At 40.6% G+C, this 127477-nt stretch overlaps 1 protein-coding gene, 1 long non-coding RNA gene and 1 other non-coding gene across 5 annotated transcripts; 1 reads left to right on the top strand and 2 right to left on the bottom strand.

Moving 5' to 3' along the window:
• Nucleotides 1–4256: 4256 nt before the first annotated feature.
• On the bottom strand, nt 4257–121273 carry LOC113444494 (alpha-2-macroglobulin-like protein 1). Of its 3 annotated transcripts, none has more exons than XM_087926062.1 (37): nt 121100–121273; nt 120099–120282; nt 118239–118277; nt 117633–117777; nt 116815–116835; nt 113997–114265; nt 101540–101711; nt 94182–94263; nt 93054–93177; nt 89030–89144; nt 87128–87237; nt 80486–80650; nt 78934–79161; nt 78316–78379; nt 76404–76549; nt 75414–75560; nt 67050–67229; nt 62243–62345; nt 61681–61810; nt 48992–49217; nt 48398–48524; nt 47858–47979; nt 46279–46330; nt 45768–45851; nt 45170–45346; nt 44798–44879; nt 44293–44449; nt 43219–43293; nt 42420–42582; nt 36888–37039; nt 26766–26981; nt 25693–25814; nt 22319–22409; nt 9324–9392; nt 8538–8640; nt 7132–7173; nt 4257–4789 (listed from the first exon to the last, which is right to left on the bottom strand). In XM_087926062.1, the coding sequence occupies exons 1-37, from the start codon at nt 121165–121167 to the stop codon at nt 4764–4766; spliced, it is 4578 nt and encodes a 1525-aa protein (XP_087782188.1). In that variant the 5' UTR covers nt 121168–121273; the 3' UTR covers nt 4257–4763. The 3 variants fall into 3 exon arrangements, with proteins under 3 accessions (XP_087782188.1, XP_026569065.1, XP_087782190.1); XM_026713280.2 differs by lacking the exon at nt 113997–114265 and adding an exon at nt 117308–117360 and having other exon boundaries at nt 7120–7173; XM_087926064.1 differs by lacking the exon at nt 113997–114265 and adding an exon at nt 117308–117360 and having other exon boundaries at nt 121100–121272.
• LOC148127196 (uncharacterized) lies at nt 59242–108062 on the top strand. The gene is made up of 3 exons (XR_015742056.1): nt 59242–59509; nt 87534–87572; nt 106266–108062. It is a non-coding gene; the product is annotated as an uncharacterized LOC148127196 (long non-coding RNA).
• Nucleotides 114305–114411, bottom strand: LOC113450917 (U6 spliceosomal RNA). The gene has a single exon (XR_003375992.2). It is a non-coding gene; the product is annotated as a U6 spliceosomal RNA (small nuclear RNA).
• Nucleotides 121274–127477: the final 6204 nt, after the last annotated feature.

A 127477-nucleotide genomic window follows, 5' to 3' on the forward strand; every position in this document is an offset into this window, starting at 1 on the left:
ATGCTCAAGTTTCAAGGGAGAAACGGCAGATGCAGCCGACATTGGGTACATTACAAACCACAAGCCCTCCCCCTCCACAACCAGAAAGGAGATTACCCACTGCAGAGAGTATTCCTCTAGGGTGGGGATTTTATCCTGGTCAAGGGTGGGTACAATGCCAGTGGATGCCAGCACCCATTGTACACATGGTCTGGGAACACCCTGGCCCCAAAGAGAATCAGCAATCCCTTCTTAGCAAAGGGATCTGCACAGGCAGCAGACTGCAACTACCCCCCTCTTCCCATCACAGGGAAGAAAGCAACAAACGGCCTCTTCACAGCAAGGGCCCAGTCAGCCCCTCCCCCTCCCCCCCAGCAATCCTGCAGAGGCCCTTCTTCCAGAGAACCCCAACCCAGCCAGGCCTCGGAATACCCCTTCAAAGTTCATACGTTCCTCATCAGGCTCCATTCATTCCAGCTCAACCCACATTTGCTATGGCGATACCACCCCCACCCCCACCCCCAGACCAGACCAGATGGCTTTTAAAGCAACTTTTGATGGATGACAAGAACATTTTGCTTATTTCCTCACTAGAATCTGGTCCCACATGGATTGGCTCCAGCCCAATATACAACAGATCGCAATCTGGTCACTGCTATAACAGATGGAATAAATGAGGGGGATGCTTCTGATTAGGTGGCTCAATTGCACTATGAGCAAGTTCCAGAACGTGCTTTCATTGAGCTCCTTAGGTTTAGATTCAAGAATCCCAAACCCCCTCAAACCTGCAAACAACTGCAGAGCTTTGGTGACAAAAGGTATTTAATGGCAGTATTAAGTGAAATAACTGAAATGGCTTATTTGAAGGATCCTGAAAGTGACATCCTGGACTGGGTAGCTCCAGAAGGTATGTATTGGATATGAGGAAAGTATGTCTATGAATATCTACCTAAGGGGTGGTATGGTTCTTGTATATTGGGAATAATTAAGCCAAGCTTTTTCTTCCTGCTCATTAGGCAAAAACAACTGTTGGGACTAACTGTGTATAATGATTTAGCTACTCATGTCAGAGCAAAAAGAGCTGTACAATCAAGTGATATAAAAATTGGAAACTGGAAGGGAGTAGCCAAATTTGCTACCTTGGGATTCCTAGCCCTGATGATGAACTATGGGTAGTATGAATGTTAATTACTAAATCAATTGATACAGGAAAGAAGGAAACAATGTTGGCGATGAAAATAGAAAAGCAGAGAAAGGTGAGGGAGAGGACTCAGAATATAAAAGCTTAATACCAAAAGAAGCCAAGGGGAGAAAACTAAATTATGAGCTACTTCAAATATAAGGTATAAAACAGTAAGGAGTATGAGAAAAAGAAAGGGAGGATTGTGAGAATGGGTTGAAAGTTACTCTTTTATAAAATAAATTGAATTGTATTATAAAATGCTAATGACTCTTATTGCAAGATTCAGCAGCAAGGCCACAAACTGAAAAGGAAGAACTATTGTGTCAGCTTGACCAGAATGTGCAAGGAAGTGTGGCCTTGCTCTGAACAAACTGCAGAAGACAAGATAAGATAAATCCTGTAATAACCAGACAAAAAGGAAGTCATGTTAGTCACGTAAGCAGGATGTGTTATTTGTTTGTTAAGGATGTGTTTGTTATGTATGCAGGATGTGTTTGTCGAGTACGCAGACAAAGGGAACTGGGAGGGATCTCAGGTATGGTCTATATTGAGTGGCACTGTATAAACGTATTGGTTGAAACCTCCTAAGGCACTCTTCATGATCACAATTCATTTTGGGAAGAGTCATGAAGGCCTGCCTTTGCAAACGCATTTCAATAAACTTTCTTTGTTTCTACATCAGAGTTGTCTGTTGAATTAGTGAGTATAAAGTTTGGAACGTTTTAAAATCTCACATCTCACACAAAGAGGAAACAAGAAGAAACCATAATGAGGTGAAAGGCAATTGGGATGAGATGAAGTAACAGATCCACAATATGGATGTGAGATTACTAAATGTCCAGCAAATGATAACAAAAAATGAACAAAGAATCCAGAAAATAGAGGACAAATCAGAAGAACCAGAACAAAAAAGGGAAGGATCAGAAATTGACACAAGGAAATAAAGACCTGGACGATACAGTCATAATGCTCAAAATGGGAAAGGCTTCTTAAAATTTTAGAATGTATATGAGGATAAAGAAGGTTTGATTATAGAACTGATAGCAGATGCCCTAGAGATAGGGAAACAAGAGATGGCGGGGGGGAGATATAGATGAAATATTTAGAATTAACTCAAGCTATGCAAGGAGACACAAGTTTCCTAGGGAAGTCATATAAGATTTGTGAAAAAAATCAATATGAGATGAAATACTGAGAAGGGTAAGAGACGATCCATTACAATACAGAGGGAAAGAAATCACGGTTCTGAAACAGATCCCTAGGAGAGTTACAGATATACGGAAACAATATCAATTCCTGACTATTAAAACTAATTAAAAGAGAAGTTAATTTCAGATGGCTGATCCCAGAGGGAATTTTTGTCAATTGGGATGGCAAAAGATGTAGACTAGATTCAACAGATAAGGCAATAGAATTTTATAACAATATTGTTACAACTGAGGGAAAAGAAACAAGAGGAAAACTGGAATATAAAGGACAGAGAAATATATGATGAGAAGGTGAAACAGAAAAGACAGAACGAGAAGGAGCAAGGGTAAAGAAATAGAGACAGATAAGAACAACTAGGTGAATGAAACCTATATATAAATATAGGAGATGGAGAGGGAAAGTGAAATGTGATCAATAAATATAAATGGATTGAATTCTCCCATAAAAAGCAAAAAACATTATGCGATTACAAAAGTTAAAAATAGATATTGCCTGCAAGGAACTCATAAAAAAAGAATACGCTAAACTATTGGAATGGCCTAAAATTGGGAAATTATATTTTTCATCAAACTTTAAAAGGGGGTTTGCTTCCCTCCTGGAAGTGTCTCCAGGTAAAGAGAGGCCAGTGGATGCTTCTTTTTCCCAAATGGCCCACCTTTATTCAGTCTCAGTTTTTTTTTTTTATCTGTAGGCACATGGTTGTAGTTAGTCCTGTTCATTTTTTTGGAGCAGGACCGCCTGCCCCTACCGCCACATCACTGGCATCTGGCTGTATGACAAATGGTTTCTTTAGGTCTGTTGTTTTAAGACTGGTTCTGCTGAAAATAACTGTTTAAGTTTTTCGAATGCCGCTTGACATTCCATTGTCCATTTTAAAGGTTGTTCTGGGTTTGGGTTTCTTTCACCTTTCGTTTTCAAAAGGTTGGTTATGGGGAAGGTGATTTTTGTGAAGGTGGGAATAAACTGGTGGTAAAAGTTGGCGAATCCTAAGAAACTTTGTAACTGCTTGAGTGTGTGAGGCAGGGCCCAGTCAATTACAGCTTGAACTTTTGGGGGATCCATTTCTGTCTTGGTGTGAAATTCAATACCCCAGGTAGTCTATTTTCTCCTGGTGGAATTCGCATTTAGAGAGTTTGGCATAAAGTTTGGCTGAGTGGAGCTTGTTTAAAACAGATTGTGACTTGGGCCCCTTTGGTCTGGAACTTAAGCCCATACTCCTGAATATACATGAGCATGTGCACCATGAAGAACCCCAATTGTTGCGGGTTTCCATCAAATTTCACTCCCAGGGGCTCAAGTACGCAGGGGCTGCTGGCTGCTGCCACGGCTGCGTCAGCTTGGTTGGCTGTTCCCAAATCTGGGGTGGCAGCTCTGGCAGCTGCTGCTGCTGCCATTTTGCCCCACCTCTGTTGCCAGTCCAACTCCCTTCAGATGTCGAGGTCCTCCAGGGTTTCCATCACCAATCGCGTGATGTCTCTCTTCAAATGATCTTCCTTCAGTGGTTCTTTGGCCAGTTCCTCTTAGTTGGAGAGGGCTTCCAGTTCTGGTTTCCACCCTCCTGCAGGTGAGGGTGACACCTCTGGTTCTCCTGTACCAGTTGTCTTTCTTCCTGATTCCAATCAACCAGTGGGGCTTTTGGGGATCTTCTAGGGTCGCTTTTACCTCTCCGATGGGGTACAGAGAGCAGGCATCTGGCTGGGTGGTTGTAGACATTTCAGGGAGAGCATTTAGCCTCTCCCTGCTTGCTGCTTTGTTCAGACATGTTTTGCAGGATCCCCACAGTTGGGCGAAAGTTTGCTTCTCCGGGTTGACCACTTTTGCAGAGTCTGCTTTATGTAAGGCTCTGCCTCTCCTCCTTACTCAAGAAAGTAAAAACTCTTGTAACTTGGCATTCAAAAGGAACCTTTTATTGAGCAAAAGTGAGAGCAGAACAAAAGCAAAGCAGACTCTGAATTCCCTTAGGCAATACAGTTAGAATTAAGGCATTAGAGAACCCTCCCTTCAACCCAATGTGGACTCAGCCAATCCACAGTATATGTTATATTACATGTTGCAATACAATATGTTATTGTAACGGCCATCCTGAGAACTAGATAAACAAGCATTCCCAGGGTCATCTTCTGCCAACTTTCAGAGTGAAACAACCCACATGGCCCTCCCCCTTTATACATTCCCCTAAGGATGAGAAAATCTTAAGTCACTTAGGTGCCAGGATAAAGATTATAAACTAACAGTTATCAAAAGTAAGAATAAAGAAATATACTTGGGGTCCCCCCCTTTTCCCAGTTGAATGGCAGTATCACTTTAGGGATCTGACATGTTTACTTCAAAAGCAACAATTACAAAGATGGAAGATCTACTCCAGCACTTCCAGTGTTCCCTTAACAGACCATTAGTTGTGATCTTCTTTTGTTGTTTCTGTGAGATATATAAAGAAAATAAGACACAATAACTGTGCAGAATGATATCCTCTCCCCAAAGATACTTATTCTCATATCTGCAATAGCTTTGGGCCAAATCAAGCAATCAGAAAGTATACATATACTCTCTTTTTAAATCACAACTGTTCCTTTGTACCAAACAGATACATAGAAGAACAATTAAAGATGAACTACTGGCATCCTTGTTCTTGAATCCCAGCTGCAGGGAATGGGACAACTTACCGTGGCCAACTCGCTGTGGCCAACTCACCACCACCAACTCACCACGGGCAACTTGCCATGGGACAACTTGCCATGGCCAAGTTGCTGCAGGACAATTTAACAATTCAATTTAATTATTTAAAATAAATATTTTTTTAAAAAAATGTTATTCACATTTCATTCTGTCCCTCCTTTTGCATCCTTTTTTAATTATTCTATTCCACCATTTTTTAAATTAGTGTAACTCTTGTCCTGCAGCAAGTTATCCTATGGTGTGTTGGTCATGGCCAATTGTCACTGACTCCCACTGCAAATATTTTCACAAATATAAATTGTTACCCCAAGATCTGTCAGAGCAGCAACACCTGAGAGACATTCATGCAGGTGTAAACTTTTCCAAAAGCATCCCTGTTCTATGGAGTCTCTCTTGCATTTATGATTAAAAACATAAGAAACAGATTGAAAGGACTTTTAATATACTGTAGCAGCACTACAAAGATGGCACTGAATCTTATCCACATTTCTCATTATATAGCAAGAAAACCAATAATTAGAATAGAATAGAATAGAATAGAATAGAATAGAATAGAACAGAAAAGAGCTGGAAGGGGCTTTGGAGGTCTTCTAGTCCACCCCACCGCTCAAGCAGGAGAACCTATGCTATTTCAGATAAATGGCTGTCTAGGTTCTTATTAAAAACCCCTAGTGATGGAGCGCCCATGATTTCTAAAGGTAAAATATTCCACTGGTTAATTGTCCTCACTATTAGGAAGTTTCTCCTTAATTCCATGTTGCTTCTCTCTTTGGTTAGTTTCCAACCAGTGTTTCTTGTCCTGCTCTCTGATGCTTTGCAGAATAATTTGACCCCCTCTTTTTTGTGGCAGTCTCTCAAATATTGGAATACTGTTATCATGTCACCTCTAATATTTCTTTTCTTTAGACTAGCAAACCTAAATCCTGCAGCCATTCTTCATATGTTTTAGTCAGTGATGGGATTCAATTTTTACTACTGGTTCTGTGGGCGTGGCTTGATGGGCATGGCAGGGGAAGGATACTGTAAAATCTCCAGTCAGAGGTAGTATTTGCCGGTTGTCCAAACTACTCAAAATTTCTGCTACCGGTTCTCCAGAACTGGTCAGAATCTGCTGAATACTACCTCTGGTTTTAGTCTCCGGGCCTTTGATCCTCTTAGTTGCTTTTCTCTGAATTGTTTCCTAAGTCTCAACATCTTTTTTGTAGCATGGTGACCAAAATTGGTTGCAGTATTAAAGGTATGGTCTTACTAGGGTTTTATAAAATGGTACTAGTACTTCACGTGATCTTGATTCTGTGCCTCTATTTATACAACCCAGGATTGTATTAGCTTTTTTTGCTGCTGCTCATGTTCAAGTGATCATCCACTAGGACTCCAAGGTCCCTCTTACAGTTACTGTTTTTGAGTCAGGTCTCACCTAATCTGTACTTACACCTTTGATTTACCCTGCATAAATGTTAAAATTCATTTTGTTGGATAGGGTCCATTGTTCAAGTTTGTCAAGATCTTTTTGGATCCTGAGCTTGTCTTCTGGAGTGTTGGCTATTCTTGCCTATCTAGTGTCATCTGCAAATCTGATAGTTCCCCTTCTATTCCCTCATCTAATTAGAAAGAAATCTAAGTATACTAGCTAATATGTCAGTGTATAAGAATTCATGAATTTGAATAGACATGGTAACAAGTCAGCTAATGGGGACTGTTGTTGACCCAGGTAGCTCGGAGCCTGGGCATGGCTTAGCTTGACTGATTTGTGTATAGCAGTTGCTTTGTCCTTGCAATATTGCCTCTGTGGTTATATAGCTTCTGTGTTTCTGCTGCTTCTGATTGCTTATGCTTCTTGTCCTTGTACTTGCTACCATGTTGCAAGAACTGCATGGGTATTGTATATCTGCATCATGTTTTATATTATTGTATATACACAAGTTTCTTCTAAAAATGAATCCTGCTAAATTATTTACTTGTGTGCTTGTTGGATTGCTGCAAAGTCTGACGTAATAATATATTTTAGTTATTGTTATAAGTTCAATTCTTCTTATGCTGTATAAAAAAGGGCCCAAGAACAACTGTATTACCTGCATCCTTACCTGCACTGCAAGGAGCATTGTATTCAGTAATCAATTTGTCTCCTATGTTCATGTGAAAGAAAAGAGAAAATAATAAGTGAATGAGTTCCCAAATCACCCTCCCCAAATCTCCCTGGGGTTTGAAATTCTTTAGTACTTGGTGGGTCACACATTCAAGTACATTCTCAAAAATTGCAGATACCAGCAACAATTAAGTCTGCCTTTAATTTGGATCCCTACACTGAGCAGTGGTTGGGCTTAAGTATCCAAGTGGCCCAGCCAAAGCTTTGATTCTAACCAGCATTTTATTCATTCCAGATTCCTCAAAGATATCACATAAAGGATCATCAGCAAATTCCTTTCTTTCCTACAGATATATTTTATCAGATTCTGAGGACCAAAACTCATTCAGAACAAACAGATATTCCTGAGGAGATTCCTATCCGTCTCAAGCTTTTGTCCTGTCTTTCAACTTCATTCATCACAGTCGCCTAATGAATTTCTGAGAAGCCTAAGATAAAATAGGAATTGCCCAATGTGACTGCTTGTTTAAACATTGCTCTCAATAGAACAGTGATTAATGTAGCGTTTCTTATTTTAAAGCTCTTTTCATTTTTCCCACAGCTTATCCTATAGCAACTCCCCTTTTGCTGTAGAAATATTGCACCAGATATACAGCCTATTAGCTTTTAATTGCTTTTGGTGATGTGTCTCTCTTCCCATCTTTAGGGAAAATTACAATTCTTATTACATATCCACTTTACCCAATATTTTCCCTACAAGTTAAAGAGATCTGATTCCTACTTCGTTTTCCGACAGTCTCTGAAGGGAAAATTACCAGTACAGTAGCAGAAATTACACAATGCTTGGAAGGGTCATGCTTAACAGACCCTTAAACTTCTCTTAATCATATTAGTATGCCTTGGCTTACATTTATATTATTAAATATTTAAATTATTTAAATAGTAAAATTTATATTATTTGTAATAGTCCTTATGAGTAGGCCATCACTTAGGTCACTTAAATCATTATCTCAGAAATGTTATTTTGTCAAAACATTTGTAGAGCCTGTTATTCACTTACAGAAGAGTCTCCATTTTTCCATTTCTAGTCCTTTCTAGCTGTATAAAAACTATGGTTTCCACTATGCTTCTTTCAGTAGTTCCTTTGCTGAAAGGATGCCAATTGGGTCTCATTACTGTTAAATCAAATTAATTCAGAAGGGGATGGATAATTTATTGTGATAAATGTTAATACATGGTTTACACACATTGATAAGTGTTCATCAGAATACAGTGTTCACATAGTCAGTAAGGAGAGGTACAAAAGGACTGGAATACAATTTGGGTCATAATCAGAATTGTGGCACTGTTCATCAACCTTTGTTGATAAATTAAACCCATTTCTTTTACCACTGAAACACTTACCTGGATAATAATAATCATAAACTTTCACTATGGCTGCCTTCAGATCCCACACGTTTGTTTCCTGCTCCACAACAAAGCTATACTTTTGAACATTATCATCCAACTGAAATAGAAAAGGAAGAAACAATGAAAAAATTATGTTGATCCACTAGGGAATAAAAACAATGTATTAGTAACATAATGTTTGCATTAGAAACATAGCAGACAAGGTCTGAGTCCACAAAGTTCTAATTCTAGTAAAATAGTAAGCAAAAATGAGGAAGGGGACTCCAGTTAAATTCAGCTGCTCCTTAGCCATTATTTCTACACATAGTATCCTAGATCCATGCTAGCTTTCCTTCATTCCCACATGGGCTATCACTTGAATGAATACTCCAGAATGCTTTCTCCATTTCTCTTTGATTTATAGCAAGTAAACAGTGATCTTCATAGGATTAGAATTCTTTATTGGCCAAATGTGATTAGACATAAATATGTCTCTGGTACGTAAGCTCTCTGTGTACATACAATAATAGTGACAGATCATTGTCATAGTCATTGTAAAAATACATTCATCATAAAACATTAGATACAAACTTAGTGATAGTCATGGATACTAAATAAGCAATCAACATAAATCATATTAGGATACTAAGTAAAAAATATAAATGGTAGGATACAAGCAACGAAGTTATAGTCATATGAAGATAGGTAATAGGGAAGATGAGAATAATGATGGCACTACCGTCTTTCTAGATAGTTTGATAGTGTTGTGGGAATTAGTTGTTTATCAACTTTAGTTCTCACCTGATCCAGGTAAATGCTGATCTTCTCAGGATCAAATTCCACCTTTTTAACCAATGGTTTCTCTAGCAGCTATCAGAATATAGTAAAGAAAAAATATTGCTGTTAATGAACACTGAGACAGCCTCAATTCAGGATATGTAATATTTTCAGGCCAAGAACCATTTTTGGTTTTTGAGTGGGCGACAGGTGAATAGGACCAAGGCAAAGAATTCGGTAGGTGAGGACAAAGCTAATAGTGATTTGATTCAATTAATATGATTATCACTTGAATTAATTTTTAACCGATTTGGGCGAACCGGTAGCAGTGATTTGGTGTGGGTCGCCGAACTGGTGGCGACCACTGGCTGGCCATGCCCCGGCCCAGTCACCCGGTCGCTCACTTGCCCCGGTCGCTCTCCTAGCTTTCCCTACCATGTGGTGGCCGCAGTGCAGCTCGGTCGGATGTCCTGCAGCTGCTGCACATGTGTACTGCGTGTGCAGCCGTTACACGTGCAGTGCGTATGTGCAGCAGCCCCAGGACATCCGCCCACCTGCCCGCCCTCCCAGAGAATGCTTTCTTCCTTCTCCCAGTGGATGCTCCTCTTCCAGCCAGCCTGGCCCTGCCAGCCAGTAGGTGACCACATGTCCAGCCGCCCCTTTTTCAGTGCAAGAAGCCTCCCCCAACTGGCCAGCTTCTCTCCTCTCCTTGGCCATACAGAACAAACAGGCAGAGAAGGAGGAGATCAGCCAGCCAGTTACGCTGAAAAAGGGGCGGCTGGAGGCAACTCTTTTTCGGTCTCCAGCCACCTCTTTCGGAGTGCTGCACCACTCCGCTCAGACATGCTTGGGCAAGTCCATCCAGTACAGAGGGTTCAATGGGGTGGACCTGTGTGGCCGGTGTCTAGAATTCAGCTGCGGCAGCGCATTGGAGAAGTGGAGCGGAGAAGCGCTACAAGAAGTCTATAGCCGGTGCATCTTTTTTTCAGTGTGGGAGGAAGGTAAGCTTTCAGGCAGTCAGGAAAGCCAAACCCAAGGTGCCTAGCCCAGAGCTGCTGGTGGGGGAGGCAGGCTGCAGCACACCCCTTGCTTGAGTTTCTCAGCCCCAAAAGCGGGAGGGGAGAAAGCCCCGCCCGCAGCCCCTTTATTGGACCCGGATGCCTTGCCTGCCAGCTTTTTTGGGCAACGTGGGACCAGAGACTGGCCAGGAAAAACCCTTGTAATAAGTGACACTGCTGCGCTTGGAAGCACGTGTGTGTGTGTATGTGTTTGTTTCAGGTGGGCGCTTGGAAGCGTGTGTGTGTTTGTTTCAGGTGGTCTCCTAACTTTAGAAGGAGAGCGGGAAGGAGGAAGGGAAGGGATAGAAAGAGAGAGAAAGAGAGAAAGAGGGAAACAGAAAGAGAGAGGGGAAAAGAGAGAGACAGAAGGAGAGGAAAAGAGAGAGAGAGAGAGAGAGAGAGAGAAGAGAGAAGAAAAAGAAAGAGAAAAGGGAAAGAAAGAAAAAGAGAAAAAGGAAGAAAAGGGATAGACAAAGACGGGAGGGAAGGGAGGGAAAGAAAGGGAGGGAGGGAGGAGAAAGTGAATGAGATATATGAATGAATAGATGGATAGATAGATACATGGAAGGAGGGAGGGAAGGAGAGAGAGAGAGAGAGAAGAAGAGGAAGGAAGGACACAAACCCAGGCTTCAGAAGACTCTTTGAAACAGCACAGCAATCTAGGGCTGGAAGGGATCTCGGACGTCAACTTCTAGTCCAAGGGTCTTCAAACTTGGCAAGTTTAAGACTTGTGGACTTCAACTCCCAGAATTCCTGAGCTAACATGACTGGAAGAGGAATTCTAGGAGTTGAAGTCCACAAGTCTTAAAGCTGTCAAGTTTGAAGACCCCTGTTCTAGTCCACCCCCCTGCTCCAGCAGGAGATCCTTACAGAATCATAGAACAGCAGAGTTAGAAGGAACCTTGAAGGCCATCTAGGCCAACCCCTGCTCCAGCAGGAGACCTTATATCATCTGGAATCTGGATTATTTTGGTGCCTCTAACAGAGAGGAAAATTGGCAGAGGAGTTTATTAGGACAAGGCTACCATGCAGAGGAAGGCAGAGATAGTCCTTCACTTATGACCACAATTGAACCCAAAATTTTGGTTGCTAAGCAAGAGTTTCACCACATTTTACTCAATCCATGATATCTCCTGGGTCTAATGGTCATGTGTAGGCTAGGGAAGTAAATCTGAAGGAGTGTGCAATGTTCTAATGTACAGAAGTTATAGTTAAATGTGTGGCAGAAAGTGGACTATGGGTGTGTTTTTCCAAACGTAGTGAGGTTGAATGTGTATAGTTTTGGAAGAGCTGTGAGTGTTTGTGTACATACACATACAGTATATATAATAGATAATGTATCTTGTTGTCTGCCTTTACACACACTATACTATTGTTGGAAGTTAAAACCCACCCCTCTCCTAGGAAAATGAAATATTTTAGGATATACTAAAAAGGCAGAATATCTCCCTAAAAAGAAAGTAGAAACACGGAGAGGCAGAAACAAAGCCTCCCACCTTTGTTAATGGGCCATTAAGGCCTCGGACAGAGTATTCTGCATAACAAAGCCCTCTACCCATATCATCACCTGACCTGGGAAGATTGCATCAGCCAGCACTCAGGTGAAGCCATCTGGTCCAGACAAAGCCTACAAAGTTAGCTAAGACCCCCGCCCCTGGGAGTGTGACAGCCAATGGGGTAAAATTCTTACACAGGAACAGGAAACACAAAGGTGGGGCCCAACAGGGGGTATAAAACCAAGGATTCTCAGCATCTCTTCCCTTTTCACACAGGAGCTCCAAGGCATGTGGTCCTGCCTACCATTAAACCTTTCCAAGCAACTTCCATGAGTCCAGTGTCTTTTTTCCCCACTTGGAATTGATCCCAGAAATATATTTCTTCCAACAATATGTAATATGTACAGGTGAAACTCGAAAAATTAGAATATTGTGCAAAAGTTCATTTATTTCAGTAATGCAACTGTGGAAAGGGAACTTCATGAGGACAGTGGTGACACCCAAGCAGAAAAAAGCCCAAAGGCAACACCAGGCCAGCCATAAAACAAACTTGCATAGGAAAAGAGATTTAATAAAAGGTATTGAAAGAAGCCCCCTAGGCAAAAAGCCAAGTAATTAAGAAAACTAGGGAAACAAAAAGAAATCCCTTACAAACAAAAGGTCATGCCAAATCAGCAAAACAAATAGACAAAAAGATACGAAATAAATCCCATAGCAGACAGGAGATTGCCACCAAACAAATATAAGAAAACATTAGGATGAAACTGATAATCCAATCAAACCACCCCGCAGAGTTTACCCTCTGGCGGAAATGAAGACAACCCCCCGATAGGATTTCACTCACACACAAAAGGAGAAAAGGTATAAAAATCAGGAGTTTATTACACAAAGCTGGCTAGCCCCAGGAACGCAGACTTCTTGCTATCTCTTGCCTTCCTGGAAATTAAAGAAACTTGCTTCCAAATAGCTGCCTGTCTGTGTCCTTACTCTGAAAGCACTCCCAGCAGGAAAAAAAGAACCCTTGGAAGAAAGGCATTTTCAGCCTTTCAACAATTGGCGACCACGAAGGTTTTCCAGCCAACCCTGCCACCGGACCGGGCCCGCAGATCCAAACCCAGCCGGCATGGACCTTCTTTGTCCAGGGAAAACATCCACGGACCCAGCCCGGAAGGCATAAGGGTAGTAAAGGGAGTCATTGAGCTTTTTTTTTCTGCTCAACAGCTACTTGAAAGCAGGTGAGTACCACTTCAAATTTATAATCTTACTAGGGAGGGGAGTGGAAGCGTGAGTGTACCAGGTGTGTGAGTGTGGGTTTTCTCTGCTGAAACAGTGGGACCTCACCTCCTCTGTGATTGCCAGCCGCACCCCAGCCAGCTGCTAGCTCCAACAAGCCGTTACTGGCTGGATTTGGGAACGCAAGGGGTGATCACAGAGTGTGAGTCCTTCTGAAGGACGTAAGAAAAACCGAGTGGGCTGAGAAAGGAACTGTTGTTGGGAAATAAATAGAAAGCAGAATAAATAGTCCCAGTGCATCCTGCAAGTAAAGCCCTGTGCATTTAGAAGGGGCCCGTACCGGCTGCTGGCAAACAAAATTGGAAATAGTTTGCCTTACAAAGCAGAGCAGGTCCTTCCGGATCCCCACCTTTAAGGGAGATCTGAAAACTGACGGCGGAGTGTAGGAAGGGGCCCGCACCGTGCTGCTAGGGGGCAGACAGTCCTCCAAGATCCCGTTTTTAGGGGGTCTTAAAACTGACTGGCGGAGTTTCCCTACGAGAAAGGGGCCCGTCTCCGTGTGTAGGAAACCGGAGTCCTTTCCAGACCTTTTTGTCTGAAAACTGACGGCGGGAGCCCGGCTAAACCAAAGTAATCCCCACATCAGGTAGGGAATATGGGAAGTTGTAGCTCGAGGGCAATGGAAGAGACCCCCTTGGATAAATTACTTGAATAGAAAGGAAGTGAAAAGAGTTTGTAAAAAGTGGGCTAGCAAAAAGTGGGCTTTATTGCGAGATGACATGGGTAGACAAATTTGGCCTGATAGTGGTACTTTAGATTATAAAACCCTGAAAGCACTTAGAACATGCATTAAGCCCAGCCAAATACCCTATTGGTACTGCTGGGCTGAAATTGTTAGGACCAAAGACCTGACTGAGAAAAATAAAAAAAGAAAGAAAGAAAAGCCTGAAACCCATTTCAGGGAAGGGAATACTGAGGCACGGATTATGGCAGGATTGCTAACTTTGTCTATGATCAAAGAGACAAATTGAAAGAGGAAGAGAAAGATAGAAAGAGATGAATAGAAAGACAGGAAGACTTAAAAATGTTTGCTGTAATGAAACATGATGCCAGACAAATGCCAGGTAAAACCCCCTATAATTCAAAGAAATGCTAGTATTGCGATAAAGCAGGATGGTTGCAAGGCAAATGTCAGCATTGTTATAGGTGCAGACAGGAAGGTCATTTCAGCAAGCAATGTAGGCAACACCCCCCCCCTGCAACCGGTATCACCCACCACCTAAAAACATGAGGCCAGGCAATAATCCAGCCCATTACACTGAGCAACAAAGTTTCAGTCATCAGGCACCACCCAGCGCTCCCTTTCCTCCAAAAAATAATAACAGTAGACATCAATGGGAGCAAAGGAGAGAACAAGACTTACCCCCTTCTTGACTAGAACATGACAATGAAAGCACTGAATTCATGGCTACCTTTAACAGGCTGGCTATCCCCCTAAAAAATGGCCCAGAAGGGGAACCCATTGTAACCATTCTTATAGGAGGAAAGAAATACAATTGCTTAGTTAATACTGGAGCCACCTCCTCATTCCTGAACTACCATATAAAGCTTCAGTGGCTCAAGGGGCTCAGGATAACATAATGGGAGGGGGAGGAATAATCCCTGTAAAATTTACTCACAACGTACCAGTAGAACTAGGACCTTTCACAGTAGACCATGCATTTACTATTTGCCCCCAGTCCCCACTGTCTCTACTAGAAAGGGATCTCCTATGTAAAATGGGAGCTACCATAACATGTGGAAAACAGGGGCTGCAATTGGAAATCCCAGGAAAAGATACACGCAAGACAATCATGCTGATAACCAGCAACACAGGACTCCATGAAGATTTAAAAAGCCTGCCACCCTCCTTATGGGGCTGGGATACATCAGAAGTGGGACTACTTAAAGGAGACACACCTTTCCTGGCCACAAGTGCTCCCAATTGCCCTCTTTTATTTCAGAACCAGACCAAGACAAGATATAGGTATTTCCTCCCCCCCTTTGAGATCCTTTTTGGTCACCCCCCCATACCCTACTAGGATCCTCATTCTCAGCCTAGATCCTCATTCCCTTTGCTTAGATAGGGGGGATAGGGTTTCTCTTCTTATCTTACAGCCCTGCAAAAGAGACTACAAACCCTCTGGATCCAGAGTGCACTGACACAGACCTTACCCCTGGAAGAAGCCCTGCATCCATATGAGCCAGGAGATTGGGTGTGGATCAAGTTCTTCACCAGAACCTCCCCTCTACAACCCAGGTGGAAAGGACCCTACCAAGTTTAACTGACTACACACACCGCCATAAATGTTTGCAGAATGAGACTTTTGGCTACATTGGACACATGCAAAGCCAGCAGTCATAGACCATAGCCAAACTCCACCACAATCAATCCCACCCATCAAACTCAAGAAAGATCGGGACACAGATCAATGGACGCTTGCAGCATTCTTCAACACTGTTGAACCACACCACTGTGAGGAACCAAGTGCAAAGGTTGCATTACACAAAACTGGACTCTCAGGTGCTGAGTTATAAACTATTTTTTTAAAATTTTTGTCTCACCTTCTCCATTTTTTCCCTTTTTTAAACCTTTTTTATCGTATTTTTTTTTAAACAAAAAGGACTTTACTCATAATTTTTTGATACTTGACCTTTTACATTTTTTTTATATTGCTATTAAAAAAAAAAAGAGGGGGGAGGAAGGGAAGAAAAGAAATCTAGCAATGGGGAACATGAAATGCAATGTATTCTATGTATTATTATCTGTAATAATTGTAACATTTGTAACACAAGAAACTGCGCTCCTGGAACCAAAGCTTATGCCAGAGAAAGGAAAACATATGGGAATGTTTAGCAAGAGAACTTTTGCTTAGCAGGAGGGAAATCATAATGTCACTGGGTGCAGCACACCTAGGGTCACAGAATGCACCAGTCTTAGCAACACAGAACTAAAATGCAATTAGACCATATCATTTTCATATAGTTACCTGAAGCTCCCACCAGGATGGTTTTTCCTTTGTGGCTTAAAAGCCTACTCATACCTTCCTGCAAATGCCACAAATGGCCCCTGCACCTTGGGAAGGTTAACCATGCTTATGCCACCCTTACAGAGACGACACAGGAGAGCCTTCCAAACCCTAGACTCAGACTGTGATTCCAAAGTCTCCCTTCCCACAAAAAACCAGAATACATCTCATTGGCAATATCCTTGGTAGGGGTACCTGGATTGGCAGTGCAAAATTCTAAAAATTTGAATAGACTAGCATGTACCCTGGCAAAAAGCTTGAATTTGACCTCCCATGCCCTGGATGCCCTTAACAGAGAACTGAGGGAGGTCAGAGAAGCCACCTTGGAGAATTGGGCAGCAATAGGCTTCCTTCTCTTGAAGCATAATTATGGCTGCGAAACATTCCAAGGGATGTGTTGCCTCAATCTGGACGAAACCTCAGAACTCGTAGGGAGGGACATCCACCACCTGAAAGAGCTATCTCAGAATATTGGTCAGGAGCAATCATTTCTGGACTTTTCATGGCTCTTCTCATGGATGCCAGATTTCCATTGGCTCAAAATCCTTATAACAACCACAGTCACCATTTGTGTCTTTGGAGCCCTCATGTGTTGCCCCTGTCGATGCATACCACCCTGCCTTAGCTGCCTAAAGGCCTGTATTCCCTCTCAGAAGAGAAAATTAAAGGGGAGACAGGCAGCTATGATAATGATCCAGATTGATCACAAATAACAAGTATACCCAGACATTCAATCAGAGACCACTTTAAAAAAAAAAATGAAGGATTGTGGAAAGGGAACTTCATGAGGACAGTGGTGACACCCAAGCAGAAAAAAGCCCAAAGGCAACACCAGGCCAGCCATAAAACAAACTTGCATAGGAAAAGAGATTTAATAAAAGGTATTGAAAGAAGCCCCCTAGGCAAAAAGCCAAGTAATTAAGAAAACTAGGGAAACAAAAAGAAATCCCTTACAAACAAAAGGTCATGCCAAATCAGCAAAACAAATAGACAAAAAGATACGAAATAAATCCCATAGCAGACAGGAGATTGTCACCAAACAAATATAAGAAAACATTAGGATGAAACTGATAATCCAATCAAACCACCCCGCAGAGTTTACCCTCTGGCGGAAATGAAGACAACCCCCCGATAGGATTTCACTCACACACAAAAGGAGAAAAGGTATAAAAATCAGGAGTTTATTACACAAAGCTGGCTAGCCCCAGGAACGCAGACTTCTTGCTATCTCTTGCCTTCCTGGAAATTAAAGAAACTTGCTTCCAAATAGCTGCCTGTCTGTGTCCTTACTCTGAAAGCACTCCCAGCAGGAAAAAAAGAACCCTTGGAAGAAAGGCATTTTCAGCCTTTCAACACAACTTAAAAGGTGAACCTAATATATGAAATAGACTCATTACATCCAAAGCAAGATAGTTCAAGCTGTGATGTGTCATAATTGAGATTATGGCTTCCAGCTCATGAAAACCCCAAATCCACAACCTCAGAAAATTAGATATTGTGAAAAGGTTCAATATTCTAGACTCAAAGTGTCCCACTCTAATCAGCTAATTAAGCCATAACACCTGCAAAGGGTTCCTGAGCCTTTAAATGGTCTCTCAGTCAGGTTCAGTAGGAATCATAATCATGGGAAAGACTGCTACCTGACAGTTGTGCAGAAACCCATCATTGACACCCTCTATAAGGAGGGAAAGCCTCAAAAGGTAATTGCAAATGAAGTTGGATGTTCCCAAAGTGCTGTATCAAAGTACGTTAATAGAAAGTTATGTGGAAGGGAAAAGTGTGAAAGAAAAAGGTGCACAAGCAGCAGGGATGACTGCCTGGAGAGGATTGTCAGGAAAAGGCCATTCAAAAGTGTTGGGGACTTTCACAAGGAGTGGACTGAGGCTGGAGTCAGTGCATCAAGAGCCACCACACACAGACGGATCCTGGACATGGGCTTCAAATGTCGTATTCCTCTTGTCAAGTAACGTCAGAAGCACCTGAAAAACAGACCTGGTCTGTTGCTCAGTGGTCCAAAGTCCTCTTTTCTGATGAGAGCAACTTTTGCATCTCATTTGGAAACCAAGGACGCAGTCTGGAGGAAGAAAGGAGAGGCACACACTGTAAGATGTTTGAAGTCTAGTGTGAAGTTTTCAGAGTTTGTGTTGATTTGGGGAGCCATGTCATCTGCTGGTGTTGGTCCACTGTGCTTCATTAAGTCCAGGGTCAACGCAGGCATCTACCAGGAGATTTTGGAGCACTTCATGCTTCCTTCCACAGACGAGTTTTAGGGGGATGCTGACTTCATTTTCCAGCATGACTTGGCACCTGCCCACACTGCCAAAAGTGCCAAAACCTGGTTCAACAACTGTGGGATTACTGTGCTTGATAGGCCAACAAACTCGCGTGACCTGAACCCCATAGAGAATCTATGGGGCATTGCCAAGAGAAAGATGAGAGACATGAGACCGAACAATGCAAAAGAGCTGAAGGCTGCTATTGAAGCATCCTGGTCTTCCATAACAACTTTCAGGCTACAGTACTTTTTCCTATTCAATTAGCAAGAAGGAACTTCTGAGAATCAAACGTATCAAAAAGAAGCCTTTATTGAGATGAGACAATTCAAAGCAGAGTCTGAGGTCCCTCAGGCATACAGGGATACATAAGGGAGTTTAGAACCCCACCCCTTATCTTGATGTATGTTTAGAGAAACAAAAACCAGTATGTTATTTCCCCTCCCACCCCTTCTGTCCTTTGTTTATAAGATGGGCTTGGGCCTGGGTCCAGGAAGAGAATAATCAGGGAAGCCATCGAGATAGAGAAACACCCCCATAACATAATAGACGGAACGATACCTCCTGCCTACCAGACATCTGGAAGCTAGCCCTCACCAATAAACGAGTCCCAGCCACAAAAACCAACACCAGACCCAAAACAACATGGGACACCACCACCAATCCCCCTCATCAGACCCAGGCCCAAGCCCATCCTATAAACGAAGGACAACCACCATCCAGAAAACAGACCATGGCTGCTGCGCCAGCTGTCACACACCCCAACCCCAAAACCAAACAATCTGACACACACCAAGAACACAGACCAAGACCCCAAACTTGAAGCCAGACTAAAACCCAGAATGCTACATCACAGCCACCCGCTGAGGACATCACATCAGAAAACTCAGGAAATTACACCACAAGAACTCAAGAAGTTGCAACACAGGAAATGACCCAGGATATCACAGCACAAGACCAAGGATACCACAGCAATAAATCTCACAAGGTCATCACACAACCCAAGTCGTTACTACACAGGAGGCTAATGGAAAAGAGATCAAAACACAAACGACCCAGGAGATTACAATGCAGCACCCAGGATACTACAACAAAAGAACTCGCAAGCGCATCACACAACCCATTACCCAAGCTGTTAAAACACGAGAGGCTAATGGAAAAAAGATCACTACAAAACAAACAATCCAGGAGATTACAGCACAAGATCCAGGATATCTCCACAACAAAACTCACAAGGCCATCACACAGCCCATTACACCAACATCAACTCCATCAACCAATCAAGAGGCAGCAGCGCAGCCAACCAGCCCAGCACACCAGCCCCCACCACCAGCTCCGATCACACACCATTCTAAAACCATTCTGGCACAGCAGTAGGCTAGCCCCAAATTTAAAACTGAAATGGCTGTGAAAGTCTGACTCACAGACGAACACAATACAGAAGCCTGATGATGGCAGATGAGATTCTGCCGAAACGTTGCTACAACTTTAAAAGCACAACTATAATGACGTGGGAAAATGCCCGAACAAAGCTGAATACCATGTATGTGTGTGTGTGTGTGTGTGTGTGTGTGTGTGTGTGTGGTCCCTGAGGTCCAAAAGGTTGGCGACCCCTGCATTAGGATTCATAGATCCCTCTCAGTTATTGCTGTTGAGCCAGGTATCACCTATTCTATATCTGTGCGGTTCTTTTCTTGCCAAAGTGTAAAACCTTTCTTTTTTCATCACCGAATACATTTTATTAGATAGGGCCCAGTATTCAAGTCTGTCAAAAGACCTTTAGCCTGTTTTCTAAAATGCTGGCTATTCCCACCAGTTTGGTGTCATCTGCAAATCTTATGAGCTCTCCTTCTATCTCATCACCTAAATTGTTTATAAAAATGTTGAAGTACTAGGCCTAACACAACCTTGGGGTACCCAATGCATGCATCCCTCCATGTAGATGCAATTCCATTGAGAACTACATGTAGTTTGTCAGCCAGTTATGAATCTATCTGTTCATGATGCTATCTATCCCACATTGTTCTATCTTATCAAGAAGTATGAGAGGTTATGGTCAGCTTTGTCAAATGCCTTACAGAGGTCCAAGTATGTTATATCCACAGCATTTTGCTGTACCACTAATTTAGTCACTTTGTCAAAGCATGCAATAATGTTTGTTTGGCATGATCTGTTTTTGACAAATCCTTGTTGGCTTTTAGTAATAGCTTTACTTGTTTCTAGATCAGAGGTGGGCAAACTACGGCCCGCGGGCCACATTCGGCCCATTGGTCTGTCCAATCCGGCCCGCCCCTGAAAAAAAATCGCTGGGCGTGGCGTATTGCCCTGTGCCGCGTGGCCCCCAAAGCTGCAAAACAGTGCAGAGCGCTCTCGGGGTAGGAAAGAAAAGAACTTTGCAAAGGCCTCAGCTGGGAGTTGGAAATCACCTTCGAGTGCGACCTCTCCAAAGGTGAGTCCCCGCTGATCCCCTTTTTTTTCCCGAGGCTTCCAGGCTTAAACTTTGCAAAGGCAAAGTTTGCAGGCTGGAGCGTCTTCCCGCCGAGGAGCAGGAAGGGTTCCGCCTGGCGGGCGGGCGGGCTGCTTGGAGCGGGCTGTTTGGAGCCACCTAAAGCTAGGCCGCTGCTGGTGGAGCCTTGCCCTGCCTTGGTACCCCGTTTCCCGGCTTGGCGGTCCTGCTCGGGCGGCACTTTAAAAGCCTGCTCCCAGCACCCGAGCAACTTCCCAGCAACTTTCGGCTTCCTTTTAACTCGCGGGCGCTTGCGCCTGGCCCTGAGCCACGCGGCGGAGGGGAAACCCGGAACCTCCTCCAAGCAGCCTGCCCGCCCGCCGGGCGGAACCCTTCCCACTCCTTGGCGGGAAGACGCTCCCGCCTGCAAACTTTGCCTGTGCAAAGTTTAATCCAGGAAGCCCCGGAAACCCGAGCAACTTCCCAGCAACTTTCTTTTTCCTCACGGGTGCTCGTGCCTGGCCCCAAGCCGCATGGCAGAGGGGAAGCCCGGCAGGCGGGCGGGCAGGCTGCTTGGAGGAGGTGACCCAGCGGCGGTCCGGGCTTCCCCTCCGCCGCGTGGCTCGGGGCCAGGCGCGTGCGCCTGCGAGTTAAAAGGAGGGGCTTCCAGGCTTAAACTTTGCAAAGGCAAAGTTTGCAGGCGGGAGTGTCTTCCCGCCAAGGAGCGGGAAGAGTTCCGCCCGGTGGGCGGGGCGGGCTGCTTGGAGGAGGCGACCCGGCAGCGCTCTGGGCTTCCCCTCCACCGCGCGGCTCGGGGCCAGGCACGAGCACCTGCGAGTTAAAAGGAAGCTGAAAGTTGCTGGGAAGTTGCTCGGGTTTCCGGGGATTCCAGGCTTAAACTTTGCAAAGGCAAAGTTTGCAGGCGGGAGCGTCTTCCCGCCGAGGAGCAGGAAGGGTTCCGCCTGGCGGGCGGAAAGGGTTCCAACCCGGCGGCGCTCCGGGTTTCCCCTCCGCCGCGTGGCTCGGGGCCAGGCGCGAGCACCCGCGAGTTAAAAGGAAGCCGAAAGTTGCTGGGAAGTTGCTTGGGTGCTGGGAGCAGGCTTTTAAGAGCTGTGCCCCAAGGAGCAACTGGTGGCCGGGACTGGCAGTGGCGGTGAGGGGTGATCAACAACACTATTCTCAATAAAATATGTTAATACTTTGATGCTTTTTTCTGTTTATGTTTGATATGTACTGTTGACAAATGCAGTTTTTTATATGTATCGTATCTTGTGCTGACCCGGCCCGTCTGTCAAATTTTAAAAGTCAATGCGGCCCCCAAGCCAAAAAGTTTGCCCACCCGTGTTCTAGATGTTCAGATGCATTGCTTGAGTATTTTAAGTCTGTCTTTAGATTCTACATAACAATCTAATGAGATGAAATTGTCAAAAGTTTAAATATCTCACCTTTGTTACAGATTTCTTTACAGGAATATACCCAGATATCATATTCACATCCAACAGAACCATATTGCTTGCCTCTCGTTGACCTGTGTAACTGTGGAGGAAAAGGAAGGGAGTTTAAAGAAGCAACGAATTGTCATAACATAGTAAAAGAGGAATCCCATTAGCTTCATTCTTTTTGAGAGATGAATGAGATTTCTCACTTGAGGTTTGAATGGCCTCTCAGACATAAATAGAATATATAATTTCTATCATTTTTGACTAGTCCTACTCTCAGACAAGGATTTGGTAAGATTACCTTGGCTTATTAACACATATTTAGCCTCACTTTGAGGACTACAGTTTATTTGTATTTGTACATATTGTACTGTGGATAATTACTTTGGAATTAATATCTTCATAAGCATGCCGGCCAGATTTGTTTGCTGCAAATTTTCTTGCAAGACACCTTTACGGCATTAAGATGTGAGTCTGATTTCATGCCAAGTTGCCATTTTTTCCATTTGATGTAGACGGCAAAATAACTTGTTGCAAAAAAAAATTGCTAAAGCCTATTGTGACTATCAGTTGAATTCCATTTTTAGCTTGTGATTGACTCACCTGACTCATATATCTCTTTCTTCCCACCCTCCCCTGGCCACAGCTGTGAATACATACGGTATAAAGGTATTTTGTATCTCTGCTGAGCATCTCTATTTCTCAACATTCCAGAACAATAAAATATATTTCTGTGTCTATAGAAATTTAGATATCCCCATTTTTTTAATATGGGAGAAGTTGCTACTTGCAACAAGATCTTTATAAGCAAATTCGTGGTCAACTAAGGTTAATATGCAAAAAAAAAACATGTTGTGAAAGATGTTATAAAAACACATACCTCAGAAGATTCAGTCAGCAATCCAAAACTGAAAAAAGTCAGGAACTTAATCTAGCAGTGTATGGATGATCAGGATTCCTAAGCCTGGTATACATGAATTATACTAAGAGAAGACAGGCTGGGGTATTTTCTAAATGGTTGGCAGCTTCTTCCTCTTTTTTGTCATAATCAGAACTACCATTATCAGCACAAAGGTGTATAGGAATATTTTCTTATAATGAACACCTGATTGGACATAGAATACCTATCTTTTAATATATATAGGCAGGGAGGATTTACAGAAGTAGTTTCCAAATAAGTTTGTAAGTAGAAAATGTGGAGAGCTCAGAGTTCTCTTCTATGTTCTCTTCCACTGTAGATTTTTAGGTCTCACCTTGACAAGAAGATGGTTTGCTAACTGTTTAGTGAGGACAGATCCTCCATTTGGCACCAACCTGCTGCTAAGTTGGAGATGGATCAAAGTAGTGTTTTCCATCAGGAAAGGCAATACAATCTCCTATAGAATATTCTGATTCACAAGGAGAAATAGACTGAGGGCTACAGTATGTTACAAAGAAATCACTTTTTTATTGGGACCTCTGGATGATTACTTAGAAAACATTCAGGATAGACTGATTTTTGCATATGGTAATTGCAGCAAGAATATTATGTGTTCAAAAATGGAAGAATGATCAAACTCCCATAGTGGAGGAATGGATTGTGAAAATGTGGGAGATGGATAAGATGATTTGTTTCATTTGAGAAAAAAAATCAACAAGGATTTTTTTTTAAAAAACTGGAAATGAACTTTAATGATATGAACTTTTATATGTTGAAAAAAGAATATGATTTATGGCTTTCAGGTTTAAAACAGATACAAATTAAGTAAGGGTTTTGCATAATATTTAAGAGGGGCAGAAGATAACAAGATTGTAAACAACTATTATACAGAAGATCCGAAGTCATTATATTCCATAACTTGAATTTGCTTTCTTTTTCTTGTTCTCTTTTTCTTTAGATTTATATTTTACTTTATATAAAACTTTTAATAAATAGACATTTAAAAAACAGAAAGAGCCTAGGGCCTATACAGGACTAAAAGGACCAATACAGGACTTCCTCTTTCCATCTAGCCCTGGGGCTCTATTTCCTCTAAAGCCATTTCTGCTTTGGCTATTAAAGACAACAGCAACCTTTTTTTTTTTTTTTGCTTTCAGGAAAAAAAGCACCCATATGGAGGATATTCCACCAGGTTGTTATTCCCATCAGTAACCTCCATCATATGATTTTTCTCCTCTGCAGCAAATACAGAGCTTTGCCATGGTAGAGAAAAAGTTGTTATTTTTCTCTCCAGCAAACACAGAAGCTCTATGATTCTCCTAAAGCAGACTTTTTAAAACAGACAGTTGTAACCTCACCCCAACTTTGGCCTCATCTTAGAGGGGCAGCAAGAATGCCACAGTGAGGACTACTACCTCTCAAAGCAATGTGCTCTTCCCACCTCATGAATGGAGGAAATCATATAGCTGGGGTATGGGGGAAAAACTGTTGGAGAAAGTAGGAAGAATTAAAGGGAGCACAAAGCTATAAAACAAATGCTAGTGAGCTCTTGAGTAACAGAATAACAGAGTTTGAAGGGACTTTGGAGATTTTCTAGTCCAATCCCCTGCTCCATCAGGAGACCCTGATTGTTATCATTGTCAAGAAATTTCTCCTTAGTTCTAGGTTGGATATCTCATTGATAAGTTTCAATTACTTCTTGTCCTGCTTTTAGGTGGAGAATAGGTTGATTGACCCCTTCTTCTTGCTATCTAATCCTTCTCTTTGTTAGATGAGACATACCCAGTTCCCGCAACCATTCTTCAAATTTTAGCTTCCAATACCCTAATCAACTTTGTTGCTCATTTCTTAATTCTTTATAGACTGTCAACATCTTTTTGTATTGTGGTGAACAAAACTGGATGCAGTATTCCAAGTGAGGTCTCATCAAAGCATCCTGATTCTGTCCCTCAGAATCAGGGATTCTGATTCTGATGCAGCCGAGAATTGCATTGAATTTTTTGGCAGTTGCAACACACTGCTGGCTCATATTTAAGTGGTTGTCTGCTAGGACTCAGATTCCTCTATTGAGCCTAGTACCACATATTCTATATCTGTGCATTTGGTTTTTCTTTCCTAAGTGTAAAACCTTACTTTTCTCACCACTGAACTGCATTTTGTTGGATAGGGCCCAGTGTACAAGACTTCTGAATCTTGAGACTATCTTCTAAAGTGTTCCCCTTTGCTGTCGTCTGAAAATTTGAAAAATTCCCCTTCTATCATCTAAATCTTTAATTCAGCTACAACTAATGTCTATCAATGCCACTGACAATCTTGCATCTAATAAGAGAACTCTAGTTCTCAGAGGCTTATACTGTGGAAAACAATGTCATAGTATCATCATGACCATTATTTCATACTGTCTAATAGAAACTTCTACTGTGATTCACCAGGAACTGGTGGTTTATGAAAAGCACAGTACCTCACTTCAAGTTGGATCTCAAAAGATTTCCTGGAACTCTGGGTGCATTTGTTTGGTGATGTTTCCACTCTCAAAGCAAAAGCATCAGACTCCGGAGGCATCCTGTTATATCGAAGATTAGTCTAAGGGAGAGAAGCATGCTATTATGTTCTAAGTTGCTGCATTAAAACAATAGCTATTCCAAAACCGGAAAGTGCAAAGTAATACTATGTTGTCCAAACTACTTAATCCTCTCCCATCATTTGATTACATATCTTGAAACACCTGCTCCAAGTTCCATAAAACTACTGCATACAATATAGGCAAGCACAGCCTATGTCATCTTCTAGAGCCAAGGTACTGAAATTTATCGAATGTATTGATTATGCCCAAATCAAAAATGGTATCTAAAACATGTTACAAGAAAGAGTGGCCCAGTTCATATCACTTGCAGAATCATCCCTATTCCCAAGTCCACCCCAATTATCAATTGCTCATTAAGAAATTCCAGGAACGTAGATCAGATTGGAAAATTAAAAATGCATTTATTGAAGAAGAAAGTAACAGCAAACTACCTCTGTGTTGTTGCTATGACCCCAATATATATGTGTCCAGGTAGTCATCAAGAGTTAAGATCAAGATTCAATGAAGTCTTTATCTTTCAAGCATCACAGCAAGTTTTGAGTTTGAATGTGAATGAATGAATGGAGTTAATCAGATAACAGAGCAATATATTGTGTTCATTCAACACCAATACTAGAACTCTTTTTCATCTTGGAGACTCCTGAACAATTACACTTCATTTATTTAAAGTTATGGTTGTTTTGTCATACCAAAAATATGATATCTTTATCACAAAAAGAATTAGTGTTACTTTTTTAAAAAATTGCTACAGCCAGTACATTTAATTAGTTAATAGCTGAGGATCTGTTGTTAGACAAGACCACCCATGCAATCATTTGTTTCTCAGGACTCCACAAAGTTTAAAAAAGCACACCTAATATCCTGTGTGCACGACTGTCTATAAAATGGTCATGAACTGAACATCTTATGCTGTTTCCAGGAGCAAAAGCTAAAGCTATCTCCAGGCTCACCTGCACATAAACACAGCCATGCCCTGAGAGCTCCATCTTGTACTGACCAGGGATCTCTGGAAGAGAGGCCTGTTGCAGCACCAGCTGATTTTGCTTGTTCAGATGGAATTCATGCTGGAAGCCTTTGCTGGATTTCATTACCAAGTTTAGATTTTCTATTTCAACATATGTCAAGGCTGCATATCTGGCTAAGCTCTGCAGGCCAGTCACAGTATCCTGATGTCAAGAAAATAGTTTTGATGGATTAGAAGACAATGTATCTTTGGAATTACATGGTAAATATCAGTGGGATTCAAAATTTTTTACTACCGGTCCTGTGGGCGTGGCTTATTTGGTGGCGTGGCTTGGGGGGTCACATGACTGGCTTGGTGGCCATGTGACTGGGGTGGTCATATGACTGTATGGGCGTGGCTTAGTGATCATGTGACTGGGTGGGTGTGGCCAACTCAATGTCACTCATGTCAAGGGGTGCATCGCCTGCCCCCCCCCCCAGCCATTCCTTGTCACACCCAGCCTCAACATATTTATAGTTCTGTAAAAATGTTGTTCACCTTTTGCTGACTTTATCATCTACGTACTATAGATGTACTTTCATGGACAACTGAAAAGAGAAAATGGCTCACATGCTTTGCCCAAGAGGGTGATAGGCAACAGGCTTTTAGAGAGCTGCCAGAAAGAAGGGGGGGGGGCAATGTATTTTCCAAAGCACCAGGAGGCAAACAATGTATTTTCCAAAGCAGGATGGAAACTGAACAGAGAGAAGCAACCTAAAAGAAAGGAGAAACTTCCTGACAGTGAGAACAATTAACCAGTGGAATTGCTTGCCACCAAATGTTCTGGGTGCTCCAACACTGAAAGTTTTTAACAAAAGACTGGACAGTCATTTCTCTGAAATGGTATAGGGTTCCATCCAAGGTCCCTTCTAAGTGCTATTCTGTTATTCTGACACTTTTCCCAGGACTTCAACTCAGAAGTTGCCACACTCAGTTTTCCTGGCAGAACAGGGGGCTGGACTAGAATACCTCCAAGGTCCCTTTCAACTCACATGTATTTATGCTCTGGACTATAGACACTGAATGCATGTATTGTAAACCCTGAAAAATACCTGGGCAAAAGAAAGGCAATAAAATCACTCTAGGTGTAGGGACAGTGTAAAATATTAATATATGATAAATAATGGAACAATTAAAAATAATAGCACTGAGTTTTCTCTCTCCCCCTCTTCCTTCTTTTTTCTTTCTCTCTCTTTCTCTCCCTTTCTTTCTTGCTATCTTTCTTTCTTTCTTTCTTTCTTTCTTTCTTTCTTTCCTATTTTTCTTTCCTTTCTTCCTATTTTTCTTTCTCTTTCTTTTTTCCTCTTTATTTCTTTCTCTCCCTTCCTCTTCCTTTCTTGCTCTTTCCTTCTTGCCCTTCCTCCCTTTCTTTCTTGACTCACACACACACACACACACGTTTTCTGGGAAGAACTTATTGGGCAAACTCCAGAACAGCGAGCGGCAGGATAATGAAGAAAGCAGCAGCGCTGGAACATCCATCCGCCCTCCCTTTCGAAGCACATGGGCTGAGGGGGGGCGGTGGGCAGGGGCAGGTAGAAAGCAAATGGAAAGGTTTTCCACTTGCATTCTCTGCTCCATTAGGGATGGGGCTGAGAAAGGTGGGTGGGGGTGCCCGAAAGGGAGGCCAGGAATCCTGGGGCTGCTTCCCATAGCTGCGCTGTGGCTGCCGCTGTCCCCTCTCCCTCTGGACTGGCCCAAATAAGACGACTCACCTTGGCCTCCTCCCACCTGGAAAGGCCCCACGCAGTGGGGAGGGAGACCTGGAAAGGCCCTGGGGGGTGGGCGAGGGCCTAGCACGATGCAGGCTTACCTGTGAGCAGGGCAGGTAGATCAGGCTGCTAAGTTGGGGTGCATGCACCATGTGGGATAGTCAGGTTAGGCAAGCCACGAAGGGCCCAGCGTGCCACATAGGAAGGGAAGAGTGACTAGGTGGAGCAAGCAGCGGGCGGGTGAGCTGCGTGAGTGAGTGAGCATCAGGTGGGTGGGGCAACTGAGCAACCAGGGACCAGGGAACTGGTTCAGGGGCGTTGCCAGCCAGAAGTCGCTACCAGTTCCACGACCCACGTCAAATTCTTGTTACCAGGTTGCCAGAAACATTGCGAACTGGCTGAATACCACCTCTGGTAAATATTCTATATGGAGAACTGGATGGAGAATGACTTGAGGTGAGACAGAAATGGCAGGCTAATAAGTTTATTTCTAACAATGGTTGCCAACGAGGCAGCTAACAACAAAGCCTGTCCAGCTAATGGCAATGTCCAGACTCCCATCTGACAGTTCTTTACATACTCAGCTGTCAGATGGCTAACCAATCAGGATGCAGTGTAGCACCCTCTAGAAAGGACCGGAGTGAAAGTGTCGGACACAGCACTACTTTACACCTAGCATGGCACATGTGTATTTGTCGAGGTAAGCTGGTCAGCACCTGATCCGCCTTGATCGTCTTCATTCAGACTTGGCGGTTGGAGCTTGAGGACAATTTTCCATAGTTCCTGAGTTTCTTGGATATTGTGCCACAGCTTCAGCCAACAACGATTCTGCCAGACGTTGGTCTAGAACTGCTGGTTAGTTTGCCTCTCGGTCGATGTTTCAGTGCTGGTGGGTGTGTTCACAGCAGTGGGTTGATTTGGCATCGAATTTTCAGGCTTCCCTGCCTGGGCCCATTCTAAAGGTTTAGCATTTCCCCGCCCCCTTAACTGATCAGTATGACACCTCCATAATTTCTGCTACTGATTTTTCTGGGGCATAATCTGGGTGTAGTCAGTTGAGGGTAGGAAGAGTCTCGTAACAGGAATGTAGGAATAGAGTCTCGTAACAGCCACAATTTGTCCTGATAACCACAGGGGATTTCCTGCATAATTTCTGGCATATACGTAGCAGTGGTGGGATTCAAATTTTTTTTACTACCAGTTCTGTGGGTGTGGCTTGGTGGGCATGGCAGTGGAAGGATACTGTAAAATCTCCAGTCAGAGGTGGTATTTGCCGGTTCTCTGAACTACTCAAAATTTCTGCTACTGGTTCTCCGAACTGGTCAGAACCTGCTGAATACCACCTCTGATACATAGGCCCCTGGGTTAAATAACTGTATTTTCCCAGTTGAACCTAGGGATTTTTCTGGGGCATAATCTGGGTGTAGTCAGTTGAGGGTAGTCCTCAACTGTTGGCCCATTAAAAGTTTGGCTGGGTTGCAATTAGTCAAGGGGCATGGTGTTGCAAGCTGTACTAATAGGTATTTTGTCACTTTCGTTTGCCAGTCCCAGGAGGCCATTTTTCCCAAAGCCTCCTTAACGGAGTGTACAATCTGTTCCACTTGCCCATTGCTCGAGGGGTGAAAAGGGGTGATTAATGCATGATGGATACCCTGTCCTGCCAGGAATACCCCGATTGGTCCTGAAATAAACTGCACCCCATTATCAAATACCACTAGCTATGGGAGTCCATGGGTCGTGAATAATTTTTGGAAAAACCTAATCACAGCCTCAGATGTGGTAGACGACATAAGAATGACTTCCAGCCACCACTATTAGGAAAGTTTTCCCCTTGAATGGACCAGCAAAATCTACATGTAATTTAGACCAATCTACATGTAATCTAGACAAAGGTACACAGGAGGTTTCCCATTGCTGAATAGGTGCCCTGGGTGATGCTGCCTTTGCCTCTTGGCAAGGCTTGCATTTGTTTACTCAATTAGCAATGTCCAGATCCAAATTGAGCCACCAAATGTAACTGCAGCCTAGGGCTTTCATCCTAACTATCTCTGGGTGACCATCGTGTAATGTACTTAAGACCGAATGCTGTAGTGGTGATGGGACAACTACTCTGTTGCCCCATAGCAGACAGTCTTGCTGGGCTGACAGCTCATGCTGTCTCACTTTAAAGGGGTGAAACTGTACTAACTGACCCCTGCATCCACCCCCTGGTCACCCAGTCCATATCTGAGCTATTATATGGTATTTTGCTGAGTGTTTAGCGATATCTGTGGCCATTATTGGGGCATGGAGGTCATCTATTAGGTTGCAGGAGCAGGGTGTTCGATGATAGCAGGGAGTGGGCAGTGACTCAGGGCATCTACGTGCAACAGGTGTTTTCTGGGCTGATGACACAGGGTGTAGGAATAGGCTGCAAGAAAAACAGTCCATCAAGACATTCATGGTGAAAGAAACTTGAGGTATTTGCCAGTCACCTGCAAGTAGTCCCAATACTGGTTTATGGTCAGTAATGAGTTGGAAATGACGTCCATAGATGTACTAGTGGAAATGCTTAATGCCAATTATGGTGGCCAAAGCTTCCTTATCGGCTGTAGTTCCGCTTTGTAGAGGATAAAGTTCTCAAAAAATAGAAAATTGGGGCTTCGGATCCATTCAGCAGTTGATGACTTAACACTGCCCCGACCCCATAAGGAGAGGCATCACAGGCTAACACCAACGGAAGAGTTTCACTATATTGAACAAGCACGCTGTCAGACGTCAGCATGCTTTTGACAGCTTTAAACATGCTTGCTTCCTTCTTACCATATGACCATGGTGTATTGTTGTCTAAAAGACAATGCAGAGGCTCTGCTACTGATGCCTTATGGGGGAGGAAAAATACTGTAAAAGTTTAAAAGCCCCAGAAAAGCTTGCAATTCTGTCTTATGGGCAGGGGTAGGTGCCTTCTGTATTGCTTGCACTTTAGTGGCAGTTGGATATAGCCCACCGGCGTTATTAAACAGCCTTGGAACTCCATCTGTGGTACACCAATTTTCACTTGTCTTTACTTAATTTAAGTCCTACTTCTTGGAATCTGTGCAGTACCATTCGCAAGCGACATAGGAGGTCAGGGGGGTTGCTGCTGAGACAAGGACATCATCAAAATAAGGGACGATGCCCTGGATGCCCTGGAGCAGCTGCTCCATCAGACTTTGAAAAATGCCAGATGCCACGCTGACTCCAAACTGGAGACGGCAACTCTTAAAAGTACCCTGTGTGTCGCTATTGTCTCGGCCTCAACAGTGGCATTGTCAACAGGGAGCTGCTGATATGCCTGGCCAGATCTAATTTGGTGCTGAACCACCGGAACAGGATATGCGCTCTGCTGCAGAGCTCGATTAAGGATTAACATTTCGGCAGTGCAGGCTTCATCTAGCATGGTTTGAAGTGTTAGATCAGTCTTTGCCAGGAAGTGGCACTGTAGTTGGAGGTCTCAGACTCTGCAGACCGCTCAATCCAGAAGGACATCATCTAGGTCTCTAAAATCACAATAGAATGCTACCGATCTCAGGGCTGCCTTAAATTGATTAATATTCTCGCCTTTCTCCTGGTTCCTGTGGTGGAAGGCATGATGGCGGGCAATTTGAAATGGCATTGGCACATAGTGGCTTTTTAGTTTAGCCAGTAGTGCTTCCCAGAGTACCAAGTGCACTTTCTGTGGTGTGAGGAGAGCCCGAGGTGGTCTCAAACATTTCAGACCCACAAAAACTTTAAAAAATAGGCCTTTTTCTGATTGCTAGAGAGTCTAACATAATCATTGGCCTCAAGGAAACACTCAAAATGTGCAATGTAAGAGTCACACGTTTCTGCGGCTGAGTTAAAAACCGCAAAAGTGGTTAGCACAGCCATTCCTGTCAGAATCATGACAATTGGCAAGCGCATCTGTGGAAATTTGCTTACAACCTCCTGTCATCAGAGCTCAACTCAAGTATTTAGTGAACGGCTCTTAGAGTGCCTTCAGCTCAAGGTATTTAGTAATGCCTCCCGAAACGCTCATTCAGTCGCCTCAATCAAATAATCCCACCTTTGTCACCAGTATTCTATATGGAGAACTGGGGGGAGAATGACTTGAGGCAAGACAGAAACAGTAGGCTAACAATGTATTTCTAACAATGGTTGCCAACCAGAGGTGGGATGCTACCGGTTCAGCCCAGTTCTATAGAATTGGTAGCTCTGAAGTGTAGCTGACACCAAACTGGTTCACTGCGACGACCTTCTGGTCGTCTGTTTGGCCCACCCGCCTGCCTGGGCTCTTGGCTGTCCTTTCTTTCCTGCTTTTTCAACTTGTTTTGCATAGCACAGCTGAGGTTGAAAAAGCAGGAAAGAAGAGCATTTTCAAATGATGTGCACCCATGCGCAGCGCTTGTCAGCAGGGGTGGAATTCTACCGGTTCACACCAGTTCAATAGAACTGGTTGTTATGGTTCCCAGTAGTTCGGAGAACCGGTAAATCGCCCCTCTCTGCCCGTTTCTCCGCTTCCTGCCCAGTCCAGTCCCTATCGCATATGCGCAACATTGTGAGCATGCATGACATGCCTGCAGCCTGCTATTGCCCACCCGCCAGGCCAGCCATTGCTGCCTGCCTTTTGCTGTGGCAGAGCGGAAAGCTTGCAAGTCCCCCTCCTTTCAGGAAACAGCTCCTGGGCAGCAGAGGAGCAGCCCGATTGAATCCTGTTTCTCTCTGCTGCCCAGGAGCTGTTTCCTGAAGGGAGGGGGACTTGCAAGCTTTTTGCTCTGCCAGGAGAGGCTCTTCCAGAGCAGGTGTGAGAAGCAGCCTGGAGCTGACACAAGCCTCTTCATTGTTCCTTCCAACTGATTTAGGCTAACCCTAACCCCAACTGAGTAGCCCAGATCTGCCTGCTCAAGCCTGCGAGTTGTGCTAGCCCCTCCCCCACTGTCCCTGGGCCTCCTCAAGCCTCCCTCAGTTATCTCTGGGGCTCTCCAGGTCTCCCCCAGCCACCTTCGGGGCTCCCTGTGCCTTGCCCAGCCATCTACAGAGCTCCCTGGGCCTCACCCAGCCTACCTACATGCCCCCTCATCCCTGGGCTTGGCTGGCTGACTTTCCCACCGGTGCGGCCCCATCCCGCTGGTGGCACTGGCTGGGGCCTACCTACCTGCCCCCCCATCCCCAGGCTTAGTTGGCCGGCTAAGCCACCACATGGTGCTCTCCCAGCTCTCCCTACCACGTGGAGGCTGTGGCAGAGCGAGCTGTGGCGGCAGTGCTCTGATCATAGGGCGGCAGACCCGGCTGCTTCCCGTAAGCAGGTCCATCACCACAGCGCCTCAGCTGCCTCTGCCCACTTCTCCTGGGGGCAAAACGCAAGGAAGCAGGCAGAGGCGCTGTGGTGATGGTGCTGTTTATGGGAGGTAGCCAGGGTTGCCACCGCCAGTGCACGTGGAAGTACTTTGGGAGGGCCAGGGAAATTTATTTATTTATTTTATTTATTTATTTGATTTGTCCATCGCTTACAAGATAATAGGTGTAAGTATAAACATTTTTATAAATACATGAAATGAATACATATAAGAAAAATAAAAAGAATCTATAGGACAGGGAAGGTAGGTACGTTGGTGCACTTATGCACTCCCCCTAAGCGCTTATGCACGCAGAGAAACTTTGGCTTGGGAAGCAAGCATGGGGAAGGGCTCCAGTGCCATGATCTCCCACTCGCTTCCCTTGCAGGCCAGGCCTGATTGGGAAGCAAACAGGAGATTGCGGCAATGACTGGAGCCTTTCCCATGCTTGCTTGCTTCTGCCACCTCTGCTACCAGCGGAGGTGTTTTGGGAGGGCTGGGGGGGTGCTCAAGATCCCACTGCAGCCATTGCCATCACATGCAGAGGTGCTTTGCCTTTGGGAGGACCAGGGTGGGGGGATGCTCAAGGCCCTGCTGCAGCTGCCGCCACACGAGGAGGTGCTTTGCCTTAGGGAGGACTGGGGTGCGGTGTGTGTGCTCAAGGCCCCACTGCAGCCGCCATCATCAATGCACACGAAGGTGCTTTGGGAGGGGTGGGGCGGGGGGTGCTCAAGGCCTAGCTGCACCCACATGCCAACCCCTCCTTTCTTCCTTTTCCTGCCACCCACTGCTGACTGGAGCTCACCAGATCATTCAGTTTGTCCCAGACCAGGTATGTGTGTGTGTGTGTGTGTGTGTGTGTGTGTGTGCGCGTGTGAGAGAGAGAGAGAGAGGGTGGGGTGGGGTGGGGTGGGGTGGGGTGAGAAAAGAAAGAGGGAGAGGGAAAAAGAGAGATAGAGAAAGAAAGAGCAAGAAAGAAAGAGAAAGGGAGAGAAAGAAAGAGAGAAAGAAAGAGGAACGGAGAGAGAGAAAGCAAGCAAGCAAGCAAGAAAGAGCAAGAAAGAAAAAGGGAGAGAAAGAAAGAAAGAGGAAGGGAGAGAAATAGAAAGGAAGAAAGAAAGAAAGAAAGAAAGAAAGAAAGAAAGAAAGAAAGAAAGAAAGAAAGAAAGAAAGAAAGAAAGAAAGAAAGAAAGAAAGAAAAAAAATAGGAAGGAAAGGGCGGGATAAAACTGGTATTATTTTTAATTGTTTCATTATTTATCGTATATTAATATTTTATACTGTACCTACATCTAGAGTGATTTTACTGCCTTTCTTTTGCCCAGGTATTTTTCAGGGTTTACAATACATGCATTCAATGTCTATAGTATAGAGCATAAATGTGTGTTTAACAGAGCTGAAAGGGACTTTGGAGGTCTTCTAGTCCAACCTCCCGCTCAAGCACGAAACTGAGGATGCCAAACTCTGAGTAGAGGTCCTGGGAAAGGTGTCAGAATATCAGAATAACACTTAGAAAGGACCTTGGGGGGAACCCTATATACCATTTCAGAGAAATGTCTGTCCAGTCTTTTCTTAAAAACCTCCAGTGTCGGAGCACCCAGAACTTCTGGTGGCAAGCAGTTCCACTGGTTCTTACTGTCAAGAAGTTTCTCCTTAGTCTTAGCTTGCTTCTCTCTTTGTTCAGTTTCTATCCATTGCTTCTTGTTTGCCTTCTGGTGCTTTGGAAAATACATTGCCCCCCCCCCACCCCCCCATCTTTCTGGCAGCTCTTTAAAACCCTGTTGCCTATCACACTCTTGGGCAAAGCATGTGAGCCATTTTCTCTTTTTAGTTGTCCATGAAAGTACATGTATAGTACGTAGATAATAAAGACAAAAAAGGGTGAACAACATTTTTACAGAACTATAGATAAGTTGAGGCTGGGTGTGACAAGGAATGGCAGGGAGGGGAGGAGCCAGGCGTGTCACCCCTTGACGTGAGTGACATTGAGTTGGTCACACCCACATAGTCACATGACCATCAAGCCATGCCCAGCCAGTCTTGTGACCAAGCCACACCCAGCCAGTCACATGACCACCAAGCCACACCCACAAATTAAGCCACGCCCACAGACCCAGTTGTTAAGAAATTTGAATCCCACCCCTGCTCTTCAGCTGTCCGGGGGCACAGCTGATGATTTTTTGCTAACGTTGCACACGTACATGCAGCGTGTGCAAAACATACTCCCACCGAACCAGTACTAACATCAGTGGAATCCCACCCGTTGCCAACAAGGCAGCTAACAACAATGCCTGTCCAGCTAAAGGCAACAACTGGACTCCCATCTGACAGCTCTTTATATACTCAGCTGTCAGATGGCTAACCAATCAGGACGCAGCATAGCGCCCTCTAGAAACGTGGACTGGAGTGAGAGTGCCGGACATAGCAGTAAACCTCTATGAAGATCAAGGATCTTGTCAATGAATGCAACTAATTCTGATTGGACAATAGGTAACTCTCTCAATATTGTGAATTCCAACTTCTTTTGTCTAGCCAGCAAAACCAAACTGTCAAAGACAATGTTGCAACTTATGGTTTGAAAAATAATCTCCTTACACACATTGTTTCTCCTCTTATGTTTTTAATAATTTTCAAAGCTTGGTTTATATCTACAAAGTCACAATTTTTGGGAACCTGTTGTGCCATACCACTCTTCTTAATCATTAAGCCAAGTAAGTTGCTGCTGTTCTTAATCAACAACAGAAACATACACTCTTATCCCATATTTCCTAATTCTACTACAGGGTTTCATGTGACAAATTTTGAATTGTTGACATTTTTGTGTGCCTCAAGTTCCATGAGCAGAAGAGGCAATTTTACTTCCAAATATGTCCATCTTCCTCAATTTTTAGATTCAGTGTATTCAGATTCTACATAATTCAGATTAAATTCTTTGCAAAGCTTTTGCTCCCCCAATTTGTTTCTCTACACATTGTTTTCCCAATTTGTTTCTCTACAAATGAGAACTATGAGAATCAGTGTTACCTGGGTGGAACTAAATCCTCCATAAGTATTCCGTTGTTTATTGAGGTTGACTACCAACTGAGAGGCATAGTTGATATCGTCTGTGGATACTTCCATCATAGAAAGGTGAGCCAACAGCACATAGGCCATTGTTTCAATATTTGGAACATCTTCTGCAAACATCAAAATAAAGACTGCAATTAAATAAAAAAGCCCACTACTGAAGACTTAAGTCCTACAATATTCTTCCAAACTATTTTTTGAAGCAGAAACCATTGGTTCCCCCTCCGTCACTGTTTTTTTTTTTGTTGTTTGATTATTGTTTGGAGGAGGGTAGTCATAAGATTATACAGCAGCATTCAAGAATGTAATTTTATTGTGTTTTAATAGTCTTTTTAGTAAATCTGACATGGATCTCCCTTGGTAGCTTATTCCTCATCGCATATCTTGTGAAAACACGATATATCTCATCTACTCCGTCCATCATCTTTTCCTCTGTTATCTCCAAAGCTCCAGCCAGAATTTCTATCATTACAGCCGCCAAATCTTGTCCTTTTTCTTCCTCTATATTTTGAAATCTGAGATAGAATTCTGACCTATCCATCTCCCACTTCAACATCCCAGTTATATCTTGTTGCACCGTTGTTAATTTGCTAACAATATTTCCAATTGTCTCGTCTCTTTGTTTGTCTTTCTCCTCAATTTTTTGGAGTCTCTCCTCCTGTTTCGCCATCATTTGTTGAAAATATTACAAGTCGCAAGAGATAAGGTGTTGAAATGCAAAGGTAAAGAGATTATGGTTTTAAAACAAGTGCCCAGAAGAGTGAGAGAGATGAGAAGAGAATATCGATTTTTGACCAAAAAGTTATTGGAAAAAGACGTGAATTATAGATGGTTGATCCCAGAAGGATTAATGTTTATATGGCAAGAACAGAGACACAGAATCGACTCAATTGAGAAAGCAGAAATATTCTACAATAAATTTTTTGGAAGAAGAGAAATAGAGACAGAAAAAGAGACCATTTCAACTGAGCCTCAAGAAGACCAGATGAGAACGGGGAAAGAAGAAGGTGCGGTAGGTGGACAAATGGAGACCAAAGAACAACGTGAAGTAAGATCTACAAGAACTGTTAGACCTAAATATAAAACATAACCATGGAGGAAAAAAAATTGATTTCTATGAATATAAATGGATTGAACTCAGCTATTAAAAGAAGAAAAATCTTTCATAAATTAGAGAAAGTTAAAATTTGATATAATTTGCCTACAAGAAGTACATATTAAAAAACAACATCAACGATTATTGGTAAGACCAAAACTGGGGAAAATTTTTACTTCCTTGACTAACTGTAAGAAAAGAGGAGTGGTCCTGTACATTAAAGAAACTATTGCAGCAAAATTGATTTATACTGATGAAGATGGAAGAGTATTAATGGTTGAAATAGTGGATAACAATATAAAAACACTACTTGTTGCAATTTATGCTCCGAACGATAAACAAGAAGAATTTTATAAAAAGTTACATATGAAATCAATTGGACTGGACCATGTCAATATAATTATGATGGGAGATTTTAATGGAATTGTAGATAATAAATTGGACTATACAGCGACAGCATTAAAACAAAATAGAAAGACTCTCCTAAATCCTTTTTAAAATGGTAGATGAATTAAATTTAAAAGATATATGGAGAGAAAGAAATGGTAAAACCCAGCAATATACTTTTTATTCAAATAGACATTTATCATGGTCCAGAATAGATATGATTTGGACTTCATCAGAACTAATATCTAACATTCAAGAAATAAATATAGAAACGGGTATATGGGCAGACTATAATCCTATGACAATTAAATGGAAAGGACAAAGAAGAAGATCTAAATGGACATTAAACAACGCTATCTTAAAGGAAAAAGACTTTACACAATGGATGGGCAAAGAATTGGCTTTCTTTTTCAGTGAAAATAAAAAAGAAGATACTTCAATGCAGAATGTTTGGGATACAATGAAGGCATATGCGAGAGGATTAATAATGAATTATACAAAAAAAAAAGAATATTAGGAAGAGGCAAACTATTAAAGCTTTAGAAGATGATTATAAAAAACTGGAAAAAGAATTGCAGAATATGCCACAGAAAAAAGATATTAAATTCAAAATGGATATAATTAAACATAAGATGGGTCAGGCAGAGAAAGAAGAATTGGCACAAAAAATTAGAAGTGCTAAACAGAACTATTTTGAAGATGCAAATAAACCAGGTAGATGGCTAGCATACAAATTGAGAAAGGAGAAAGAATCTAGGAAAATAGTACAGTTAATAGATGATCAAGGCCAAATGTGTTATGGTAATAAGGAGAAAAAGACAATTATCCAAGACTTTTATGGACAATTATATAAGCAGGAGGATTTTGATGAGGAAAGAATTAAGCTTTATCTACAAAATGCTAACCTACCTAAGATATCTGAAGAGACTGAAAAAATGTTAGAAAGTACCATAACAATGATGGAACTAACGGAAGCATTTAATAGGCAGAATAATGGAAAAGCACCAGGCCCAGATGGGCTCCCGGCAGAATTTTATAAAACATTACAAGAATCGTTGAGCACTCCACTGTTAGAAGTTATGAATGAAGCCATGTTAAATAAGAAAATACCCAAAACATGGTCAGAAGCTTATATCACACTTATTCCAAAAGAAGGGGCTATAAGAACTATAGACCTATTTCTTTACTGAATGCAGATTACAAAATCTTTGCTTCCATCCTGGCAGAAAGGCTCAAAAGATACCTAAATAACTTTATTCATCCTGACCAGAATGGATTCCTGCCAAGGAGACAAATTAGGGATAATATGAGGGTAATTCTGGACACTTTGGAATATTACGAGGCACATCCTGAAAAACAAATGGCTTTGATATTTTTAGATGCCCAAAAGGCATTTGATAATGTGAATTGGAGAGTCATGTTTTTGTTATTGGAACAGATGGGCTTTGCTAGAAAATTTATTCAAGCAATAGAAGCCATATATGACAAACAAACGGCAAGAGTGATGATAGAGGGAGATTTTACAGATTCTATTAATATAAGAAAAGGCACAAGACATGGTTGCCCATTATCACCTTTGTTATTTGTATTGACTTTGGAAGTGCTGAATAGAAACATTAGAGAGGATCCAAATATAAAAGGAATGAAAATTAAGAAGGAGGAATTTAAATTGCAAGCCTTTGCGGATGATTTGGTTTTTATTTTGGAAGATCCTCTAGGAACAGCTTTAAAGCTACTGGAAAAGATAGAGATTTATGGTGAGATGGCCAGCTTGAAAATAAACAAAGATAAAACAAAGATCTTGACAAAGAATATGTTATTAAAACAAAGAGATGAACTGGCAGATTTATTGAAAATTCAAGTTACAAATAAGGTTAAATATTTGGGGATATATTTGATGTCAAGATGTACTACATTGAAAGAGAATAACTATATTAAACTTAAACAACAGATAGCATCTGATTTGAAGAAATGGGACAATCTACAATTGTCATTGATAGGGAGAATTTCAACAATCAAGATGAATATTTTACCCAGAATTTTATATTTGTTCCAAACCATACCAATCAGGCTTGGTAAAGATTACTTTGAAGAATTAAATAAAATTGTGTTGAAGTTTATATGGCAAGGTAAGAAAGCCAGAATAAAATTAAAACTTCTACAAGATGCTAGAATTAGAGGAGGTTTTGGCCTTCCGAATTGGGAGTTGTACTACCAAGCTGCAAATTTAATGTGGGTTAAAGATTGGATAACATTAAGAAAGACTAGATTGTTAACACTAGAAGGGCATGATTTATTACTGGGATGGCATGCTTTTCTGTGGTATAAGGGAACTAAATCGCAGGGCTATTTTAGAAGGCATTATATAAGGGAGTCTTTATGGTTGAATTGGGAGAAAATTAAGAGAAAATGTTATTTGAAAATCCCAGTCTGGTTATCAACTACTGAAGCCTTTTCTTATCCTATAATATATGAGAAGGAACAGTTAGATATGGGGAAATATTGGATGAAAAGAGTGAACTTAAAACAATGCAAAAACTAGAAGAACAAGGCATAAAGATGAATTGGTTTTCATATGCGCAAATACATTCAAGGTATCTTATAGATTCTAAAGCGGAGGGATTTTATGATAAATTGACTGATTTAGACAGGATCTTGACAGGTACTGATGAAAAAGTGATTAAAAAATTATACAGTTATTTGTTAGAAATTTTATTAGAGGAGGAACAAGTTAAAGAAACGATGATTGTTTGGGGGAAGAATTTTGGATATGGGATTGATTTGGAGAAATGGGAAAAATTGTGGTCTCAAAATTATAAAATGACAATGTCAACAGCTTATAAAGAAAACTTATATAAGATGTTTTACAGGTGGCATTTTCCCCCGACAAGAATTGCAAGAATGTTTAAGAACAAATCTGAAAAGTGCTGGAAATGTCATCAGATACCTGGCTCATACTACCATATGTGGTGGACTTGTGAGGACGCTAGAAAATATTGGACTAAAATTCGCATATGGTTGGAAAAAATGACAAAGACACATATAGACTTGAAACCAGAGATTTTTTTATTGGGAATCTTACCTGATATATATAATAAAAATTTGAAGTATTTGATTGTAAATATATTAACAGCAACTAGGATTGTATTTGCTAAAAACTGGAAGAGTGAGAAAACTCCATCAGAGGAAGAAATTATTAAGAAAATATTGGATTGTGCTGAAATGAGTAAATTGACATTTGAAATCAGAGAACAAGAAGATAAACAATTTTATGAAGTTTGGGATCTTTTTTATCAATGGTTAGATAATAAAACATAATAATAGAATATTCAGATTTAGCATAAAAAATTTTTTTTCTTGATATTATCTTTATAAAACATTATCAAGATAGATTTGGTATGATCTTATGATTTATTGCAAAATAAACTAAGTAAACTATAGTTATCTCATTAAAATATGAATTAACAAAATTATAGATAAATGATTTTTTTTTAGTGATGATATTAGGTTATACAATTATTGATTGATAATATGAGCTATTATGTAATATAATTATATTAGTGACTAGGAAATGGATGCACAAAAAAAAGTGGTAAACCAATCAATGCACTGTATGTAAATTCATGAAGGATGATATTTTTATGTTTTTTGTGGTATGTTTATGTTGTCTTGTTGTTAAAATAAAAAAAAATTATAAAAAAAAAGAATGTAATTTTATTCAGACATATTATTTGCATGTACACATACATTTGTTGTTCACTTCCAGAGACAGTGAACAAAATCAGGCAGAGGAAAGTACTGGAATCAAACCTCCAACAGACATGTATTATCAAATAATAATTCATGTTTATCGTATATTTCTATTAGCAACATGGAAATTACTGACAGATCTCAGAAGAAAGCAGTTTATCTACTTATGGATAAACCAGGTTCACAGAATGCATCAAGATTCACAGAAAAGAATTTTCACGAGCAAAGCATGGGAAAGACTACATAGCTCCACCTACCTGTTTTGAAAACTTCCTCTTCTAATTCTTTGATGAGCTGTTGCCGGATCTCTGTGTCCCCAGCCAATGTGAAGACGTAAGCCAGCAAAGCTTTGGAGTAGGTATTGTTTATAGAGTTCAGGTTTCTCTTCAGGCAGAGTAAGGCATCATCTACCAGGCTCCTCTACAATTCCAAAATAACCAGTAAGGTTTCAAGCAGGATAATATCTATATGGATATTCTATTCTCTGTGATCGACACAGAGCTAAATGATTGGGCAGAAAACCTCTCAGTCAGCATTTGGATTCTTCTTATCCCATCCCTGAGGTTGGCTGGTCTTCTGTACCACATACCCCCCCAAAGTTCATAAATGGATTACTTCCAACCCCTATTTCTTACATTCACTGTCTTTGGAATCACAAACGGATTCTCTACCTGAAAAATCTAGAGTAGTTGCTTCTGGAAGCATCTATTCTATACCCGTGCATTTATTCTTGCCCAAGTGTAAAACCAAACTTTTCTCATTACTGAATTGCATTTTGTTGGATAGGCCAGATCTGTTAATGTTCTTCTGGACCTTGAGGCTATCTACTTGGCTATTCCCCTCAGGTTGATGTTATCTGCAAATCTGATGAGTTCCCATTCCATCCCCTCATCTGAATCATTTATGAAGATGCTGAAGAATACTGGGCATAAGACAGAATCTTGGGATACTATACTGTTTGCTTCCCTCCATATAGGATTACACATTGAGAGCAATTGAAGATCGCATTCAATGTCTCAGAGATCTGCACAAAAATTAAAGCCCCCAAAGACTTACATTTTTCTCTAGGTGCAGCTCCAGCAAAGAAGCAGTGACATAGGCTGTCAGCGAGAGTTCATCATCCACACCACCCTGCAGACATAGAGCAGAAGCCAGCAAGTGAAGTCACAAGGGCCCTTTTCCTGACACCTTGATTCATCTGATTCACCTTGATTCACAGAGGTATCTCCTACGCCAGCAGTTGCCAACCAGTGGGCCATGGCCCACTGGTGGTCCACGAGAAAATTTTGGTGGGCCACAGAGAAATGTCACCCCCAGAGCACCCCCCAAAGCAATTAATCCAGGCTGCGCAGGAACACAAGGCTGCGCCGCCCACATGGCCCATGGGAACCCTCACCACCCACTCACTCCTTGCCTGGCAAATTTGCCTGCTAATTTGCTATTTTTCTTTTTTTTCCCCGGCCATCAGCTGTTCTGCTGTGCTGGGTGATTTAGATTAGCTGGAAATCTAATTTAGGTTTAGAAAGCAGGAAATCGTTGGATTTCTTGCTTTCTAGCTAATCGTTAGATCTTTGGCTTTGCTTTTAAGCAGAGCTGAACCTTCCTTTGGACTGAAACTTTTATTATTCAATGCAGATTCACTGCAAGCAAATTTTATGTGACAGACTCAAGTAGCTGATGGCAGATACATAGATCTCTGAATGATTCTGTGAGCAACTCAATCTGCCTGCTGGCTTCACCTGACTTTGAGTAAAAGTTGCTCTTTTTTATAAAAAAATCAATATTTATATAAATATATATAATATTTAAGTACAAGCCATGCCCAGCCAGTCTCATGACCACCAAGCCACACACACAAGTTAGGCCACGCTCACAGAACCGGTTGCTATGAAATTTGAATCCCACTCCTGCCTCTGTGCGTGTGTGTGTGAGAGAGAGAGAGAGGGAGAGAGGGAGGGAAGTGAGATCAGATTTCTCTCTCTCTCTCCCACCAATGTCAGCAAGTCACCATCAGTCAAAATTCATATTAGTGGTCCCCGGGATTTAAAATTATGAATTTGGTGGTCCCTGAGTTCCAAAAGGTTGGTGACCCCTGTCCTACACTACTGCCTCAGATCACATGGTTCCTACCTTCAGGGCATTGTTAAAGAGCCTCCCCACACTTTCAAAGCAGCCACTGGGAAGTTGGTGTTTCTTCAACCAGTCCACAGCATTCTGAATATGCTTTTCATCCACGTAGATGTAACGCTTTGCCTGGCCAAAAGCCTTGGCCACAAATGCAGTCAGCCTGGGCAGCAGAAAAGAGGGGGGGAAATACTGAAGAAGTAGCAGCACCTTCAACTTCTCCATAGTCACCTGCTCATGATCTTGCAGCTGCCATCTGGTCACCTGAGAGTTATGACAAATCGCCAGAGAAAAGTAGATGAATGATAGTAGATGGATGAAAGGGCAGGCCCAGAAAGTGTCCTCCTAATAATATTGGGCGGGGGGGGGGGGGAGAGAGATCGTGCTGCTTCTGTTTGAGGAAGGCATAGTAGCCCTGCTGGCAACTCCAAAAGTATTTCCTCCTGTCATTTGGTGAATTTATGGGAGAGAACATTCTGAGAAAAATGGCTGTTCTGCTCAAGTCCCTTACCAAGTGTTTCCCTCTTCATCACATTTTCCAAAGGCACTATAGGAGCCATCATCGTGTTTATAAAGCAGCTGCCGCTGATATCCTGCAGAATAAGGAAGAAAGAATGCTCTCAGGTCTATCTTGATCCTATGTGACTCTGCTGGCGCTCTTCAATTTCAATCCAAAAGCATCATCTTCAGACATAAAAATAACTTCCCAGATGTAAAAATGCAGAAAGCATTTAACATTCACTAAAAATGACTGGTATAAGGAGGGATGGTCATGGGATGGCAGGTTAGGTCCTGACTTAATCTGGTCCCTGGATGCCACCTGGTACTTGCAAAGCCTGGCCTCCCCAGAAGACCTTCCAAATAAGAGACAGACCCAACTCACCACTCTTCATGTGCTCTATTGCCTGATTCCTTAATTCTGGAGTCACCTGATTGGTTTCTTCCAAGTATTGGAGTACAACGATGTTGGGAACAAACTTGACCATATTCTGCTCACCACAGCCAAAGGGCATCTGAAGCAGTTGGTCTATATTTTCTAGCGCAGCTCCCATAATGTCTCCTGAATATAACAAAATAGAAGGAGCAAATATGAAAGATCTGCCTTCCTTCAAATCCAGAAAACTTTTCTCTTCCTCCTAGAGATTGAAACACTACATTCAGGAAAGTTCTTGCAAACTGAATTGTAAAACAATTGGCCAGGCAGGCATGGGCCCAATACATGACATCATGGAGCACTTGCTGAGATGCTATTCCTCAGTAAGCCAGCCCATGGCAGATGCATGGCTAGGATGCTTTTAAAACCTGTCTTTGTCTGGCAATCAAGGCTGCCCAACTTTCACCTGCATAGGAGAGTACAATGCACATGCAGCATTCCGTTTTCAATGCTCCTCCTTTCAAATATCTACAAAACATGTGATGGTCAAGCACTAAGCCTGCTGCCATGTCTGCTCTCTCTTTGCAAAAGAAGACATCTTTCTCACCAATGACAGATACAATGGCCCGCCCAGAATCCTGCACAACTGCTTCTGGCATTGTTAGGAAAACTTCTTCAGATGCTGGTTCTCCTGGAGGGAGTACATGTGTGAATAAAAATGCAGAATTAGAATAGCTACAAAAATGTAGTTGTGATAAATTTCACTGCATACAACATTTTGCAAGCACTCAGAACATTTCTTTTCTATCAAACAAGTGGTTGGTTGTGCAGGACAGAATCATCTCATTTTTCCAATAGGAACCTGAGCATGAGAGGTAGCACTTATAGCTGGCCTGCATAAAGACCGGAGCAGGAAGAACACACATTTCTGAAGTTCTCCCAGCTAAAGAACACACTGCCTTTCCCCCGTAGCTCCTTCCAGCTGTCCTATATCAGGTAGACATATCATTGTGTTGCCTTCTTATAGAAGAGCTGGTTCTCGGAGAAACAGGCTGATCTTCTCTGTGGACTCACCACAAATACAGTAACACTAAACAAGAGATGCAGCTCAGCCATACCTGAAGAGCATAGGAAAGTGTTCTGGGCTTTTTCTTCAAGGACACCTTCTGGCTGTGGAAAGAAAAACGAATTATGGGTTATTTGATGGTGTGTTTTTGGAGAACTTTCTTAATGCCAAGCCTGTGACTGGGCAACGAAGAGCAGCCATGAACCTGGATGTAGCCTTGAAAACACTGCAAGATTCAAAAGTATTGACACTGAAGAAAATAATCCCAGTATCACCCATTTTTACAAAATCATTTCTGGGTTTATAGGAGAAAGAGAAGAAGAATCTGGAGTGAAGTCAAGAGGAAGAGCCTAGAGCAGACCTGGGCAATTTACAGCTTCAGGCCACATCTGTAAATAAGTGTATCTCAGGGAGTGGGAGAAAACCCCTAGGTTGGTTCAGCTCTGTAGAATCGCCATGTGCTCTATCAGTTAGCTGGTGGCCATGGGAGGACAAGAAGAGAAAATACTTTTCTTCATCTGTGCAGTGCTCACCCCTCACCTGGAGCAGCCTGTCTTAGGCCCGGTACTCTTCAATATCTTCATAAACAACTTAGATGAGGGAATAGAAGGGGAATGCACTCATTTTCCACCTTTAATCCCATTGTTGGTATGTTAAAATCTTAAGATGGCAAATCTTCATAAAAGACTTAGATGAGGAAATAGAAGGGGAACTTACCAAATTTGCAGATGATACTAAGCTGGAAGGAATAGCTAATGCCTAAAAGATAGTCTCATGATCCAGATGGATCTTGACAGACTTGAACACTGGGCCCTATCTAACAAAATGAAATTCAGTGTAGAGAAAAGTGAAGTCCTACACTTAGGCAAGAAAAACCAAAAGTACACATATAGACTGGGTGAAACCAGACTTAATAACAGTAACTATGAGAGGGAACTTGGAGTCTTAGTGGACAACCAGCTAAATATGAGCCAGCAGTGTGCAGCGGCAGCCAAAAAAAGTCAATGCAATCATATGTTGGATAATGGATGGAAACTGAACAAGGAGAGATTTAACCTGGACATAAGGATAAATTTTCTGACAGTGAGAACAATCAGCCAATGGAACAGTTTGCCTTTGGAAGTTGTGAGAGCTTCATCATTTGAGACCTTCAAGAAGAGATTGGACTGTCATCTGTCAGAAATGGTGTAGGGTCTTCTGCTTGGCTGAGGGGGAGGTTGGACTAGATGACCTACAAGGTCCCTTCCAACTCTGTTAATCTGAATAATGTGAGGGGACCTCGGCTTGGCCACCCACCATCACCTCAGTTGAAGCAGAACTTTGTGGGTGAATGGGTAGACCATAGTCTGGAGCTATTGGTTTGGCCCTCCACAACAGTCCCAAGTTAATTGCCCATCCTGGTCAAGAGTCTTTACATAGCCACAAAACGATTTAAGTCTAACCTTTCTTGAATTCTGCTGACTCTTAACTTACACAAAGATAATGCTAAGCATTAAGTTGATTACTAAGCATAGGAATGTTAGTAATGAATAAGTTTAATTGGAACTTCACGTATGGTTCTCATCTTTTATCCCCACCTTTGTGATATTGATTGGTGCTTGAACTAGAGTTTGATTGATGTCTTCACTGACCTTGACAAGTAAAGATTTGATAACTGTGTCTGACTGGCCATGCGTGGGAATGACAGAGATCTTGTTGCCACACAATGCTTGGGTCTCCTCAACCTCACTTCTTACTGAGATGTTCACATGCCCTACAAGAAGACAAAAGCAATACAGAACAACTAGTTCCAGACTTTCAGCCGTCAGTTTAGTGTGAACAACAATGTCTCTTCCTTTTTGTCCAAAACCCATTCTACAATTTACCACCACCATTAATAGATGCTGCAAATACAATGCCAAGGTCACCTCTGCATCTGCCCATCAATGGAGTTGGATACAGATCTGAGTGCAGAGGGGCTGAATGACTCTTGAACAGACAGAGATATGGGCTATGTTCATGAATCTGTCCTCAGTCCTGGTTCCACTTCAACATTAACAGATGTTTCAATGTGACAAAATATTAGTTAGAAAGTTAGAAAGCTGACCCCACCCACCTGTCCCGCCAAAGTTTCACTTCTGCTGAGTGCTCCTGATCTTAACTAAAAGGATGCCGATTCAACACAGTCTTACCCAGCTGGGTAGCTGTCACATTCCAGGAGAAGACCTTGGCTTCCTCAGCACACAAGCAGGTGGTGAACAGGCAGTCAGGACAGGGTTTCACCTCCACTTCTTCAGAGTCTAGCAGGGTTGTTCTCACCTGAATGAGACACGGAGGATGAGACACAAGATGAACTATGCATCTGGGCCTAGCGAAGGGCAACTATTCAGGGGAAGGCACAATGTGGGCACATGAAGGAATACCAGCTGACCAGTGAGAGTGACAGTGCCTGTCCTGCTGAGCTTACATATGCAGGATGGAATAATATGGTTATGTCCAGTAGAACTTCCAGAAAACTACTTTTTGCCAGCTCAAATTGGCTGGAACTCTGGAGAATTTTGCTTTGCAATCCTCTGAAAGTACTTCATCAACTTCACCCCCCCACCCCCCACCCCCAGTGGTTTGTGGGGAATAAATTGGGGCTACTAAGAATGTATCCTCTGTCAGACACAGAAAGGAATACAATGCTTCTGTTTCCAGTCTTGGTCTCCATGTCTCAAGCTCATTGTGAATATCCTCTTCCTAAATTTCGTAAGATTTCTGACTTGTCCTAAATGGGCTCTCACCTGGATACAGTCCTTGAGGAAGTTAAAGACTGTGACCTTTATCTGGAAAGTCTCTCCACGAATCACAGAATATGGCAGAGTCAGATCAGTGAAGAAGGGCTGGAAAACCCTGATTGTGGTTAATTGAGACAGGCCAAAGCCTATGTCTGCCAGACAGAATGCATTTGCGTTCCACTCCGTGATTGTGTCCGGAACAGTGACTGAGTAAACTGCTTTCCCTTCCTTACTGCAAAACAGGAAGATAATGTTAGTGACCAGGTCATACCAGAGCAGGAGGCTGTGTCAGCAAAATCTGCTGTTGTCCAGCTGAATCAGAACATAACAGCAATTGGTCAGAGGGACAATGCAAGAAACATGATTTTCTCCAAATTATTAATTCTACTGCAATTTCAGCCAGAATGGCTTAACTAGAAATTTCTTTTGTAAAGAATTTTTTGCCTTTATATTTGTGCAATTGTCCTCTGTGCTCTTTAGCAGTGAGTTCCCTTCCAATGCCAACTGCAGCTGATGAGGAACACATTCTATGCAAGACTAGATGGAGAGGAAGATGAATTTCTCATTCTTAGCCAGCAGTGTGAATGCAGCTCTCTTCCCCACTTTTTGAATAGTTGTTATACATTATTACTGATATGAATAGTTAATATTCTGTCTGTTTTGGCTTTTAGGGAGCATTTTTCTCCATTATAACTGTGGTCAACAGTACTAGTCATGGGTTCTTAAGCTAGCAGAACGGTATGCTAACATACCTTAATTGCTGAGATGTTCTGACACAGTGAGGAGGCCAGCTCCTGGTGCTGTCCTTATAGGGGTAATGTAGATGAAATTGAAGAAATTGTTTGGTAGATTACCCTGGCTTTTCCCCTCCCACTAAACATCATCTACCAGTGAGGGAAAATCACTCTTCTTAACCCAGAGTGTTGGACTTGTATAAGCTTTTATAGCCAATTAATAAGTTATAGGCACAATTATTTATTATTTATATTATTTATTTTATTTGTTATTTTAAATACAGATTTAATGCTCTTCTGAAGAGAGCTAGATTCACATTCAAAAACAATCACATGCATGAATTGGAGGCAGAGAAAAGCAAGAGAAAAAAACCAGTTAAATGAGCAAGTTTCATCCTTGATTGATGTTATAAAAAATGAAAATGCTGCCAGTGAATCCTTGTGGCTGGAAGTAGACAAGCAGCCAGAATGGAACAGGCAATGCAGCTGGCAGAAACAGATTCTCTCCCTCTCCTGCTTTAAATTAATGTCTGTTCAACATAGAATCAACATACTTGCAAGAGAAGTTATTTCTCTCTTTTTGAAACATGCCTGGGCAGTCTTTCTTGCATAGTGAACATAAAATTTATTCCTAAGCTTGTATAAAATTTCAGGAGCATTTGAGAAAGCTCAAATAAGTATCAAGCATGGCATGAGCAGATGCTTCTAGAGAAGCAGCTTCCAATCCTTCCTGCAGTCTATGCCAAAATGGCCATGAAGTACAGTGCTCAGTGCCTGAGGGCAAAGGGCAATTCTAGAACAGCCAAAAAATGACCAAAAGAAGCTGGGTAGATCCAGGCCAGTGACTGCTGATATGTTATGACAAAAACTTCCAGGATAGGGGGAAAACTTTACATCAAAATTGGTACAATTACAGCTTTAAATTACCTCCTATGGATTGGGCATGAGAGAAAAACAATGTCATAAAGATGTGATTTTAAAAAATTACTGGGGGGAGGAGCCAGATGGTATCATCATGAACGAGTGTGTGAGTGGGATCTCCGTGGAGCACAGACAACAGTTTCTGTCCACCCGGGGGGCTCCTTGGAGTTGGAGTCACCCTGTAGGGGTGACAGGAGAGGAAGGGCTCTTGATCACGAATGGACGGTGGTCCGTTTTGCTAGTCAGGAATAATCCTTCCTGAAAGAAGGTGAAAAAGAAGATGGTCATTAATGGCCAAACCGAAGCAGTGGTAGCTGGTTGGAGCAAGTGTTGAGAAAGTGGAAGAAAGCAGTGGATTGGATCTGGATAAAGTTTTTTTCAACTTCTACCAAAGTGATCCCTAAGCTGATTTAAGAAGAAAAGAGAGAAGAAGGGAATTTTTTCTCCCTCCCTCTACCTTTGAAGCGGTGAGGAAAAAACGCAGAGAAGTTACAGATCCATAATAATAAGGAAGGAGTGAAGGGAGAGTTGTTAAAATAATAATAATAAAATAAAATCAGAAAAACTGGATTGGACTTTATAAAAGAAGATTTGAACAGAGGTAATTTTGGTTAGAGACAATTTGCAATTATATTGAGCCACTTTCCTGGATTTGGGGTTAAAATAGAGAAAGTAAATTGTCTTCTCCTCCCTGCATTGACATATAAAGTACTATGAGAAGAGAAGAACTAAGCAAAGAGGGTATAAAACTGAAGGACTGTGGAAGTGATGAATACCCCCCTTTTTTTCTCTCTTCTCTTTTGCTGAATATCTTATCACTTCGGCTGACCTGTGGTGGATTAAAGGTTAAGTGCTGCCTGTGTCCATCTCTTTGGAATACTGAGGTACTGGAGATTGGCAATTTAACAAGCCCTGTGGATTATAAACACTCTCAATGAACTCATATTATTGGACAGATAAAGCAGAATGTTAAGGACAAGTACAGTGGTCCCTCTTGAATTACAAATTTCTTCTTCTTATCCTGGTATTATTATTATTATTATGATTATGATTATTATGATTATGATTATTATGATTATGATTATTATTATGATTATTATTATTTCTTCTAGTTGCCTATCAGACATTGTAGATTACAAAAAAAATGGTCTAAAGGGAGGATTGAAGTGGGATTGGATCTGAAAGATGTTTTTCTTCTTTTTCTATACCTATCAGTTAAGCAAGATTTGGGATGCTGCTATATGTGTTAAAAGGTGATTGGAGGTGTTGGATACTAAAAAAATCTAGGTAAAATTGTTGATCATGATAAGCACTATAAACCTAACAAAGATAGGGTTAGGGAGGAAACCTACTCCCACGCCATCATCGGCCACCTCAAGTCCATCTAATCAGAGGTCAATAGAAGATATGTTACAAATGGAGATATTAAATTAATTTAAGGAATTGCAGGCTATGCTCCAATTGATGCAGGAGACCATGACAAAAAACCACAATGAATTGAAGAGGGAAATAGGAGAAGTGAGAAATTATACGGGAGAATTAAAAGAAAAGATACAAAAGATGGATGAAACTTTTGAAAATTTCCAGCAATTGATTACAAAAAACAAACAGAAAATACAGGAAATAGAGGAGAGGATGGAGAAAGAAATAAAAAGAGTAAATGAAATAAATGATAGTCTGACTCAGGCAAATAAAGAGTTAGAAACCACAGTAATATTGCTAGAGACAGAAAAGCAGCACATTATTTGAGATTTCAGAATATGGAAGAGGAGAAAAGGGAAGACTTACTGGATGTTATGGCAGAGTGACTTGCAAAAGTATTAGGGACAGAGGAAGAAGAGATGCTGATAGAAATCGATGAAGCATATAGAATACATACGAACTATACAAGGAGACACAAACTACCAAAGGAGGTGCACATAAGATTTGTGAAGAAATCAAAGAGGGATTTCTGGAATATTCTAAATTGGGGAAATTATCTGTGTCATTATCACAACAAAAGAAGAGAGGAGTGGTGTTATATGTTAAAGAAACAATTCAGACTAACCAAATATATAATGATGAAGAAGGAAGGATCCTGACTGTGGAAGTAAATCAAAAGCAGGTACTCTTAGTTGCAATCTACACACCAAATAGTGGACAAGAACAATTTTATAAAAAATTACATAATAATATACATGATATGGAGTATGATAATACTGTATTTGTCTCCTAGGAGACTTCAATACAATAATAGACAAAAAATTGGAATATAAAAATAACAGAATAAGGAAAGGAGTAAGAAGGATTCTACCTAGAACCTTCTTTAAAATGGCAGAAGAGTTAAACATACAAGATGTATGGAGAGAGAGGAACCTGGGGGGCGGGAAACCAATGCACATTCTATTCAAATAGACACCAATCCTGGTATAGAATAGATATGATATGGATGTCGATAGAATTAAATACTAATGTATATGAGGTAGAAATAGATACAAATCTATGGGCAGATCATAATCCAATGAGAATCAGCTGGAAAGGACAAAAGAAAAGTACAAGATGGACTCTGAACTGATCGATATTAAAAGATATAGAATGTAGGCAGATGTTGGAAAAACAAATGGGATTTTTCTTTAGGAAAACAGGAAAGAAGACACTTCATTACAAAACCTATGGGACACAGCGAAAGCATACATGAGAGGAGTTGCTATAACATTCATAGTGAAGAAAAATAAAAGGAAGAAGCAACAAAAAAGAACTCTAGAAGAAGAATATAAAAGACTTGAAGCAGAGTTACAAAAAGGAACCACAAAAAATAAATTTAAAACAGCAAATGGAGCCAACTAAACATAAATTGAGTAACCTTGTAAAAGGCCTAGTGCAACATATAAAAAGAATGAAACAAAACTTTTTTTGAGAATGCAAACCAACCAGGGAGATGGTTAGCTCTTACAAATTGAAAAAGGAGAAAGAGAAATGGATAAGTAAATTGCAAGACAAAGATGGAACACTATGTTACCAAACTGAGGGAAAAAATATTATCCAGGACTTTTACAGGAAACTACAGGTGAAACTCGAAAAATTAGAATATCATGCAAAAGTTCATTTATTTCAGTAATGCAACTTAAAAGGTGAAACTAATATATGAGATAGACTCATTAGATGCAAAGCAAAGTAGTTCAAGCTGTGCTGTGTCATAATTGTGATGATTATGGCTTACAGCTCATGAAAACCCCAAATCCACAATCTCAGAAAATTAGAATATTACATGCAAACAATAAAACAAGGATTGTACATAGAGAACAATATCGGACCTCTGACAAGTATAAGCATGCTTATGTACTCGGTACTTGGTTTGGGCCCCTTTTACAGCAATTACTGCCTCAATGCGGTGTGGAATAGAAGCTATCAGCCTGTGGCACTGCTGAGGTGTTATGGAAGACCAGGATGCTTCAATAGCGGCCTTCAGCTCTTCTGCATTGTTCAGTCTCATGTCTCTCAATGCCCCATAGATTCTCTACGGGGTTCAGGTCAGGAGAGTTTGCTGGCCAATCAAGCACAGTAATCTCACGGTCATTGAACCAGGTTTTGGTGCTTTTGGCAGTATGGGCAGGTGCCAAGTCATGCTGGAAAATGAAGTCAGCATCCCCATAAAGTTCGTCTGTGAAAGGAAGCATGAAGGGCTCCAAAATCTCCTGGTAGATGGCTGTGTTGACCTTGGACTTAATGAAGCACAGTAGACCAACACCAGCAGATGACATCATCAACACAGACTGTGGAAACTTCACACTGGACTTCAAGCATCTTGCAGTGTGTACCTCTCCATTCTTCCTCCAGACCCTGGGTCCTTGGTTTCCAAATGAGATGCAAAAGTTGCTCTCATCAGAAAAGAGGACTATGGACCACTGAGCAACAGACCAGTTCTGTTTTTCTTTAGCCCAGGTAAGACGCTTCTGACATTGTTTGTTGTTCAGGAGTGGCTTGACAAGAGGAATACGACATTTGAAGCCCATGTCCAGGATCCGTCTTTCCCTACCACGTGGCAGCTGTGGTGTAAGCTTGAGCAGATGTCCCAGGGCTGCTGCACATGCGCACTGCGTGTGCAGCTGCTACACATGCAGTGCACATGTGCAGAACCCCCGGGAAATCCGCCCCCCTGCCCGTCCTCCTGGAGCACATTTTCTTCCTTCTCCCGGTGGACGCGCCTCTTCCAGGCCAGCCTGGCCCGGCCAGCCAGCAGGTGGGTGGAGACTGATGTGTCCTATTGGAGAAGTCACATCCAGGGGATGGGGAAAGACCAGGGTCAAGGAGGAAATGTATGATGTGATTTAGTACTGGCTGCACCCAGCAACACACCAACATGGCAAGTTCTAATAAACCAATCTGTTTTTTCTGAGATGTGGCTAGAGACTTTTGCTTTGAATGAGTGAGAGTTGTTGGAGCCCTGACAGCCAAATATTTAACATTCCAGGATACTTGACCCCCCGCCTCTTCAATCGCTTCCTGACATTTGGAATGCATGGAGAGAAAGTCAGGTTAAAATAGCAGAGGTGGGGGGGCTCTCAGAAGAAAGCCTTTTAGAGGCAGCCCAGCTACTAACAGAAGCTGAAAATGTAATCACAGGCGAAGCTGAGATGCCTCAGCAAATGAAGGAAATGAAATCTCCCACAGCTTTGGAAGGTGAGCTCCCCCAGCTTAAAAAGGGAGGAAGGGCCCTGAGTGAGCTGACAAGAGTGGAATGGATGTGGGACTGGGAACAAGCCAGACCCCCAAAGCTCCTGTCGGGATCCCTGGGGAGATCCATAGAGCAGTGGAGGGAGGAATTTGACCGGGCTGCCATTGGAGAGGAGGGCCCGTCATGCCGCCCAATACAGAAAGGACCTCCCACAACAGACCAGGATAGATAACTGCCAACTTCAGGAAGATAAGCAGGTACAGTCCGTTGGAAGAATGCCAACCAAGATAAACCTTCTTTAGGAATAAAACACTAATTTGTCTCCAGCGCCTGTTAGCACGCAGGTTCAAACTCTTATGCAAATCTCACACCTGCAACCCATGAACAGGATCATGGCTCTCTCCTCCCAAGTAGACCATGTTTTACCCTGATCCTCTCCTCCCTATGTGCCCTAGGATGGATAGGGGATGGACCTGGGTCCTCCTCTGACTGCTCAGCCAGCCTCTGCCCTTCCCCAGCCTCCTCCACCACCTCTGGAGCCACACTTCCACTCCCTGTTGGCTGTTCCTCCTCTTCTTCAGAGTCAGTCTTCACCAGGGGCATGACAGTTACCAAAGCCCAAAATGTATGCCATGACGCCCCATGAAATGCAAGAAATGTGCAACTATATACACACATATATATAAAAAGGAGTGAGTGCCACTGGTCTGTAATTGTTGAGGTTATTGATAGGGAACATCTTTGGCAGCGGAACAATGGTAGAAGCCTTCAAACAAGATGGAATAGTGGACTGGGATAAAGACCGATTGAAGATCCTGGTAAAGACTCCAGCCAACTGATCAGCACAGTCTTTAAGCACTTGGCCAGAGATACCGATAGGACCGACAGCCTTTCTAGGGTCCACAGCCCTCAGAATGCTCCTCACCTCCTGTTCCTCCACAATGAGGTGGGGGCTACAATTGGCTGGTAGTTGTATTTTATCAGTCTCTGATGTCTCCACTTCAAAGCGAGCAAAGAAATGATTCAGTTCCTCGGCCAATGAAGCATCCCCCTCAGCAGGGATGACATTGGTTGGTAATTGGCTTATAATTTGTTGAATCCCTTGCCACACCTGCCTCATGTTATTGCTATAAAAATTATCCTCAATCTTCCTCTTATAATCAGTCTTGGCCTTCCGAATACCTTTCTTCAGATTAGCTCTGGAAACACTGTATCACCACCCCATCACCAGACCTAAGGGCCTTGGTCCTGTCATGCAAGAGGCACTGGACTTCCTTGGTCATCCAGGGTTTCTGATTGGGATAGATCTTAATATGTTTATCCACAGTGATAGTATCTGTGCAGTGTTTAATATAGCACAGAACAGTTGCAGTGTGCGCCTCTAGGTCAGGGGTGGTAAAAGATGTCCCAATTTGTGTTCTCAAAACAATCCTGAAGTTGTTGGGAAGCATCTTCTGGCCAAGATTTCACTGTCTTTATTATAGGCAGAGCCTGTCTCCTAAGAGGGATGTATGCTGGTGCTAAAAGCAGTGACATATGGTCTGATTGTCCCAATGTGGTAATTGTATAACCTTATAGCCATGTTTGATGTTGGTATATACTTTGTCCAATATGTTTGCTCCTCTAGTAGCACACTTAACATGCTGATAGAATTTAGGGAGCACTTCTTTTAAATCAGCTTGATTAAAGTCCCCCGCTATGATATGTACAGCATCAGGATACTTATTCTGCTGATTACTAACAATGTTATACAAGAATTCCAAAGCTATAGTAGTATTGGCATCAGGTGGGATATAGACTGCAGTAATCAGAACCACGTTGAATTCCTGCGGAAGATATATGGGTCTACATTTAAGAGTCATATACTCCAGATCCATGGAGCAGTGGCTGTCTACAGTCTTTGTATTGATACACCAGCTTTTGTTCACATAAAGGCTTAAACCTCCCCCTTTGATCTTGTCAGAATCTCTACTCCTGTCCTGCTGGTGAGCTATGTAGCCTTCCAGCTCAACAGCTGCATCTGGATTGAGTGAATGAAACCAAGTTTCTGTGATTAGCAAAACACAGCAGTTCTTAATGAATTTTGTCTTTGCAATCTGTAGCCTTAATTCATCCATTTCTTTAGTCAGAGATCTTGCATTGGTAAGAAATGCAATTGGAATTCAAGGCTTGTGTGGAAACTTACTCAGCCTAAAGAAAACCCCAGCACGGCATCCTCTCTTCCTCTTCCTGTTCTTCTTTCTCTGCCTCTTCCTCCTTCCTACAGGGATAGTGATCCATGGCTCCCCCAGGGGCCTAGCTGCCTCTTTGGGTATGTTATGAGAATGTATAAAATCGTCCGTAATAGCCTTTTCACATTTCAGTCCAATTTGTAAGAAGGCTTGCCAACTATAGATGCTCCTTGCCCCACAGGATTCAATCAAGGAAAGGATCCAAAACACACACAGAATCATACACACCATACACTGAAAGGAGTGGTTAGCCACATTCCATGTGCGCAGCCATCTTCAAAAACATCTTGAAAAATCTAAAAAAATTAACACAGCCCCCCCGCAGGCTGTGTGCTTTCTCCACTTCTCTTCTCCCTATATACTAATGACTGCATCTCAAACAATCCATCTGTTAAAATACTGAAGTTTGTAGACGATACAACAGTGATTGGTCTCATTTGAGACAATGATGAATCTGCATACAGACGGGAGGTTGTACAACTCTCCATGTGGTGTGACCAGAACAATCTGGAATTGAACACACTCAAAACCGAAGAAATGGTGATAGACTTTAGAAGAAACCCTCCCACACTACCACCTCTTATAATACTAGACAACACAGTATCAACAGCAGAGACGTTCAAATTTCTAGGTTCTATCATATCACAAGACCTAAAATGGACACCTAACATCAAAAATGTCATCAAAAAAGCACAACAAAGAATGTTCTTTCTGCACCAACTCAGAAAGCTCAAAGTGCCCAAGGAGCTGCTGATACAGTTCTACAGAGGAATTACTGAGTCTGTCATCTGCACCTCTATAACTGTCTGGTTTGGTTCTGCAACCCAACAAGACAGACACAGACTTCAGAAAGTAATTAGGACCGCAGAAAAAACAATTACAACCAACTTGCCTTCAATTGAGGACCTGTATACTACACGAGTCAAAAGTGGGGCTGTGAAAATATTTACAGATCCCTCACATCTCGGACATAAACTGTTTCAACTCCTACCCTAAAAATGATGCTATAGAGCACCGCACACCAGAATAACTAGACACAAGGACAGTTTTTTCCCGAACGCCATCACTGTGCTAAGCAAATAATTCCCACAACACTGTCCAACTATTTACAATGTCTACACTGTTATTACTATTAATCTTCTCATTGCTCCTTATCACCCATTCCCTCCCACTTGTGACTGTATGACTAGAACTCTGTCACTTGTATCCTTATGATTTATATTGACTGTTTCCTAGTATGATTTGATTGCTTATTGTAACCTATGACTATTATTAAGTGTTGTACCTTATGATTCTTGACTCTTGACGAATGTATCTTTTCCTTTATGTACACTGAGAGCATTTGCAACAAGACAAATTCCTTGTGTGTCCAATCACTCTTGGCCAATAAAGAATTTTATTCTATGCAATCTATTCTATGTAAACAATAAAAATATATCTTTAAAAAATTACTGGGATTTATTTGGGCTAGTTAGACAGAATTAAGGGTGATCCCCATTTACTGTGTAGGAAGTATTTTCTTCTGTCAGTCCTGAATCTCCTTGCATTTAGTTTCACTGGACGATTATAAATTTATATGTTGTGACAGGGAAAGGAAAATTAACCCGTGTTATCTATGACATGCATGTGTTCAGTGCTGCTCCACGTGATTTGATTGGAATGTTAACTCTTATCTTTCTTGAACTGTTTAAGCAGGAAACAGCTGTAGCATTTAAAGTGAGAGGGAAAATAAGTGCTGGAACAAAATGAGTTATTTAAACAACACAAGGCTCAGGAGAAAAGATGTATTCTGTATTTACAGTAATTGCTATTGATGAAAGATCAGAAAAAGAAGACCAGGGCAGCTGCAAGAAACCTTTCTACACTGTATGTATTTGTTAACTGTCTGTTTCTAAAGACACAGAAACATCCCCAATCCTATCTGAGTTTGTGTGCTTCATTGGGAATTGTAAGTTTAATCTTGGTATTAAAGCTGCATATCAAGGTGAGTTGTCAGAAACAAGAAAAAGTATGTATGCTCTTGTATATGGTCATATGAAACTTTCCAAGTTAATTTAAACATATAAACAAAATTCTATTTAGTTGGTTGGTTTTCTGAATATTTATATATAAAGTCTGTACATGCTCCTGTTGATACACGCTCCTTGTATGTGTACATGCTCCTTGTATGTGTCAAGGGGCACATACAAAACTATTAGTGATTTAAATGTTGACTTATATGCCGAGCCTGGCTAAATACTAGCAATAGGGGGAATGATGCTTCTTTTGTTTTGCTATTCTTTTTTTATATCAAGTTTTTTATTTTATATTACTTATATAAATAGGGAAAACAGTAGCATATATGCTAATAGAAAAATAGAATTTATTTTATTTAAAAATAAGTTAAGGGTAGATGATGGAAGTGTAGAATATGGGAATTTAATTGTACTATTAATATTAACAATGTGTTAATATATATATTGAATTTCAAATTTTTAAGGATTAGAAATTGTGGGGAGTTGGAGATGTAATCCTGGATCAATTGAATATTATTCAGCGTTAATATCTGAACTGATTAGTAGGATATTTGGATATCCTACTAATTGGATATTTGGGATATTGAAAGGATGGTGGAAAAATGTGTAATTTTTAAAATATCAAATATAAGATAAGGGATAATAAATCATGGTGAAAAGAAACGTTACATGCGCTTAAATAAACCAATGGAAAAATAAGAAAAGAATAAAAATAGAAATAATAGGGGAACAACAATATACATATTTCAATATAACAAGATCTATGCAATAACAAGCAGGAGGTCTAGAAATTGAATGGTGGTAGTAATAGATATGTTTAAATAATATGAAACAATGAAAATGAAATGTAATAAATATGAGTTACAACATTACATTTATCTGTACTAAATGTATGATACACAGGTACCACACTGTTCATGCACTGATATGTATAAGTAACATAAAATGTTTTGCTATTCTTATGTTAACAAATAGATTCAATGTTGGGAAATATTTTTAAAATAACCACACGGCAGCAATGAAAATGCAATGGTTGGCTGGACTGATGATTATTGCTAATTGAAGAATGAATGTTGATGAGAGAGTTCTGTTCTTTTTGTGAACAGTTAGTACCTGAAAGTAAGTTTTCAATTATGCTTTCTATTTTAAAAAAAATCCTTTTACCTATCTTTCTGCAAGTTAGTTGAGCAGTAGCAGTCAGCATCCACCTATTTGTTTGTCCTTGATGTTAAAAAAATATTAGGAACAAGGGTGTCATTCATTGTTTTTTGCAACTAAAATGCTCTCTTTTAAATATTGTTGCCAAAATACTCAAGATTATTTCAAGGACTTACAGGTAGCTTTCGACATACAGCTCGTTTAATGACTATTCAAAATTACAACGGCCCTGAAAAAATTGACTTATGACCATTTTTCACACTTATGACCATTGTAACAACCCTGTGGCCACATGATCAAAATTCAGATGCTTGGCAACTGATTCATACTTACAATGCTTGCAGTGCCTTGGAAGGGGGCTTCAGCTTCTGCAACCTTCTGACAAACAAAATCAATGGGGAAACCAGATTCACTTAACAACTATGTCACTAAACTGTAATGATTCACTTAAATTCACCTGAGAAATTGTTTGGTTCTTAAATTGCAGAATGCCAACAGTAATTAACTCTTGTCACCGAAAAACAAGGCAAGTTAGGTCACTACTATTATAGGTAGTCCTCATACGTCAACAATTCCATCACTAAGTGATTCAGTCCTAAAGTACAGTATTAATTTACAACGGCAGCTCCAGCAAGCCCAGCTGCTGTTGCTAAGTGAATCCAGTGAGGTTGCAGCATCCCAGTCACATGATCTCCATTTGCAAGCTGCTGACCTTTGTTAAGAAACTGACAGTGTGGGTTACAAATGGCAATCATATGACTGTGTGACATTGCCACATAATTGTAAGCTTGTTGTCAAGCAACTGAATTGTAATAATGTGACCGCAGGGGTACTGTGATGGCCACAACTATAAGGACTCAATACAAGTACCATTCACTCAGTGGCATTGTAACTTCAAATGGTCACTGAATGGACATCAAGTAAGGACTACCTGTATGAGAATGTTTCTTTTCCTCCTGAGCAAAGATTGGAATTCACTTACTCAACAGGTACTAAATCCCAAATCCAGTTTTCTGGAAAGCGTGTCCTAGGTTTGGTTTTTGTATCTTGTCTTGGTTTTGTGGCAGCAATATCATGAGATATATTTTCAAGATGCTCAACAACTGAAGTACCTAGAAGATGAACAGAGGGCTTCTGAGAGACATGGCGGAACAATAAAGCCTTCCTGAAAGCTAAGCCAGCTGGGTGAATTTGGGCCAATTACTCTCTCTAAACCCAACCCACTTCAAAAGGTTGTTGTGGGAAAAATAGGAGGGAGTATTATGTATGTTTGCCACCTTGATTTATTTATAAAGTGATACTGTAAAGATGGCATAAAAATCTAATCTAATAATTCATAACATCTAGCAATCTGGTTCAGGTGACAGGTGGTGATATGAACAAGTTTCATTTGGTTGAGGATTAGATTATTGTGAGAAACACTAATATCACAAGGAATAAAAACAGTTAAGATTCATAGAGACCTGCAAAATGAAGCAAGAAAAAGAAAAAGACCCTTTCAAAAATTTCCAGCAACAAAACATCTAATCAACCACGATTCTTACCTTTTGCCCTACCACTTTTGAAAACAATTCTGTCTGGAGGTGGAAGGTCACAGGAAACAGGCTTTTTCACTTTTGTGTTTGTTAAAATTTTCAATCTTGATTGCTGTGAGAAAGAGCAGGAAAGTGAGGAGTGAGCAGAAATAATCATACTCATAATATTTAGGAAGGAAAATCAGGCAGCAGGGACAACACTGTTCCTTCAGTCCTTTTGCTGGCTTCTAGTCCCCCCTTGTTCACTCATTCTCTAGCCTTGCCCCTGAAGTGCCAGACAGAACTCACAAGGATGCACCTCTTTTTCAGTCAAACATGAATCAAATTGGATATGTTCACATAGATGTGACAAAGCAGCCTAAATCTATAGAAATTCTCACTAAAAGTAAGCTTGGCTGAAACTTTATGGTCTTGATCCTCAAACTCTGTTGTCCAGCATTGTCCAAATCTGCAAAGAAATTAAAAATGGCATTTGAAAACTTCAGAATTTAATGACCCCTGGTTAGTCCTGTCTGTCAGCCTGTCCACCTGCTTACCTACCTAAGTTGTATATACACCAGCTTACCTGATTTTTAGTACTACTCACTTCCCTCATAAAGCATAACTGTTCCTGAACATTCCTTTTAATACTGTTTTTCACAAAGAAGCAGGCTTTTACTGATTTCTATGGATAGGTGATGGGAGATACAGAGATTTAGATTTCACAGCAGAGATGAGTGGATTGTTTTCCAGTTGTCAGTCTAGACTCCGTATAGGTGCACAACTGAGACTCTCCATATGCCAATTGGATAGGAAGAGAAGGCTCAATTGGGATCATTTATCACCCAAGTGAAATGTGGAGCAGGCATGCCAAGGGCTTGCACAAGCCCTCCAATCCCACTCTCTTAAAGTTTAAAATGGCTCTTTGGGTGAATGCTTAAGGAAGCAAAATCAAAGCCTCTGTGTAATCCCCCTATAAGAGCTACCAGACCAAAGAGAAGGAAGGCCAGGTGCAAAAAAGTGTTTATAGTGCTACACAATTCAACATTCTGCCATGGTTCTGAGGTTCTACAAAGACTAGACAACATCTAAAATCCCAACAGGCAAGGACCACTTGCATTAATCTGAAATGCTTTGAAAAGGATGCTGTTGAGTCACAGAATAGTATGGCAGCCTAAGTATTTTCATAAATATATTGGCATCTTTCAGTCTCAAAAGACTATGGTATCATGCTCTGAAAAGAGGTTCTAAAACAGTGTGGCTAAAAAGGCCAATCCGAGAGTGGCAATCCCTTCCACACTGAGGACATATACAGTCTGTCCCGTCCAACCTCCAGATTTCGTTGGTTCCGGGGCTGCCTCTTTGCCTCAACCTGTCGAATAAGTGTCTCTTCGAATTGGAGAAGGCCATGCTGCATCTTTAACCTCCAAGCTAAACAATCAGAGGTCAAGGTTTCCTAGATGCTAATGTCCATTCCCAAGGCCTTTAGATCTCTCTTGCAGATATCCTTATATCACAGCTGTGGTCTCCCTCTAACATACTTTCCTTGCACTAATTCTCCATACAGGAGGTCTTTTGGAATCCTCCCATTAGCCATCCTCACAACATGCCCAAGCTCAATTTTTACAAATAAAGGTATTGCAAATGAGATAGAGAATTATGCAGATCATTATGCCTAGGATATATCAGTCTTGAAAACAGATAGGTTGTTGATATATTACAGGTAGTACTTGATGTACAACCACAATTGAGTCCAAAATTTGTGTTACTAAGCGAGATAGTTGTTAAGTGAATTTTGCCCCATTTTACAACCTTTCTTGCCATAGTTGTTAAGTGAATTTTGCTCCATTTTACAACCTTTCTTGCCATAGTTGTTAAGTGAATCAGTGCAGTTGGTAAGTTTGTAACCCAGTTTTAGGTGAATCTGGCTTCCCCATTAACTGCATGTCAGAAGGTTACAAAACGTGACCTTGGGGCACTGCAACCATCATAAATATGAGTCAATTGCGAAACGTCTGAATTTTGATCACACAACCATGGGGATGCTGCAACAGTTGTTAAGTGTGAAAAAAGTCACTTTTTACAATGCCACTGTAACTTGGAACAATCACTAAATGAGCAGTTGTAAGTAATACACCTGTTTATATAGGTGAAACTCAAAAAATTAGAATATCATGCAAACGTTCATTTATTTCAGTAATGCAACTTAAAAGGTGAAACTAATATATGAGATAGACTCATTACATGCAAAGATTTGTCTTAATTGAGATGATTATGGCTTACAGCTCATGAAAACCCCAAATCCACAATCTCAGAAAATTAGAATATTGTGAAAAAGTTCAATATTCTAGGCTCAAAGTGTCTCACTCTAATCAGCTAATTAAGCCATAACACCTGCAAAGGGTTCCTGAGCCTTTAAATGGTCTCTCAGTCTGGTTCAGTAGAAATCACAATCCTGGGAAAGATTGCTGACCTGAGTTGTGCAGAAAACCATCATTGACACCCTCCATAAGGAGGGAAAGCCTCGAAAGGTAATTGCAAAAGAAGTTGGATGTTCCCAAAATGCTGTATCAAAGCACATTAATAGAAAGTTATGTGGAAGGGAAAAGAGTGGAAGAAAAAGGTGCACAAGCAGCAGGGATGACCGCAGCCTGGAGAGGATTGTCAGAAAAGGCCATTTAAAAGTGTTGGGGACTTTCACAAGGAGTGGACTGAAGCTGGAGTCAGTGCATCAAGAGCCAACACACACAGACGGATCCTGGACATGGGCTTCAAATGTATTCCTCTTGTGAAGCTGCTCCAGAACAACAAACAATGTCAGAAGCATCTTATCTGGGCTAAAGAAAAACAGACCTGGTCTGTTGCTCAGTGGTCCAAAGTCCTCTTTTCTGATGAGAGCAACTTTTGCATCTCTTTTGGAAACCAAGGACCCAGAGTCTGGAGGAAGAATGGAGAGGCACACACTGCAAGATGCTTGAAGTCCAGTGTGAAGTTTCCACAGTCTTGTTGATTTGGGGAGCCATGTCATCTGCTGGTGTTGGTCCACTGTGCTTCATTAAGTCCAGGGTCAACGCAGCCATCTACCAGGAGATTTTGGAGCACTTCATGCTTCCTTCCACAGACGAGCTTTATGGGGATGCTGACTTCATTTTCCAGCAGGACTTGGCACCTGCCCACACTGCCAAAAGCAGCAAAGCCTGGTTCAATGACCGTGGGATTACTGTGCTTGATTGGCCAGCAAACTCGCCTGACCTGAACCCCATGGGGCATTGCAAGAGAAAGATGAGAGACATGAGACTGAACAATGCAGAAGAGCTGAAGGCCGCTAATGAAGCATCCTGGTCTTCCATAACACCTCAGCAGTGCCATAGGCTGACAGCTTCCATGTCACGCAGCATTGAGGCAGTAATTGCTGCAAAAGGGGCCCAAACCAAGTACTGAGTACATATGCATACTTACACTTTTCAGAGGTCCAATATTGTTCTATGCACAATCCTTGTTTTATTGATTGCATGTAATATTCTAATTTTCTGTGATTATGGATTTGGGGTTTTCATGAGCTGTAAGCCATAATCATCACAATTATGACACATCATGGCTTGAACTATCTTGCTTTGCATGTAATGAGTCTATCTCATATATTAGTTTCACCTTTTAAGTTGCATTACTGAAACAAATGAACTTTTGCACAATATTCTAATTTTTCGAGTTTCACCTGTATAATTAACACAGCTAGCCTCAGAAGAATTTGAATGGGAGATTCCTTTGAAATTCTAGATGGTTAGTTCCAGGGGAAGTCAAAAAGGAAAAGGCAACAATAAACTACTTCTCTAGTATGGGTCCCCAACCCCTAGGCTGCAGCCCACTACCAAGCCATGGCCTATTTGGAATTGGGCTGTGTGTGAATGGCTGGCTGGAGCATGCACATGCGCAACTCAACTTGTGTAAGCGGCAAGCTAGCAGGCACTCATGGTGCGCTGGCCTGCCACTCACGCAAGTTGAGCTGCATGCTGGTCCACCACTTGTGCAAGAGCTGTGTGTGTGTGTGCACAGGCCTGCCACTCAAATGGCCCAAGTCCCCACTCCCACAAGCCGGGCCACCAAGCTGCAAAGAATGGGGACCAAGGTTCTATAGCATTATCAAGAAAAAAAGCACGGATACAACCCCTCAAGACCTGAGCTTGACTGGACATCTTTTCCTTAATAAAACAAAGAGTATAAGGGTACATAAAAATGAGCACTAGAAGTTTTAGGCTGTAATTAAACTATAAAATTAAATTAATGAAATTAATTTCATGTTGTTGTTAAGCCTCTTTTCTTTCTCTCCTTTACCTTTAAAGAACTCAAAGGAAAACACCAAATTGAAACAAACAAAAAAACAAAAACAAATGTCACATATTTAAAATATTTCTAGATCATAATATAAGCACACAAGGTAATAATTTGAATCGTTGTTGTTAAACTATCTTGAAGATGCTTATAAATGAAAAAATAGGAAACCAAAAGTATTTGACTTTATCCAGAAACGTAGGGAAAAGTTAGAAACTGTACCATACTGTATGGGTAGTTATTAATAAATTTTATAGCTTCTCCAGTAGCCCTAGTCACTTGAAAAGAGGTGAGGATGAATGTTAAAATGTGTACTGCTATTTTACAACACAAGCTCTATGAGTTTCATACCTGTTTCTAATATTGAGACTTACCAGACTTTGCATCATGAAATCACTTTGTCATTTTTTTGTCACTGAAGTTTGGAACATTTGCCGATGCTAATAGCTCATGGAAATGAGTAACACAGTTTTCTTGTTCATTGGGTTCAAGAAAAGAGGCTACGCACCTTGAACAGGCTGTAAACATCAGCTTCTCTTTGATACCAGGGAGCTACCCTGGAAGGCTGATTTTTCCCTTGTTTAAGATCCGGAGCAGGCAAGCAAGGATAAGGTTCAAAATCTTCCATGCGATAGTGAAATCCTTCTACTATTAAATCAAGCCAATAGGTTAAAGAAGCAGTATATACCTAGGGACAAAAAATGGCTGCAATGAACACAACTACCGTGTTCCTCCAACAATATAGCCCCCTGCAATAGGAAGACCCAGCATGTTTTCTAGGCATAAGGAGAAATTAAGCCCCTCCCCCTAAATTTAGGCCTAGTTTAAAACATGAGAAATTGGGGGGAGGAACAGGCCGTTAGGAGCACCCCGCGGGCAGCTACGCCTTGCCACCAGCCGCTCTTAACAGCTGATCATGGCGGAGCATGGAGAGCTCCCTATCCCCAAGCGCCTTTGCTGCAGACCCGGGTATGGTGCTGGGTGCAGGCCAGGTTAGCGGGCGGGTGGCGGTGTTGACGTGGTGGGGGGGCACTTTGCATTGTGCCCGCAGCTGTTGCTTTCCCTTCTACCCATGCACTGCCACATTTGGAGTGCTGCACATTCTTCCACCGGCAGCATTTCAGCAGCTTCTCGGGTGGGGGAAACTGTAGCTTCCACAGTTCCAGAGAGGCGCCAGCGCTGTCTCCAACAGCAGCAGCGGTGAGATAGACACCGCTGCCGATGAGAACCGCCTGCCCTCCCGTAGGGGCATCACTTTGATTGACAGCAGCTGCATCGACAAGGTCCTGCAATTTGGTGAGTCTTTGGGGGTTGGGTGGGTGGAAGCGGCAGTGGGAGGGTGATGCCATTGTTTCTCTCCCCCCCACACCTCGCTTTGCTTTCCGCCCCAGAGCTTCGGGTCCTGGTGTTGTCCTTTGTGGGGAATCCTCTGATGAATCCTCCTTTAGAGTTCTCCCAAAGGATCCACCCCAAAGGAGAATTCACCCACTTACATGCACTACCCTCCTTTGGGGTGAATCCTCTGATGAATCCTCCTTTGGGGGAGAACCCAAAGGAGGATTCATCAGAGGATTCACCTCAAAGGAGGGGAGTGCATTTAAGGGGGTTGTTAGGAATGTAAGTAACCTAACAGCTATTTGGGATGGAAATATATAAACCAGGATAGACATTTTAATGCTGTTTCTTTAAGAGCATGCTAAAAACTGCAATTGGGTGTGGTTACTCAAACGGCCATAAGATGGAGCCAGATACCTGGGTTGTCTGAGTTTTAGTCTGAGTCTCAGAAGAGAGTGTGAGTAAGTCTCTGTTTCCTTCTGTTGGAAAGTATTGCCATTCTTCCATTTTTCCTAATTGACTGCTATTTCTGGATTTGATGTAAGTCTGATACTGAACTGTTTTTGACACTGGAATTTGTTATTGGATTATCCCTGGATTGAAAAACTGACTGATTTACCTGTGAATGACTTTTGGACTGCTTATCTTGAACTTTGCTTAAACTTTCTGGAAGTAAAAACCTACATTTACTGTACAGTATATCTGTGTACTGTGCGTCTATTATTCAAACACTTCTCTCAAATATGTCTCCCTGTATGCGCTCATTCTCCTAAGAGGGAATTACCTCAATAGAGGTGAATCCTCCTCTAGGGTGGATCCTTTGGGACAATCCTCTGGGAAGCTTGGTGCTAAGGGTCTGTAGGATGATTCCCTTTCTCTTCTGTTTGGATTGGAAGGTTTGCCTCTGTTCAAAGGGCAAAGTGGATAGATGGTTCCCCTTTTAAAACTACCGGGAGGGGTGGGGAGGAAGCTCCCCGGCCAGTCTCTATTCTTAGGGAACTGACGGAGGGAATGCGAAAGTAAAGAAAACTTAAAAGAGGGGGGAAAGATCCACGGGGGGTTCATGTGACTGGAGCAAGAGGAGAGCGCCTGACCGTACAAAGGACAAGACCATGACCCAAAGCTCTGGGGCAGGAAGCAAAGCGAGGCGTGGGGGGGGAGAAACTATGGTATCACCCTCCCGCCACCGCTTCCATCCACCCAACCCTGAAAGACTCACCGACTTGCAAGACCTTGTCGATGCAGCTGCCGTCAGTCAAAATGATGCCCCTATGGGAGGGCAGGTGATTCTCGTCGGCAGCAGGGTCTGTCTCACCACTGCTACTGTTGTTGGAGATGGCGCTGGCGAGAGAGGTGCCAGCGCCGGCGGGAACCATGGAAGCTACAGCTTCCCCGCCCGAGAAGCTGTTGAAACTGTTGGGTATATGGATACACCAACTAGGTTTGGGTGACTAAATATATAAACCTAGGTTTAAGTGTTTGTAGCTTTAAGCACCAAACTGCAATGTAATTAGATAATTAAGGGTGCGGTTGCAAGCAGCAATAAAAGGCAGTGAGAGTAACGTAACACTTCCTGGTTACTGTTCCTGGTTACTGGTCTCTGGTTCCTGGTTCCTGCTCTCTGCTCTGGTTTGGCTGGTCTCTCTGTCTGCTGCCTGCTGTTTACTCCTGTTTGAGACGTCTGCTTGTTGGCTACTGTGCTGGATACCGTTTCTACTGAACAAAAGGACTGTTTACTTGGTGAGCTGATATCCTGCAAATACGCAGCGTTGTCTTCGAGAGAAAGGTATCGGAAGGAGAAGATTTACAAGCAGATAAAGACATTGTACTGACTAGTTTATGGACTAGGTTACTGGATGGATATATTGGAAAATGACATATGGACTGAATGACAATGCTTAAACTCTAAATGAATTAAATAACTATTTAAAACTACAAACAGTGTTTTTGTCTCCAGTGTGTGTATACTCTTGGGCCCAGCCTCTCTCTCATTTGGCTGCCTGGCTTGACTGCTGCTGTGCACTCTGCTTGGGGGTTTGTCCCCAAACACTAACATTGGTTATGGGCCCAGCCTCTCTCTCATTTGGCTGCCTGGCTTGACTGCTGCTGTGCACTCTGCTTGGGGGTTTGTCCCCAAACACTAACATTGGTTATGGGCCCAGCAGTGAGCACAGTCTAACTAACCAGGTTATAGCAGTGAGAGTTTTTGGTGTGAGTTGCACATTACTGTAAAAACTGTTTGTTGAATAGTTATTTATCTGAAGAGCAATGGCACAAATAAATTTGCCAAGTCTGTCCATAATATCCAGACTAGATGGAACAAACTATGTTTCATGGTCAATGAAATGTAGTTTACTTCTACGAAGAGAAGGTTTGTGGGACATAATAACAAACCCACCAGATGTATCTAACTTAGATCCTAGTGATGAAGAGGATGCCAAAAAGATACAAGACTATGAACGAAAGAATGAGCAGGCTTTATGCATCATAGGACTGTCTCTCTCTGACCAGCAACTCATTCATATCCGTGGAGAGGAGATTGCTGCTAACTGCTGGGAGAATCTCAAGAAGATTTATGTTCGAGACAGTGTAGGAGCTCATATCAATCTTACACGGAAGCTGTTTAGAACACATCTTGAGAAGAATGGAGACATGTTAACTCATTTAAACTGTATGAAAAGCATTTTTCAGGAATTACAAGAAAAAGAGCTTATATTTAATGAGTTGCAACAAGTATACATCATACTGTCTTCTTTGGATCGAAGCTATGATGATTTTGTGACTGCTTTAGAGGTATTGCCAAAAGACAGTTTATCAGTAACTGAGATTACCGGCAGGCTATTAGAAGAAGCCAGAAGAAGGTGTGAACATGACCAGCTGAGAGAAGATAAGCCTAATAAAGAAGAGAAATTATCTTCAAAGCTTGAAAGAAACCAGCTACGTAAAGTAAAGCACCCGGAAGAAGAGAATTTATCTTCGACGGCATACACAATTAAAAAGTGTTTTAATTGTGGAGGCAGAGGACATTTGGCAAGATTCTGCAGAAAAGGAAAAAGCCAGAATGTAAAAAAGCCAAAGAAATCCTTTGAACTAGCCACGTTTAGCAACTGTGATGTGAAGAGTGATTTATGGGTGGTGGACAGTGGTGCATCCCACTGCATCACGAGAGATAAGACAAAGTTTATAAAAATGTCTACAAGCTCTCAGCATATATCACTCGCGAATGGCTGGCACCTCAAGGCCAAGGGTGAAGGTATTGCATACTGTCCATGTTTAAAACAGAATATAAAAATGTTGTATGTACCACAGTTAAAGATGAATTTACTTTCTGTAAGAGTATTAGATAAACTTGGTTATGTAGTTACATTTAAGAATAATAAGTGCATACTTGATAGAGATAACAAAAGAGTAACTGCAGCTTTAAATGGAGCATTGTATGTCTTACATGATAGTAAGAAAGGGGAGGCACAGACTGTATTTAATAATATAAAGCCTCATAATGAATGTATCCATTTATTGCATAGGCGTTTGGGGCATGTGAATTTTAAAATGCTAAAACGTACAGTAGAGTTATCTGAAGGAATAAGGTTAAAACCTTGTGATAAATATTTGCGTTGTAATGTCTGCTGTGAAGATAAGAGTAAAATATTGCCTGCAAATAGGCTAAATGGTTTCAAAACTAAAGAACCTTTAGAAGTAGTATTTGCAGACATTATAGGTCCAAAGAAACCCAGTATGGGGGGTGCTCGATATATACTGAGCATTATGGACCATTACTCTAGATATGGGTTTTGCTACCTAATGAAAAGCAAAACTGAAACATATCAACATTTCTTCAACTGGTTAAAGTTTGCAGAAAGAAAGAGTAAACGGAAACTGATAACCCTGGTGACAGATAATGGTACGGAATTTGTTAATAACAAATTCCAGAATAGATTAAAGGTAGCTGGAATAGAGCACAAGAAATCTGCACCATACAGACCACAACACAACGCATTTATAGAGAGAAGAGGCCAGACACTACAGGCAATGGTTAGAACAATGATAACTGATTCTGGATTACCTGATTTTGTGTGGGGGGAGGCTGCAATGTGTGCTAATAACACACTGAACAACGTGGTTAACTCAACTACTGGTGAAATACCATTCACCATGTGGCATGGCAGGAAGCCTGATCTGAGTTACCTGCACACATTTGGTGCACCAGCATGGGTGCATATCCCTACACAACTCAGGCGTAAAGGGCAACACAGAGCTAAACAATTTTTCTTCGTTGGTTACCAAGCTAACCATAGGGCATATAGATTTTGGGAGAAAGGCACATCTAAGGTGTTATGTAGTGCTAATGCCCAATTTCTAGAGCACGTAGGATGGGATAAGTTAGAACAGGATAACAATAAAGAGGTAATTATTGAATCCTATAGAAATCCCATTAAGTATCCCTGTAACTTTAAAAATAAAGTAAAGAGAGAAATACAGGAAGAAATTGTGTCCATAGAAGAAGAAATAGAACCAATAGCTCAGCAAGATGAGGAACATGAACAGGTAGTAATTCATAAAAGTCCTCATACAAGCCCTGTAATTCCCAGAAGAACTACACGAATATCTAGACCGCCTGATAGATACCAGGCTAACACAGTGTGCCAGATTAATAAAGTTCCATATACTGTAGATGAAATTAAAAAGTATCCTTCTAAAGATAAGGAAAGTTGGTATGCAGCAATGAATAAGGAATTGAAATCCTTGAAGGATATGAAAGTATATGAAAATGCGAGATTACCTGTAGATATAAAACCCATTGGCTGCAAATGGATTTTTAAGATAAAAACTGATAAGGATGGAAATATAATCCATAAGGCAAGATTAGTAGCCCAAGGTTTTAGACAAAGTGCCAATGACTATGATGAGGTATTTGCACCTAGTCTAAAAGCAGCAACGTTAAGGGCAGCTTTAGTGTGGGCAGCAAGCAAGAAATATATAGTTAACCATTTAGATGTGGAAACTGCTTACTTGCACGCTCCACTAAGACATACTGTATATATGAAAAAGCCTATTGGATTGAAAGGTGAAAATAATAATGATTGTTGGTTGTTAAAGAAGAGCCTCTTTGGTCTTAAACAATCTGGCTATGAATGGAACCAGTATATTGTAAAGGAGCTAAACAATATAGGGTTTAAAGCTGGATTAGCCGATCCATGTCTGTTTAAAAGGGAGACAAATGGGAAAATATCATTATTATTGTTATTCACTGATGATATTGCCTTGATTACTGAGACTAATGATGAAGCAAATAATATAATAGCATCATTAGCCAAGAAAATAAAAATCAAGCAATTAGGGGAGATAAAGAGATATCTAGGTTTGAATATACTGAAAACACAGAAAGGTTTTAAGATATCTCAGGAAGATAAGATACCTAAATTGCTAATAGATTATAAGATGGAACTTTGTAAGCCTGCAAAGACTCCAATGAGTCAGGATATTTGCAAAATGGATGCTCAAAGTCCCAAGTTTGATAAGGCAACATATCAATCTTTGATTGGTAGCTTATCATACATTAGTAATTGGTCAAGGCCAGATATTGCTTATAGCATTAATCAACTGGCACGACATAGTAATGATCCGCTTCAATGTCATTGGAATGCATTGAAGAGAATTTTAAGATATCTTAAAGGAACATTACACCATGCACTGTATCTAGAATCAAAAGGTGATCTCATACTGAGTGCTTATGCAGATGCTAGTTTTGCATCAGAAAGAGACACAAGAAAGTCGACTTCAGGAACAGCCATAATGCTGGGTAAGACATTAATAGGTTGGAAGTCAATAAGACAACAGCATATAAGTTTGTCTACTATGGAGGCAGAATTCTCCTGTTTATCACTATTATGTACTGAGTTGATTATGTATAAACAAATGTTGAATGATATGGGTATAACTGTAGATTATCCTATAATTGTACATGAAGATAATCAGGCAGCAATTCAAATGGCCACAAATATTGCAGTAAAAACTAGGAGCAAGCATACAGATTTAAGGTACCTAAACGTTAGACAATCTGTACAGAGTAACATGATACAGCTGGAGTACTGCATGTCGGAGGACAATATAGCTGATAATTTTACTAAAGCCCAAGGTGCCATTAAGCACCTAGAGAGTTGTGAAAAGTATGGGTTTAGATTGTAAGGGTATTATATATTTATATCACCCAAAAGGGGAGAATGTTGGGTATATGGATACACCAACTAGGTTTGGGTGACTAAATATATAAACCTAGCTTTAAGCACCAAACTGCAATGTAATTAGATAATTAAGGGTGCGGTTGCAAGCAGCAATAAAAGGCAGTGAGAGTAACGTAACACTTCCTGGTTACTGTTCCTGGTTACTGGTCTCTGGTTCCTGGTTCCTGCTCTCTGCTCTGGTTTGGCTGGTCTCTCTGTCTGCTGCCTGCTGTTTACTCCTGTTTGAGACGTCTGCTTGTTGGCTACTGTGCTGGATACCGTTTCTACTGAACAAAAGGACTGTTTATCCTGATATCCTGATATCCTGCAAATACGCAGCGTTGTCTTCGAGAGAAAGGTATCGGAAGGAGAAGATTTACAAGCAGATAAAGACATTGTACTGACTAGTTTATGGACTAGGTTACTGGATGGATATATTGGAAAATGACATATGGACTGAATGACAATGCTTAAACTCTAAATGAATTAAATAACTATTTAAAACTACAAACAGTGTTTTTGTCTCCAGTGTGTGTATACTCTTGGGCCCAGCCTCTCTCTCATTTGGCTGCCTGGCTTGACTGCTGCTGTGCACTCTGCTTGGGGGTTTGTCCCCAAACACCAACAGAAACACTGCCAGTGGAGGAATGTGCAGCACTCCAAACGCAGCAGCGGATGGGCAGAAGGGAAAGTAACAGCGGCAGGCGCGATGCAAAGTGCCCCACCGCCACCGAGGCTGACATCCACGCCACCGCTACCACCTGCCCACTGACCCAGCCTGCACCCAGCACCATACCCAGTTCTGCAGCAAAGGCGCTTGGCAGGGATAGGGAGCTCTCCATGCTCCACCATGATTGGCCATTAGGAGCAGCTGGTGGCGAGGCCTAGTTGCCCACGGGGCACTTTAGGTGAGGGGGGGAGGGAGAAATTAAGTCACCCCGAAAAGACAACCTAGCCGTTTTGGGGGGAGTCAAAAGAAAATAAGGCCTGGCCTTATTTTCTGAGAAACACGGTATATTCAGTAGTAATAAAGTAGAATCATATAGAGTTAGTGTAAAGAATTTTTATACTCTACTGGAGTATAGTATACTTTATGTAGCCTAATAAAATCATAATCTTAAAAAAAGTTTAAGTACTCAGATACTATAAAGCACATTAATCAAGATTATTTTGCAGTGATATTGCTATTTTTTTAAATGGAGCAAACAGATAAATTATGAAATCCATCATCTACCAGCCATAAAAGATAACAAGTTAGTAACAGAGCATGAGGAAAAAGGGTATAACTTATCCTTTAGAAGGACATTTTGCCTTACTGTTAATGGTGTCAGAGTTAAGTTCGTCTTCAAGAGGACACTCTTGTCCACAGCCTGGACAGAGCAGAATGCACCAGGGGCAGCTTCTATCTGCAGATTGACCTTTGACCCTGGAAGCTCTTCCTCTGATGAGAACCCCAACTTCACCTTTGATGAAGAAAGAAGAGAGGGAGATTTTTATTACAAGGGAGATCCATGTTGACAGTGGAGAGTAGACTAAAGAAAGTATACTATAGAAACATGAACAATCATGGGGAAGAAAAAAAAAGATCATAAAGGGGGAATATGTCAAAATATTGGACACAATAACTGTGTTCAATGTTGCCTATGGTTCCCAGAAGGAAGTCTGTATCTACTAACAAGCATATAGACACTCTATCTGATCCCTTACAGCAGGGGTCTTCAAACTTGACAGCTTGAAGACCTGTGGACTTCAACTACTAGAATTCCTCTTCCAGTCATGTTAGCTCAGGAATTCTGGGAGTTGAAGTCCACAAGTCTTAAACTTGCCAAGTTTGAAGACCCTTGCCTTACAGATTTCCTGTAGTTTCCAACTTCATTTAAAATAACTGCATTTTAAATTGGAAGCTGGAATTCTGCCAAGTAAAAAGCTAGGCTTTACTATCTAGCCCTATATTTTAGAAGATAAAAATAATGGGTGAATGAAACCAAGTTCAAAGTGGTTGGGGGAAAAAAGACAATAAATTAGAAAGATAGAATTGCCTTGATGGAAGGAAGCAAGGTGATCGTTTTACTGTTTTCATTGGGTTTGGTTCTGAGCTGCCTGTGATATACTATATTTCTAAGGTAAAAGTTGTGGATAACGAGCACATGTATCACTCCCGTTTTCTCTCCTACTTACTTCACTTTATGCACAATGAGGAAAGTATAATAGGGACAAATGGCAGCACACATGCTTTAATATCCTATGACTTTGTGGGATGTGTGAGTGCACATTCTTTGCTCTGCCCCTCTTACTTTCTCACAAACCTTATGTTCGAAGCACATGTTTATTGTGAACACATCAACATCAGCTGCCACTTCACCATCAGCGAAAACTGCAAACAACAAAAGCTTGGCAGAGGGTGCCAGCTTAGAGCTGGGAGTCAGGATAAGAGAGAAGGTGCCTTTGAGTGCTGGTCAGGGGGAAGAAAGGGTAGTGGAAAAAGAAAGCCAAAGAAAGAAAAATTATGTCTGCACTATGACATTCATAATTATGTACTACTATTCAAGGAAATAAAAGTTCATAAAACTTCTCACCCTCTGCTTTGTTAGTGTAACCAATTTCTTGCCAATTATGAAGAGTTTCCAAATAAATCTGAGTCTATTTCAGGATAAATCTAATGAAATCCATTTAGTCCATCTGTCAAAATTATGGCAATTATGGCAATTAATCTTGCAAGCCACTACTGAGCCCAGGCTGTAGCAGAGTGATCTCTAACCTTTGCGGCTTAGTGGTCCAACAGTTGCGAATAAGTCACAGCCCAGTAGTGGTCTGCAGCCCAGAGATTGGGGATCCCTGTTGTAGCAGTTTAAAAAGCAAATGCTCTGGAATACATGTTCTATCTGTATCATCATCATTATGATGAACTAGCTTAGTCTGGATATTTTCAGAAACATATTTAGTTTCTAAAAGTGAAAAAAAATATGTGCATGATTATTATAGAACAAATCAAATCTAAGTTATAAATTTAGTGTTATATCTAAACAGGCTATGCATTTTTAATATTAATGTAATATAATATTAATGTTATACTAACATTAAAGATGCATGTCATATTATATTATCTTAATGTTTATTATAACACTTAACCCAATTTTACAATTTGTCACAAAGTGCAAGGTTTGGATTTGGAACTTTTTTCCAAATCCAATTATTAAAAAGAAAGACAGCAGTGAAACAGTCTGCAGTTCTTTTTCTCTAAAACTGGATGTAACTTAGATATGTATACTTTAAAAAGTATATATAAAAAGTTTTTGTAGGTAACAAGACATCAGCTATAAAACTTATGTTGTCAAAGCAACAATATAACGACTTTTATGGAGCTATAAGCAGCCTTATTTACAGAATTTTATATAAATTTATTTTGCTGCTTTCTCTATTAGCTTTCCTCCTTTTTTCAATAACTCTTTCACAATTTTCTTTATAGAAATGTCTGAACAAAAAGCTGAATAATCGCATAATGCATTTTGATCAGAAGTTACCTTCTGTGGCAATATCAGAAGTTGAATTAAGTATATGTTTCTGTGTTTTTTTCAAACTGAATATACAAAGAAAATATGTTTTCTTCTGACTTCAAGATTGGTGAAAATGTGTTGTCCTACTCAGCAAACTGTGGAATTTCATCTAACACTGCTCTCTCCTCAAATAGCACTCCAATAATTTTGGGAGAATCCCTTTTCCTGTTATTAATGGGAAAGTTTAAGAGCCAGTTTGATTTAGTGGTTAAAGCCTAGAAAGCAGGAGGCCATGAATTCAAGTTTTACCTTAGCCACGAAAGCCAACCAGGTGACTTTGGGCCAGTTACATTCTCTTAGCCCAACTAATCTCACAGGGCTGTTGTAGGGAAAATAGAAAGAGGAAAGTGTGCCTTGAGTTATTTATAAAAATGATAAAGGTGGGGTGCAAATAAATAATAATTACTGGGGAAAGTTTGTGAAGGGGACAAACATTGAAAAATCCAGAGTATTTCCTACAAATCGATATCACAATTTATATAGGCTCATTTGCTTCACATGATTATTCTTGTATATATTCCATTTGAGATGCTGTCTAGATTTAGCTTTGCGAAATGAAAACAAAATAAATTAAACCTGAAATAAACACTAACTAGATAGAACAGGATTTTGTATAACAGAAATGGACTTTAGGTACATTGCAACAACATAATTGTACACTTACTCTCATCCTGGCCAACAGGCACTTGCTTCTGTCCACTGGAAACAATCTTTCCTTTTGATACAAGCTAAAAGAAGTACTAAATTATTACCTATACAAAACACTGCACACAGAAAGAAAATGACATGCAATGATTTAGGATAGAAGGAACAGCATCAAAGATGTTGTCATAGAAGACCTGTAACAAGAGGAAAGGAATAGCCCTGTATTTTTTTTAAATAACATATTATGTAACTGAAGCTACAAGTTTTTTCTTCTGAAAATTTAAATAACTCTAGGTATGAATTCTCCCTTATGATTTTCCTCTGAAAGTCTTCACAGAGAAGCTCCCCATGTACTGCGAGTTTGTTACAGTTACTGCTGTAATGTTGTAATGTGACTTCATTACAGCGAGCCATGCCATCAACATAAGATACAGAAATGTCATTATCTCAGGAAACAATTTTCAATTTAGTTCTTATGTCTTACTCTCTCATCCTACTTAGTTTAGAATTTCCCTTTTCTTTCTTCTTTTCAGGAATTCCCTGTATTAGTATTTTATTTCTCCTTTTTTATTTTTGTTGTTTTCTATTCTTTTCTCATAGACATCTGTTAACCTTTCCACAGTTGTTATATGCTCACCAAGTAATAAAAATCTATGTGGTCAGCCTCAGGGCCCAGCTCTTTCTGGTCAAGGATATAATCTACCAATACTTCCTGATCCTTTCCACAGGGCAGCTCCTCTTCAACATGCTGAATCTCAAGGAAACTGTTACTCTCTGAGTAGAAGGGCTTCAGCCACTTATAATCTTCAAAGTTTGACATCCGAGCAATCTGTTCTTCAGTTTTATTCCCAATTGTGTATGTTGCCTATAGGGAAAAGGCACCACAACAATGGGAATTATCAGTGGTCAAGCATATTTTAGAGTGATGTTTAGGATGGTTCAACAGGAGAAAACTAGATGGTTAATATGTCAAAATAGGTCAACGCTATAAAGTTAAACTAATTTTCAAACATATTTAACAGTGGTAGGATTCAAATTTTTTTACTACCAGTTCTGTGGGCGTGGCTTGGTGGGCGTGGCAGGGGAAGGATACTGTAAAATCTCCAGTCAGAGGTGGTATTTGCTGGTTCTCCGAATTACTCAAAATTTCCGCTACCAGTTCTCTAGAACTGGTCAGAACTTGCTGATATTTAAGATATTTCTATTACAGAGCATCCTTTGTTAGCAAGCATAATTGGGAGTCTCAATCTGGTCACCAAAAGACATGGTCATTAACCATGACACAAGATTTTTCCTTAGCTTTCCTTTCCTCCCACTTGCTTGCCTTTTGTAATGCTCACCCCAGTGCTGGGATAATTAGCAAGGAAATTAAAGTTTGTATTTACATTTATTGGAAAGAAAGAGATTACAAGCAGGCACACAATGGGAAATATATTTTGAAAGAAATGAGCTGGCCCCAGCAAGCCTCACTCTTTGTTTCGAAGGCAAACAAAACCAAAGATGTGAAACTGATTAATCTTGTCAGTTACAGGCAGCAACTATCAGCTGGCTAATTAAAGTCAGATAGCTGAGCTTCTTAATTTAGTGTCAGCAAAACACTGCAAACTCAGCTTGTCTGGAGGCATGGAGGAAAAAAAATATGTCAGGCACAAGCCACTGTACATTTATTTGACTGTAATGGCAGACACATGACATAGAGAAGGAGATGCTATGAAGGTCATAAATGTGGGCACAGTTGCAGTTTTCATTACCGCTGTAACTTTGAAAAGTCACTGCCTGAAGTAGTCGCTAAGCATTATTTACAAGTACTAAGAAGCCCAACTGTGACAATATTTAGACCCATAAAAGAGTGCATACATTGGCTAGGATGTCCCCTTATTTTCTAAAAAAAGTTGAAGAAAGTCTAATGTTGTCAAAATGGAACTCATTTCCTCACAAGGGTTAGACACATATGTCTTGCCCAACCTGAATAATTCACACTTTATTTAACTACTGCATGTCCCACACATGTTTTAATTACAATCTAACTATTGCAACTTCAGAATTTAAATCTTTTCATCCATTTTTGTTGTATTTGATATTGGGAGTATGAACATTTTCATGCCAGTGGAGTAACTAAACTACAATGTTAACATAGGACTAGACACTGTGATGCTTGGCAAAATCCCTATTTATTTGTGTCAACTCACCTTTATAGAAACCATGGTGTTGTTCCAGGCAGTTGTATTCAGAGAGAAGTAGGCAATACCATTCTCATCTGTGATATATGTAATGTGGGTCAGCACATCATCAACATCAACAATGAGATAGATAGTGTAGTTTTGGACTGGTGAATCATCGACTGAAACTTTAATCTGTAAGAATAAATATGCAACTATTTATTCATACAATAAATATGCAAATCAGAATTCATTTCTACCCATTCTTAAGGACTGAACCAGGGCAATGCATTCCTTCATTTACATCAAGGGTCTTAAAACTTGGCAAGTTTGACTTGTGGACTTCAACTCCCAGAATTCCTCCTCCAGTCATGTTAGCTCAGGAATTCTGGGAGTTGAAGTCCACAAGCCTTAATGCTGTCAAGTTTTTTTTAAAACCAATTTTATTGATTTTTAAAGACAATACACAAACAAACAAAACATAAAATATAAAAACATAAAACATCTTTTCTGAAAGCTGCTTGATCCCGGGTTAGAATTCTTCGTACAGACACAAATTCAAATTCATGTTCATTTTATATACCAATCTATATCTTATTACCATTTTCAATTTTCTATATAGCTTCTCACCTCTTTTAACTTTCTTAGTTTTATTTTATTTATCTCATCTCAATTCAAATCATAATGCTTATTATTCTTTGTCTGTTCTGTTTCCAATTTATCTATTGAAAACAGAACAGACAAAGAATAATAAGCATTTCTCTATCCATTTATCTTTTCTCTTTAAACAAAACTTCTCCTGTACACTGATTGGAGTATGACACCTTTAACTCTTTCCCCTAAATTTATAATACTTAATATAATACATAACTTGCATTGGGATTCTGTTTAGTGCATTCTAAAATTATACAATGTATTTTATAAAAAGAAAAAAATTATAAGTATATGGTATAATTAAAACAACTATCAATGCCAATGTTAATCTAACCATTAATATTAACGTTCATTTATATCTTAAACATTTCACACATTACTTTTCAATTAAATATCATATTTTTATGGGAACACTTACCCTTTCCATAGTTATTTCCCCCCACATCACATATTTTAAATCATTATATCATTAAAATGTTCCCATTTCTCCTACTTCTCATTTATTTCATTGCCTTCTTTTTCTTCACAAAAATTTCACTAAATTACACTAAATATTTTATCCCATTTTTAATCACATGTTGTTTCCAATTTTCTAACACTATTTCTGAATACAAATATAAGAATACAATCTTATGTACCTTTGCAGAATCCCTTTTTCAATTAAGTTTACCCATTATCTCTAAATGAATTTTGTTTCTTTACATCTTGCTCCCCACCATTGAGGCTTCTCATCCCTTCCTTTCTCCCTTGCTTGTTCTTCTACTTGTCCTTTTTACCCCCTTGTCTCTCCACCTCCCTTTTCTTCTTCTGCTTTCCTCCTTTCTGTTGTTTTCTAACATTGTATCCACTTTCCACCTTATTTTTCTCTTTTTTGGTTGTTTTTTTCAAATCTTAGAGTCCCCTTTTTCTTTTCCTTTTTCTCCTTTCCTTCCTCAAATAGAGTCACTTGTTCATCAAAGATGGCTTCTTCCCAGTCATCCTGTTGCGCAGTCAATTTCTCATAAGTGCAAACCGCCATTTCTAAAAATTGAAAAAGAGTGCCAAGAGAGTCTTTCCCTTCTTGTTCTTCTTTTTTGTATTTTTGGTATTCAATTTTCAATTCATCCACAAGTGATGCCATTGTAGAAAGAAAAAGTTTTTCCTAAACAACCACCCAAGTGCTTTTAACCGAAGATAGTTCCCAAAAGTTCCAAAATCACCAAACAATCCAACTAAACTGTTTCTTTTAGTACTTTCTTTTTCTTCCCTTTCTCTTTCTGGGGTTACTGTTTAGTCACAAAGTTCCAGTTAAAATGTATCATTTAGAAGTCTTATTAATATTTAATAGCTCTTTAAAATTCTAGGCAATCTCCTCCTTACTTTCAAATTCTGCTCCAATTTTTTTCCTCTCCCTTCCCACTTACAACAAAAAAGATTTTTTTTAAAAAAATGTTCAGAAATCCTTATCCCTTTAGCATTTAATTACCTCCAATGCGGGTTTTTCCGATTTCTCTTGCAGTTCTATTCGCTGTCACGTTAGGAAGGGGAGTGAAAAGAAAAGAAAAACTTTTCCTTTTAACTTCCATTCGCCGCTTGTAAATCTCTGGAAACGATGCATCTTTGGCAAATTTTAAGCTCCAGGGTACTTTCGCTGTTGCTTTGTCCCGGTCAGCAAAAAACACTTTCACTGTTCACAACTCCTCCTGCACTTTCTTTTTCCGGCTGAGTGCTTCTATGTGGCGGCCATTTCTGACCGCCGCTCAGCTGCCTTCGGAAAACGGGGTTTAGCCGGCTAGGGAAGAGAGGTGCGATATCTCTCGACCCAGCCAGATCTCCCCTGTCTTTGCCACCTTCTACGGAGGTGGCTAGCCCTGAAGCCGGGTGGCTCAGGGCACTCGGGCAGCGAGCACAGGCAGAAACCACGCACAATCACGGATTTCTGCCTGCCTCGAAGCGCTGCAAACTGGAAATCCCCAATGCTGTCAAGTTTGAAGACCCCTGATTTACAGGGGTTGAAAAGGTCTTTAGACCATCAAGTCCCACCCCACTCAGTGCAGGAATCTGCCTTAAAGCATCCCTGGCACAGTTGTCTGGTTTCTTATAAAACACATCTGATGGAAATTGCTTTCATACTGAACTATTACTGTTTCTAATATTTAGTCAGAACCTGGCTTCTTACAGCTTGAATCCATTATTCTTGACTTGGGATAAGAATGGGTCTTAAAATGTTACTGTCAGCTACCTAAAAAGTGTTTTCAATCTTCCCTCAGTCTTTTCAAGTCTAAACAGGTTCAGCTCCTTCATGGGGCATAGTTTGTAGCTCTCTTATTATTTGACTCTCTTCCCATTTAACTGTTTGAAAACTACAGTGGCCAGAATAGGCCAAAGAATAAAACGGAACCATTATTCTTTCTATTATTTGAAACTACAATTCCACTGATGTTGTTAAAAATGCACTTATTCATATTAATTCATAATTCTTCAATATTTGTTTTCAACATTACTCTCTCCAAATGCCTATCACCATATCAATTAAACATACCTAATAATTCCATTATTCAATTTCCTTCCTGTTTTCATTTTATTTTTTAAATAAAAAATTCTCATTTGGCAAGCAGTGTGGTTTCAGGTTTCACATCACAATACAAACATGACCATAGTTACCTATTCATATTATTTGTTTAATTTCATATTGCATCATCCTTATCATTTATTAAATATTAAGCTTATCTTATTCAATCCCAATTCATGTTCTCATATCTTGTTTTACAATGTTATCTTTATTCAATTCCAAATCCTATTATATTTCCTTCCATTTTTCTTAGTATATTCTCATATCTTATTTTACAATGTTATCTAAGATTCTCATCTTCTTTCTATTGTCATTTCTCATATTATTATTATTTTTTCTGTCACATTTGTCATTTTATCATTCCTTATCTGTAAATATAATTGTCCCCTCTAGTTAGTAATTCAAGCTAACTACCTTCATTCTTCCTTAATATCAATCTCCCTATCTAGTATAAAACAATATATATATATATATATATATATCTCAAATTCCGCATTATATTTTCTCTATAAATCACCTATACATTACAAAATATTATTTTCAATATATTCTTATACATCACAACATATTACCTTGCGGAATCCCCTTCCTTATCCATTTTTTTCACCCATTATCTCTCATTCTTTGGACAATGTACCTTCTTTTCATCCTTGTTTGTTTCCTGTTCCTCTTTATTTTCTGGTCCTTTCTCTTAATTCCCTTTTTTCCCATTCTAGTTCACCTCCTTTTCTCCTTCTAGTTATTAAACTTTTCTCTCTCCCTCTTTTGATTTTTCTTTTGCACTTCCTTTTTCTGTTTTTTCCCTCTCTCTTTAACCATTTTCCAAACCATTTTCCCTTTTATCATCCCATCAGAACACACATTTTTAATTCTAATTCCTTTTCCCCCCACTTAAATAATTGTTGTTTGTTTTGTCTTTCTTAAGTTGGCTTAGAACTCCTCCCCCTCTGGTTTATTGTTTTCTTGTGTATGCTGAGTCACCATTTCCAATTTCTGTAGTACATAATTACACATTTCAGGTTTAATTTTTTTCATGCCCCTTGTATCTTGCATGTCCGATCTTATGTCTTGTAAGTCCAGTCTTATATCAACAAGTATCTCCTCCATTGTATCTTCTCTCTTCCTTAATAGCTAAAATCCTCTTCTTCAATAGATATATTCAATCCCAGAGTCCAATATATTATTTCAGCCAATATCTTTTGGGTTTATTTTCAACAATTCATGCTCTTGAGTCTTAATTCTGGGTCTTCTAATTGGCCCTTTCCCAACTGTTTCCCAAATTACTGGGTTATTCTATGACAATATTAAAGTTCCTTTTATTTTCTTTTAAGTTCCAAAGTCCAAACTCTCAAAAAGACCAGATACTCTTTTTAGAACATACTAAAGTTTTCCTGTATCATCAGGTGGCGCTCTTGAGTCTTTTAACTTTCTTTGTTAAATATAATATTTTTATTAAGTTCACTAATTTCAATCATTAGCTATTATTTCTTTCCTTTTCAACACACTCAACTCCAGCATTTAGTTATGCCCTTTAAGTGCCCACAGTTCAATATATGTCCAGTTTGATTTCTAAACCTTTGTTGTGTTAAAGTATTTTCCTTTAAAATTCTGCTCAAATTAGTCCAATACAATAATCCAATCCAAATTTATAAAATCCAATTTCTTTCTCACTTCTCTGGTTGCTGCTTCCACACACTTTCCTCGAGAATAACCCTTTAATTTGATACTGGGGTACCTCAAGAGCGATGTCCTTTGCCTGGTTCACAATCTGCGTGCAACTTCTCTGCTCCAGCATAAACTTAGTTTCCCGGAGTGTTCTTCGTCTTCGTCTTCGTGGTGGCCATTTTGGGACCACCACTGCAACTTGCCGTTGGGAGGGATTTTCCTGTCAGGAAGGGGAGTTGCGGCTCCCCTCGACTCTCCGGGCAATTTCCCCCTTCTTCACCACCTCACCAAGGTGGCTCCGGTCCCAATCGGAGAGCTCGGGCGAAACCTCACACAATTGCGGATTCCGCACTGACTCCGACAAGGGACAAACTGGAAGTCAACTCTGTTGGCTTATATTCAGTTTGTGATCAATTATTTGCAACAGTATAATTACTTTAGTATCAGGACAATCAATTTCAAGAGTGTAGGGGCCTTGGTGCTCTCTGAGCTTATTTGTTTTCTTCCAGACATTTCATTATCCAAACTAGGCAACAATATCACTGCCAGTTACTTCATTGAGAGTTAACGCTGAAAACAATTACCGATACTACCTATTTTCACTAATGAAACATCTACAAGAAAACAAACAAGCTCAGAGTACCTCATTTCAACCCTGAACTACAAATATTCTATTAGTTCCAAAAGTTTTTTCATTAATATCAAGCCACTTTTTCCAATCCTTTGCAAATACTGTATTTTTGTTTTTTTAGTGAAGAACTTTGCATTTATCTCTTTTAAATTTCGTTCTGTTTGTTTTCAGCCCATTGATCTAACTCAGGGGTGTCAAACTCACCTCGTAACGGCAGCATCACATGACATATTGGGACTTTTCCCCCTTCACTAAACTGGGCGTGGCATGGCCAGCATGTGACGCATCCGGCCCGTGGGCCAGGAGTTTGACAGACCTGCTCTAACCTATCAATATAAGTTGAGGGGTGTTCTCATTATTAGTTATGTTGCCTAATGTGATGTCACTGGCCAATTTAATAAGCATTACCCCCATTTCTTCATTTAAGTCATTATCTAAAATCTCAAAGGATGAAACCTTATGACATTTCATTCAATAACATTTCCCAGTTGGATGAGAATCATGGATTAGAATTATTTATGTGCAGTTTTCAAGCAAGCTAAGTATCGAGTTCATTGTCTGCTTCACAACAGAGTGGGGGCAGTTCCACCCCATTTCAGCAACTATTGCATGAGGAGGAGAGACTTTTTTGATGCTGGGAGATGTTGTACTAGAAAGACTCAAGCCACCTCCTTCTCCTCTTCTTCTTTTGACACCTGTTAACAGCAAGAAAAGAAACAGCAGAGAAGCAGCAAAGAACAGCTCCTTTTCTGCCCCTTTTTTTCTGCTCCACAGAGCAATCACTTCATGAAATTAGAGAACCAACAGCAGAAGAGCTGTGGGATCTTCTAAATGGCATCAACAAAGGTTCTCCATTCCTGCCTGCCACCTCATATTGACTGATGCAGTTAGAAGCCCTGTCTGCTTTGTTGCCAGTGCAGAGTTGAGATAAGATAGCACTTTTACAGCCAGCAGTTTTCACACAGAAAAGGAACACTTCAGCTACCACACAGCTACCAGACAGAACAGGAACACTTCAGTGGTGCTGTTCAGAATTTTCTTAGTTTTACGGAAAAGAATTTCATTTATTCATCCACTCACTTGTAGCATTTAGCATTTACTCTTAAGTTCCAAGTGGCAATGTTAATAAGTCCTCATTAAACTGGAAAAGTTGATTTAGTTGGGTTGTTACCTTTCCAGAGTAAGGGAAACCTTGCTTATAGAAAGGATTGAGTTCTTCAAATGCCAAATTCACTTCATTGGTAGCAATAGGAATGCTGTCCATATTTGTAGCCTCCAGTCCTATATGGAGTGAAGATATGAAATATTTCAGAAAACATGATGGGATAATTACATTCTGGAAACAGATAAAACTCAGCATGAAAAAGTACCGGTAAAGAACTAACTAAATGTCCATGTGCGCTAAAGTCTGAATATGGATGAAGTAGAGATACTTAATAGAGGGGCTTCTAAAGGGGAGTTTTACTGTACAATTATCTTGCCTTACTCATAACGTTTCATAAAGGGCATAGCTGGAATTCTGATCTTTCTAGTAATACTTCTATTTTCTTTTTCATTTCCACCAACATATGTCACAGTTAAATAAGAAAGAACAGCTGCAGAAGTTCTTCCAAATGGTAAGCATTAGGAGCATTTCTTTCTGGAAGCAAAACTATATTTACATGTCATTTTCCTGCCCCCACTCCAATTATTTTATTAAACTACTATTCATTGCCACAACATTTTCACCATTAACATTTTAAGACTGGCTTTGGGTTTTGGAAAGTTCAATCACAAGCCAAACAGCAACAACCTTTGGAGGAGTGATCTCCAACAGGATTTGGCATGGGGAAATGGTGTTGAGTTCCAATTGTAAACATCCAGTTTTGCTCTTGACTGTCCATGCCACAGCCTCCACTTACAGACAAAATAAAAGAAAATCATGGAACTACAAGTGATACAGTAAAGCTTAGTATATTTTGATCCTAATGTTGCTTCTTGCATAGAAATTGTTTTTATTTTTTGTGCTTGCAGGAAGGCACATAGGTTTGATTTTTTTGTTTGTCAAAAACAGATCATGTCAAACAAATCTTATTTCATTCTTTAACAAAGTAATTAAATCAGTGGACCACCAAAATGCTGTGGGTATAATATATTTGGACTTCAGCAAGGCATTTGACAAAGTAGACCACAACCTACTTCTTGGTAAGCTAGAACAATGTAGGATAGATAGCATCACCATCAGATGGATTCATAAATAGCTGACAAACCACACTCAATGTGTAGTCCTTAATGGAACTACATTTACTTGGAGGGAAGTAAGTAGTGGGGTACCCCAAGTTTCTGCCTTAGGCACAGTACTTTTCAATATCTTCATAAGCAATTTAGATGAGGGAAACTCATCAAATTTACAGATGACACCAAGCTGGCAGGAATACCCAACATCCGAAAAGATTGGGTAAGGATCCAAATGGATCTCGACAGACTTGAACAACCTATCTAACAAGTGAAATTCAGTGGTGAGAAAAACCATATGTACAGGCATAGATTAGCTGAAAGTTTGCTCATTAACAGTAACTGTGAGAGGGATCTTGCAGTCCTAGTGGACAATCCCTTAAATATGAGCCAGCAGTGTGTGGCAGCCATCAAAAAAGTTAATGCAATCTGCATTAATAGAGTGTTACAATCAAGATCACCTGAAATGTTAGTATCATTTTATAAGGCCCTGGTAAGACCACATTTGGAGTATTGCATCCAGTTTTGGTTACATCATTACAAAAATTATGGATTATAGATTTGAGGTTGGACTAGAAGACCTCCAAGGTCCCTTCTAACTCTATTATTCTGATGTCTGTTAAAAGGGAAAATTCAGACCCTTGGAATATGGTGGTTACAGTGGTTATCACATTTGCACCCAGAGTTGTTTTAAGATGGGCAACCACAGAAATCTTTAAAATAAATAAATAGTGGTATTCCCTTTTTGTTATATCCCACGAGGGATTTGCATGGACAAATATACATGTGATGGCTAAAAACTCAGAAATAAAGCAAAAATGAATTTTAGAACAACACTGAACATTGCATTTCCTTGTACCTGTTCCTTCCTCCTTCAGAATTGCAGATAATTCTATCAGGTTCTTGTAGCCTTTTCCAAACAGATTAATGTCAATCCCATTAATAATAAAAGTGGCACAACCATTTTTGTCTGTCTTCAGTTATAAAAACAAAAGAGGAATAATGATTAGCACAGCTGTAACCCTAATTCATTAGACAGGTGAATTGTGATTTTTTTTTTGTCATATCAGTTACTCAGAACTGCTTAGATATTCTTTGAACTACAATGCTGTTGTTGTACCATTAAATATACATTGAATTGCCCAGCAGCATTGTGGGAACAAAAATGTTTCAGTATCTGATCTATCTTTGACACACACATTCCTTTTCAAACTTATGCCAACCATATAAGCACACCAAAGGCTAAGTGTAGGCTCAAATGGAACAGTAAGACAATCTAATAGCAATATGTACTGCTACCTAGTGCTTCACAGCAGGAGTCCCCAACTCCAGGCCATGGCCCATTTGGAACGAGGCTATGCAAACAATGGGTGAGCACACATGCATGCATAGCTCCACTTATCAGCCATACGGAACCATCCCACCCCCCCAACTGGTCCACAAAGCTGGAAAGGTTGGGGACTGCTGCTTTACAGCTTGCTCTAATTGGTTTACAGATTCAGCATATTGCCCCAACAATCTGGGTCTTTATTTTACCCACTTTGGAAGGATGGAAGGCCAACTCAACCTTGAGCCAATCAGGATCAAATGGCTGGCAGTCGGTAGAACTAGCCTGCAATACTGCACTAGCAAGTCTTTTTAGAAATGTAGGTAGTCCTCGACTTACGACTTAGTTGAGCCCCAAATTTCTGTTGCTAAGTGAAATAGTTAACTGAATTTTGCCTCATTTTATGACCTTTCCTACATTTTGTTAAGTTGTTAAGTTAGTAACACCGTTGTTACGTGAAGCTGGCTTCCCCACTGACTTTGTCAGAAGGCTGCAAAAGGTGATCACATGACCTTGGGGCACTACAACAATCATAAATATGAATCAGTTGTCAAAAGTCTACATTTTGATCACATGACCATAGGGATGCTGCAACAATTGTAAGTGTGAAAAGCAGTCATACATCCCTTTTTTCAATGCAATTTTAACTTTGGTCACTAAATGAACTGTTGTAAATAGAGGACTACCTGTAGTCACCCTTGAAGAAGAATTAATATAAAGTTTTTCAGTGAAATGCATAATCTGGCCTAATCCAATACTATAAAACAATGTGAAAATAGATAAAAATGACATGTCAATTCATACACTTTCTAACTATACAAGCGAGTGGAGAATAAGTGCAGATTTGCCATTTTAGGCAACATATATAATATCTTGGTGGAAGATCTTACAGTTTTGCAAAATGGTACTTTGTATTTAGAGCTATTAAGAAAGCAATAGTGCTTCTCTCTAAATATTTTATATGACTAAACTTGCAATGCTGTATTAGATTCTGTTCAGCACCCTTCACTGCAGAGTTAGAAAGGAAAAGTGCAGTTAGTTTGGTCAAGAGACTTGAAGAATTTTCAGATAAACCAGATTTCTATTCTTTAAGTTTTTTACCTTAAAAAAGGAAGTACAGAAGGGAAAAGGACGTTATCAAAACATATAACATTATTTATAAATGGAGCTAGTAAGATATCCCAAGTCAAATAAAAAAACAATAATTTTTGTTATGTTTATGGAGCATACTTAAAGTCTAGAATTTGCTACCACAAAACATAATCCAGCCATCCTTCAATCATTATAGAGAGTTTAGGTTTAGGGAGAGTATGACTATAGGTACCAGTATAGTTTAAAAGGTGAATAGCACCAAAAAGCAAAAGAATGAGTTAGTGTTAGCGTTAATCCTTCTAATGTTCTGACAAACATATTTATTATGTTCAATTCTATCTTCAGGGGCCTTAACCCTTTACATCTCTCAAAATCCTAGGGGATCCTGAGTATCTTACTTCTAGCTAATGGACAATAATTTTTAGGTTTACAAAATGGTCTCTTGATCAGAGACGTCAACTTTCATAGAACAGTGTGAGAGTCCTTAGGGTAAAACTAGGCTATGGTTGTGTTGGTGGCATACTGGTCAAAATACAGTAAAACTGATCATTAGCAAGAAATGATGTATAGATACAACTAAGGCTGGTAGACTAATGTGTGCCATTTCCATTTGACTAAAAAGCTTGATGTGAACATTCTAGTTGACTAAAGCTATGACAGAAGGTGGACATCAATATCAGTGTATCCATTTGGCAATGTCAATGAGATATGAAAGACTGTGAATGTTAAAAGAAATAGTAAACAGCATGATTTAATAAATTAAATGAAAAAAGTATTCATGTTGTATGCTTATATACCTAAAAAAGGAAAAGGATGTCATCAATATGTATAAAGGTGTCTTGTGTTTATGGAATGGAGTTGATAAAACATGCAAAGAAATGAAGATACAGATTTAATTATAAGTGAAACAGCTAAAATGTATGTTAGAAAGTATGAACTGGTGTCATCTAGGTTTTATGAGTGCATATGAAAATAGGAATGCATTGGTTGGTAATTAAGGCATTTATGCTCCATTGAAAAATGAAAAATTAAAGTGCTGAGTAGCAGAAAACAAAAAAAAAATCAGATTAGCTTTGGGACCAATCAAACAATATTTTGAATGAATATGATTCAGGGGTAAATTTCCATTTTAGAACACATTATTGGGTGGTAGGAATTAAACAAGAGAAAACAATAAATGACTGAGCCATTTGAAAACTCAAGAATGAATGAATGAAAGAATGAATAAGGTAGGCCTTATTTAGCAGTTGCTTTGTTTAGTGACCATTCATAGTTACGACTGGGATGAAAAAGTAACTAACAACCAATTTTCACATTTACAATCTTTGCAGGCCTATAAAGTAAAGGAAAGCTGAAGTAAGATTATAAGAACAGTCATTGTTTCACTTACTAACCACTTCACAATGACCGAGTTGTTGGTCCAAACTTTAGTTGTAAACAAAGACTACCGGGAGTTTGTATCTTCTAAATGTTTACTTCAAATGCATGGTTTAAGCATAGGTCTATGCATACATATAAAAAAGGGATGAATTAAGAAGTTATTATTATTCATAATGAAAAATTGTGAGAGTTAGAGAAGGATATAAGATAAGAGGTTTGAATGTGGGAGAGAAAGAAATGTGTGGAATTTTGCTAATAAGAAATATGAGAAGAAATGTTAAGTGAAAGAGACTGTAAGTGAGGAAAAATAGGAGAATCATTTGCAAAATAAATCAGAGCTATGAAAAATATATTTCAGAGTCACTGCTTTGAGTTGGATGGCTATACAAATTGAATGAACAGTAAATGGAAATAATATAACCAAAAAAGAATTAAGATTAATAGAAGCAGATAAAATAAAAGAAATCTTGATGGAAAAGAAATTTGAAAACCGTTAAAAAGGATTCATTGTCAGATTTTATTTCATTTTCTCTTATCTCTGGTTTTAATTTCTTTCGTTCATTTCATTTTACTCTTTTTCAGTATTTTGCATGCTAGAGTAGAGTAAATAGAGTAGGAATAGAGTAAATGAGTCACAGGTTTTCAACTTTCAAGTTATTCTATTAGTTATTTTTTTATATAATTCACTCTCATGTATACATTTGCATTTTTATGTGCTTGTCTGTGTAGGTGTATTAACTTCCGATGGAGAAGGCATACAAATCTAACAATATATATTTTGAAGAAAAAAATGGCCTCTAAAGAAGACTTTTTCTGAAAAACAATGATTTTCTAATAAATATCTTGCCTCAATATTAGCAAGCTTTCCTCTTTATTTCTTATTCAATGTATGCTAATCCCAAAGATTATAAAACATACTAAGTAAACCTCCATGTTGGCCTACTGGCCCGCTCTATGTAGCTGTCTTCCTTTCCACATGCTGTCTTTGTCTTTGGGGATTAAGGGTAACATGAAACCTTCAGTCTGTAAACCAAAGAAAGAAGTAATTTATCCAAACCTTGCAAAGACAACCACAAAGACTTACCCGCTCTCTGTATTCTTTTACAATCTTAGGCACAGTTATGTTTGTAACTGTTTCAAAAGCTTCTGATGGTTTCCTTGTCAAGGTGATAGACACATTACCTTGAACAGGTTTTCCATATGTGTACCTGCGAGAAACAAATGGAAGAATGGAAGAAATATGCTTGAGTGTTAAATAACGTTTTTGTGCTGCATCAGGGGAAATCCTGAATGTATCAGGAACTAAACTGTAACCACTCCCTCAAATTAACTCAGCTGACCCTGGTGAGTCTAAGTATACTCAAACCTAGACTAATTCTGGTGGTTTTCTGGAAGTCCAGAAGAAAACTCATGTTCTGCCCTATCGTGAAGGAGCCTTCAATGGACAGGTCAAAGCACAATATTATGTTTTTAATTTTAAAAGTTTGAAAGACATGAGAGAAAATGCCTATCTGCAAATGATGGGGCATCTTTGTAAATGCAGTGCCACAAACATCTGACATGGAAGAAAGTCTGAAGCTTTAAAAAAACAAAAAACAAAAATATTTGGTAGCTTAATAATTTATGAGAATAAGAGCAATTTTCCACATTAGATTGGCACAAGCTATATGGCCCTTCTTCAATTAAGGAGCATGAAACAAACATATAACATCTTCAAATTAGTGTAAATTTAAATAAAAATACATTCTTTTGATTTCTGCTTTCTAAAGATGTAGGAAGAACTGTAGATAGAAGATAGAAACAGTGACATTATAAACACACCCTGTATAGGGGGGAGGAGAGGGAGAGAGAGGGAGGGAGAGAATGACATAATGGCAATGCAATAAAATGGAAATCCCTGTTACAGGCTCTTGGTTGAAAAAGGTTGAAATCACCATCTGTAACACATTTACAGGAGAGGAAGGCAAATATTTTGAACCATGGTTATGAGGGTTCAAAATGATGATTGCCATTTAGTAGCCAAAGATAACAACAACTAGTAAGAAAGTTGATAAAACTACTTCCTAACCTATTTTACCTTACTACTTCAGGTTACATTTCAAAAGTGTCCATGTAACCCAGAGGCATTCTTGCTCACAAAGATAATATTAAAGCCTGATGTCTTGCTTTATAGGGGAAGAGAAAGATTAGTTTACTTTCAGGTTTTACTTACTTTCCACAGACATTAAGCTGAAATACTTCTAAAATAGGAATCAGTGATGGGTACTTGAAGAAAATTTCAAACTTAGGCAACTCTGCAACATCCAATAAACCAGAGAAGAAAGGAAATGGAAAATTTAGTTCATATAAAGAGGAATCAATCACGTACAACCACAATCATGGTCTAGAGTTAGTACAAATCCCATCATGAAAGTTTAGGGATTTTAAGCTTAGGAAAAAGAGACAACATGATAAAAATATGAAGTTGTCTCTGTTTCTAAATGTCCTAGAAGTCAAGATGGATAAACAGAAATATATCCTATCCAGCAGCATTGACTTATAGAATTCACCATTACATAAATGTCAGTATTAGACATATTCAAAAGTTTATTTTTTTCTGAACAACAGAGACAGCTTATTTGATGCCTATGAAACCAGAAGAGAGAACTTAGTCTTTAGGGCCTTCTTAGGTTAACATATTTTAAATACATTTTCCCTAAGATCTTTGTGCATTGCAGATCAAAGAAGATTGTCCTTGGAATTTCTTTGCTTTTATTGGCTCCATCTACTCTCCAGAGCTCTTAGGATATGATCACATGCTACATATCCAAGAGAAATCTATCTCAGCAATTAGTAGACCTTGCCTTGTAAAGATGACAATTAAGAGGCAAATTATACATGGCATTAATTGTCTAAAATACAAATAATGTATTTATTTAAATAAAAATCGAATATTAGCTGTGGTCCTTTTTAGCGTAGCATCAAAAACAATTTTACTTTGCCACAGTGGTGGTTCAGTGGTACATTCACTAGTGTAAAAATGGTAACAACTGTAAAAAATACCAGCCATTTGAATGCTGGTACACTTGGAACTTCAGCTCCTAGAACAGGGGTGTCGAACTGGATTTCTTCAAGGACCAGATCAGCATTGTAGAGGTCCTCATGAGGCATCTGCGTGGCCCGTTTTAATCGGCAGAGGGCTGCAGGAGGACAGAAAGGCTGAAAAGAGGTGCGCTCCCCCACGGCCCATTTTGGCTAGCAAAGGCATTGTGAGCCGGTCCTTTGATATTTCCAGGCTGGTCCTCTGGGCCAGATTTAACCCCCCGTGGGCCAGATCCGGCCCGCAGGCCTTGACTTTGACACCCTGTCCTAGAATTTCCACAAGAATGTAAATGGAGAATGATGGAGAATGGAGGGGGTGGTGTTGCTATCTTCTATAAAAAGTCCTTACATCTAAAAAACATTCAACCCAGGAGTTTGCTCTTCCTGAGACCATCATCTGTGAACTGTCCTTAAATATCACATTTCAGTTCTTACTATGTTGCAGAGCCCCTGATTATGACATCGAACATGTAAACAAGCTAAATTCACTACTAACATGGGCAACATCCTGCCTACACACTTTTATCTTTCTTGGTGACTTCAATCTACCTCAACGAATGTAAAATGAATGTAAACCTAAACGAATGTAAAACTGAACCCATACATGCAACCTTCTACAATGCTGTAACAAACCTGGGACTGGAACAACTAGTAACCAATAATACTAGACTTAACAACTGCCTCAATCTCATCTTCTGCAATAGTTTGAATTCAATTTACGGAATACAAATTAAAGAACCCTTTTCCAACAGTGACCACAGCATGATTGACTTTTGTCTCAACATACATCCACACAAAAATCAACACAACGATGTGATCCCCAATTATAACTTCAAAAATGGCAACTATGATCTTGTAGATAATGATCTCTCATCCCTTGATTGGCAATTTCTATTCACTGGATGCAATACTATAGAAGACCATTACAACATATTTTTACTCAAAGTCAAAAGAGTCATCAAACTATATAAAGCAAAAATAACTCAAAAAACCCAGAAAAAACAGATTACCCATAACAATAAGGAAGCTGTTGGGTATAACATTGATACACCAACTAAGTTTGGGTGAATAAATATATAAACCAAGGTTTGGGTGTTTGTAACTTGTAACTTTAAGCACCAAACTGCTTGTAATTAACTAATTAAGGGTGCGGTTACAAACGGCAATAAAAGGCAGTAAGAGAAACGTAATCTCTCTGCTTGCTCTCTGCTTGTTTTGTCTGCTTGCTACTGTTTGTTTGCTACTGTTTGCTACAACTGTTTGAATACCTGAACGAAAGGACTATTTCATTGATGTGCTGATATCCTGTGAATACTCAGCGTTGTCTTCAAAAGGAAAGGTATCAGAGGTTAAGATATCTTTACAAGCAGATAAGGATATAGAACTGACTAGTGAATGGACTAAGTTACTGAATGGATATATTTGTGAATGACATATAGACTGATTGACAATGTTTAAACTCTAATTGGATTAAACAACTATTTAAACTACAAAAAAAACAGTGTTTGTCATCAGTGTGTGTAAACTCTAGGGCCCTTCCTCTCTCATTTGGCTGCCTGGCTTGACTGCTGCTGCACATTCTGTTTTTGGGGGTTTGCCCCCAATCACTAACAGAAGCTTCAATCCAAAAAGAGATCACTTTGGCGGAAAAACAAATCTGGTCACATTGCCAACTTCAAAAGCCGAAACAAAAATTTATGTCACCAGATAAAGACTGAATGCACCAATTATCACATTAAACAAGAGGAAAACCTTCTATGCACCAATTCCACCCACGCTTTCTACAATTTTGTAAACAACAAACTAAAAGACTCAAGGTCCATCCCACCCCTGAAAGGACCTAATGGTAAAGACTGCAATGACGACACCATTAAAGCCAACCTCTTTAACACATCCTTTGGCACAATATTTGTAAACAGCAATGGATCATGCCCAATATTTCCTAGTCGAACCACAGACAACTACAAAGATCCAGTACATATCGATTTCACAGAAGACAACGTTTAAAAATCACTATGCAATCTAAAACCATCTCTATCTATTGGACCGGACAGAATATGTGCCTACTTCTTCAAAAAGCTATCCACTGCCATAGCCGAACCTCTAAGCATAATCTTTGAAAAATCTTTCAGGACCAGCTCCTTGTCAAACCTATGGTCTCAAGCCACAGTCATCCCCATCTTCAAAAAGGGAGACCCCAGCCTAGTTGAAAATTACAGACCAATCTCTTTATGCTGCATCACCTGTAAAGTCATGGAATCAATTATTAACCAATTCATTATCCTCCATTTAGAGACAAACATACTCTCTAATAAACAATTTGGTTTCAGAAAAAAACTATCCTGTAATCTGCAACTCTTTCACTGCAGAAACATATGGACTACACAACTCGATCAGGGCAAAGGCTTTACTTCTGTAAAGACTTTGATTCAGTGGTACACGACAAACTACTCCTAAAACTAAAATCTTATGGTATCTCTGGACACCTGCATAACTGGATAGAAGCATTCCTGTCAAACAGACAACAAATGGTCAAAATTGGGAGCGTCCTATCAAATTCTGTACCTGTCAACAGTAGTGTCCCCCAAGGCAGTGTTCTAGGACCAACTCTCTTCATACTCTACATAAATGACCTCTGTGATCATATCAAGAGCAACTGCATTCTCTTCGCTGATGATGTAAAGCTATTCAACACCACAGACAATACTGCTACCCTTCAAAAAGACCTTGACTATGTATCGGAATGGTCAAACAAATGGCAACTTCAAATCTCAACAAATAAATGCTCTGTCTTACATATTGGAAAAAAAATCAGAAAATAAAATACAGGCTGAATAGTCAAGACCTTGTTGATGATCCAAACTCTGTCAAGGATCTTTGACTACTCATCTCAGCCCACTGTAACTACATAGCCAAAAAGGCATTAAGAGTTGTTAACCTAACCTTACATAGTTTTTCTCTGGTAATATTACACTACTAACTAGAGCAGGGGTGGGCAAACTACGGCCCGCGGGCCACATCCGGCCCGTTGGTCTTTTTAATCCGGCCCACCGAAGATTGGTACAGAATTAAGGTTTGATGTGAATGATTGAATGATTGCATTCATTTGATTTTGACTTGTAATGACAGGCATTTTGACACCAGGTGGCGGCCCGTCTGTCAAATTTTAAAAGTCAATGAGGCCCCCGAACCAAAAAGTTTGCCCACCCCTGAACTAGAGCATACAAAACATTTGCTAGATCAATACTTGAATACAGCTCATCAGTCTGGAACCCACATTACGTATCTGATATTAACACAGATGAGAAAGTCCTCCTCTCCACTCCTCTACTCGTTGCAGAATACCTTATGCCACCAGGCTTGAAATTCTAGTCCTAAAAAACCTAGAACTACGCCGCCTTCGGTCCGATCTAAGTATTGTATATAAAATCATACATTGCAATGTCCTACCTGTCAATGAATACTTCAGCTTCAACCATAACAATACAAGAGCAAACAATAGATATAAACTCAAGGTTAATCGCTCCAAACTTGATTTCGGGAAATATGACTTCAGCAACAGAGTGGTCAATGTCTGGAATACTCTACCTGACTCTGTGGTTTCTTCCCCAAACCCCCAAAACTTTAACCTTAGACTGTTTACCATTGACCTCATCCCTTTCCTAAGAGGTCTGTAGGGGGTGTGCATAAGCGCACCAATGTGCCTATCGTCCCTGTCCTATTGTTTCTTTTATTCTTATATGTATCTATTTATTCATAACTATGTTTTTACTTATACCTATTATCTTGTAACCAATTGACAAACCAAATAAAATAAAATAAATGATAGATTAGATAAGATTCTGTTATAGAATAAGGCAAAAATATCTAGGGGTGGGGGGAGAAACAATACACACACTAAATTGTTTTTATAATTTTAAAAGTTAAATCATCCTCTACAATTCAATATGAATAATTCCTAAAAATATTTTTTTCAAATGAATTTGCCTACTTTTCTCCATTTTGTTTTTAGTCTCATTTTTCTTCTTGCACAAATTGAAAGAGTACCAGAGGCAAATCGGGGTTAATGATATATATGTGAAGAATGAGAACAGTTTCTTAGCTGAAAAAAATCTCCATTTTTCAATTCTGAATTTTTTGTGCCAGAATAGGAAATAGAAGAATGAATTTTCATTCTCACTGAGGCACAAAACCCAGTCAATCTCCCTCAGCCCTAGGAAAAAAAGTACTGAAGCCACTTCTAAATGTTGCTAAGAAAACTGCAGGGGCCTGTTCTTATAATCATCAGGACTGACTCAAAAGCAATCATAGCAACACACACTAGACAAGGACTACCATCACAATCATTTTGAAGGAAAATTTGCTATAAAGGTAATCCTTGACTTACAACTACAATTAAGCCCAAAATTTCTGTTGTTAAGTGAGACATTTATTAAGTGAGTTTTACCCCATTTTGCAACTTTTCTTGCCACAGTTGTTAAGTGAAACATTACAATTAATGAGTGAGTAATCTGCTAAGTGAATCTAGCTTCCCCATTGACTTTATTTGTTAGAAGATTGCAAAAAAGGGATCACATGACCTTGGGCCATTGCAATAGCCTTAAGTATGAACCAGCTGCCAAGTATCTGAACTTTGATCATGGGGATGCTGTAAAGGTCATAACTTAAAAAACAGTCATAAGTCACATTTTTCAATGACGTTGAGCGATCACTAAACAAACTGTTGTAAGTTGAGGACTACCTATACAGGACACTCTTTTTAAAAATAAGTAAATAATCTGGGCATCATAGACCTACCATAATATGCTTTATATCTATTTATTATTTAACTATTAAACTTATCTATTTAAGAAAAACAAGAAATCCAAGAAGAAACCAGCATGGTTGTACAAAGATCTCTCTGACAGATTGAAAGATAAAAAGGATAAGTACAAAAAATTGAGAGAGGGAGACATAACTAAGGCAGAATATCAGCAGATAGCCTGAATCTGCAAAGATGACCTCAAGAAAGCAAAGGCTCAGAATGAAAAAGGACTTGCAACTAAAGTCAAAAATAATTTAAAAATAGTTTCTTTCAACATATAAATAACAAGAAAAAATGTTGGCCTGCTTAAGAGAGAAGATGGCAAGGAAGTAACAGGCACCAGAGAGAAAACAGAACTGCTTATCTCATTCTTTGCACCAGTTTCTACGCAAAAAGAAACTATAGCCCAACTTATTAAAAACATAATTGTAAAAGACAGACTAAACTAAAAATTAAAATAAGCAAGAAAATGGTAACATACACTTATCTGATCTTGATGAATATAAATCACCAAGACCTGATGGATTACATCCCACAGTTATGAAGGAGCTGGCAGATGTTATTTCATAACCACTGAACCATATCTTTCAAAAGTCCTGGAGCTCCAGGAAAATACCTGAGGAGTGGAAAAGGGCTGATGTGGTTCCCATCTTCAAAAAGGTGGGGAAAACAGACCCAGAAAACTACAGACCAATCAACCTAACATCAATATGTGGGAAGATACTGGAAAAAATAATTGGGGGAGAAATATGTGAACATCTACAGACAAATAAAGGTGTAACTGGAAGCAAGCATGGGTTTGTTAAAAACAGATCATGCCAAACCAATCTTATTTTGTTCTTTAACAAAGTGATTAAATTAGTAGACCAGTGAAATGCTGTTATAGTATATTTAGACTTCAACAAGGCATATGACAAAGTAGACCACAACCTACTTCTTGGTAAACTAGAAAAATGTGGGATAGACAGCAGAAGGATTTTTAACTGGCCGACAAACTGGGGTCTCCTGCTTGAGCAGGGAGTTGGACTGGAAGACCTCCTTCTAGCTCCATTCTGACTGACTGATTTAGAGGGCAAAAGATGTTGTACAGGGCATTTTGAGGGCATTTTGACTACTGAAAACTATGAAGTTTTCTTCAAAACATTTTCGGAAGCATTCTCCATAACCTTCTTCTGGGATGTTTTTCAGCTTCCCAGTTTACAGCTAGCAGAGATTGAATGGTCCAAAGTCACCCAGCTGGTTTTCATGCCTTAACTATCATTTAAGTTTCCCAACTCCCAGCACCTTTCAACTACATTAAACTGTGCATGCATAAACATACATACATACTGATTTGTTCTTATTTATTAAGAGAAGAACAGTATAAAATTCTCTGTATGTCAGGTCAGAAGTAAGCCTCGCTGAAGTAAGCCTCAATGCAACATAGGTTCAAATATGTCTAGAATTATTATTTAAGTACCACCGTGTCTTTCTGATAGAGAGGAGGGTGGATTTTTTAAACAATTAAAAAACAATATTTCTTAGGAAGCAAAGGGAGGTTTTGCATTTAATAAATAAATAATTAAAATGTTCATACAATCACCCAGAGAGGCAGAAAAGTGTGTGAGTGAATAGGAATTTAATATATAATGTTTTAAAGGTTCCCCAACTCCAACAGCTAATATGCTCTCGCTTTGAAATATCACCATATTCCTCCACTTTGAATTCTCCATCAGCTTTAGAACTCAGTTCTTTGTCTTCCATTTCAATAGTGTATGTGCCCAAGGCTGCTTCAGAGGCCAGAGGGAAAGACAGATCCACAATGCCATGAAGAGGCTTCACATCCACCCACTGGGCAATTCGATTTTCATCAGGATCCTGCAGAAAAGAAGGTCAAAAGAAATATGTTGTCCTATGGTAGCTGTAGTCATCAGCAACAGTGCTCAGGATCACAGAAAGCTGTATCAAATAGAAAGCTTGCATTAAAAACACATATAGAGGACTTTCATAACAAGAAACTCCTGATGACTTTTGTTGTGTCAGTTCAGTTATGATGACAGACTCAGGTAAGGAGGGACAGACTTCCTATAGACATGCACTTTCTTCTACTGAAAATTTTACAAAAAGATTATAAAAGATTTTACATTGAAATTTGATGTTTTAGCCTTGTTCATTTCAGAAAATTTTAAATTACACTAGTATTTATTCTTAACTAAACCTCTTAAATTTGTATTCTTATGGTCTTACCCTCTTCATTTATAGCCTATAATGTTATACTATAGTTTTACTCGATCTCTGGTTTCTTATGAGAGTCCATTTTTTCTATGGTCCTTCTCAGTTAAGCCTCGCCACAATATCACTTGTACAGCCTGGAGACTCAGACAGTCTACTGTTCTCTACTGTTCTGTATCTTCAAGTAATCATCTCAGGTACCTCTTCGGAATACTAGCACTCTGGACCTTCTCGTGTACTGAAATGTCATTGCTCTAAATACTCAGACTTGCCCAGCACTCTTGGTGATCTCAAGATACAAGCACCAAAGGCTGCTTGGCAATATACTCCTGCCTTCACTTCAGGAACCCTTTGTCCTTTATCATCAGCCTTCAAAAGTCTTTCAATCAATCAATCAGAATAGAGCTGGAAGGGATCTTGGAGGTCTTCTAGTCCAACTCTCTGCTCAAGCAGGAGACTCTATACCATTTCAGATAGGTGGCTGTCCAGTCTTTTCTTAAAAATCTCCAGTGATGAAGCACCTACAACTTCTGAAGGCAAGCTATCCCACTGGTTCATTGTCCTAATTGTTAGGAAGTTTCTCCTTAATTCCAAGTTGCTTCTCTCCTTGACCCATTTCCCATCCATTGTTTCTTGCCTTGCCTTCTGGAGCTTTGGAAAATAAGTTGACATCCTCTTCTTTGTGGGAGCCCCTCAAATACTGGAATAGTGATATCATGTCTCCCCTAGTCCTTCTTTTCTCCAGACTAGCCATACCCAATTCCTGCAAGTGTTCTTCATATGTTTTTATCTTCAGGTCCTTAATCATCTTAGTTGCTCTTTTTTGCACTTTTTCCAAAGTCTCAACATCTTTTTTGTAATGTGATGACCCAAACTGTGGATGAGCATTCCAGGTGTGGTCTTACTAAAGATCTCTAAAGCGGTACTAATACTTTACGTGATTTTGATTTTAAGTGTCTGCTTATACAACCAAGCATTGTATTAGCTTTCTTGACTGCTACCACATACTGCTGGCTCATGTTTAAGTGATCATCCACTAGAACTCCAAAGTCCCTCTCACAGTTACTCTTTTTGAGCCAGGTTTCGTCTAATCTGTTCATGTACCTTTGGTTTTTCCTGCCTAGGTGTAAAACCTTGCTTTTCTCCACATTAAATTTCATTTTGTTGGATAGGGCCCATTGTTCAAGTCTATCAAGATCTTTTTGGATCCTGAGCTTGTCTTCTGGAGTGTTGGGCATTCCTGCCAACTTAGTGTTATCTATACATTTGATTAGTTCCTCTTCTATTCCCTCATCTAAGCCATCTATGAAGATATTGAAAAGTACTGGGCCTAAGATGAAATTATGTGGTACCCCACAGCTTACTTAATGCCATTTAGATGTAACAACATTAAGGAAACTTGTTCAGTACAGTTTGTTGGCCAGTTAAAAATCCATCTGGTGGTGATGCTATCTATCCCACATTTTTCTAGTTTACCAAGAAGTACATGGTGATCTACTTTGTTAAATGCCTTGCTGAAATTTAAGTTTACTATGTCCACAGCATTTCGCTGGTCTACTAATTTAGTCACTTTGTCAAAGAATGAAATAAGATTGGTTTGGCATGATCTGTTTTTAACAAAGCTGTGCTGCTACTAGTTATAACTTTGTTTCTAGATGTTCACAGATCTGGTTTTTTGGTTATTTTTTTCCAGAATTTTCCCAAATATTGATATTAGGCTATAGAGTCCTGGGTCAGTTTTTCCCCCTTTTTTTAAAGATGGGAACCACATCTGCTCTTTCCCAATCCTCAAGTAGTTCTCCGGCACTCCAGGATTTTTAAAATATATGATACAATAGTTCTGAGAAAACATCTGCCAGCTCCTTCAGATTATCAGGTCCTGGTGATTTATTATCATGAAGCTCAGATAAGTGTCCTCTTAGCATTTTCTTGCTTGTTTTAATTTTTATTTCTAGTCTTGTCTTTTACAGTTATGTTTTTGGTAGGTTGGACTATAGTTTCTTTTTGCATTCTTTTTGCAAAGAATGACTATCTCTGCTTTCCTCTCTCTCTACTGCCTGTTACTTCCTTGCCATCTTCTCTTTTTGATAGACCAAATGTTTCCTTGACTTTGTTCTTGTTATTTATATGTTGAAAGAAACTTTTAAAATTATCTTTGACTTTTGTTACAAGTTTTTGTTCATTCTGAGCCTTTGCTTTCCTGACTTCATCTTGGCAGATTCAGGCTGTCTGCTGATATTCTGCCTTAGTTATGTCTCCCTCTTTCCATTTTTTCTACTTATTCTTTTTTCTTTCAGTTTATCAGACAGATCTTTATGCAACTATGCTGGTTTCTTCTTGGATTTTTCTTTTTCAGTGGTATTTTGTTGGACTGGGCTTTTATGATCATATTTTTCAGAGTTTCCCATGCTTCTTGAGTTGTTTTCCCCTTTAGGATTTTTATTCATGGAATTTTTCTAGGCTCTTTCTGAATTTGTTAAAATCAGCTCTTTTAAAGTTTAAGACACTAGTTGGATTATATTATATTGTTTGTGTTTGCATTATACATTGTATTCCAATACGACGTGGTCACTTTCACCCAAGATCCCAGCAACTTCAATTCCCTCTATTACTTCTTCTCTATTAGTAAGAATTAGGTCCAATATACTTTTTCCTCTAGTTCCCTCTTCTACCTTTTGGATGACAAAGTTATCAGCTAAGTTGGTTAGGAATCTGTTCGACCTCTGATCTCCCACTTGGTGCAGAATTTGTCTCCTAGTTGGTATCAGGGTAGGTAAATTCTCCCATTACTACTGTGGTATGTTTCCTAATACATTTGTTAATTGATTAGTAAAGAGTTCATCTATTTCTTCTGCTTGGTTGGGTGGCCTGTAGCATATGCCCGTAGCAGTGGTTCCCAAAGTGGGTGGTATCACCCCCTGGGGGTTGGTGGGATGCCTTAGGGGGGCGCTAAGAGGCAAGGGGGCCAGCAGGGGGTGCTAAGAGGTGGCAGGGGTCGTTCGAGGCACTGACTCTGCAGGCTCACCCCATTGAGCCCCTTGCACTGCTCCAGTCAGTGGCATCCGTGGATCACCTAGGGGGAGGCAGAGGAAGGGGAGCTCTGACCACATGCCCAATATACAGGAACCTGCTCAACCAAGCCCGCCCCTCTTTGTAGTTGCTGTGCCTGACAGCAAGTTCACAGGCTGTCCCCTCCCACCAGGGATCAGCCTCCCAAGCTGCTCCCGCCTCCTGGGGCACTCACATCTTAGAGAGCAGTGCTGTTCCCTCCTTCCTGGAGCTGGTACAGGACAGGGTTGACGAAGCCCAGGGCAGGCAGCAGTGGTACGTTGGGAAAGTAGAGAAAAGCTGTGCTGCCACAACTGTGTTCGATGTTTCCCAACGTGCCATACTTATTTTCCCTTCCATTAAATTGTATTCAAAGGAAGCTTCTTCAAGTCAGTAAAATATTTAGACCAGCTAATGATTTTGAAATATTGAAAGAGCTTTTTATTGCTCCAATTTAACTTTCTTCCATCAGTAATTCTCAAAGGAAAATTTAGGAAGGTTCCCTACACATAAAAAATCCCCCCCCCCTCTAGCCTGTTGCATTAAGTACTATACAAAACAGGCTCTTACATAATTCTTAGAAAGTCTTTATCTGACTTCCAGTTGATGTTGCAGCATGAACGGCTGGAAAATAGCAGACTCTGCTGTGCCCCATGAAATCCAGCCAGTAACCGCTGTCGGGAGACCCTTCAGAGTCATAGCCACCTTGGAAGGGTGCTGAAGGAAGGAGAGGCGCTTCACTGACCACAAGGATACCACGATTTCCTTGTTAGGTCTGAAGCAAGCTCTCTCCGAATGACAGCAGGGATGACAGCCACGTTTTTGGCTGTCACGAAGCTGGGACAACCGGGACCACAAGATTTGTGCTGGAGCAGTGTATGGACAGAGCATTTAAACTGGGTGAGATAATTACCAACTTTTACTCTAAAGATTGGACGTAACAACAAGAATATTAAAAGATAACTCCTAAGCTTAAGATAGCAGCGGATTGACACACAGAGGGGAAAAAACTGAGAACAAAGTGGTGAAAGAAGCCTGAGACAAGCTAATAAAATACAGAAAGCTTGGAAAAAGCTCATATAATTTTAAAAGTGATCTCTGGGAGAATTTATCTGGTTTATTTGTATTTTTAAACCCCCTGGATTTAATCAGAAAATCCGCTGTTTTTGACAGACTACTTAATATTGGATCTGGGTAAGGAGAGCCATCTACTGGAAGAAGAGAAGTACTACAGCATTATAGCTGCAGCATACTAGAGAAAGTTGTTACAATGCACACAAAGCCTAATACACAGAATAGAAGCAACAATATCTGGAGAACGGCCTGACCTTAACTCTACTGTTGACAAATTTGGAAACATTTACTGACCCCCTTTTTTTTTTGCCCTTTGGAAGATTTATAAAAAGGAACTAATCTGCAAATAACTAAACTTAAGTAAAATTGGCTATTGGATTATGGATTTGAAAGATTGGAGGAATCTAATGATTTAATTTGGACTATTGGACTTAATTTGGACTTGGACTATTGGACTTAATTTGGACTTGGACTTAGATTTTTAATATTATTTAACAGAACATATGAGACAAAAAAAGAAAAGTGCTAGAAGAAAAGAAAAGAAAGACAGCTAAATAAGACTTTAAAATTTGGACAATTGGGAGATATACAAGTGGGGAAATATAAACTGTAAATTGTAAAATAAGGGGTTTTACAAAATGAATCTACAAGAGACAATAGAGCTATATGGAGAAATATTGTTTATGTTAAAAGATATGCATGAATCTTTAAAACATAATAAGGAGACAAAGGAATTGCTTAAAGATACAGAAATGAATATAGAAGCTACTCAACAATTGGGGGAAAAGAAGAACTTGATATTCAAGAAATAGGTGAGAAGTTAGAAAAAGCAGTGGAATGGGAAAAGCAGAATGAGATGCAAGCAGTTAAAAATAAAGAAAAGAGAAGATTAATAAGACATAACCCCCTAAAATTTATAACAGAATAGAAAGAAATGGGGGGGGGGATGGAATCTCCTTAAGAAAAATAAAAAGAAACTTTGTTTTTTTTTAATAAAACAATTTATTAGTTTTAACAATTAAAAACAGCCAACAATACATATTCAAATAAATGAAAGAAAAAAAAAGAAAGAAGAAAAGAAAGAAAAGAAAAGATTGAAAAGCAAGGAAAAAGAAAGAAAAAGAAAGAAAGAAAATTAAAAAACATTCTTATTTTACAGAAAGAAACTTTGTTGATGGAGGTTCAATTACTACAGAAGAAAGAGACAAAAGCACTCAGAAGGGGAAGATTAGTAGGTACAAAACAAAAAGATACAAGATTCCAAGAGAAAGAGATAAAAGATGGATTTAAAAAATCAATAAATGATGGAATTTCAAAAGGATGAAGAGATGATGGATAATGAGAAAATATTTCAATAAAATGGGAAAATATATACAGGGAAAATAGTAGTATATATACTAATAGAAAATATAATTTAATAATATAATCCAAATAAGTCAAGACAGTAGATTGGAATTTAGGATTAGGTAATTAAACTGTATTATTAATATTAATAGTGTGTTAAAGTATATTATGAATTTAAAATATTAAGGACTAGAAATTGTGTGGGATTTTGAGATATTGAATTCTTGGATTGATTAAATATTGTTAATATTTAGTATTATTATTAACCCTACACATTTGGAATATTGAAGTTATGGTGGAACTATGAATAATTCTTTGAAAATATTAAATAATAATATTTAGGGACTATAAATACAAAGCACAAATAAGTTATTTTATGTATAAATGAATTAATGGGAAAACGAGAAATGGATTATGAAAAGAGATTAGCCCTGTTGAAGTTGTGGAAGTTGGAAGATTACAATTACATATACCTATTTGTACTATTATTGTTATTGTTGCTTAAAAAAGACTTGACCCAGTTAATGCAATGCCCATAAAATATGTATGCTTATATTGAAAAATAAAAGTTATTTGGAAAAAAAAGTCTTTATCTGAAGCTTTACATAAACTATTGCTTAATCCAGGTTTAACAGCTCCTATTGGATGAAGAGCCCAAAGAATATAATGGCTGCTAAATTTGCTTTACTGGGATTTAAAACATGAGAACATTTAGTTAAGACACAGAAAAATTAAGGAAAAATAAACAGTACAAATTTTTCTCTTCTTCTATTTGCTTCCTTACTTTTAACAATTTAAGTGCTGGTTTACCAAAATAAAAGTTATATCATTTCTTATACTTTTTAATATTCTCCTTTTTTTGTAGGGTATTAGACTATGTAAAACTTTTAACAAAAATTTATTTTACTAATACTATTGTATACTCTTACAATTTAGGTAATTAATTTCATAAAAATTGTGAAACATGCTTGGATTGCATGAGTTTGTTTCCTTTTTATTCTGTCTGGTTCTTGAAATTCTTGCCACTTTTTATTCTTTTATTTTTGTCTCATATGCAATTTACCCTTGTTTTTACTGTTTTTACTTGTGAATTACCCAGGGTCATTAAACACCGTGTTTCTAATAAAATAAGGCCGGGTCTTTTTTTTTTTTTGAGCCCCGAAAAAACGGCTAGGACGGGGTGACTTAATTTCTTCCCCAAAGCACACCTCCACTTAGAGCGCCCCATGCGCACTCACCTCTCCATGAGGCAGCCACTGGAAGCTCCCCAAAGATAGAGTCACCAGCCGCGTCTATCGGCTGGTAGAAGCGGCCTCGGGGCGAGCACCGATGCACACTCACCTTGCCACGAAGCTGTTTCTATCAGCCAATGGAAGCTCCCCAAAGGCAGAGTCACCAGCTGCTTTGGGATGAGGCGTGGCTGCCCACAGGGTGCTCCTGAGAGGAGCGCCCCACGGGCACTCTCCTCGAGACCATTTTTATTGAGTGATGGAAGCTCCCAAAAGGCAGAGTCACCAGCCATCGGCTTTGTGGCGAGGGAAGTGCACGTGGGAGAGCGGCTGCAAACTTTTCTTAGCAGAAGGGAAGCAAGCTGAGTTTCTCTCTCTCTCTCACACACACACACACAAACACCACCCCTGCTAGCCCTCGTCCCTGCACTGGGTCAGTCAAGCCCTTCTGGCGAGGGAAGGCCTCAGCATCTGCGCGGTTCCCACCACCACCCTCCCCTCCCCAGGCCAGACCTTTTCTGGGCACCCTGGCAGCTGACCTCTCTTTACCCACTGGTTTGGGAAGTGGGGGCGCACCAGGGAGGGAAGAGGAGGCAGCAGACCTCGGCTAGCCTTAGAAGGGAGATCAGGCAGGCTCCCAAAAGGAGATGTGGGAGCAGGCCTCATGGGAATGCAGTGGGGAAACGAGGTGAGTGTGAAAGGTTTGCTGCAGCACAGGAGGGCAGGAGGGAGCTGGACCGAAGAAGGGCTGGGGTGAATGGGCGTTGGTGCTTACCTGATACGCCCTTTCTCGTCAAGCTGCGTAGAGCATCCAGAGTGGGAGGTGCTCCAGTCTCCGCTCTTACAGGCTGAGCTAGAATTGAGGAACGTTCCTCCTCCTCCACGTGACACCTCCGTAGCGTTCCCCAGTTTTACGAAGACGAGAAGACAAACAACTATTATCTCCTCTAAACTATTGTAGCAGCTCACAACTACTTAACTGTTTGAATCATTGGCTGAAACAGGATTCCCCACCAGACAGACAATTTAGGGTGGGGCTGGAAGCTCCATGCAGCTCGACGAGAAAGGGCGTATCAGGTAAGCACCAATGCCCATTCTCCATAGAGCTGCTGCGAGCATCCAGAGTGGGACATACCAAAGCATGGCCTGTCCTATGGGAGGGACTCTGTCTGGGTCGGAATATCCTCTAGTTCTCTTGCCACTTGTTGCAGGACTCGCCTGCCAAGGAATGCTTCTGCTGAAGCAAAAACATCGCTTTTATAATGACGAATAAAAGGTGATGGAGACGGCCAGGTGACCCCTCGGCAGATATCATGTATCGAAGCCTGGGTAGCCCAGGCTGCCGAGGTAGCCGCACTCCTTGTAGAACGTGCGGTTATTCCCCTGGGAACAGGAAGTGCCTGAGTTAGATAGGCCTTGGAGATTGTAGCTCTGATCCAACAGCCTACAGTAGACGGGGATACTTTGAAACCCAGCGTCTTTGGTTGGAATGACAGGAACAATGATTCTGACTTCCTGAAAGGACAAGTGAGATTGATATAAATACGTAACGCATGTTCGACATCGAGGGAATGCCACTGCCTTTCCCTCTCTGGAGAAGGCCTGGGGCAAAATTTAGGAAGAATGAGTTCCTGTGATCTGCGAAAGGCTGAGTCAACCTTGGGCAGGAAGCAAGGGTCTGGTCACAGGACCACCCGATCAGCATGGAAAACGCAGAGATCCTTTCTAATGGATAGAGCTGCTGTTTCAGATATCCTCTGTGCATATGTAACTGCTACGAGAAGCACTACCTTGAACGTAAGGAATTGAAGTGATGCCTCTCTTAGGGGTTCGAAAGGAGTTTTAGTCAGTGCCGTGAGAACCTTGTTAAGATCCCTGGTTGGATATCTGTGTAGTACTGGAGGATGCAAATTGGTGGCTCCTCTAAGGAATGGCCAGATATGAGGGTGGTGCAAAATGGTTCATAGGAGTCACCAGAAATGACAGTTGATAAGGCTGCCACCTGCCTTCGGAAAGTATTGAGGGAGAGGCCCCTGTCCAGTCCTCCTTGCCTGAAGGCCAAAATTTGAGCAACCGCTGGGGACAGCAGAGTAATGCGTGATTTGTGGCACCCTTTACAGAAAATGCTCCAGGTAGCATTATACATCCGGGTAGCTGAGGCCGTCTCGCTGCCAAGATGGTCCCAATGACCTGATTGGAAAAAAAAAAACCCTTCCTTTCTTAGATGGTCCCGCTTAACCTCCAGACGGCTAACTGAAGCCACTGAGGATTTGGATGCTGAAGAGGTCCTTGGGATAGCGAGATCCTGCCCGGAGGGATCCTCCATGGAGGGGCCACTAAAAGGCTATGAAGGTTGCAAAAACCACGGTCTCCTGGGCCAGTACGGGGTAACCAGGAGGAGTCCTGCCCTCTCGTGGATCAGCTTTAGGATCACTTTGGGGATTAATAGTAGTGGGGAAAATGCGTATAAGAACCCGGTGGGCCAGGGACAATGTAGGGCGTTGTGATTCTCTGCCCCTTTGGTGGGGTACCATGAGAAGAATCTCGGTATCTGGGTGTTGAGCGGAGACGCGAACAGGCCCACTAGGGGGGTGGCCTAATATTGCTGAGGCCTCCTTTGCATCATTATTTTGAACAGGGAGGGATGTAGGCGCCATCCTGCCTAGTCTAAGGTGGCCCTGCTCAACCAGTCTGCCCGAACGTTTGAGATGTGATCTGCCCTGATGGACAATAGGTTGGTCTCCGCCCAGTGACAGAGACGCTCGGCCTCCCTCATGAGACGGATGGCATGTATGCCCCCATCTTTTTTTTTTTTTTAATATGAGCCTTGATCGTAATGTTGTCTGTCAGGACCAGTACGTGGCATCCACATACTTAAGGAAGGAAGTGCGTAGGGCTGGGTATACTGTGTGAAGCTCCAGTGAGTTTATGCTGCACCATTGCTCAGTTGCTGACCAGATGCCCTGAGCTGAGAGTGGATATGGGCCCCCCCTCTGGATAGGCTGGCGTCTGTCGTGAGGGTGACCCTTGGGGGCTCCTTGAAGGGATGGCCCTTGTTGGTAGCGGGTCTGGACCACCAGAGGAGCGATGCGAGAACCCTTGGAGGAACCCTCACCACGACTCCTGAATCGCTTTTTTTGGATCGCTGATATGGCAGCAGGAACCACTGTAGAGATCTAGTATGCAGACGGGCCCAGGGAACAATGGATACGCATGAGACCAATTTGCCAAGGAACTTTGATAAGTCAAGTAGAAACGCCCCCCTTTTTTTTTGCCCCTCTGATCTGTCTGACCGATGTCTGAATGTTGAGAAACCTTTCCGGGAAAGGAAGACCTTCCCTTTAACTGAGTCAATCACTGCCTCTAAGTGCTATTCGGGTGGCAGGCGAAAGCTGACTCTTCTCCCAATTTACGAGGAGGCCATGGGTCTCAAGAACCAAAAAGGTAGCTCTAATGTCCCCTTCTGCTTGGCACTTGGAAGGGGAAAGGATGAGAATGTCATCTAGATAACAGTGAACACGGATGGGGAAATGTCTGAGGTGAGCCGCTAGGGCTGCCAGAACCTTGGTAAAGGTTCTTGGTGCCAAGGCCAAACTAAGGGGAAGGACCACATACTGAAAGTGGTGACCATTGTAGCTGGAGGTATGCTTCTGAGAGGTCAATGGAGGTGAGCCAGTCTCCCTTCCTGGTGCCCTGAAGAATAGACTGAATTGTATGCATTTTGAACTTATGCCAGACAATGTAATGATTCAGTCCCTTCAAATCTAGGATAGGTCTCCAGCCCCCGGAGTGTTTGGGAACTATGAAGAGGTGGGAGTAAAAAAACCCTTTCCTCGCTGCGAGGATGGGACGGGTTGATGGCCCTGATCTCGGTGAGGTGTTTGATAGCGGCTTCTACTAGAGCCTGCTTGGTGCGGTCCTTGGAGAGGGGGGAAACTGAAACTCAAGGGAAAGGCCGAATCTGACAGTGTCCCTAACCTAAACATCAGAGTGGATGATTCCCATTGGTCGGCAAAATACTTGAGGCATCCGCCAATGGGATAGGGCGCTAGGGACTTATCTGGGGCGCTGGGATGATTTACTTCCTGTGCCCCGGAAAGACCTCTTGTAGTTGGCCCCCCTCTTATTCCTGTCCCCTGTGTCAATTTGGTCCTGATAGACCGGTCGAAGGGATGGGATTCTCTGAAACCTGGGGGGGAAGGGTGTCTGATAGGAGGAACGAAAGGAGCCCCTACGAAAGGGCTGGGACACTCTGGGCTCTGGTCCGCAAAAGAGAGACGGAAGGAATTTCTTTTTATTGCGGCTCTCCATCAACAAGGGTTCCAGGGCCGGACCAAATAGTTTGCCTCCTGAAATGGGAGCCGAGGCCAATTTAGCTTTGTTTTTAACGTCTGCTTGCCAGTGTTTAAGCCAGAGCAGACGCTGGGCTGTAACGTGTGAAGAGATAGCCCGGGAGGAAAATTTGACGGAATGGAAGGTAGCGTCGCCACAAATTCCGCTGCAGCCATAAGCTTGGCAATAACCTGGTGTGCCCTGTGTTAGATGGGGGAACATGTTGCTTTAACTGGCAGAGCCATCTAATGGAGGGTCGGGTAAAGAAGGATGCGGCCGTGGCTGATCGAATGTTCCAAGCATCGAATTGATGTGTCCAGCGTAGCGCCATCTCAGCCCGTTTGTCCTCCGGCTTCCAGAGTGTCGGTTGGGGTAGAGGATGACGATAACCCCACTATGGGTTCATCCACCTCGGGAGTGTCTAACAAGGAGGAGAACTCCGCGTCGAGATTGAAAAATCTCCTGTCCTGGCTGGAGGGGGCGGTGGGGGCCCGGTTGAGGCTAACTGCTTCGCTACCAAGTCGGAGAAAATGGGTGGTGTAGGGATAACTTTGGTCTCCACGACCGGGTGCTTGAAAATAGAGTCCTCTGGAGCTCCAGAGGCTGCTGGGGAAATATCAGCGGGTGACTGAAACACCAGACCCAAAATATTTTTTGCCCTGAACAACAAGGACTTGAACTTAGATGGGGTTTGAACAGGCCCGTGAAGGTGGGCTGTTCAGGAGAAATACCCTCGACCTCTGACATTTCTCCTTCCATCGGGTCCACCTCTGACATAGGCTCAGAGTAGAGTAAGGACCCCCTATCTAATTCCTCCTCTTCCCTGAAGAGTTCCAGGCCTGTTTGCTCTTCCTCCTCCTCCTCCTCCCTTTCTAGGAAGGGGGTTTTCCCTCTGGGGAAGTACCTGACCGTAGTGAGGTTCCGGTCCTGGGAGGGATCTGCCAGAGACGGATACTACATCAGGAGCCATCGCTTGAGGGCCTGGTCTGGCGATCTGTTGGAGACCTTCCGCGATTCCTTGGTGGATGGCCAGTTGCATCCAATCTCTAATCCGGTCTGGAATCAGGTCTGTGGATGGTTCCTTTGGTCCGGTGGGTGTGAATGTTGCCTCAGGAGTCCGGATGGCTAGGAGGCACGGAGCGGGCGAACTGCGCCTGGAAAGAGATAGCTGATCTGGCAGGGGGGGTGAGTAGCAGAGGGGGTGGGAAGAGTATTAATATGGAACGCTTCACGAATTTGTGTGTCATCCTTGCGCAGGGGCCATGCTAATCTTCTCTGTATCGTTCCAATTTTAGTATATGTGCTGCCAAAGCGAGCACTGCTGGGGGTACAGATTGAGAGTCCCTGGAGCGTTTGTCAAATTCCTTCTCCAGGGCCTTGTGGCGCCTTAATGCGTCCCGTTGGGATGCTTGGATGACTCCTTGGCCTGTCTGCGCAAATGGTGCGTTTTTGACTTGGCCTTCAAAGAAGGTCCTCTGGGATTGCCCTCTGCCATAGTAAAGGGTGAAAACACAGAATAATAATAATCAATGAGGCGGTTGGCACGCCTAGGAGTTTGACCTACAACAAAGGCCGGATGTCCTATAGTTGAGCCGCGTCCCCCTTTTGGAAAAATTTTTTGTTGTATTTTTATTTTATTTATTATTATTATTAATAATAATAATTATGTTATGTTATGTTATGTTATGTTATGTTATGTTATGTTATGTTATGTTATGTTATGTTATGTTATTATTTTATTTATTTTATTTATTTTATTTATTTTATTTTTTATTTTTTGGAGAGGGATGAGACCAAACAGGTCTAACAGAACTGTAGGCTGAGGGGTTATGCCAATTGAAAGAAAGAATTAAGGAAACAAGAAAAAAATGAACGAATAATTCTAATTAGCCAATGAACCAAATGAACGCTGAGGCCAGAAAGCACAACAAAAGAAAAAGCCTCATGAGGCAGCCTCCCAAGCAAAATGGGAAGTTGGTGCCTTAATCTTCGCCTCTGAGTAGGCTGCGGGAATAGCCAACAAGTATTAATGAGGGGCAACAGGGCTCAGAACCACAATACCCCTTTGACAAGTATGCTCTAAGCAGGCCTGCCGGTCCTGCTATGGGCCTCCACAGTCAACTGCAGCGAGATCGACAATAAACAAAATGGCGGCCGGCCACGAGGCGTGCCCAAAATGGCAGCCAGAACCGACGCGAAGACTCAGAGATGGAAAAGCCCCTCAAGCAACAACAAAAACTAGCCTGAATGCAGGCGAAAAGAGGGGCTGAAGAGAAGAAAGCTTGCCTTCTCTCAATTGCGTTTGTGGGGGGAAGGCACAACGAAGCACGATGGAAAGTGCAAATACAAGTCAATGCTTAAGGGCAGGACGGCTTAATAGCGGCAGAGATCAGAATGGGGGGGTGGGGGGGCAAAAGGCTCCAAAACCCCCATATCGCTCCTTTCGCTAATACAAGACAAGCCAAATGCGCAGGGACCAAGGAAGAAGGAAAGGAAAAATCAAACTTGAGACTTAAAGATAAAGAATCCTGAATCGGCCAAGGAAGAACTGCTAATGCTGCCTGTCTCTTGCGAGGCTGAGCTAAAACTGGGGAATGCTACGGAGGCGTCACATGGAGGAAGAGGAGCGTTCCTCAATTCTAGCTCAGCCTGTAAGAGCGGAGACTGGAGCACCTCCCACTCTGGATGCTCGCAGCAGCTCTATGGAGAAGCTAAACATCCTCCTCTCCTCCACTCCTTTCTATTGCTCTGGTGAGGGCTGAATATTTGCAGGGGCTGGTTGGAAAGACCTAATTTTAGTATGAACTTTGAGTTGTGGGGGTGAGTTGAATGGCGAAGGCATTCTGCACATGATCCGAGGCAATCCTGCCACAGCTCACGGGTGGCGTTGCTAATAGTTGGGGGGAGTCTGAGAACTTCAGCGATGCCTCCTTCTCTCTCTCTCTCTCTCTCTCCTACTGGCCTATAGGAGCTGGTGACTCTGCCTTTGGGGAGCTTCCATTGGCCAGTAGAAATGGCCTCGTAGTGAGGGGAGTGCACACGGGTGCTCAGCCCAAGGCCGCTTCTACCAGCCAATAGAAGTGGCTGGTGACTCTGCCTTCGGGGAGCTTCTATCAGCCGATGTTCTATTGGTAATAGATCTGGGTATTCTAGCCTAGGCTACCTGCATGGCGCTCCTAAAGGCAAGTTTTCTCCCGCCCTTCCCTCCCCCCCCATTTCTCTTCACCTTGTGTAGTTCTTACGAACGATGTAAGAAATGGTGGGGAAACACATGGTTTAAATAGGCCTAAATTTTGGGGGCGGGGCTTAATTTCACCTCATGCCTAGAAATCATGCTAGGCCTTCCTATTGGTGGAGGCCGCATTGTTGGAGAAACACGGTAATAACAATAATACTTTTAATTCATAACTCTTCATTTACATTTTAGTGTTACTGTTTTAATTTTATGTTTATATTTTCCCAAATTGGTCAAAGCCTGCAATAAAACTTTGATTAATTGATAACACCAATTAGAGAGTACTAGAATTGTAGGTCTCTACTGTAGTCTTTGGTCTTTTACCAAAATTTCCCAGCACCTTCCTTAAACGTTAATTTTGAGAACTGCTGAATTGTAATTTATTAATCTGAAAATTTTCAATTTCTGCCATTAAATCTATATCATAAATACATTAAGTGGCTTCCTGAGGTCATTGAAAGAATTTTAATAAGAGAAGTAATTTTACCTTCAGCTGTATCAGAGGAATCTGTTAAGAAAGGAGAAAGAGAAAAATATATTTCAAAGAAACAGAAAAATTTTAATGACTTTCAGGGTTTCTGCATAAGTTCATAGAAATAAAGGTAATTCTTGACTTATGACCACAATGGAGCCCAGAATTTCTGTTGCTAAGTGAGACAATTGTTAACTGAGTTTTGCCACAGTTAACTGAATCACTGCAGTTATTAAATTAGTAACATGGTTGTTAAGTGAATCTGGCTTCTCATTGCCGTTAGTTATCAGAAGGTGCAAAAGGTGCATATGACCCCAGGACATTGCAGCCATCATAAATATGAGTCAGTTGCCAAGCATCTGAATTTTGATCATATGACCATGGGGATGCTGCAATGGTTGTGTGAAAAATGGTCATCAGTTATTTTTTTTTTCAACTTTCCTGATACTTATGTTTTAGTAGAGTTGCCCATTAACAGCAGTCACATATAATAGAAAGCACTACTCACTATTTTATCAATGGCCTTAAATTCATCATCAAGCCTTACAATGCGCCATTTGACTGGGAAAAAAATATGAAAATATTGTTATTTTAACAGTACTTCCTTTCCCCCTTTTTAAATGTTTTCACTTCATATTAGTGACATTCTGATTTTTCAAACATTTATCTTTTATTAAGAAAATCTTGCTCAGGGTAGATTAAAAACTATCAGCAGAGAATCCGGACTCCTGGCAGGGAGCTGTTTTAATTACCCACTCCTGCAGTGCTTACTCTCCTCTCCATAGATCCAGTTTTGAAGCTATTCCAGATTGTAGTAAAGGATTTGTGCTTACCTATCTCTCCAGGCTTGTATAAGGCCTTGCTGGGTTGTATAAGATTCCTAGGAGAAGCTTTCTTGAGTAGCACTTTCTTCTGGGCCTCAAAAGTCACAGTGGTGCCCTTTCGGATTAGAATATGCACTTTGGCTATTGCTTCTTCCTTCATCAGAAAGAGAAGAGCAGGTTTTCTTAATAGGATGACTAAGAACAGAAAAGTACTCAGTTCTCTATCTCCCTCCCTTAGCTGGGTCTCAAACTACAGATGCAGGCACCCACAATCACTCCAGGATCTAGCACTGCCATTAAAATAAAAAACAACAACACTGCATCCTCAAGACACAAGCTTTCACACACTTGTGTGATGTCACAGCATCAGCATTTGACACTAGTGGGGTGTCTCTGCATACACATAGGGGCACACCCAAAATGGTCTTTCTCCTGAGTATCTTTGTCCCATTTTTCTCCCTCCTTTTGGACTTTTTTTGTGTTCTTCAATCATGCTAATCCTTCCATAGCCAGAGGGATGCCAGTTGGAGATTACTGGAATTAAAAAAAGAACCTCCTAAAGATGGGAATAATTGAATTAGAAAAAAGAGGATTGTTAGGTGGGACAAAACTTACGCCATAATAAGTCCTGCTTGTGGAAACAAAGCTTGGTGCCTGAAGGGAAAAAAAAAGTTTAGTACAGTCTTTTAAATGTATTCACACGCCACCAAAATAAATAGGCTACATGTTGCATCTATGCTACTTTCCTAAAATATGTTTACTCTATAAACATGGCATGGCTGGGGTGGGCGTGGCCAGCTCAATGTCACTCATGTCAGGGGCGCCTGTGGTGGCTGAAGCACTCTGCCAGTAAAAACAGGCTCCCGAGCTGTTTCTGGTTGCGACGGCTTCCTGCAACCTTCTGCCAGCGAAAACAGAGCTTGGGAGAACCATGGATGGCTCTCATGAGCTCCATGTTTACTGGCAGAGGCACTGCAGGCCAGTCCTTTGCTGTTTCCAAGGTGGCCCCACAGGCCAGATCTAAATACCTCAAGGGCCGGATCCAGCCTGCGGGCCTTGAGTTTGACACCCCTGTTCTAGAGCCTTGTTTCTCAACTCTGGCAACTTTAAGATGCACACTGGATGGGGAATTCTGAGCAGCTTCAAGGTTGCAAGGTTGCAGTAGCTGTTCTTTTTTGTCTTTAAATGCAATCCATACATTTTAAAGTTACCAAGGTTGTGAAATACTATTCTAGAGGCCAATGTTTGTCTATCCTCCCCTCATTTCAGATGTCTACAGTATACAGTCAAGAAAGTTGGCAGCCAAAACTGTGCAAGTTCTGCCTGTGACAATATGACACATAGAAATAATAGGTAGTGTTTCAACCTCACCATCATGGATGCCATTTTTTTTAAATTATACCCTGCAGATATCCCTGCCTCATTCCATGCCATGTTCTGACCCAAACCCTTTTCCAATAAAACAAACAATAACCAAAGGGAACAGAAACTTTTTAATGAGTCTTATGAATCCCCGATTAAAAAGCTGCTGCAAACTAATCAACTTTGATAAGTACAAACTTCCCCAAAACTGTGCGAGACTACCAAGAATCACGGATAAGAAATATTTCACAACACAAGAGTCTTCAAATACCAACTAAGATACTGCAATGTCCACGAGGCTGGAATTTCAAAACGTTTTTGCTTCCTACAAAGAACGTCTGATTCACAGCTGGCTTTTATCTTTTTGAAGGAGTGGCCATTACCTTGCAGCCTTATTCCCGAGTCGCCCATGCTGCTGCAGCTGTTCTTTCCTTTGATCAGACCTGCGCGCATGTGCTCTTGGCACAGGCTCCTCGGGAACCTCCTCATTGCTGCTGCCAGCCCCCATAATCTCTGAAGGCAGCAGTCCACTCCCTAATGGTCCTGGCCCCTCATCTGAGTCCTCGCTCTCCTCAGCCGTCTGTACCTGCTGCCGGCTAACCACAACATGCCACCAGAAATGACTAATAGCTAGATGCAAAGATTAGATGTTGAAAGATGGTGACATTATGTATGTTTTAATGATATTGTTATTGTCATGAGAAGGGCGAACTAAAATGCTGAACAATTAAATAATGAAGGCCTATATTTTAACACAAATATGTATAATACATTACAATTACATAAGTTGATTTAAGCAACAAATATTATTAATATTACCATTACTACTTGTATCCAAATGAATGATACTCAGATGCCTCACTGTTCATATATTGATATTGATGTATATTCAAAAATTTAAAAAAAAACTTAAAAAAGAAAGAAATGGCAGAAATAAAAATTTCTACATGGAACTAAATCATATGATAGGTTTTGCTAATTTGATAGAAGCAGGGAGGTGATGGATACAACAAATCCAGTTTTTCAGGACAACAGTGAAAGCCTTGCCTATGCCCTTCCAAACTATTTTTTTTTCTGGTTAAGAAGTTGAGGACTTCCTATGGAGCAACTTGCCTGGAAGTGGATACATTCAAAGGTTCCTGGTGCTTCCACGTCCTTCTCTGCTAAGGTGTGGTTCTGATTCTTCAACTCCAAAGTCACCAGCAGATAGTTAGTCTCTTGGAGGGAGCGTAATAATATGCAGAACTTTTCCACATTGGGAAGATCAATTATGGCTGGGAAAACCACCAGGTAATGACTGGAAGGTAAGAGAAAGGGTTTATCTTATTTGCCTGGAGGTATTTCAGACTTGGTGAGTTTAAGAATGTAACATTTCTAGCCAACTTAAATTAGGTTATATCCTTTTCTCCTTATTTTCTCACTAATTCTTAGTCTTTAATTAAGACTTTTATCTTAGTATTCATTCAAATATTTGTCAGTGGAAAAACTCAATTTCCCTAATTAGTAAAATTCTGACTATCAGACAGTGATACACTTGTTAGCTGGTCCTGCTTGTCAGAAAGCAAGTACAATTCATAGATGCCTACAAAAAAAACCCCAATGTTTCTTCTCCTATTTTGGTCAACTTAATTTATCAGCACTGTTCTTTCAGAAATAATCTGACATTTTTAAAGAATGGCAAATTTTAGTAATCTAAATCTGCACTCTCTCTTTCCTTGCATGCAGAAATTATGACCTCTTCCCTGCTGCATTTCCAGTCTCCACTCCAGAAATGTTTACTTCCTTCCTAAACCATCTCAAACACTTCTCACCAGTTGGTCTATTGTCCTTCCCTTAAGTCTTGCAGAAGATTCAGTCGCTGTTTTTATTTTATAGACAAATCTGTGGGGTAGATAAGACATTCTGGAAACGAATATTGAGCTGAGATTAATAAATCAGATGAAACAAAGAATGTGGCCCTAGAGATCATATTATTAGTCTGCCCTAAAACTTCATTTTGGGATTCTGAACTAAAATCATTCACATATACTAAAATTATTGTTCTTATTAATGCATCTGCACTCATATTCCTCCATGACTCCATGACTAAGAAAAGAAAAAAACTGAAATCTTACGGATCTGAAATGACAAAAGCTGATTGTGACAGCAAAGCCAGAATCCAAAGTAGGATGGCTGTCCGCATGACTTATCCTATTATAGGCAGCAGAAGTTAAATCCAATTCCAATACTGATGTCTGGGTGCAGAAACTTAAATACTCTTCCAGAGACCCTGTTCCAAAGAGCATATGTTCTCTGAAATGAATGAACTTTACTTTCCAAGGTCAGTGATCCCCTTACTTACTTTTTACCTTCTCTGTACATAGTTAAGCAATATATATCCACAAATCAACTCCCATCATTCCCTGACATAACATAGTACTCAGAGAGAGACAACTTGACTACTATCAAATTCTTTGTCACTGCAGTTTAGGAATGTAATGAAGCATGAACTTGGGGTATATTTCAGCAGAATCAGGAACTGGACATCAAAGAAATACAGAATGACAGAGTTGGGAGGGACCTTGGGAGGTCTTCTAGACCAGTGGTTCCCAAAGTGGGTGGTACCACCCCCTAGGGGCAGTGGGATACCTTAGGGGGGTGCTAAGAGGCAAGGGGGCTGGCAGGGGGGTGCTAAGAGGTGGCAGGGGGGTGCTGGAGGTGGGCCCCTCCCAGGGCACAATTCAGGGGTGGGATTCTACCGGTTCATTACCGTTCCCAATAGTTTGGAGAACCGGTAAAATTGGCCCCTGGCTGGCCCTGCTCCTCTCCACCCACTCTTCGGAACGGTCAGTCCTTATTGCGCATGCATCGCGCGCATGTGCAACAATTGCTGACAGCCACAGCGACGCATTGGAGAAGCAGAGCAAGCAAAGCCGGAGGTTGGTAATTTTTGCTGCAAAAAGCATCCAGATGCCATGTGTTTTTTTCGGTGCAGCTGGAGTCAAGCTGCACCAAAAAAATGCGGCATCTGGAGGTTTTTTGCAGTGAAAATTACTGACCTCCGGCTTTGCTCTGCTCCTCCAATGTGCCACTGCGGCCGCGTTCTAGGCACTGGCCATGCAGGCTCACCCCATTGGCTGCTGCACCACTCTGTTCGGACTTGCTTGGGCAAATCCTTCCGATGCAGAGGGCTCAACAGGGTGGACCCGCGGGGCTGGCGTCTACATTGCAGCTGCAGCAGCGCATTGGAGAAACAGAGCAAAGCCAGAGGTCGGTAATTTTCACTGCAAAAAACCTCCAGCCGCTGTTGTTGTTTTTTGGTGCGGCTGCAGTCTAGCTGCACAGGAAAAAAACACACAGCAGCTGCAGGCATTCACAACAAGGACTATGTGGGCTGGCGGGGAGCCCAGCGACAACAATGGCTCAGCCCTGGCTTGCCTTCCCTGGAAGCCAGCTGCAGAAAGGGGGACGACGAAAGAGGCGGTCGTGGGGAGGAAACGGGGAGATTAAGGGCTTTGAAAGGGGAAACAGGGTGATGCAGGATTAGTCCTGGCCTTTGACAGATTAGGCCACACCTGCCTGGGCAGAAAATAGGTAGATGGGTTAAGGAAGGGATAGAGAGGGAGGGAAAGAGAGAGAAGAAATGAGAGAGAGAGAGAGAGAGAGAGAGAGAGAGAGAGAGAGAGAGAGAGAGAGAGAGAAGAAAGAGAGAGAAAGAGAGGGAGAAGAGAGAGAGGGGAAAGAGAGAGAGAAAGAGAGGGAAGGAACAGACAAGAAAGTAAAGAAAGAAAGAGAGAGAAAGGTAGGGAAAGGAAGAAAAGGAATAGACGGGAATGGAAGGAAGGGACAGAAAGAGAGGGAAAGAGAGAGAGAGAGGGAACGAGAGAAAAAGAAAGGGAGGGAGGGAGGAGAAAGTGAATGAGATAACTAGTCCAACCACCTGCTCCAGCAGGGTTAGAAGGGAGTGTGTGTGTGTGTGTGTGTGTGTGTGTGTGTGTGTGTGTGTGTGTGACTGTCAAAACTCCAAAACTGTCAAGTAGTTCTGGGGAGGTCAGTCATAAATTAGAACACTTACTAAGCAACCGGCCATTAAGTGAGGACCACTTATATTTGGTTTGCCAGTCACATGGCCACCGGCCATGCCCACCCAGTCACATGACCACTAAACCATGCCCATCTGGTCACGTGGCCATCAAGCCGCGCCCAGCCAGCAAGCCACGCCCAGCCAGTTACATGACCACTAAGCCACAGCAACAAATTAGGCCACTCCCACAGAACCAGTTGTTAAAAAATTTGAATCCCACCCCTGGGGTGGGGGCCCCTGAGGATGATTTTGTAGCATTAAGGGGGGGGTCGACTGAAAAAGTTTGGGAACCACTGTTCTAGACCAACTCTATGTCCAAGAAGGAGACCCTATATTCTGAACAAATGACTGTCCAATCTCTTCTTAAAAACCTCCAGTGATAATCGCCCACAACTTCTGGAGGTAAGCAGTTCCACTGATTGTTTTCACCATTAGAAAATTTCTCCTTAGTTCTAGGTTGCTTCTCTCCTTGATTAGTTTCCATCCATTGCTTCCTGTCTTTATATAATATGTTCCCTCTCACTTCTTTGGGTCAGGCTCTCAAATATTGGAAGAAACAGGAATGAATAACAGAAATTGCTGAATCTGACTCCATTATTTCTGCTCAAGGAATTGTGAGATTTGCAGTCCAGCCATATCTATAAAATGGCACATTGCCAGCTTTGCAGATGAGGTTTCTTAATGTCAATTAATTAGTACAACTACACAAATAATACCTAAACAGCACTGTTCAGTTGCTATTCATTAATGGGTAGCTTCAAGGTTGCAGTAGTTTTTTTTGTCTTTATGCAAAATCTGGACTAGTCAGAACTTCAGAACAGTTTCTTTGCCCTGGCAAAAAGGGTTTGAGAATTTTATTCCTGAGAGTAAACACCCAACAATCTCCTACTAGCCCTAAACTGCATGACCACTTGCAAAAGACTAGTCCAAAGTATCTGGAGTCACTGTTTACTGTGTTATCAAGGTAATGTTTGGTTTGGGATGAAAAGAAAACAGCAAGGGCTAGGAGAATTCAACACAGTCACCATAGTTGACCCTTTTCACAATATGCACCAACAGAGGAACGTTTGCTCTGTTTTATTGACTGAAATTCAGTTGTTATGTGTAGATCATTGTGCACATATGTTATGCCACAGATTTAAAGTGAACTTTATACATGCTGTAAAAGTCAATTAAAACCCAGGGGAGGATACAGTGAGTCAGTGACCAGAAAACCTATCAACATCAAAAGGAGCATCAGTAGGGAATGAATAAAAGCTTGAGTTTTGAACTCTGAATACTTTAGGACTAAAGTTAGAATAGGAACAAGATTTCCTTTGGAGGGAGAACAGATTATAAACATCAGGAAGTAGGGGACAGTGGAAAAACACACATTTTTATGAAATGAAATAAACTTTGCTAAAACTCCAGATTAATTTAGGAACAAAAAAATATAATAATGATGAGGTTGCATTATTTTCTACGCTAAAAGATAAATATCATGTATTCACTGCTATACACTAGCAATAATGTTCTACATTTATTGACAACCTAGTTTGGACTAGGAGCATTTTCAGTTTCAAAAATATTAATCTATTAAAACAATCACTAATTCCAACCAGGCAACCAGTCTACAATTAGTCTTATATTTATACCTGTATTAATAAATCATCTTAATAATTTAAAACTGGGTAGAATCAGGACTGCTTCATTTTCCTTAAATAAATATAAGTGTCCTAACATTAGTATTAAAAATGCATCCAGATCTTAGGTTATAACATATTTAATGAAAAATAATGTTTCACGTTTATTAGACCTGATTGCATTGGTATAGAAAAGGAATGAGTACCTAAATGAAACTATACACCCAGATCAAAATGGATTTTTACCAAATAGACATATGAAAAACAACACAAGAATGGTAATAAACATTCTAGATTATTATGAGGCCCACCCTGAAAAACAGGCAGATTAGTGGTTCTCAATGCACAAAAAGCATTTGATAATTTAAATTGGCAATTTCTTATACAACAACTGAAGGCCATGGACTTTGGAGAAAAATTTATAGGTATGATACTCAATGCAAACAGCCAGTGTGTTGCTCAATGGGGATAAAACTGAGACATTTAACATAAATTGTGAGTGAGACAAGGATGCCCATTGTCACCTCTACTTTTTATCCTCTCATTAGAAATACTATTAACAAGCATCAGGAAAAAAACAAGGAGTTAAAATTAGAAAAGAATACAAAACACAAACATTTGGAACTAGCTGAGGAATAAACCAAACAAATTTAACCATTAAAGACTAGATGCAGACCATCTCTTGTTCTAACTATGCATAATCATGTCCTCCTGCATGACCATCAAGGCCAAATATTTCAAGCCCTGAGCCAATGGTGTTATTAATAGATTCCGGGCAAAGGCTAATGTATAGATTGGGAAACTTCAGGCAAGGTCCACAAAACCTGCAATCAATACATCAAGAAATATCTAGTGAAATGGAGTGTTAAAGAAAGGGGAAAGACATAGACTAGTGGGATAGCAAGCCTAGTGAATGTAAAGTAATGCGGGCAACATGCTGGATGCCCAATCAGCTGTGTGCCAGAGCAGACTCAGAATCACATCTTGATAAATCTGACTAAAAAAAAATCAGGATCTAAAAGCAATGATCTCTGATCAAGAAGCACAAGCTGCCTAAATTGCCACATACTTTAGGAAAACAGGTTAAGAAACAAGAGAAACTGGAGGACCATCTTCTTGAAAAACTCTAAGCATCATTTTACAATTGCAAATTAATATGTTTTATTAGGACTAACTTGCTCCATTGGAACCTGTCATCTGAGCTAGTAGATCTTCCTTAAAAAAGACCTATTGTAGAGAAAAGCAATGCTGAATAGAGGTAATCCTCGATTTACAAGCATTACTTCAGCTTCAACTGCAACAATACAAGAGCACACAACAGATACAAACTCAAGGTAAACCGCTTCAAACTTGATTGCAGAAAGTACAACTTCAGCAACAGAGTGGTCAATGCCTGGAATGCACTACCTGACTCTGTTGTTACATCCTCTAACCCCCACTCCTTTAACCTCAAGCTAATCCACTACTGATCTCATCCCATTCCTAAGAGGTCTGTAAGCATAAGTGCACCATCATGCCTACCGTCCCTGTCCTATTTGCACCAATAATGGCTGAAAGACTGAAGATATATTTAAATTACTTTATACATACTGACCAAAATGGTTTTTTACCTAAGAGACAAATAAGAGACAATATGAGAATAATGTTAAACACACTGGTATACTATGAAGCACATCCTGAGAAGCAGATGGCATTGATATTTTTGGATGCACAAAAAGCATTTGTTAACATGAACTGGCAATTTATATTGATGCAAATGAAAGAAATGGAATTCGGGGATAGATTTATAAATATGATTAAGACTATATATTATGGACAATATGCAAAAGTACTGGTTAATGGAGAGATGACTGGAAAAACTTTATTGAGAAAGGAACAAGACAGGGATGCCCCTTGTCACCACTGTTGTTTATTTTAAAAGACAAAGAGATAAAAGGGATGGAAATAAGAAAGGAGGTGTACAAATTACAAGTGTTTGCATATGATTTGGTTTTTATATTAGAAGAACCTTTAAAAACAGGGCCAAAGCTGATAACAAGAGTAGAGGAATATGGGAAAATGGCTGGATTAAAAAAAAATAAAAGGAAAACAAAAATATTGGTGAAAAACATGACAGAGAAACAGAAAAAAGAACTAACAAAAACATAGATATTCAGATAGTTTAAAAAGTTAAATACTTAGGAATACAGTTGACAGCGAGATATGGAACAATTAAAGAAGATAACTATAACAAACTAAAACAGCAGATTAAAACAGAGAAAAATCGGACAATATGCAACTTTCACTAACTGGAAGAGTAGTGATGATTAAAACGAATATATTACCCAAGATGCTATATCTGTTTCAGACAATTCCAGTTAAGCTAGAAAAAAAATATTTTGAAGATATTAATAAAATGGTGTTGAAATATATATGACATGGGAAGAAAGCAAGGTTCAATATCAAAATGTTACAGGATATTAGAATTAGAGGAGGCTTTGGCTTATCTAATTGGGAGATTTATTATCAGGCTACAGCCCTAACATGGACGAAAGAATGGATATTATTGAGAAACAAAAGACTATTAACGTTGGAAGGACATGACTTATAAATGGGGTGGCATGTGTTCTTATGGTACAGAAAAGGGAAAGCACATTGGTATTTTCAGAGACACATGGTTAGAGATGCACTATTACGTATGTGGGGAAAAAACAAAAGACCAACATTATATGAAGGTACCAGTCTGGTTATCAACAACAAAAGCACTTGCATATCCAAATGTTTGTAAAATGGGGGATGTTACTAGATATAAAGATATTTTAAATGAA

The sequence above is a fragment of the Pseudonaja textilis genome, chromosome 2 (assembly GCF_049901715.1).
Source record: "Pseudonaja textilis isolate UNSWEBS1 chromosome 2, rPseTex1.2, whole genome shotgun sequence".
Lineage (NCBI taxonomy): Eukaryota > Metazoa > Chordata > Lepidosauria > Squamata > Elapidae > Pseudonaja > Pseudonaja textilis.

Bases quoted from the DNA above. Each gene is read 5' to 3' on its own strand.
- LOC113444494 (XM_087926062.1), bottom strand. From the start codon at position 121,167: ATGCGGACAGCCATCCTACTTTGGATTCTGGCTTTGCTGTCACAATCA. The intron at 78,380-78,933 runs GTGAGCATATAA...TACTTCTTTTAG, and splicing joins ACATAGATTTTTATTACTTG to CTTGTATCAAAAGGAAAGAT. The intron at 67,230-75,413 runs GTAAGGCAAAAT...TTTTGTCCCTAG, and splicing joins TAACTCTGACACCATTAACA to GTATATACTGCTTCTTTAAC.